The sequence below is a fragment of the Dendropsophus ebraccatus genome, chromosome 12 (genome assembly GCF_027789765.1).
Source record: "Dendropsophus ebraccatus isolate aDenEbr1 chromosome 12, aDenEbr1.pat, whole genome shotgun sequence".
NCBI classification, from domain to species: domain Eukaryota; kingdom Metazoa; phylum Chordata; class Amphibia; order Anura; family Hylidae; genus Dendropsophus; species Dendropsophus ebraccatus.
The window spans coordinates 56,213,231-56,335,348 of NC_091465.1; the positions used below are offsets into that span (position 1 = coordinate 56,213,231).

Here is a 122,118-nt window from a genome sequence, read left to right on the forward strand (position 1 = left end):
ACATCTGCCATAGCAAAGTACAATTAGTTGCGCAAAAAATAAGGGCTCATTTGGGTCTCTAGGTGGAAAAATGCAGGCGCTATGGCCTTATATACACGAGGAGGGAAAAACGAAAACGCAAAAATGAAAACTGGCTGTGTCCCCTAAGGGTTAAGGATTGGGAAAGTGTCAGACAAGAATCCAGGTGTATGAATGCGAGCTATTGGGTTATTGTATATGGTAGAGATAAGATCTTTAAAAGGTCCTGTAATGCCATAACGAGAGAGGGTCACATCCATCCATTCCCAGTTAAGACTATCAAATGCCTTTTCGGCATCTAAGGCAAGCAGTCCTGGTGAATGGTTTGGATTTTCCCTTCGTCGTACTACTTCCTGTAGGTTAGAACTGTCCTAATATGAGTTATCGCTGAGCGGCCCTTTATAAAGCCAACTTGGTGGCTACTAATCAACTTAGGGAGAAATAAAGCAAGCCGGTCAGCCATAATTTTCGTAAGAATTTTTAAATCTTGATTTATAAGAGAGATAGAACGATATGAGGATGGAAATTGTGGGTCTTTCCCTTGTTTATGGAGTAATTTAATATAGGCCATTTCCCCTGAAGGTAACATGCATTTATTATCTATTATATGTTAATATACTTTTTGGAGAGTTGGAACCAGATCAGTATTTAGAACTTTATAAAATTCTCCACTCAGTCCATCTGGCCCTGGTGTTTTATTATTATGAAGGGTAGATATTGTTTTAGAGATATCCTCAGGAGAGATGGGGGCATTTAATGATGCCAGAGAAGATTCATCCAATTTGGGAAGATTCAGAGACTGGAGAAACTGTTGACCCGCTGAAGGATCTATAAGATCAGAAGAGTAAAGGGATCGGAAAATTTTTTGAAGAATATTAGAAATAGTTTTTGGATCAGAATGTAATAAACCATTTTGATCTTTCATATTTTTGATATGGGAAATAGGGCGTTTACTCTTTGCTAAGTTAGCTAATAATTTTCCTGTTTTATTACCATATTTATAAAGAAGAGAAAAATAGTGATCTTTATATAAATTATTAAGTTTTTCGTGAGCTAATTCAAATTCCTTTTTTGCTATACACCAAAGGGATTTATTTTGTTCAGAAGGTAAAGATAAGAAGGTAGTGTATGCATTACGAAGTTTAGTAGTAAGAGTATTGTAAGAGGTGGTCGCTTCTTTTTTATGTGCAGAGAGATAAGAGATTATATTGCCCTTTAGTACAGCTTTGGCAGTTTCCCAGAACAGTATAGGAGTTGTGGTATGTTGCGAATTAGTGTCGCAAAACTGTGACCACCATTTTTTAAGAATTTTTTTGAAGACTTCATCTGAAGCTAAAACTGCTGGGAATCTCCAAATAATGTCTGTTCCTTTAGGGTAAGAATCACGTAGGGTTAAAGTAATCAGAGAATGGTCAGATATAACCATATCATTTATAACAGTCATCTAGTAGGCTCAAGGCTCCCTGTGAGACTAACATATAGTCAAGTCTGGACCAAGCCATCTGAGAATGTGAGAAAAAAGAAAATTCTCTTTCTTCAGGATGAAGATGACGCCAGGAATCCACTAGATGAGTACTAGATAACAAATTTGTTAAAAATAATTCAGGAGGAGGAGAATCCCTTGTCAGAGGAGTGGAACGTTTCCTATCTTCATGCGGGTGTAAAACTGTATTGAGGTCCCCTCCTACTATTATTTTGGATTAACCATCTTGAAGAAGGGACGATTCTAAGTGTTGGAAAAATGGAGCTTGTTTGTTATTAGGGCCATAAACATTATATAAGCTTATATGTCCAGATGGAGTATCCAAAACCATGTGGTGAAATCTCCCTTCTGAGTCTGAGGTTTGAGAAACAATAGAGTGGACAAAATTTCTATGAATAAGAGTTACCACACCACGCTTCCTATTTTGAGCAGGAGATCCAAAGACTTCACCTACCCAAAACCTTTTCATTCTAACATAATCTGATTCAGACAAATGAGATTCCTGTAATAACGCTACATCCGCTCCCAGTCTTCTAAGGTGTTTAAGGATGAACGCTCTTTTGGAAGGAAAGCGCAAACCTTTTACATTCCAAGAAACAATTTTCATAAAAGCCAGGAGCGGATGAAGTGATAAGAGGCAGGCACCCCAAGAGCACACAGCAGTAGTAGGGATAAGAAAAATATAGATGAGAGATTTATGTTACAATTAGACCCGAGAAAAAAACCTTACATAATATATATAGTGTAACGCCTGGAGTCGTGGATCCACTGGACCGTCACTAGCGATGGTATTAACCGCACCAGGGAGCGGAGTCTAAGGGGCCGCTGGTTTTCACCAGAGCCCGCCGCAAGGCGGTATGGACTTGCTGCGGCAGGCGACCCCCAGGTCGCTACCCCTGGCTTGGTTGCTAGTGACAGCAGGCGAGGCGTGGCAGGAGCAGTAGGCAGAAGATAGTGCAGGCAGAGGTCTGTAGGCTGAACCGCAAGTGGCAGACAGTACTCAGGAACAATGGTTAAGCAGCAGACAGGGACTAGGGACCGGGACAGCGGACAGGGACTAGGAACAGGGACTGAGGTCAGGAACAACAGGGAGCTGGGCCAAACGCTATGGGAAGCATGTAGAGGCTCCAACACGAGGGACAGGGCATGCTGGGATTTATAGGGAGTGATTGGTGCAACTACCAATTAGGGGCGGACTGGCCCTTTAAATCTGAGACAGCCGGCGTGCGCGCGCCCTAGGAGGCGGGGACGCGCACGCCGGCCGGCACAGCGGGTGACAGGAGCAGGGCGAGGTAAGACATCCCCCGGGGCCGAACTAGTAGCAGCGCCAGGTCCCTGCACATGGACCCCCGCGGCTGCATGGAGAGGTTGCGGCGGCGGCCCGGAGCACGGGACGCGGCCGTGACAGTACCCCCCCCCTTTGGCCTCCCCCTCTTTCTTGCCTGCAGATGGAGGCAAATCAGTGATGAAGTCCATCCCTACGTGGCTCCAGGGACGGTCTGGAACTGGCAATGGCTGAAGTAGACCGGCAGGTCTTTGACGGGGTGACTTGTTTTTGGCACAAACGGCACAGGAGGCCACAAAGTCCTTGGCATCCTGGAGGAGATTGGGCCACCCAATCAAAATTCGTCTTCGAAGTGCAGGGCGCACATAGGTCTTTCCGGGAGGCACTCTCTGAAGAGTAGAGGTGGCGATTGGCACTAGGCGATCGGGAGGTATAATGTGACGAGGGGATGTGGATTTGCGGATGAAACCCTTCTGTAAGTTCTCCCGGATGTAGGAGGACATGGCCTCAGTCTCGGGTACGGAGAGAGGGTACACCCGACCTTGTGGAGGAGAAGTTCCAGGAAGGAGGTCTATGGGACAATCGTACGCCCGATGAGGTGGTAGAGAGTCCGTCTCCTTGGCAGAGAAGGCATCAGGCAAGTCTTGGTATTCTGCCGGTAGGCCGGATAGAGGCTTGGCAGGGTTGGGTGACGACAGTACTTGGGCTGAGGTGACCTCAGACACCGGTTGCAACAGTCCTGACCCCAACTGAGAATCTTCCCGGTTCTCCAGTCCAGCTTAGGGGCATGTAATCGCAGCCAAGGGAGTCCTAGGAGGATGGTGGAAGAAGAATGGGGCAGGACGTAGAAGGAGATCTTCTCCTGATGTGAAGTGCCCACCTGGAGGACTAGAGGTGCGGTCTGGTAGTGCACATGGTTGGTAAGAATCTTGCCGTGACAGAGGAGATAGTCAGGGGTCTGGCTAGTAGGGTCACGGGTAGCCGCCATCTTTGGACCAATGTTGCTGCAATAAAACTGCCTGCTGACCCAGAATCGAGAAAGGCAGTAGTCTGGTGATTTTGTGCCATGGGTGTCTGGATGGAGACTGGAATAGACAACCTTGGAGAGGTGGCATTCACACTTAGGGAGGCCTCTCCCACCGGACCAAGGTGCTGGTGTTTCCCGGACGCTTGAGGACGTTGGGGACATATTAGCCGAAAGTGATCCGGACCACCGCAGTAGAGGCAGAGATTCAGCTCCAGACGACGAATTCTCTCATCAGGCGTCAGGTGAGCCCGTTCCACCTGCATAGGAATCTCAGGAGTCGGCTGGGATACCGGAACTTCAGGATTCTGGAAGACCGGCGCCAGCTGGTGATGGCGACGGGACAGGCTAAGTCGCCATTCATGCCGGACTTCCTCCTCTCTCTCAGAAAAACGAGTATCGACCCTGGTGGCCAGTAGAATGAGTTCGCTCAGGGAGGTAGGTAGGTCTCGGGTGGAAAGCACGTCTCTCACTCGACTGGACAGGCCCTTCTTGAAGGTGGCTATTAGAGCGGCCTCATTCCAGTCTAATTCTGCTGCCAGGGTGCGGAACTGGATGGCGTAGTCGTCAACGGAGGAACTCCCTTGTGAGAGATTGAGTAGAGCAGTCTCAGCCAAAGACGCACGGGCAGGTTCCTCAAAGACGGAGTGAAACTCGGCCAGGAAGTTTCGGAGATTTGCAGCAGGGTCATCTCGGTCCCACAGCGGCGTGGCCCAAGCCAGAGCTCTACCCTCCAATAGGCTGATGATGAAAGCCACTTTAGAGCGCTCGGTGGAAAACTGACTACTTAAGAGTTCAATATGCATGGTGCATTGAGTCAGGAATCCTCTGCACAACTTGGAGTCACCACCGTATTTGCTTGGGAGAGCCAGTCGAAGTGTCGAAGAAGCAGCAGGAGGTGGTGAGCGCTGAGCTGTGGTATGCTGCTGTAAGGCGGCGGTCAGTTGCTGAATCTGCTGCGACAGTTACTGGATCTGTTGCGCCTGTTGGGCGACCACTCGGGCTACGTCGCGGATATCAGACACCTCGCCGGGATCCATGGTTGGAGCCTACTGTAACGCCTGGAGTTGTGGATCCACTGGACCGTCACTAGCGATGGTATTAACCGCACCAGGGAGCGGAGTCTAAGGGGCCGCTGGTTTTCAACAGAGCCCGCCGCGAGGCGGGATGGACTTGCTGCGGCAGGCGACCCCCAGGTCGCTACCCCTGGCTTGGTTGCTAGTGACAGCAGGCGAGGCATGGCAGGAGCAGTAGGCAGAAGGTCTGTAGGCTTAAAGGAGAAGTCCGGCCAAAATTAATTTTTGATATGTTGTTACTTATGAAAAGTTATACAAATTTCTAATGTACATTAATTATGGGAAATGCACATATACTGCTATTTCCCTTAATTTAGTAGATCAGGAAGTGTTAGAAATATCTCTGAAGAAGTGACGTCACGACCCAGGGTGTAATTCCTATGGAGTGTCCAGCAGGGGGCGCTCTCTATATAGAAGTCTATGGGACTTTATTGTTTCTATGGGTTTCTATGTAATGTAATGTAATGTAATGTAGTGTACAGTGCTTTATTGAATGAATACATCTATGGAATACTTTGGGGAGCAAGTGTCCTTGCTCCCCAAAGTATTGCATAAATGTATTCATTCAATACATTCAATACACAGTAAGCCCGCCGATCCGCCGCATTTCCGCCGAATTTCCGCCGCATTCCCGCCGATCCGCCACACGCTGATCCGCCGCATTCCCGCCGATCCGGACCATATACATTGAACTACAGCTCCCATCATCTGCTTCTAGTATAAACAGGTGATGGGAGCTGTAGTTGGGTAAGGGATATGACATGCCGCCGGGCGCAGGGGGGAGCCGCTCAGTACACAGGAGCGCTCCCCCCTCCTCCTCCTCCTCCTTCCGGGATAACTTCCGCCTATACCAATGCTTACTCCCTGCCTGGCCGCCGCTCTCCGCTCTCCCCCCCATACATACCGGCTCCCGATGCATCCTGGTGTCCGCGCTGATGCCGGGAGCCGGTATATGAGAGCGGAGAGCGGCGGCCAGGCAGGGAGTCAGCATTGGTATAGGCGGAAGTTATCACGGAAGGAGGAGGAGGAGGGGGGAGCGCTCCTGTGTACTGAGCGGCTCCCCCCTGCGCCCGGCGGCATGTCATATCCATTACCCAGCTACAGCTCCCATCACCTGTTCATACTATAAGCAGATGATGGGAGCTGTAGTTCAATGTATATGGTCCGGATCGGCGGGAATGCGGCGGATCAGCGTGTGGCGGATCGGCGGGAATGCGGCGGATCGGCGGGCTTACTGTGTATTGAATGTATTGAATGAATACATTTATGCAATACTTTGGGGAGGAAGGACACTTGCTCCCCAAAGTATTCCATAGATGTATTCATTCAATAAGGCACTGTACACTACATTACATTACATTACATTACATAGAAACCCATAGAAACAATAAAGTCCCATAGACTTCTATATAGAGAGCGCCCCCTGCTGGACACTCCATAGGAATTACACCCTGGGTCGTGACGTCACTTCTTCAGAGATATTTCTAACACTTCCTGATCTACTAAATTAAGGGAAATAGCAGTATATGTGCATTTCCCATAATTAATGTACATTAGAAATTTGTATAACTTTTCATAAGTAACAACATATCAAAAATTAATTTTGGCCGGACTTCTCCTTTAACCGCAGGTGGCAGACAGTACTCAGGAACAATGGGTAAGCATCGGACAGGGATTAGGGACCGGGACAGCAGACAGGGACTAGGAACAGGGACTGAGGTCAGGAACAACAGGGAGCTGGGCCAAACGCTATGGGAAGCATGTAGAGGCTCCAACACGAGGGACAGGGCATGCTGGGATTTATAGGGAGTGATTGGTGCAACTACCAATTAGGGGCGGACTGGCCCTTTAAATCTGAGACAGCCGGCGCGCGCGCGCGCCCTAGGAGGCGGGGATGCGCGCGCCGGCCAGCACAGCGGGTGACAGGAGCGGGGCGAGGTAAGGCGTCCCCCGGGGCTGAACTAGTAGCAGCGCCGGGTCCCTGCACATGGACCCCGGCGGCTGCATGGAGAGGTCGCGGTGGCGGCCCGGAGCACGGGACGCCGCCGCGGCCGTGACATATAGAGTGCAGTATAGCAATAATATTGCAATATATCTAAATCTTACAACTAAATAAGCGAAACAAAGTTGGTATAAGACTTCACTTTTTTCGCACAGAAACATACGGAGTATTCGCTGACTCCGAGCAGGCATATAGCCTGGTGAGAAAATAGAAAGATACAAGTAAAAGAAGAAATAGAAAACAAATAGAAACATGGCGAGAAAATGTAACTCGCTAATATCAATAATACTACATAGCAATATCTCTTCCTATACATTTTCCTATTCAAGCAGGATTTGTACAAAGTAAACAAATGCCATGACTAATTTGGTAAAGGAAAACTCTTTCTTTAAGGTGAAACCTTAGGAAGTCATAGTAGAATAGGAAGTCATAGTAGAATAGGAGGAGCATAAGTAAAGGGAGAAAATTATGGAATATAAAGGAATAGGAGATATAAATAAATATCTGAAGTAAGATGATGACTCTTGTTAGACATGTTAGTCAGTATAGTTCATCACTCCATATCTGCTGAAGGAGATGTAGGACTATCAAGACGTCGTCTCTTGTTCTTATCCCTAGGAGGAGTAGCAGAAGTCGGGTCTCTCAAATTTTCTAGGATAGACGAAGCTTCTTCAGGGGTCTGGTATACACTGGTAGATCCGTCTGATTTGAAGACTTTTAGAATAGCAGGGAAGAGGAGTGCAAATCTAATTTGCTGCTGTACTAGAGCCGTACATATTGGTACAAATGCTTTTCGTTTTTGGACTACTGTAGCAGAATAGTCATTGAATATCAGAATTTTGTGACCTCTTATAAGAACTTCAGTTTTCATTTTCCTGAACGCTTGTAAAACAGCAGCTTTATCTGCATAATTAAGATATTTGACTATTACTTGTCTCGGTTTGTTAGTAGTAGCCTTTTTGGAAGGGGTTAAAGTGTTTGCTGGAGGGCCTATACGATGTGCCCATTCTACTTGACAAGAGCCTTGTAACCCTAGGGTCTGTGGTAATTCTGAGGTACAGATGATGGATAATTGTGACAGTGGTATGTTTTCAGGCAGACCTATTATGCGAAGGTTACTCGGTCTTGATCTATTTTCTAGATCATCTGTCTTGTCCCTTAATGTTGCTGTAAGTTTCATAGTTGTTTGTAGCTTAGATTTAGTCATGGCTAGTTCATCCTCCACTAACCCTAGGTGCTCTTCTAATTCATGTATTTGGGAGGTATGATGAGAAATGTCTCCCTGTATAGCAAATAGTGAGGTCATTATAGTGGCTTCCAAGGAAGCAGTAATGTCTGGTATTATTTTGGCCACTTCTATGGCTAGTGATTTACAGGAAATAGACAGTCCAGGAATAAAAGATTCAGTGTTGGGGTCATTTGTGACCATTTCAGAAGAAGCAGGAGGTGAATGATTTATATTTGTGGCTCCTTAGGGTGCTGTGCTGCTGTGTGAGGAGACACAGCCATCTTGGATTTTGTTTTCTCCCTCTGTAGGAGAAGTATAGAGAAAGAAGGGGCTCTGTGTTGCTTCCCAGCGCGCTGCTGTTGTTTCTCCATGTCCCTAACGGGTAGAGGAGTATGTCAGGTGTTCTGTTATTTACCGTGGCACTGGAACTGGAAGTCTAAAAGTAGTGTTTTAGGACAATAACTGCATCACCTGCCGAACAGATCCCAGGACAGATCTTGGATTAAAAGCAGCTATCCAAAAGTACACGTGGTTTGGGGGAGGGGGGGGGAGATTCTGGGTACAGAGTCGCTTTAAGCTAAACCATAAAGTGCGTATATAATACAATAATCTGGCATACAATAATCTGCATTTTTTATACGCCCCCAAAAAATGTTTATTTCATGCGGTTGCATTTTTTACTTTATATGTGAATAATTTAATTTTTTTTCGGGGCGGGATTTTTACCCGAACATGGACATCATTGCTGAAGTCCGTATTCGCGTAAAAAATGCCGACCCGAATGCACCCGCTCCAGAAAGGAAGGGGTTAAGTGACCCCTGCTGCAGCCGCTGATTCAGTGTCTTCAGCTTTGAAGAGGCAGAGCCTATCACACTTCTACCTCTGTGTGTCAGGCTCTGCTAAAGAAAGACAACGTCAGGATGAGTATCAATAGAGCCTCCCTTTTCCCCCCAGCACTGCACCCATCCCATCAAGGAAGGGGGGCGATTAACCCCCTTCCTTGCTGGGCACATTGTGACATCAATGAGGCCCCCAGGGGGCTAGGTGAGGGTAGCTTGCTGCATTGCTTAGTCTTGCACACAAAGGTTAAGTGTGAATGCCATGCATCCTCACTGAACCCCTTGTGTGGCAGACAGTAAGTACCATCTGCCAAGATGCTGCATACTGTAAGGTGCAGAACACCTGTAACAATGATAGGGGTTTGTGTTCTGCCCTTTTGTTTTTTAGATAACGGTATGGAGGATTGCGTTGGATTCGATGGACTATGTCCATGATCAGTTTGTTTTTTTAAAGAAAAAATGGTAAATGAGGGGCGTTGTTAGTTTTAGAATAAAATACTTTATTGTGTGGCGTATTATTTTTATTTTATTACAGGCTTTGTAGTGGAAGCTGTCTGATAGACGACATCAATTACAAAGTCGGGCCTAGTGTTAGCCGGTATAAAATGGCTAACACTAACTTCCCCAATATTACCCCAGTGCCCACTAGGTACTGGGAAGAGCCGGGTACCAGTAGTCCCAGAGCATCAAAAGACCGGAGGGCAAGCTAACTAAAAAAAAAAAGAGGTAGTGTGAAGGCAGCCTTACTATATAATATGCAAGATATACAACTAAGTAGGCAAATTGTAGATGAAATAATATTTAATTGTGATCATCATCTAATAAAGTGCAATACAAGTGAGAAAACACAAGAAGGTAAAGCCCTTGAATTCAGGAAATTCTTTAAATTATTGGTGTCTCAGAACGCAGCCAGTACTGGAATAGAAGACAGGAGCTTCACATCCCAAACATTAATTCCATCAGTGCTGCAAAATAAAACGAAACCTAATTAATTTTCTCAATTTATTTATCTAACAGGCAAAACATTTACTAATTCCATACATTATCTATAAAAAAAAAAGGTTTATGTCGGTATAGAAAAACAAGTTAGCAGTTGGCACTACTAGCAAAAACCTTATGATGTGAATAGTGATCAAGAAAAAAAAGCGGTGCAGTTGATATAATCCAGTGGTGCTCAACTAACCATAATAACTGAGTCCACTGTGCAATGGGTGGCAGAGAGCTGTACAAAGAGGAAAGAGTGGATGGGGGGAGCTGTAGAAATAACATAGACCCTTCTGTACATCTAGATTCCTTTTACACATGAAGATTAATTGGTGAAACCAAGTGCAAGTCCCTGTGCCTGGTAATAAAGACACCACATCCTCTCCAATCAGCAGGTAGGTAGGTAGCTGTAGGTATAGGTAGGTAGCTGTAGGAAGGCAGTTGTAGACACAACATCCTTTCCAATCAGCAGGTATGTAGGTAGCTGTAGGTAGGTATAGGTGGGTAGCTGTAGGAAGGTAGGTAGCTGTAGGTCAGTAGGTGGGTAGCTGTAGGTAGGTAGGCAATTGAAGGTAGGTAGGTAGTTGTAGGTAGGTATAGGTGGGTAGCTGTAGGTAGGTAGTTGTAGGTAGATAGGTAGTTGTAGCTGGGTATTTGCACTCTCCCCTCTCCTCCCATGTAGGTAGGTAGTTGCTCCCTCCCCTATCCCCATGTATGTAGTTATGGGTAGGTAGCCTCCCCCATCCCCTCATGTAGGTAGTTGTAGATTGTCGCAGTGCCGTTTCTAGGACGGCACCAGACAGCTCCCGGCCCCGCACTCACCAAATCAACAGGCCCTCCTGCACCGCATCTACAGCGACCCCCTTATCCAGACTTGTGCTGTTTGGGGGCAGCTTCCTCCGCCGGTGGTGCTGGCTGGGTTTTGGTGTGGCATTTTTGGGTCTGGTCCTGTGGCATGGGGGTTGCAGGGCCGTTTCATGGCCTCCCTTCCCTGACTGTGCACGTCTGCGGGGGTGGTGGTCGCTGACTGGCACAGTGTGGACTTAGTGTAGGGACCCATGTGTATCAGATACCTGCACGAGGTACATGGGGCAATGTGGCTTGATCAATTGACATACAGAATTGTGATGTTTTTTATGCAGCCGAGAGGTACTAGTATCAGCCATAGGTGTGAGGTGCAGCACTCTTTCTTCCCTGAACCTGATTTATTGAAGCTTTTTTGATGGAATAAAAACACAGTTCTTTCACGTTATACCTGAGTGCTGTGGACTATCTGCTACATATTTACCACGTCCTTGGTCAGGATTTGATCCGCTGGCACCACCTGCCAATTCTGGAGTGCTGCTGAACTCTCTTATACATATCTATCTATCTCTCTCTCTCCTATCCATCTCTCTCCTATCAATCTATCTGTCTGTCCATTACAGGCATTCCACATCCGTATTCCGTGCGGCACAGCAGCCACAGCCTCCAAAAGTGATCCCTAGCCCTACCCACACAGTGTTCTGCTGGCCCAACGTACCACTGGGGTCACGCTGCTCCAGTGAGTATTGTATCGGGGAGTATTGTAACCTGGTGGATAGCAGGCGGTGGATAGTGTGTGCGTAGGGGGGGGTCAGGTGGGATAGTGTGTGTAGAGGGGTCAGGTGGGGGTAGTGTGTGTGGAAGGTTTTTTGCAGGCAAAGGGGGGAACTTTATAACTATGGTGGGTGCAGCAGGCACATTATTACTATATAGGGAGCACAGCAGTGGGGCATTTTTACTATGGGGGGGGACAGCAGGGGACATTATTACTTTATGGGGGCACAGCAGGAAATCCTACATACAGGGGGCTACCCACATACCTACTTACTTTACTGCGCATGACACCAAGCAGCGCAATTTCTACTGTATGGGCCCTATACAAGGGAAAAAGGGAAGGAAGTTTAAGGAAAATTGCGGAGTCTAAAATGTTTGTCTGGCAGGTTCTAAAGAGATGAAGAAAATTGTAGCTGGAAGAAATCATCATGGAGGCCTGGGCCAGATAGAGAGGAAAAAGGAAAGTGACCCCTTTGATCAAAAAGAAGTCACCTGTGAGTCAATTATTCATGATTTTGTATTAAGTAGAACATTATTAGGTAGGGCTGGAATACACACACTGCATCTTCCTAGTACCCCAATCTTAATAAAAAAAAACCTTCCTTCCCCAGCGATGAACTGAGGTGAAGGGGGAGGGGGGGGGGGCGCTTTTGTCAGGATTCGCCCTGTTGCCAAAATGGCCTAGAAACTGCCCTGGATAGTCGCCCTCTCCCCTCTCTCCATGTAAGTAGTTGCCCCCTCCCTACCCTCTCTCCCCATCCCATCCGATCCCATGTAGACGCACACACTTAGACAAACAGACACTTAAACTCACCCGGCTCCAGGTCCAGATCTCGGCTCGGTGGGTGGCGCTCTGGTGATGTAACTCGGGCGTCGGGACACCGGACACAGCGGCCTCTTGTGGCCGCAGGCGGCACAAGAGTGACTGACAGAGTAGGAGCCAATAGCTCCCGCTCTGTCAGTGAGGGGATGCCGCATCATTTAACTGTGAGGGATCATTATGAGCCTCACAGTTAAAAGGCCCAATGCTGGTCTTGGGGCGCCATGCACCGGCCCTCTGTGGTTGCTAAGTGAATATTGGGGCATCCGTCCTCATTGTTCACTGAGCCACTGCAGGAGGCCTGGGGCACCCCATAACTTGCCAGGAGTGATGCGCACTGTGCGACCGCACAGGTCGCTTACCCCAAAGGCCGGCCCTGCGGTGACACAAAAGTGCAGTATACTTACCTGCCCTTTTCTGCTGCAGCAGCCGGTTCCTAAGCCGCCCGCTGTCTGATGTCATCATTTTGACTACTTTAGCTGATGTGACGTTTCCACAAGAAATAGCCGCTCAGCGTAGCACAGTATAGTGTATAGCACAATATAATGCTGTCTACGCTGAGCAAACATTTTTCTGTAGAAATCTGTAGAAATAGTCAAAATTATGACATCGACGGACAGCGGGTCGCTCAGGAATCAGCAGCTGCGGCAGAGTGGGACAAGTAAGTATACCGCACTGTTGTGTCCCCGTAGCCGTGGCAACAGTGTAGGGTGCATGTGTAGGGGCAGGGTCAGCCTTAAAGGGGTAGTGCGGCGCTCAGAAATTATTCACAGAATAACACACATTACAAAGTTATACAACTTTGTAATGTATGTTATGTCTGTGAATGGCCCCCTTCCCCGTGTCCCACCACCCCCACCCGTGTACCCGGAAGTGTGGTGCGCTATACATACCTGTCACGTGCCGACACACATGTCTTCTATCTTCATTCAGCGACGTCTTCTTCGGGCGGACGGCGAACAGCTCCGACTGTTCCGAATGCCGTCCGCCCTCTGCAGCGTCATCCGATGCTCAGCCGCGATTGGCTGAGCATAACTGTGCTCAGCCAATCGCGGCTGAGCACAGTTGTGACGCGGCGGAGGGGGGACGGGCGGCAGCGACTCGGCCGTCCGTCCGAAGATGACGTTTGGCACAAGATGGCGGACGGCCCTCGACACGGATCAGGTAATGTATAATGCACCACACTTCCGGGTACACGGGTGGGGGTGGGGGGACACGGGGAACGGGGCGAGTCACAGACATAACATACATTACAAAGTTGTATAACTTTGTAATGTGTGTTATTCTGTGAATAATTTCTGAGCGCCACACTACCCCTTTAAGGTAAATAGCACCCTGTGCGGAATTTGCTTTTGGCGCCCTCCCCCTTTCCCGGGGCGCAGTGCTAATATTACCACCTATACAGTGATTACATATTGCCTCCATAATACAGCTGAACCAATGATACCACTACCGCCACGCCATGACCACTATCAGTGTCGGACTGGGGTACCTTGGCCCACCAGGGAAATTGATTCTTGGGGCCCACCCAATATATAAAGACATAATCAGCGCCAAACCTTTCACGTTAGTACAGCGACTTTGCATAGAGCTGTGTATGTGACCAGCAACGCTAGTGCACTGCCAGTCACTTATACAGTTGTTACTGATTTATGCAGTTGTGGTAAAACTGCACCACTTATGTAGAAACTTTAATGAAATTCCAACAATATTGCTGTAAAAACACATAAAAAATGTCATGTGTGAACACAGCCTCAGAAGATGAAGGAAAAATGACCATCTAGTCTGCTCCTCTATTACAATCTCCAGCAGAGGAGACCCATGACGGGTTATTCTAGCCTCACCATAAGGTGTTGGTCTAGAATAAGACTTTAAAGGACCATCATGAAAGGCATATCAGTGGTCAGCGTGTAAACCTGGCTTTAAAATGTAATCTGCCATTTTATACATCTACTAGTAGAAGAGAGAGAACACCATGCGGCGCACATAGCGTATTACTGCAGAACAAATGTGTGTAAGTGGCTAAACTTGCTGCTCACCTCGGGCGGTCATGTTACAAGCCCAAGACCGCCAGTCACTTTAGCGGTGGTTTGTTCACCTTGATGCCGCTTGCAGCCCTTTCAACAGAACCAGGAGACTTGGTACAATAATTCAGCAGCGAAGACAGCACCAAAGTAGTCAAAAATCTTGTGACTTTATTCACTCCCTCTTGTGCAATGTTTTGCCTTACTCAGAGCTAAAACGAAACATCGCGCTAGAGAGTGTGAATAAAATCACAAGAATTTTTACTACTTTAGTGCTGATACTGCTGCTGCTCCGGAGGGGGGGCAGTCTGGTGAGGGGGTATTATCCTACCTATCACTGATACTACTGCTCCAGAGGGGGTGCAGTCTGGTGAGGGGGGCATTATCCTACCTATCACTGATACTGCTGCTCCGTAGGGGGTGCAATCTGGTGAGGGGGTATTATCCTACCTATCACTGATACTGATGCTGCTCCGGAGGGGGTGCAGTCTGGTGAGGGGGTATTATCCTACCTATCACTGATACTACTGCTCCGGAGGGGGTGCAGTCTGGTGAGGGGGGCATTATCCTACCTATCACTGATACTGCTGCTCCGGAGGGGGTGCAGTCTGGTGAGGGGGGGCATAATCCTACCTATCACTGATACTACTGCTCCGTAGGGGGTGCAATCTGGTGAGGGGGTATTATCCTACCTATCACTGATACTGATGCTGCTCCGGAGGGGGTGCAGTCTGGTGAGGGGGTATTATCCTACCTATCACTGATACTACTGCTCCGGAGGGGGTGCAGTCTGGTGAGGGGGGCATTATCCTACCTATCACTGATACTGCTGCTCCGGAGGGGGTGCAGTCTGGTGAGGGGGGGCATAATCCTACCTATCACTGATACTACTGCTCCGTAGGGGGTGCAGTCTGGTGAGGGGGTATTATCCTACCTATCACTGATACTGCTGCTCCAGAGGGGGTGCAGTCTGGTGAGGGGGTATTATACTACCTATCACTGATACTACTGCTCCGGAGGGGGTGCAGTCTGGTGAGGGGGGCATTATCCTACCTATCACTGATACTGCTGCTCTGGAGGGGGTGCAGTCTGGTGAGGGGGGGCATAATCCTACCTATCACTGATACTACTGCTGCTCCGGAGGGGGTGCAGTCTGGTGAGGGGGTATTATCCTACCTATCACTAATACTACTGCTCCGGAGGGGGTGCAGTCTGGTGAGGGGGGGCATAATCCTACCTATCACTGATACTACTGCTCCGGAGGGGGTGCAGTCTGGTGAGGGGGTATTATCCTACCTATCACTGATACTCATGCTGCTCCGGAGGGGGTGCAGTCTGGTGAGGGGGGGCATAATCCTACCTATCACTGATACTACTGCTCCGTAGGGGGTGCAGTCTGGTGAGGGGGTATTATCCTACCTATCACTGATACTGCTGCTCCAGAGGGGGTGCAGTCTGGTGAGGGGGTATTATCCTACCTATCACTGATACTGCTGCTCTGGAGGGGGTGCAGTCTGGTGAGGGGGGGCATAATCCTACCTATCACTGATACTACTGCTGCTCCGGAGGGGGTGCAGTCTGGTGAGGGGGTATTATCCTACCTATCACTGATACTACTGCTCCGGAGGGGGTGCAGTCTGGTGAGGGGGGGCATAATCCTACCTATCACTGATACTACTGCTCCGGAGGGGGTGCAGTCTGGTGAGGGGGTATTATCCTACCTATCACTGATACTCATGCTGCTCCGGAGGGGGTGCAGTCTGGTGAGGGGGGGCATAATCCTACCTATCACTGATACTACTGCTCCGTAGGGGGTGCAGTCTGGTGAGGGGGTATTATCCTACCTATCACTGATACTGCTGCTCCGGAGGGGGTGCAGTCTGGTGAGGGGGTATTATCCTACCTATCACTGATACTGATGCTGCTCCGGAGGGGGTGCAGTCTGGTGAGGGGGTATTATCCTACGTATCACTGATACTACTGCTCCGGAGGGGGTGCAGTCTGGTGAGGGGGGGCATAATCCTACCTATCAGTGATACTACTGCTCCGGAGGGGGTGTAGTCTGGTGAGGGGGCATAATCCTACCTATCAGTGATACTACTGCTTCGGAGGGGGTGTAGTCTGGTGAGGGGGTATTATCCTACCTATCACTGATACTACTGCTCCGGAGGGGGTGCAGTCTGGTGAGGGGGTATTATACTACCTATCACTGATACTACTGCTCCGGAGGGGGTGCAGTCTGGTGAGGGGGGGCATAATCCTACCTATCACTGATACTACTGCTCCGGAGGGGGTGCAGTCTGGTGAGGGGGTATTATCCTACCTATCACTGATACTCATGCTGCTCCGGAGGGGGTGCAGTCTGGTGAGGGGGGGCATAATCCTACCTATCACTGATACTACTGCTCCGTAGGGGGTGCAGTCTGGTGAGGGGGTATTATCCTACCTATCACTGATACTGCTGCTCCAGAGGGGGTGCAGTCTGGTGAGGGGGTATTATCCTACCTATCACTGATACTGATGCTGCTCCGGAGGGGGTGCAGTCTGGTGAGGGGGTATTATCCTACGTATCACTGATACTACTGCTCCGGAGGGGGTGCAGTCTGGTGAGGGGGGGCATAATCCTACCTATCAGTGATACTACTGCTCCGGAGGGGGTGTAGTCTGGTGAGGGGGCATAATCCTACCTATCAGTGATACTACTGCTTCGGAGGGGGTGTAGTCTGGTGAGGGGGTATTATCCTACCTATCACTGATACTACTGCTCCGGAGGGGGTGCAGTCTGGTGAGGGGGTATTATCCTACCTATCACTGATACTACTGCTCCGGAGGGGGTGCAGTCTGGTGAGGGGGTATTATCCTACCTATCACTGATACTGCTGCTCCAGAGGGGGTGCAGTCTGGTGAGGGGGCATTATCCTACCTATCACTGATACTGCTGCTCCGGAGGGGGTGCAGTCTGGTGAGGGGGGTATTATCCTACCTATCACTGATACTGCTGCTGCTCCGGAGGGGGTGCAGTCTGGTGAGGGGGTATTATCCTACCTATCACTGATACTGCTGCTCCGGAGGAGGTGCAGTCTGGTGAGGGGGTATTATCCTACCTATCACTGATACTGCTGCTCCAGAGGGGGTGCAGTCTGGTGAGGGGGTATTATCCTACCTATCACTGATACTGCTGCTCCGGAGGAGGTGCAGTCTGGTGAGGGGGTATTATCCTACCTATCACTGATACTGCTGCTCCAGAGGGGGTGCAGTCTGGTGAGGGGGTATTATCCTACCCATCACTGATACTACTGCTCCGGAGGGGGTGCAGTCTGGTGAGGGGGGGCATAATCCTATCACTGATACTACTGCTGCTCCGGAGGGGGTGCAGTCTGGTGAGGGGGGGCATAATCCTACCTATCACTGATACTACTGCTCCGGAGGGGGTGCAGTCTGGTGAGGGGGTATTATCCTACCTATCACTGATACTGCTGCTCCGGAGGGGGTGCAGTCAGATGAGGGGGGGCATAATCCTCCCTATCACTGATACTGCTGCTGCTGCTCCGGAGGGGGTGCAGTCTGGTGAGGGGGTATTATCCCACTTGTGTCTGCTGCTTATATCTTTATTTTTGATACAATCGGTACAATAGTTGAGAAGAAGTTTGCACTCTGGAGGTCCCAGTTGTGCAGGAGATCCGTGAGGCTTGGGCGCTGATCAGCTGATTCAGGATTCTCACATCAAAGATGATAGGAGTTGTAGTAGACGTAGGAGTAAGACAAATCAATGGATAATGTGTTTCTAAGGGAATCCTCAATAGATCTGATGATCTCATTTGATGAAACCTGTCATACATTGATTAAAGTCTTACTGTCAACTACAACACCTATCATCTTTGATGTGAGAATCCTCAGCTGATCAGAGCCCAAGCCTCACGGATCTCCTGCACAACTGGACCTCCAAAGTGTGAACTTCTCATCACATACATACAGTATACATATATACACAAATAGACATACTGCAGACATACACACGGTATACATATATACAAAAATAGACATACTGCAGACATACATACAGTATACATATATACACAAATAGACATACTGCAGACATACACACGGTATACATATATACACAAATAGACATACTGCAGACATACACACAGTATACATATATAGACAAATAGACATACTGCAGACATACATACAGTATACATATATAGACAAATAGACATACTGCAGACATACATACAGTATACATATATACACAAATAGACATACTGCAGACATACATACTGTATACATATATACACAAATAGACATACTGCAGACATACATACAGTATACATATATACACAAATAGACATACTGCAGACATACATACAGTATACATTAGGGCTGGGCGATTAATCGAATTAATTCGATTAATTCGCCCAGAATTCGAAAATCGATTTTCCAACAAAAATCATTGGATTTGGGCGCGCGGGCAGGCTGCTCGCATCCTCCAGCTACTGAAACAGCGTGAGGAGCGCGAGCGCCCAGCAGCGTCCTATGTCCCCGCCTCTGACCCGCCCCCATAGCCGGACGTGTACGCGCGCTTCCTCCCGGCCGCACATGGAGGTCCCCGGAGGAGGCTGCAGATACTGAAGCATCGGGTGATCGCTGCGGGTGCTGGAGCTGTACAGCAGCGACACTATCACCCGATGCTTCAGTATCTGCAGGCTCCTCCGGGGACCTCCATGTGCGGCCGGGAGGAAGCGCGCGTACACGTCCGGCTATGGGGGCGGGTCCGCTGCGGGGAGTAGTGCGGGCGGGAGGAGAGCGCAAGTGCCGGTGGTGTGCGCCCGCGCAGAGCGGGTACACCAGGTATGTTCCCTCCTGCCCCGGTCTGCTCCATGCCCCTGCCGATCTGCCCTATTCTCCCCCCGATCTGCCCCATGCTTCCCCCAGTGTGCCCCATGCATGTCCCCCAGTGTACCCCATGCCTTTCCCCCCTAGTCTGCCCCTTGCTCCCCCCAGTGTGCCCCATACTTGCCCCCCCCAGTGTACCCCATGCTCTCCAGCCCAGTGTACCCCATGCCCTTCCCCCCCAGTCTGCCCCATGCTCTTAGCTATGTCCCTGACCCTCATCTTTACCTGTACTACTACTACACCCCTCATCTTTACCTGTACTACTACTACACCCCTCATCTTTACCTGTACTACTACTACACCCCTCATCTATTACCTGTACTACTACTACACCCCTCATCTTTACCTGTACTACTACTACACCCCTCATCTTTACCTGTACTACTACTACACTCCTCATCTTTACCTGTACTACTACTACTACACCCCTCATCTTTACCTGTACTACTACTACTACACTCCTCATCTTTACCTGTACTACTACTACTACACCCCTCATCTTTACCTGTACTACTACTACTACACTCCTCATCTTTACCTGTACTACTACTACTACACCCCTCATCTTTACCTGTACTACTACTACTACACCCCTCATCTTTACCTGTACTACTACTACTACACCCCTCATCTTTAACTGTACTACTACTACTACACCCCTCATCTTTACCTGTACTACTACTACACCCCTCATCTTTACCTGTACTACTACTACACCCCTCATCTATACCTGTACTACTACTACACCCCTCATCTTTACCTGTACTACTACTACACCCCTCATCTTTACCTGTACTACTACTGCACCCCTCATCTATACCTGTACTACTACTACTACACCCCTCATCTCTACCTGTACTACTACTACACCCCTCATCTATACCTGTACTACTACTACTACACCCCTCATCTTTACCTGTACTACTACTACTACACCCCTCATCTTTACCTGTACTACTACTACTACTACTACACCCCTCATCTTTACCTGTACTACTACTACTACACCCCTCATCTTTACCTGTACTGCTAATCCCCTCATCTGTACTACTACTAATACACTAGTACATAGGGCACATATTTGGGAAAACTACTTATATGGGGCACACAATGGGCTTGTCTACTACATAGGGGCACGGGAGGAGCACTGTTACACTGGGAAGCAATATGGTTGTTGTCTCAAACGTCTATAAAATAGTTTCTGATGCTGCAGGGAGAAAAATGTTCTGTTTGTTTAGCAAAAAGAGAAAAAAAAAAAAATCGAGATTTAAATCGAGAATCGTCCAAAAATTTTTTAAAAAAATCGAGATTTTATTTTTTGGCCATATTGCCCAGCCCTAGTATACATATATACACAAATAGACATACTGCAGACATACATACAGTATACATATATACACAAATAGACATACTGCAGACATACATACTGTATACATATATACATAAATAGACATACTGCAGACATATACACGGTATACATATATACACAAATAGACATACTGCAGACATATACACTGTATACATATATACACAAATAGACATACTGCAGACATACATACTGTATACATATATACACAAATAGACATACTGCAGACATACACACTGTATACATATATACACAAATAGACATACTGCAGACATACATACAGTATACATATATACACAAATAGACATACTGCAGACATACACACTGTATACATATATACACAAATAGACATACTGCAGACATACATACAGTATACATATATACACAAATAGACATACTGCAGACATACATACAGTATACATATATACACAAATAGACATACTGCAGACATACATACAGTATACATATATACACAAATAGACATACTGCAGACATACATACAGTATACATATATACACAAATAGACATACTGCAGACATACATACTGTATACATATATACACAAATAGACATACTGCAGACATATACACGGTATACATATATACACAAATAGACATACTGCAGACATACATACTGTATACATATATACACAAATAGACATACTGCAGACATACACACTGTATACATATATACACAAATAGACATACTGCAGACATACATACAGTATACATATATACACAAATAGACATACTGCAGACATACACACTGTATACATATATACACCAATAGACATACTGCAGACATACATACAGTATACATATATACACAAATAGACATACTGCAGACATATACACTGTATACATATATACACAAATAGACATACTGCAGACATACATACAGTATACATATATACACAAATAGACATACTGCAGACATACACAAACATGCAGACACAACACGCCTTACATATATACATCTAATCATACTAACACACACAGACTCACCAACATGGATACACAGTTACAAAAGCATGCAGATTATACATATAAACTATCTATAGAACGACATTACATAATACACACTATATACATGATAGAAAACACACATATATATATCACTCACATGCATAAACACATGACACATGTACAGACACACACTGATGACAGATAGACAAGTATATACACACACACTCACATGTTCAGCAGGGCAGGAGGCTTCAGTCTTCTTGTCTCCATCTTCTCTTCTCCCAGCCAGGCCGGGCAGCCTGCAGCCTCTCCCCATCCCCTGTGCACCGACTGCACACATAGCAACAGGAGAGTCACGTGATTGCAGAGGGGAGGGGGATGGAGGAGGCCCTGCTGCTGCTGCTGCTCTCGTGACAGGCAGGATGAGGTCAGCGCTGAGGCCCAGAGCTGATGTAAGGAGCCAGGTGAGCAGGGGGAGGGGAGGGCCCATGATTGCAGAAAGAACGGGCCCTGATGCGGTGCTGAACTCACCCCAGCAGTGTGGGAGCTCCCGATATAAGGCAGCTTCCAAAGGGGAGGCCCCTCTCTGGCTTAGGGGAAGGGCCCTGCAAGAGGGAGGAGGGGGTGGGGCCCACCGGGGGATCCCCCGGCTCCCCGGTGGCCCAGTCCGACCCTGACCACTATTACTACCACTACAGACCCTATAAGAGAATGCAGTTCCATCCAGTGACTCACAGGAGGAGTCTTCTCAGATTTGTTAATTTTTCTTATTTCTCTCCATCAAGCTCCTGGGACATCTTGAATTATTCTCCTAGCCATGAATCCTCTCTCCAGAAACTGCCAGAGAAACAGTTTGGGCTCCTAGCTACAAAATATAACATTATTCAAGTCCCCCATGTCCCTATATAGTAGTTGGCCCATCTGTTCCCCCATATAGTTTTAAGGCTCCCCTGCACCCCTACATAATAGGTATGCTTTCCTATATAGTATAGACTACTCTCTGTAGTCCCCATATAATATAGCCCCCCCCATGTGCAGCATTCCCATATAGTGAAGCATTCCCATATAGTGAAGCCCCTATGTGCAGCATTCCCATATAGAGAAGCCTCTTTGTGAAGCATTCCCAATATATAGCCCCCACCATGCAGCATCCCCACATGCAGCCCCCACCATGCAGCATCCCCATATATAGCCCCTACCATGCAGCATCCCCACATGCAGCCCCCACCATGCAGCATCCCCATATATAGCCCCTACCATGCAGCATCCCCATATATAGCCCCTACCATGCAGCATCCCCATATATAGACCCCCCTGTGCAGCATCCCCATATATAGCCCCCCCTATGTGCAGCATCCCCATAGAGCCCCCCCATGTGCAGCATCCCCATATATAGCCCCCACCATGCAGCATCCCCATATATAGACGCTCCCATGTAGCATCCCTATATATAGAACCTCCCTATGTGCAGCATCCCAATTTATAGCCCCCCCCCATGTGCAACATCCCCATATATAGCCCCCCATGTGCAGGATTTCCTGGTATCGAAACTTTATGTTAAACTGCGCTATTATGCAGTTTAACATAAAGTATAGCGCAGAGAACATGGCCAGCGGCTATCCGAGCGCCGGCCGTGTTCTCTTTGCGCCGCCCTCCTGCTTATACCTGTCACCTCCTCGGCGCGCACACCCTCTTCCCCCATCGGCGCCAAATTCAAATAGCCGGCACATAGCTATTGCTTGTGCCGGCTATGTAACTATATAGATGCCGCTGTCACACTGACAGCGGCATTACCCCCCTCCTGAGCCTGGTCCATATACAGCAGGGGTCGGCTACTGTGTGTAGCAGACCCCAGCTGCTAATGACTGCGGGCAGAGCAGGGTCAAGGCTGAAGAGGGAGAGCGGCGCGTCAGGGAGAGGAGAAGACTGGAGGAGGGGGCGGCAGGAGGAGATGCGGCCACTACATCTGGACGGGAGGACTATAAGGTGGGGGCGGCAGGAGTGTGAGGAGGGGCGGGAGGCCGGGGCCGGCAGGAAACTCCGGAGCAGACATTAACAATGTGGGGGGTTACGACAGCAAGAATAGTAAAACTACAGCCCCCATCATCCCTCTGCTGGCTGGTGTGTGTTACATGGCTACAACGCCCATCATCCCCCCTGCTGGCTGGTGTGTGTTATATGGCTACAACCCCCATCATCCCCCCTGCTGGCTGGTGTGTGTTATATGTCTACAACCCCCATCATCCCCCCTGCTGGCTGGTGTGTGTTATATGTCTACAACCCCCATCATCCCCCCTGCTGGCTGGTGTGTGTTATATGGCTACAACCCCCATCACCCTCTGATAGTTAAAGTGTTACATGACTAAAACCCCCATCCTCCCCGATAGCAGGTGTGTGTTACATGACTACAATCCCCATCCTCCCCCCTGATAGCAGTTGTGTGTTACATGACTACAACCCCCATCCTCCCCCCTGATAGCAGTTGTGTGTTACATGACTACTTCCACCATCACCCCCCTGATATCTGAAGTGTGTGTTACATGACTACAACCCCCATCCCTGGAAGCTGAAGTGTTATTGTCCATACTACCTGTCACCTTCCTGATCAGGCACGGTAAACCGAGCAAGCGCAGAAACCACCCAATTCAGTACCACATAAAAACATGGTACTAAATAAAACTACAGATCACGGCGCAAAAAATGCCCCTCACCCCCCAGCCAGACAGGCGGAGAGATTAAAAAAAAAAAAAGTTGGGCAAGTTTTTATTTATTTTAAATAATGGGGGAACATAAATTGGTTCATACTGACCTGAACCTGGGGGAGGGGGGGTCATTTCTATTCTTGTGTTTTTTGTTTCTTAAATATAATTTATTAAGTATCGAATTGGTATCGAGCATTGAAAAGAAAAAAAAAGTTGGTGTTGGTATCGAACTCAAAATTCTGGTATCGAACTCAAAATTCTGGTATCGTGACATCACTACTGAGTAGTGTGTTGAGAGATACAAAAAATCAGAGTAGCAGAGAGGAAGATGTAGTGAGAGTCCCAACCCAAGTAGTACTGTGCTCTGCCGGGATGTTGGAGGATGAGGTGGAAAAATACTTAGAAGAATGAATACTTGTGCCCGTGTATTGACCTTTGGGTCTTCACACCACCTAATGCCCACCAGTGTCGGGTGACCCGTCCTATGAGGGTGACACATGGCCCCAGACCCTATTACCTGGAATGATCGGAATGCTGAGGGTTCCCTGCTGACAACAGCGCTGCAAGATTTCTAGGCTCTTAGCAACCTTGCTCTATCTGGATCAGTTCCTAACGTACTGCTGTCTGTGGATACTGTCCTGCACTGTGACTCTCCTAGTCCACGGCATGGGTTGTGGTTATTTTTAGACTTGTCCTCTCCTGTAAGAGTTTAACACTGCATAGTGTTGTGTAGAGTTAACTAAGGAGAAACTGTTAGCTGTGTTTTGGCTTGCTTCCTACTAGAGATGAGTGAACCTCGAGCATGCTGGAGTTCATCTGAACTCGATCGTTCTGCATTTGGTTAGCAATGGCTGCTAAGTTGGATAAAGCCCTAAGGCTATGTGGAAAACATGGATATAGTCATTGGCTGTATCCATGTTTTCCAGACAACCTTAGAGCTTTATCCAACTTCAGCAGCCACCGCTAATCGAATGCTGAACAATCAAGTTCGGATGAACTCCAGCATGCTTGAGGTTCACTCATCTCTACTTCCTACCCATATGGGAACCTGACTAAGACTGACCATTGAGAGAAGGGGGAGCTGGCAGAGGGCCAGGGCCCAGAGAGAACCACTGTAGAGAGCTGTCTCACTTACATCCTTCCTCTACAATGTCCAACACTAAAAGCTCATACACTTCCTCTACCCATGTGACTTCCTTCCTCAACGTATTGAAAGTGCGCTGTGAGTGGGTAAAGAGTGCATTAGAAGAAGTAAAGAGAGGTGATAGGAGAGAACAAAGAAAAGTTTCCTATAGGTTCACAGATCCATGTGACACACAAATAAACAATAACCCTTTACATACTTTCGTCGTACAGCATTTAAATACACACATCTAATATAGTGACATCTAGTGGCGAAACTTTATCACTAGCTTCATCACCACTTACAATAAGTACTCACCTACTCCCCATGTGCAGGCTGGCTTACATGTTCACCAGAAGTGGCCCGGACTATGTTGCTCTCTTGTCCCAGCAGCATAGTCCAGGCCACTTCCAGTGAGCGTACACTATGCAGTAGTGTAATTAGCAATCTTACCAACCTGAAACAAACAAATTGAGAAGCAGTATACTCTAGTACTTGAGTGCTTTTAAGATATGAATTGGGTTATTATATGTAGGTAGTGATGGGTCTTCTGTATATGTGGTGAGTATATAATGCATAGTTGATTATCATTTTCATATGGCATTACTATACATTCGGTGGCCATTTGTATTTATATGCTGAGAGAAGGGGACTGATTTAGCCGGGTAATGTTCTTATGGTAATATACTTACGGCACACAGATTGGCATGGGTAAGTACTTTGCTCTTTGCCAAGATGTTGTATTAGAGTTAGGCATGAAAGTGCGCATGCACCAACTTATGGGGCTAAGATATGCCCTATCCGCCAGATAGTAGTTAAGTGCCTTTGTGCACAGTGCTGATAGCACATGAGACGTGCACTTCTGGCCCATGTTATGCACATCCTGCCATCGGCCATATTGAGTGGATTGGCGTCCTCAATACATGTGGCCAGACATCAATTCGCATGCAGTAGGTTTAAGTAGCAGTACTTATAGATTGTGCTACTTAGCCTTTACTTTTAGGTGTATATTTACTGCTCCTTACCCAATATAGTTGGGTGTATCAACTTTGACCTTATATGCAGTACCATGTGTGTAAATATTTTACCACCAATAAAAGTACATTCAAATGCAGCAGATTTGTTGGAGAAATTTAGTAGCACATTATTCTTTTTCTATAATATTAGTTGTGTGATAAAAATTTCAATTCACCTGGCTTATTCATGCTTCTCCGCAACACCCGCACCAGCTCATCAGATAGGGCATGCATCTCTGTTCTGAACTTTCTTCTCCCTTGTCGTGTTAGTTTCCACAAACAGGAACGTCGTGGGCCATCAGCACAGACCCAGCCAGCACTTTTTTCAAAACTGCTACTGAAGCAGAGGTTGTGTCGAACAGTGTTCTTCCAGCCATCTGGTGCAGCCCGGAAAAATGGGAAGTGCTCTCTAACAAAAAGAAAAATTAGTCAAATTACTGTATAAAGAGGCAGATGTACTTAAAGGAAAGTTAATGCAAATGAACCTGCTGATATGTCCCTGTAGCCCCCTACCTTCTCTTTCTGACATCGCTCTTCTTATCTTTCCCACCTTTTTTGAATAGTTTACATTTGTAAACTAGATTCGCATTTCCAGGGAAATACATAGTGCTTGAAAAAAACGCCCCTTTAACAGTGACTTCCCTTTAAGAGAAACTTTAACCCTTGATACCCTCCATTTAAGAGCCACTTTGGTACTGTCCCTTTAAGAGTGACTTTGGTATAGTCTCTTAACCCTTAGAGGATCGGGCCAATTTCAATTTTTGAGTTTACGTTTTTCCCTCCTTGTGCTTAAAAGGCCATAGCACTTGCATTTTTTCACCTAGAAACCCACATGAGCCCTTATATTTTGCGCCACTAATTCTACTTTGCAATGACATGCTGAATTTTTTTCATAAAAGTACACTGCGAAACTAGAAAAAAATTCAAAGTATGGTGAAATTGAAAAAAAAACAAAAAACGCATTTCTTTTATTTGGGCGATTTTTGTTTTTACGCCATTTACCCTGGGGTAAAACTGACTTGTTATATATGTTCCTCAAGTCGTTACAATTACAATGATATGAAACATGTATAACTTTCATTGTATCTAATGGCCTGTAAAAAAAATTCAAACCATTGTTAACAAATATATGTTCCTTAAAATCGCTCCATTCCCAGGCTTATAGTGCTTTTATACTTTGTTTTTTTGCGCCATGATGTGTTCTTTCTATCGATACCTTGATTGCACATATGCGACTTTTTGATCGCTCTTTATTACAATTTTTCTGGATTTGATGCGACCAAAAATGCGCAACTTTGCATTTTGGGATTTTTTTTGCCTTTACGCCATTTACAGTGCGAGATCAGGAATGTGATTAATTAATAGTTTGGGCGATTACGCACGCGGCGATACCAGACATGTTTATTTATTTATTTATAACATGAGAAAAGGGGGGTGATTTAAACTTTTATTAGTTCTTTTACACTTCTACTAGAAGCCCCCCTGGAGGAGCGACGTCCCGGAGGAGCAATCTACCCCACTAGACACCAGGAACAGCTGCATCAAGTAATCGGATGCAGCTGTCAACTTTGACAGCTGCATCCGATTACTTTATTAGCGGGCACGGCAATCGGACCATGCTAGCTAATAGCCGCGGTCCCGGGCTACGAGCAGCACCCGGGACCGCGGCGGTTCAGAGTGGGGCCGCCGAGCGGCTTCGCTCTGAACACATGGAGGCGGCCCTGGACGTACGGGTACGTCCAGGGTCACCTAGGGGTTAAGGAGCAACTTTGGTGCCAACCCTTTAAGAGTTAACTATATACTGTCCCTTTGAGACCAGCTTATGTACTGTCCTTTTAAAAAAAGACTTAGGTACCACCCTTTGAAGAGCAACTATCCCTGTAAGTGTGACTTAAGTACTGTCCCTTTAAGAGTTACTTTGGTACTGTCCTTTAAAGAGCTACTTTGGTACCGTGCTTTAAAGCGACTCTGTACCCACAATCTGTCCCCCCCAAACCACTTGTACCTTCAGATAGCTGCTTTTAATCCAAGATCTGTCCTGGGGTCCGTTCGGCAGGCGATGCAGTTATTGTCATAAAAACAACTTTTAATCCGGCAGCGCTGTGTCTAACGGTCGGGGCTTACATTTGTATATGCATTAGGCTGGCACACCCTCTCTGTCCTTCCTCCCCACCCTCCTCATTATTAGGAATAATCCAGGAACATTTACTGCTGTTTGAGCTTTGCACAGGTGTATTAACGATCCAGCCCATGTGCCGGGCTGCCACAGGTGGGGAATAGGAAGCAATCTGCCTGGAGTCAGGGCCGGTTTTAGACTAGATGTGGCCCTGGGCAAAGTTAAAGGTGGGGCCCCAAATGCTGAAATATTTTAGCAACAATTTAAGGTCCCCATACATTTTACTCTTTTGTTGGTGGTACCTGTTGCTCCTGGTGGGTTCGGCCATCAGTGTAAGGTGTATGGGGCTCTCTGGACAGATAATATCAGTGGACATAGGGGATCAAGCTTGATGGAAAATCAATGCCCAACCTCTTTTGTTCTAAGAGAGATAAGCCGCCATCAGATCTGTATGGCTATGGCTTTACCCTCTCATAGAAAACACAGGAAAACTCAGATGTGCCAAATTTCTGTGTATGGGGAGGACGGGACCAGATGGGAGAGATAATTGTCAGCTGAAGGAATGTTCAGCCAGCAGTTATTGGAAGCATACGGCCACTTTTAAGGCCGTATTACACGGCCTGATATTCTGCAGAAGTGAGCGCCAATCTGGTAGAATGGAGCTCGCTTAGAGAGCCTACTACAGCAAAAGCTATGGAGGAGATTTATCAAACTGGTGTAAAGAAGAATTGGCTCAGTTGCCCCTAGCAACCAATCAGATTCCACCTACTTAGAATCTGAGTAATGAAAGGTGGAATCTGATAAGTTGCTAGGGGCAACTGAGCCAGTTTCACTTTACACTATGTTTGATAAATCTCCCCCTATGTGTATATATACAGTATATCATTAGTGATGTGTGTGCAATCCTTGCTGTATATAGTAAACAATAAAGATATATATACTACCTGATCACGTTCCCCGGTGTCCTCAGGGCATGTCTGTGATATATAGTACCTGATCATGTTCCCCAGTGTCCTCAGGCCTTGTCTGTGATATATAGTACCTGATCATGTTCCCCATTGTCCTCACAGAGCGATAGCGTCCTGATTCGGACAATTTTCGCTCCATGTATTAGGGCCCTTACTCAGTTCAGAAGTTTACATGCCGCTACATGTCGGGACCGCCGCTACATGTCGGGACCGCCCCTAGATGTCGGGACCGCCCCTAGATGTCGGGACCGCCCCTAGATGTCGGGACCGCCCCTAGATGTCGGGACCGACCCTAGATGTCGGGACCGCCCCTAGATGTCGGGACCGCCCCTAGATGTCGGGACCGCCCCTAGATGTCGGGACCGCCCCTAGATGTCGGGACCGCCCCTAGATGTCGGGACCGCCCCTAGATGTCGGGACCGCCCCTACATTCTGGGACTGCCCCTACATGCCAGGACTGCCGCTAAATGTCAGGAATGCCGCTAAATGCCAGGACTGCCCCTACATGCCAGGACTGCCGCTAAATGTCAGGACTGCCCGCTAGTGGTGTAAATACAAGAACTATTTATATGAATTGCTTTAAAAAAATAAATTTAAAAAAATCACTATAATCAGGACCAAATATTACCTCCATACCGTTATTGAAGAAAACACACTATATATAGGCCAATATTACCACCATAAAAGTGACCGCCCCATAATAACTCTATATACACTATATACAGACCAATATTACCGCCATAGAGTGACCACCGCATAATGACTCTATATACACTATATACAGACCAATATTACCGCTATAGACTGACCACTGTATAATAAATGACTGTATATACACTGTATACAGACCAATATTATGTGGCTGTCACCCTATGGCTGTACTATTGGTGTATATAGTGTATATATAGAGTCATTATGTGGCAGTCAATCTATGGCAGTAATGACTCTATACGCTATATACGCTATATACAGACCAATATTATTGCCATAGGCTGACCCCTGTATAATGACTTTATATACACTCTATATACAGACCAATATTACCGCCATAGAGTGACCACTGCATAATGACTCTATATACAGACCAATATTACTGCCATAGACTGACCCCTGTATAATGACTCTATATACACTGTATGCAGACCAATATTATGTGGAGATCACTCTATGGCTGTACTATATATACTGTACTGTACTGTGGCTGTACTGTATATAGTGTCATTATGTGGTAGTCAATCTATGGCAATAATGACTCTATATATACGCTATATACAGACCAATATTAATGCCAAAGAGTGACCACTGCATAATGACTCTATATACAGACCAAAATTACTGCCATAGACTGACCCCTGTATAATGACTCTATATACACACTATATACAGACCAATATTATGTGGGCGATCACTCTATGGTTGTACTATTGGTCTGTATATAGTGTGTATATAGAGTCATTATGTGGTGGTCACTGTATGGCGGTAATATTGGTCTGTATATAGTGTCATTATGTGGTAGTCAATCTATGGCAGTAATGAGTGTATATATATACGCTATATACAGACCAATATTAATGCCAAAGAGTGACCACTGCATAATGACACTATATACAGACCAATATTACCACCATACAGTGACCTAAGGACTGAATACCACCTTATTTTTTTCTCAATAAAATACACCGTATTGCCTTAGTGATGTCATCATACACTATACATAGGAGCTGCAGCAATTACATAGGACTGATGAGGCCGGAGAATGGCTGCAGCTCCTATATACAGTCTATTCACCTCAACACTTGGAGTCAGCAGTGCTTATACACACACACACCATATATATATATATATATATACACACACATACACATACACACACTCACTCACACACCCATGAAAACACATTATACAGATACAAACCATCCAGTCCACACACTATACACAGGAGATGTAACACACACTGCATTCATGCATTATACACCTACATTCATACACATTACACACTACATGTACAGAACACTTACTCCCTCTAGCATGCTGGTTGTAGTGGTGAATTCCCCTCATGTTCCTTGCAGCAGCAGCAGTAGTAGTAGTAGGCTGTCATCCTCACCCGGCAGCCCTCTCCTCCATCGTCCCGACAGCTCCACACCAGAGCAGGAAGTCACGTGCAGTGAGAGGAGCTGGAGGGAGGGGGAGCAGACACGGAGCCCAGCGTCCTGCAGCCTCTGCGTGACCCCTGATAGCAGCAGCCAGGGATCACTGCCAGACGCTGGAGGACGCTGTCTGTGCTCTCCTCTCCACTGGAACTGCGGTAGGGGGCCCCTGGGGGATGGGGGCCCTGGGCATTTGCCCTGCTTGCCCCCCCCTAACGCCGGCCCTGCCTGGAGTATTCCTAATGATGAGGAGGGTGGGGAGGAAGGACGGAGAGGTGGTTTTTAGTTTATTTCTAATGTGCATAAGCTACAATTTACATAAACAGTGCAGAACTGTCTGGGTATATAGTATATGTAGGGGTATATAAGGCTCCTGGCGATTTCCACTTAAACAAAAAAAAAACAAGGGCATAGATTTGACTCCTGGGCGACCTTGGAACAAATCTAATTAACACACTGACACTTTTTACCCGGGCAGCGCCGGGTACATTTTCTAGTTAGGCATAAAAATAGAAGACTTGGCAGAAAAAGGACACTTGGTCCATCTAGTCTGCCCTATTAGTATTCTCCTTTCAGTTATTGTAGATTTACCTAATACATACACTGGAAGCTTGTTCGAAGCATCTACTACTCTTTCAATAAACTAATCTTTTCTTGTTTCTGACCAACTAACCTCAGATTGTGTCCCCTTATTCTTGTATTCAGTTTTATTTTCACCACACTCTTCCTCTTCTTACTGGTTATACCTCTAGCTACACAGTCCAGCATACGATTTGCTTTCCCCACCATCTGGCGGCCCTGGTGACTCATTTTAACACTGTCAGATCACTACCTCTAGACCTTTCTCTTCTGAAGCCTTTGCTAATACAGAACTGATGATATACCCAAGTGCTTTATTTTATATTTGGAAACATTGAAGTACATTGTGCCTTGCAGTTTTGACCCACGTGATTATATTGATGTCCAAGGGGGGGATTGCAAAAGAATAAAATTGAATCACTTCCTGTACTATTGTAAATGTTCCCAGTTCTTTTCTATAACAGTCCTGAAGGAAAGACCTGTTTTTAATCTGAAAAAAGCATATTGGTTTCCATTGTTTTGACAACATATTCTTGTAAGGCTAAATCATTTTCTATATTGCTCTATACACCTCCAGGAATATCAACCCTTTGCACACATTTGTGTCATTGGTAAACAGATGAGCCTTTTTTATGTCACTTACAAACATATTAAAAGAAACAGATTGCTGAACTCAGGGAGACCAGCCAAACGACAACACTGCTGGCTGCTAGTGAAAGCGCTCAATGCAGTGAAGTCCTAGGTGCATAGCCCCCTGGGAAACATGAATATGCAAAAGAGGAGCCAGTAGAGCCTCATTGAAGAGTCTCAAAACACAGGACTAGCCAGATATCCCTCCAGGAAGGACCCAGCCAAAGGGCAGATCCTGTTAGGAAACCACCAAAACCACCATATCAAGTGGCTCTATAAGTCAATGTAATGACAAGGGATAAACCAAGGCTAGGTAACCATCCACATACAGCTGTTTCGGGGTGTTGCCCCTCATCAGTGGCTCTACTAGGCATTGCTCCCACCTAGCCAGAATCTTGCTCCACACTGATGAGTGGCAACGCCCCGAAACAGCTGTATGTGGATGGTTACCTAGCCTTGGTTTATCCCTTGTCATTACATTGACTTATAGGGCCACTTGATATGGTGGTTTCCTAACAGGAGCTGCCCCTTGGCTGGGTCCTTCCCGGAGGGATATCTGGCTAGTCCTGTGTTTTGAGACTCTTCAATGAGGCTCCACGGGCTCCTCTTTTGCATAAACATATTAAAAAGAACAGACCCTTATTACACACCACTTGTAACCAATCAGAATACACACCATCACCAACAACCCTCTGATATCTATCCTTCACCAGCCACAAATCCACTGAACTATCCAAGAATTAAAGGGGAACTCCACATAAGGAAAACAGTTTTTCTATTAAAAGTACATTAAAAGTTATATAGATGTGTCTATATAATATGTTACTATGTCTGTGCGGTTCTGCTATACTGTTAGCTGTTTGAAATCCAGAAAGCGAAGAAAACTGGCCTCTGTTTTAATCCACATTGCCTCCTGCTACCTCTGCTTCCCCCCCTTAGGATACCAAAGATTACATGCTTCTGTCTCACATTGTGTGTGTTTGCTGAGCACAGAATGATGATGCAGACAGGGGGCAGGGTGTGATGTCACTGGAGGCTTGGCTGGATCCTCCAATCCCCTTAGTGATTCATGATCTCTGACCAGCCAGAATCGGGTGCTGCAACTTCCCTGATTGTGCAAAAGTCTGCAGTGAAATTAGGGCTATGTTCACACATGTTGGAGTTTCATTGCAGTACTGCAGAGTCTTCACAAAAATAATGCAGTAACACAACTAAATAATGCTAAACGGCCCAGAGGATCAGAGCTGACACTGTCCATGCCACCTGGACAAAAAAAACGAGGCATAAACAGTATATCCCATGTAAGATAATATCGGATAAAGTCCTTATTGCGGGGCTCAAACTCAAAGAAAAAAAAGATGCTTGATCATAATATGTGCAAGGAGATAGAAAGAAAAGAAAAAAAATTTAAAAGTTCTTTATTTTATTCCAATATCGACGTTATAGGTAGTAACGGTATGCTGTGTGGGTGAGACCACAATGAAATGATAATGTTCTGAAACTGCAATGTGTGAACACAGCCTAGCCTAATTCCCTTTTAAGCCCAATTTTTACTTTTCACTAACTTCAGGGGTTGAAACTAACTTGATGCTTACTAGAGATGAGCGAACCTCGAGCATGCTCGAGTCCATCCGAACCCGATCGTTCGGCATTAGAGATGAGCGAACCGGGTTCGGGTTCGAGTTCGAGTCGATCCGAACCCGAACGTTCGGCATTTGATTAGCTGGGGTTGCTGAACTTGGATAAAGCTCTAAGGTTGTCTGGAAAACATGGATACAGCCAATGACTATATCCATGATTTCCACATAGCCTTAGGGCTTCATCCAACTTCAGCAGCCACTGCTAATCAAATGCCGAACGTTCGGGTTCGGATCGACTCGAGCATGCTCGAGGTTCGCTCATCTGTATTCGGCATTTGATTAGCGGTGGCTGCTGAAGTTGGATAAAGCCCTAAGGCTATGTGGAAAACATGGATATAGTCATTGGCTGTATCCATGTTTTTCCAGACAACCTTAGAGCTTTATCCAACTTCAGCAGCCACCGCTAATCAAATGCCGAACGATCGGGTTCGGATGGACTCGAGCATGCTCGAGGTTTGCTTATCTCCAACGCTTACAGATATTTTTCCAGGAGGAAGAACAACATGTCTTTGAGGAACATCCACGTTATAGCCATTTAAGATGTTGAACAGCAACTCAAGCTATGTATGCCGACTTCACTGCCTTAACTGACAATTAAGAAGAATCCAAAAGCCTGAAACCAATGAACAAAGAAGAGACGCCACCCCCATAATTTTTAAGAGGAACCTTGTAGGGCAAATCCTTAAAGTTAAAGTGTACCTGCCATGACATATAAAAATAAAAAACTCATACTGTATATATAGCTAATGTCTGCCTTATGTATGCTGTCGTCAATCATTTATCTTGACTTATGTAAGGCAGAGGGACAATAGATTTCACTTCACTTATTTATTTATTTTTGAGGTTACAAACTGCCACTACCTGGATACAATCCCACATGCTATTTATGGCTATGTGCACACACAGTAAAAGACAGGTCAGTCCGTCAGTCAGTCAGTCTGAAAAGATCATGCTGGCCGGTACAGCAGTACCCGACCTGATGATCTATATAAGATCTGTATAAGTGTATACACTGCGGCCGGTATTTCCTCAGGCTGCAGCACTACGTGAGTGCTGCAGGAATCACGGCTGTTGTAACAGCGGCCATGACTTCCGCGGCACTTATGAAGTGTGAACATAGCCTATACATACATTTTGGTGCAGTTTAAAAAAAAATTAAAAAATCTGCACAGGTATTCATCCTTGCATTTTTTTTTTTAATCCTATAGTCTGTAGATAAAAGCTATACCTACAGTAGTTTAGGCTTGATTAAAACAAAAACAAACACAGACAGTAACCTAGAGTGGAAGCATAGTCTCTAGAGATGAGCGAACCTCGAGCATGCTTGAGTCCATCCGAACCAGAATGTTCGGCATTTGATTAGCGGTGGCTGCTGAAGTTGGATAAAGCCCTAAGGCTATGTGGAAAACATTGATATAGTCATTGGCTGTATCAATGTTTTCCAGACAACCTTAGAGCTTTATCCAAGTTCAGCAGCCCCAGCTACTCAAATGCTGAAAGTTCGGGTTCAGATGGACCCGAACCCGGTTCGCTCATCTCTAATAGCCTCCTATCGATATAAAAGTATTTATGATTTCCAATTTCCAGAGTTTTAATTTTACCTGACAAAGCTGTAAATCTGTTGTACGTTGAGACTACCATCCTCGCTGTTCCGTAAAGCCAGTGATATTAAGTTGCAATAATTTAAGGGAGGACGGGGCCATGTTTCATATGAAGTTAGAGATTTTTGTACTTGACCCTTCTTGTACTTTTGACTACTCACTCTTTGTATGCAAGTAGATGGCAAGCTGGAGATAAAGCAGTGGTCATCTTCTGTCAACTGGTAAAAGTAAATAAGAGGTTGCAGCTACAGTATGTGACAAGAATAAGAATAAAATGAATTATTTTTGTACCATTTCTAAAAGTTTCAATACTGTTTAGGCAGCATCCAAGACTGCAATATTTAACTGTGGCGGGACCAGAGCTTGAGCAGCCCTCCAGCTCCTAGCACAGCCATTGGTGGCTGCAGAGAGGCAGTGGTGTCCCTTACTGCTGCTGTACTGCTATACTAAGTACATAACATTTTTAGTGCTAAATACCCCTTTAATTCTTAAAAAGTGTCACTGATCGTGATCTCCTTAATGGGTATGCATACTCATCCTCTGTGTACATCTTTGACTATTGTATATAAGATAATACTGCAATCACCAATGTGCTCAGCCATATGCTGTGATTGATTATACAGTGTTTTCCAAGAAGAGCTCACAGTTTTTCAAAATTGTAACTTGGTTTAAGAGCATTGCTTTGGTTTAAGATCTCCCTGTACTGGGTGGGAGGTGGAGTGGCATGGTCTGCATAGCGGGGTCTACAGCACTGTCCTCTGCCCCAGGAACTCTCCCTCCCCTTCCAAATCATAGCAGATCCTGTGGAGGTAATCTCTTCATAACTGTAACCCTTCTCTTCCTGGACAGAGGGTGCTGCTATACTGGGCCCACATGTGTCCCGCTCATTCCTTCATGCTCCCTGCAGTCTTGTCAGCCCTTGTGTTTCCAATCCTCTCCATTACTGCTATATTGTGTCTGCGCTCACACTCAGCTATACACACTGCTGTATAGAAAAGTTTCTGTCACTGTCCTCCTGCACAGCTCTGTGATTCTCACTTTCTGATTGGTCCATGCTGAACACACACACCCATTCCCCATTGCTGTCATGTGACCACACAAACCTCTGACAGCAGCCCTGCTTCTCTATTCTAGCCTGTTGTACTACACTACTGCATTATGGGGATCTGCAGCTCCATCCTGTATCTACAAACTGCTGCTGTTTTTCAGGTTTATGCAATTACTAAACATTATACTCCACATGCTGATTGCTATACTATACAGTAGCTTATAATATCACATATTCAGCTGTTTCTAAATGTTTGTTTCATTTGTTTTACGTGTTATTCAGAATAAAAAGATTATTTTTGGGGTGGGGAACAAATTCTCTGCATTTCTGTGATTTCTTATGGGAAAATTTGCTTTGGTTTAAAAGTGGATTTGGATTACAAGCACGGTCCCGGAACGAATTATGCTCGTAATCCAAGGCACCACTGTATAATGTTTATGTACATATGGGGTTCTGGGATGCAGACTGTTTTCCATTCCATAGTTGTGTAAATGTGCGACAAGAAAACTTTACAGCACCACAACCTATTTTACCAGTTCACTGCTGGATGTTAAGGCATCATCATCAGAGTCGTCATTCGTTGAGCAATCAACACTAGATCTAGTCTTGTTGTCTGGATTGAAGGATTTATAGGAAGATGTCACATGAGGATCTGGAGGGAGAGGTGTAGATGGCTCTGGGCACTGCATAACAACATTAGGGTCTACAATGAGCCATAGGGTAGGATGAAAATTGCATTCTAGAAGGCAAAAGTAAAAGCAGATATTTCATTATGGTTCTGCCAGAATTTACATACAATATTTGGGTTCTATTGTAATGTTATGCTATATTCTACAGTAAACAAATCATTCTGCTATTGTAGAGTTTATCTGCACTATAGAAACAGTGGGCATATTTACTGATTCCTGTGTAACGTCAGGGACGTAACCACTGCTATAGCAGCCATAGCGTCTACTACAGGGCCAACCTCATCAGGGGGCTCGGTGGCCTGCTTCTGCAATACACTGGGCTCTCGAAGCACTCGAAGCAGTCATCCTTTGCAGCACCTCTTGGCTGAGCAGGCCTCCTGTGTGCTACAAATGTCCTTTCAATTGCAAGTGGTCCTAACGAGCACTTGCAGTTAAATGTTATGACTAAACTTGATGGTTTTGTAATCAGTCAGGGGGCCCAATCAAAAGTTTGCTATGGGGTCCAGCCATTTCTAGTAATCTCCTGTGTAAGGCTGAAATGCAAAGATGTGCCAAGTTTTGTCATTTTACAGTAAGGTTGATATGTTAGAATATGCAGATTCTAGAATGTAGGTAGAGTCTTATTTCCATGTTTGTTTTCTATAATACTCAAGAATACCACTGTACATTAGGAAATCTACTAACAACAGATCTCTGCTTACCTTGTGGAGATCCTTCCGCAGATGTAGATGGAGACAGCTCTGTGCTTTGCTGTCTTTTTAATGAGTATCGGTCTACCTTCTCCTCAGCACCTTACAAAGAGAGAGAGAGTTTAAAAAAAAACACACACAATAGACAATAGTATATTTATCCTCACTCCTACTTATCCTTTCTTTCACATCTACCTCTTTATAAGAAAAACTACATTAGGGTATGTTCACACTGAGCAAATACGGCGGAATTCTACAGCGGAGCTCTCCGCCGCAGAATCCAGTTGTGCTCAGTGTCCTACAGTGAGTGAATTAGAGGGCACGCGCGCGTCCGCTTCCTCCCCTCTTTGCTCAAAGAAGTGACATGTCACTTCTTTGAGCGAAGAGCCGCAGCAGTAGAGGAGCGCACGCTCTCCCATAGACCAGGGGTGTCAAACTCAAATAGACAGTGGGCTAAGCTTAAAAATTTGGACAAACTCACGGGCCAACCTTGATATTCATTGAAACGCACAAGCAGCATATGTGTAACTTTCAGAGTGGCATGCAGCGTATAATAAATCCCCACAATGGTGCCCCATATAGAACTCTATAGTGTCCCATATAGTAGCCATTCCCCCACAATACTGTTCCATATAGTAGCCATCACCCCACAATAGTGCCCAATATAGTACCCAGCCCCCACAATACTGTCCCATATAGTAGCCATCACCCCACAATAGTGCCCCATATAGAAGCCAGCCTATCCAATATTGACCTATATAGCAGCCAGGCCCCCAATAGTGCCCCATATAGTAGCCTGCCCCCACAATAGTGTCTCATAGTATCCAGCCTCCCACAATAGTGCCGCATAAAGTTAGCCAGCCCCCACAATAGTGCCCCACGAAGTTAGCCAGCCTCCCACAAAAGTGCCCCATGAAGTTAGCCAGCCCCCATAATCGTGCCCCATGAAGTTAGCCAGCCCCCATAATCGTGCCCCATGCTATAGCCAGCCTGTGCCCTGAATGCCACTGATACCTCTAGGGACAGGGGCACTGGGCACTGTTGGTCCTCTTGCTGCTAGAAAATGGCCATGTCTCCGGTGCAGCTGCTCGCACTTTATCTCCTGCACGGAGCTTTGGCTCACGTGCCAGGAGGAGGGGAGGAGGAGAAGCCGGATCTTCCTGTGGCCTGAACCAGTCACCCCTGGACGGCTACCGAACTCTCTCTACCCCTGGATATGGCCCCTATACTTACGCCATCCTGCCGGTCCCACTCCTGATGCCGATCCTGCTGAGGAGATACGACCACCCTCTCCTCTGCGCGGACGTCAGTTTCTCCGCGGCGGGATCGACATCAGGAGCGGGACCGGCAGGATGGCGTAAGTATAGGGGCCGGATCCAGGGGTAGCGCGGGTTCGGGAGCCGTCCAGGGGTTACAGGTTCCCGGCGCACATCGCATCAGATTATAGTATAGGCGGTCGAGAAGACCACCCATATTATAATCTGTTGCAGTGTCCTATCGGCGGGCCAGTTCTAGGGAATCAACTGATTTCCTAGGCGGGCCAAAAATAATGGCACCGCCAGAGTTTGACTTGTCTGCCATAGACTGACAATAACACACTGAGCACGGCAGAATTCACACATATTTGCTCAGTGTGAAAATACCCTTACATGGAAAACTCACAGTATTTTCAGAGCAGTAAGTACATTATGAATTTGTTGTGGATAGTGATAAACATAATAACCTCCTTATCCAACTATTGAAGCCTACTTTGATTTTTTTTTTTTAAATTGCTGTCTTTACAGAAGAAACAAACAAACAAAGACAAAAAAACATTACACATATCCCCATAAAAACAAGTTTGAAAACTTCTCATGCTGTGTGTAAATTACTGCTATCTAGTCGTGTGGGCGGTCCTCTGCCACAAATATTCATCTGTAAATATACTGTGGTGTCCCACTAGGGGTGCTACTATTATTCACACCCTTCGCAAAAGTCTGTACTTTTTGTGGTCTATTTATAGTAAAAGTAGTTTTAAGAGTTGAGCACTAGATGTCGCTGTATTGTGCATTGATGTATGGAAGCTGCACAGCTAAAGGATCGCAAAGGGTGTTTAGGTGTACCAGAATCTGTGAAGCAGTAGGATTTCTGCTTTCTTCTCTCCTATCACCTCTTCTCTCTATTCTTCTATAGCACTCTTTTCACCCAATCACAGCGCACCCTACACTCTGTAGCGGAAGTGAGTCGAGAGGGAAGGAGGAACCGTAGAACGCAAGACAGCATAGGGTCGACAACTTTCTCTCAAGTACCCACACAAAGCACTATGCAGTGTTAAACCTCTTAGGAGAGGACCAGCCAACAGAGAACCTAAACCCATGCCGTGGATTAGAAGTAGTAACAGTGCAGGACAGTATCCACTATAGAGTCACAGAGCCAGGAACTGATCCGGGTGGAGCAAAGTTGTAGTGAGCCTATGAACTCCATCTCGCAGAGCATTCCGCTCAGCCCAGGTAACAAGTCTGGGACCTGTGTCACCTATTAGTTTGGCCAACGCTAGTGGGCATAAGGTGGTTTGAAGACTTAAACAAGGGTCAATACACAGGCACAGGTGTTCTTCTTCTTCTTCTACAAGTATTCTTCTATTGTATCCTCCAACATCCCGGCAGATCACATTTCTACATGGGTTGAGACTTTCACGGCATCCTCCTCTCTGCTACTCTACCTCAGCACAACTCTATCAACACAACTATCTCCTACTCAGAACTTCTCTCACAGATCTGGTTCTCTTATTTTCAAGCCTGTATTGGAATTTTGTCAAGTGTAAATCAAAGATCTTCTGTATTACCTAATTCACATTTACAAGTAGTAAACCAACTCAACGTTATCTCAGAGTCTGTGATAATTCGTCACCACCTGCACAGCATATACACCGCAGCCTTGAGACATTTCCCCTTTCTGTGGGTGGCGGGTCCTAATATCCGGGAGGGTCATTACACAGCTCTGGCCATCCGTGACTATATCATCTGTGACACTATCCCAAGGGACCCGGTAGCAACCCGGCAGGACACTGACCACAGGGTAAACACGGCCTTATCAACTAAAAACAGGCGTGCCATCACTGGCGCCACGCAACAACATGAGGTCCGGCTGTATCTCGGCCATCCACCACCGGAGTGATGTCACACTACAACACCTAGCAAGTGACCGGCCGTCCCTCCGATATAACACCTCAGGGGGTACACCACAAAACCTCTCTGGGCGTAATTCTCTGTGCCTGAGCCCCTAGTGTCACGGAGGGGCCCAGTGATGACGTTGGCGCACAGAGAAGATTCTGTGACACCGGGGGGCACTGACACATAGAATCACGCCCACAGGCATGATTACAGAGGAATGTTCACATCATTGGTGACTACTTGTCCCATAGGACTGCACAATAAGTTTTCAAACTTGATTTTCGGGGAGTATGTGTAATGTGGATTTGAGTATTTATATGTCTGGGAACACTGCTACTGGCTGTATTATGCTATGTTACTAACTTCTGGCCTGATTTTGTGGTAATTGGTTCCCTTTAATGCAAAATTAGAATTTGATATGAAGGGTGAAGAAAAGAAAACATGTGCAAGGCTGGATTGGGTGGGGGTAAGACACTTACCTCGGTCCTGTCGGATCAGCGTTCTGTAGCTAGAGTCTGCTCTCAGGCATATTCTATGTACAGATCGCCAATAGTACTGATCTATGCTATGGCAGAGACGCTGCGGCAGGGAGGTCTCCTGACATACTCGCAGCACGATGTCCATCCCGCTGCGTGTAGGTCTTCTCATCGACATTACAGGGCAGGGATCTGCAGCGGATTTCGCAGCGAGAAATCCGCTGCGGATCCGCCCTGTTTGCAGCCGAATTTGTTTTTAAGTATTAAAAAATGTAAAAAAAAATACATAAAATATTACATATTGTAGCATACCAATCTCTCCTGAGGGGGAGGGGGATGGGGAAAAGCGCCCCATAGAAATAAATGAGAAAATCTCTACACACGCAGGCAGTAATGGCAGTTGGAAGCCTTAGTAACAAATAGGATTACTACTTTCATTTTCAAAAGGGAGCTGGAATCTGATTACAGGGCCCCCCAACTAAATAGTACAGGTATACAGGAACCCATAACTATATATTACAGTTCTATAGGAGTCCCCCAACTATACAGTACAGGTATACAGGACCCCCCCAACTATACAGTACAGGTTTACAGCCCACCCCCCAACTATACAGAAGCAATTTCAGTTCCCTCTTAAGCATCATTTGCAATGACAATAAACAAGGCCCAATGCTGATCACTGCAGGTGAGAGCATAAATTTGGATTCTGCATTTTTTTTTTCATGGACAATTGTAGGTTGCTGCTGAGTTGAATCAGGTAAAAATCTTTATGTTTATGCACCTGGCAATAACACTGCCAATGTTGTCAGGCCTGTATTTACCCCTAGGCACTCCTGGTCCGGTGCCTAGGAGGGTGGAGGGTAGAACCAGGGGAAAAAGAACTCTTTATTTTTTTCACCCTTTCACCTCCCTCTCAGACATGTCGTTAAATTTTTTTTTTTTTTTTTTTTTTTTTGTGTGTGTGGGGGGGGATCACACACTGGGGCACAGAGTATGTAGAGAGAGAGGGTCAGGAGATAAAACACCTGCACTCCACCTCCCTCTCTCCTCCATCAGGGTATGTGCACACTTCGGAAAAGAGACGTCAAATCCGTCGCAGAATCCGCTGCTTGCGGACTGCGGCGCACGCACACATCTCCTCCCACTCTTATCTGGCCTCTCGGCTGCCTACACACTGTAGATGATGACCAGTGACCCCTTGACCCTCTCCTGCTGGGACCTCAGTGACAGCTCGTTATGTAAGTGTATATAGCACTGTCACTAATAGTGTTGTGTGTGTGTGTCTGGGGGACTACACTTCCCAGCGTGGTCTGGCTGCTGTTTGGCCCCCCTTCCCCCCCCTTAGATTTAGAGTTCAATGGGGCAAAGGCTGCATAGACAGACCACACTGGGAGTTGTAGTCTCACACTGTCTTTGTACAGTTACCCTGTGACTCTGCAACTCCTCTAGGACTAAAATATAATAACTGCCCAGTAGTGAGAAAAACTAGAGAAATAAATTAATATACAGTGGTCCCTCAACAGGGGCGTAGCTAGGGGTTCAGCCTAGGGGGAGGCGAGTGAGTCTCAGTGGGCCCACAACCGATACCCATAGGGAACCTCAGTAGATGACAATGCATTCTGAATAATAAAGGGTTTATTCTGCTATATTACTCATAGTGAACATGGACTGAGAACAGTGGAAAAGACTTTCTACATTTCACATACATAACAATGAAAAAATTAAAGGGATTATTCAGAATTACAAAAACATAGCTGTCTTTTTCCAGAAACAGCACCACCTTCCTCCAAAGCTTGGATGTAGTAGTGCAGCTCAGTTCTACTAAAAGAGAATGGAACATAGAGATAGCTATTTTTTTTCTAGTTAGCCATCCATCAATTCTTCTATCTCTTTATCTCATATCTATCTGTCTAATATCTATTGGGCAGCATGAGGACTACACCATAGCTGATGGTCAAGGACCAAATTAGCAACACCCAAAGGGGATACCCGCAGTACCAATAGAGTAAATGTATAGATAGTACAAATGCTAGATAATAACATATAGTCCCATGTAGTTCAAGGAAACTATACTAAATAATCTATATACAAAAAAAGCCAAACTAAACGGATTGCTTTTATTAATTCATAGAAACAATACATGACAATGCATTAAAAATGTAGTAGAGGAAATCAGCACTGATAATCATGGTGTATAGTGTATGAGAGCAGCCAATTTATGCCTCCATATAGTATTTAGACCCAATTTTAGCCCTCATATAGTTCGCAGGGTCCCTCTATGCACTCATGTAGTAAAAAGGCCGCCATCTATACCCTAACATAGTACATTATCCCCCCTTGTTCCTCCATATAGAAGAAAGACCCTCCCTGTACACCCCCATATAGTAGTCAGGCCCCTGTGTACCTTCATATTGAAATTCAGCTCCTCTGTGCAGCCATATAGTAGTTAGGCCTTCTGTGCCCCAATATAGTAATTATTTCCTGTTTCCATGTAGTAGTAGTTAGGTCCCTCTTTGCCCTCATATAGAAGTTAGACTCCCCTCTGTGCATCTATCTAGTATTTAGACCTCTCTTTTCAGCCACCCCCTTCCCCAGCAGTAATCTTCCCGGTAATCCTCCTGGTGGTTAGATACCCCCACCACCACTGTGAGTAGACTGTACCTCAAAATTAGGTACCTTTTCAATTAGCCAGCACATCCCATACCCCAACTGTGGTGTCTCACCACGGGTGTTGCTATCGGTTTCACCCTTCATAAAAGCCTGTACATATTGTAAGTGGTGATGAAGATAGTGATAAAGTTTTGCTACTAGATGTCGCTGTATTAGATATGTGTACTTAAATCTTTTCCTCTTCTATTCTATCATCTCACTCTACCTTTTCTACTGCACTCTTCACCCACTCACAGCGTACCTTAGATACGCTGAGGAAGGAAGTCACATGGGAAGATAGGGAGAGCAGTTCAGCCTTAGTCATAACCCCACATGGGTAGGAAGCAAGACAAGACACAGCTCACAGTTCACCCTCAGTCTACTCTACACAACACTATGCAGTGTGAAGCCCTTACAAAAGAGGACAAGTCAGAGATAACCTCAACCCACGCCGTGGACTAGGAGAGTCACAGTGCAGGACAGTATCTACAGACAGCAGTAAGCTAGGAACTGATCCGGATAGAGCAAAGTGTCTATCTCACAGCGTAGTTGTCAGCAGGAAATCCTCGGCATTCCGCTCATCCCAGGTAACAAGGTCTGGGGCCTTGCGTGATCCTCATAGGACGGGTGACCCGATACTGGTTGGCATTAGGTGGTGTGAAGACCCAAAGGTTAATACACGGGCACAAGTATTCTCTTCTTCTTAATATTCTTCTACCTCATACTCCAACATCCCGGCAGAGCTCAGTACTACTTGGGTTGGGACTCTCACAACATCCTCCTCTCTGCTACTCTGCTTCTTTGTATCTCTCTACATGCTACTCAGTCAGCACGACTGTACTCTTCACTGTATCACTGTCACAGATCTGGTTGCGGTATTATCAAGTTTCTTATCAAGTGCTTTATCAAGGGAACTATCAAGTGTATTATACCCTGTCAAGGAACTTGTTGCAGACAAGCTGGGCCGGATTAAAGGGAGGGCACACGGGGCATGTGCCCTGGGGCCTTCCCAAGCTGGAACCCGGAAGTGGTGTCCAGGAGCCAAGCCTGTGCTAAAAGCACCTGGAAACCCCACCTGCATGCTGTCCAGGGAGGGAGGGAGGTGTAGGGTTAATCCTGTGTATACATCTCCCTTCCGGCAGGCTCAGCTTCCCCCCTGGTTAGCCTGTGAGTGGATTCTTCCTGTCTCCTGCTGACGACCTCACACTTCACTCCCCTGCCTCACTGAGGAGAGGACATCTTGGGAGCTCAGCAAGAAAACCTTATCTCTCCAGTAGGGATGTGACATCATGGTGACTGCTGGAGGATCTGTCACAGCGGCTAACAGCGGCTGAAGGAAGAGAGAAGACCCATCCCCTGCCCAGATCAGGTGAGTATGAGGTTTTGTTTTGTGTTGGGGCACATCAGAGCAGGGGGTATATACTATGGAGGCATATATCAGAGCAGGGGTATATACTATGGGGGCACATCAGTACAGGAGTATATACTATGGGGGCACATTACAGTAGTGTGCATATACTATGGGGGCACATTACAGCAGTGGGTATATACTATGGGGGCAACATTACAGCAGTGGGTATATACTACCCTGAATTACGTTCTGGTTTTTTTTGCATTTTTTTTTTTTGTAGAAAACTATTTGGGAGGGACTATTAGTTTATTAGTTCAGCAGTTAGCTGCATATGTGGTTACCTATTCCATCTAAAGCACTGTCAGACTTATTTATTAGTGAGTTACAGCACATGTGCTCACTTTATCATGAGGTTACCCCAATATGCTCTACCTGAGGTGTCGTCTTCCATGTGTGGATTTTTTTGACATTTCTTACTGCTATATTTTAGCCAAGATACGATTTAGATACATGTTGTGTTCTGATTGTTTATACTAATGATACTAAAGGTCTTGATACCATTTTTTGGATTTATATTTGGAAGTGATCCCCTAAAGTGGAAAGAGAAACATTGCTCTTTGCTATAATATACACACTGCTTTTTCATAGCAGAGTTTTACTGTATCAGCTGATTAGTGATGAGCGGGCATGCTCGTCCGAGCATCTCCCGATACAGGAAACGGATGATGAGATTTTCGTGAGTAAGTTTCGGCGCTATTTCTCAGCCATACATGTCGATAGCAGCGATTGGTTGGCCAGATCAGATGACCCTGCCATATAAAACGCGCAGCCGGCAGTACTCGCTTCAGACCCATGCTGTGAGAGATTAGGGACAGAGCTGCTGCTTCTCAGGGAGAGCGTCAGTGTAGGATTTAGCGTTCCAGTAGGCAGGGAATACTAGCAATACAAACAAACAGCCCTTTTCAGGGCTTGAAATAATTTTTTAATAGTATTACTACAGACTGCTGGCTGGGACTTGCAGTGCTGCTACCACGATTTAACCAGCACGCTGTGGTGACCGGCTGCTGACAGAAAAGGGACATTAGGTGTTGCATACACACCCCTAAGAAGTGATCAGTGTTTTCTTTTTCATTTTGGTGCTGGTGGTGCTGCTGTACTACAATGGATTGCTGGGATTTGTAGTACACCTGCATAGAACTTCACTGCTCATTGGACAGGGGTGTCAGAGTGTGTATCTAGGTCCAGCCACTACCAGATTGTACCGTATAGCCCCCCCCTAAACTAGTGGGTACTACACTGTATTGCTGGGATTTGTAGTACACCTGCATAAAACTTCACTGCTCATTGTAAGGGGGTATCACAGAGTATCTAGCTCCAGCCACTACCACATTGTACAGCCCTCCTTAAACTAGTGGGTACTACACTGTATTGCTGGGGTTTGTAGTACACTACCCCTCAAGTAATGATCCCTTTGCATGAGACAATTGCCAGATCCTCAAGGATCAAAGTCAAATTCAAAACTTAAAACAGTAGGGGGGGGGGGGGGAAGAAGTGGTGAGTCACATTATGCAGGGAATGTTATCCCAACTGCTACAGTCAAATTGAAAATCAAAAGGGTGCTGGGGGTAGAAGGCTACATGTTGGCTACTGCTGGGCCTTAACTGGCATCCATGTTGACTACTGGTGTGCCTGCCCTTGCCTCCTTGTTGGCTACTGCTGGGCCTTAACTGGCATCCATGTTGACTACTGGTTTTGGACAACACAGATTACTGGGTGTTCACCCTCCTGGACCCTCGGTACAAACCAAACTTTTCCACTGTCATTCCTGCCGAGGAACGTAGTATGAGAGTGAATCAATATCAACAGGCCCTTGTGCAGAAGCTGAAAATGTACTTCCCATCTGACACCACTAGCGCCAGAGGACGTAATTCTGTGGGCCAAAGAGCGGGGGAGAGGAGCGGTGGAGCAGGCTGCTTGTCAAGGGGCAGGGGAACACTCTCCAAGGCCTTTTGACAGTTTCATGGCACCCCAGCAAGATTATGTCAACCGTCCTCAGTCTAGACAGAGTAGGGGGGAAGCCTTCAGGAAGATGTGAGGGAGTACCTTGCTGACCATACCAATGTCCTTCCCGATCACTCTACCTACAACTACTGGGTTGCAAAGCTGGATACGTGGCCCAAACTGGCGCTTTATGCCTTTGAGGTGCTGGGCTGCCCTGCCGCTAACGTGTTGTCAGAGCATGTCTTCTGGGGCCATCATCACTGATAAGCGCACCTGCCTGTCAACTGACAGGCTGACGTTTATAAAAATGAACAAAGCCTGAATTTCACCTGAATTCAACTGTCCACCCAGCTGATCGCACCCCCCGCCAACCACCCCTGATCGAGAGGCATCAGGTGTACCCTTGATGGTGACTGACAGCTGGCCTAGCCAGATTGTAGTACCAACAAGTTTTGGGGGGTCTGTACGGTACAATCTGGTAGTGGCTGTACCTATACACACTCTGTGACACCCCATTACAATGAGCAGTGAAGTGCTATGCAGGTGTACTACAAATCCCAGCAATACATTGTAGTACCCACGAGTTTTGGGGGGGCTGTACGGTACAATGTATTGCTGGGATTTGTAGTACACCTGCATAGCACTTCACTGCTCATTGTAATGTGGTGTCTCAGTGTGTTTTAGGTCCAGCCACCACCAGATTGTACCGTACGCCCCCCCCCCAAAAAAACTTGTGGGAGCACAAGTATTTTTCCTGATTTCTGTATTTCATACGCAAGGCCTATCTAAGTTCCATACTGTGCAGTGTCCATAAAATGGTGAACCCCAGGGGTAAGGGTCGAGGACGAGGGCGTGGGGCTCCAAGTGATGCCGTTGCCGGAGGCAGTGGTTCAGGGCAGGGTGACACAGCAGCACCTGTTGAGGAGTTAGCAGTGGCACACCGCAGACATCCACTCCCTAGCTTCTTTGCCCAACTCCCTAGCTTCTTTGCCCAACTTACAGGGTCTCAAGGTAGACAGATATTGAAACTGCAGCAGTGTGAACAGGTGATCACGTGGATGGCAGATAATGTGTCCAGTAACTTATCCACCACCCAGTCTTCCACACAGTCCACCCCTGCTACCCAAGGGAGTGGAACCCTTGCTTCATTAGCTCAGCTTCCTTCCCCACAGCCTGGCCCCTTTAGGGAAAGAAGGGATTCAGATCCACCACCATGCCCCCAGGAACTCTTTTCTGGACCCTTCCCTGAGTCCGAACAACCGGAGCAGTCGATCTGTCCTGATGCCCAAACTATGCAGCTCATGCAGTCAGTGGGTGATAAGAGTGGGGACTTGCAGTTGGGGTTGGAAGAGGGGTCTGATGATGACGATGAGACCCGGTTGTCAGACAGTGAGGTTGTTGTCATGGATGTAACAAAGTGAGAGTGAGGAAATGGAGTTGACAAAAATGACGTTTAGGATACACACCGCCACAGTTAATAGTTTTTAATGCCGTTTGTGCCTTAAAGGGGAGGGTAACTATCACTTCATAGAATGATTGACGTGACTATAACTTTCAAATTGACATGTCAGCCTCCATACCCCAAACAGTTGCCAAAATAGACCTCAAAGCTAGTGTAGGTATGCAGATGGGTAAAAATTGGTATGTGAAATGAAAATGGATAAGTGAAAATCCACAAAATGACAAGAACAGAATAAAAGCAGTTCAGGAAATGGCAACCCTAAGTAACAAAAAAAAAAAAATGAGAGAGAGAGAAAGAGAGAGAGAAAGAGAGAGAGAGAGAAAGAGGGAAAAAAAGAGAAAGAGAGAGAGAAAGCGAAAGAGAGAGAGAGAGAGAAAGCGAAAGAGAGAGAGAGAGAAAGAGAGAAAAAGGGAAAGAGAAAGAGAGAGAGATCCAGGCAATATACCTAATGTCTACTTGATATTCCAAGTAGACAAGTAGACATTAGTTTTCACTTATCCATTTTCATTTCACATGCCAATTTTTACCCATCTGCATACCTACACTAGCTTTGAGGTCTAGGCTTCTTTCTTTTATTCTCTGTTTGATATTTAGTGATCAGGGTAGTCACTGCCTAGTTGTGACCTCGGCCCCGGAGATTATAGTGAGCTGCACCCACCGCCTTTACTGTCCTAGTTGCCAAAATAGGGCAGAGGTTAGGGCCTTCTGCCCCTTCCTTTAAGCAAGTAGGGTTAGGGTCAGACCCTAACAAGTTTGGTTATATCAGAAATTTGGAAATGGTTACCCTTCAGTTTAATTTGTTTGGATATATACATATTGTAAGTTTGCACAGTATGAGAGAGAAATCTATCTAGCTGTGCTCATGCTTGTTTGTTAGCACTTAAAATTGTCACATTAGTCAACTAGAGAATGGGATGTCACTATTGTTGGGTGACTGTTTTTAGTTCATAGTTCACATTGTAAAAGTTTAAAGTTCTGCATTTCTCACTTTTCATTGGTTGTTGTTGTTTGATTGCACAGTTTGAGTTCACTTTTACCACTTTGATAGTTTAGAAGGATTTGTGCTTTCCCCCCAAACATTTGCACTATGATGTACCACACCACCCCTTACTAAGACACCATGTATAGATATATTGTACTTTTTTCTTAATTTAATTTTTCATAAATTTTTATTAATGGTTCTCTGTGTGCTCACTGCCATGCTGTGTCTGGTATAATTTTTGGAAGGCTCACTTGCTTCCTCACTCACTTTTAATGGTTCTCTGTGTGCTCACTGCCATGCTTGGTCTGTTATAATTTTTGTAAGGCTCACTGGCTACCGCTTCCACCTTGTTCACGCTGTCCTCACCGCCATGCTTTGACAGGCTGAATTTTTGGCTGGTTCATGATATGCTTCCTCTGTTTTAATGGTTCCCTGTGTTCTCACTGCCATGCTGTGTCAGGCTGAGTTTTTGGGTGGCCCATATGCCTACATCTGTTTTAACCAGGCTGTTGCACAGAATTAGGCATAATGGTGCCATTAGGCAGCGTCAGAGGCATGCATACAGGCATGCCCCTGCTGTTTCCTGTCCATTTCCATTGTGTTTCCATCAATTTCTGAGGTTGACAGGTTTTCACACGACCTTCCCTCTACTGAACTTAGGTCCCCTGAAAAAATGCTCGAGTCTCCCATTGACTTCAATGGGGTTCGTTATTCGAAACGAGCACTCGAGTATCGGGAGATATTAGTCTCGAGTAACAAGCACCCGAGCATTTTAGTACTCGCTCATCACTACAGCTGAGAATTCTGTACCTTCAGTAGTTTACTACTAGAGATGAGCGGAGTTCCCAAAGTTCGGGTTCGTATGAACGTATGAACTATCGGCATCTGACTCCCACTGTCTGCCGGCGGATACAGCCTAAGGAACGCCTAGAAAACTGGGATACAGCCTATGCCAAAGGCTGTATCCCAGTTTTCTAGGCGTTCCTTAGGCTGTATCCACCCACTGCATGGAGCCGGCAGACCGCGCGAGTCAGATGCCGATAGTTCAGGTTCATACGAACCCGAACTTCGGGAAATTCGCTCATCTCTATTTACTACAAAAAAAAAAAATTCCTGTCATGTTGATAGGAGTCCCCCCTGCACTTAGCAAGTGAGAATACCCCTTTAGGCTGGGTTCACACTACGTATATTTCAATCAGTATTGTGGTCCTCATATTGCAACCAAAACCAGGAGTGGATTGAAAACACAGTAAGGCTCTGATCACACAATGCTGAAATTGAGTGGATGGCCGCCATTTAATGGCAAATATTTGCTGTTATTTTAACCCATAGCTGCACCAGGACGTTACTGAACGTCCTCGTGCCGCTATGGGAGTTCAGAGGGGGGTCGCACGGCGTCGCATGTAGCCCGGGATCGCGGCTATTAGCGGGCACGGTCCGATCGCCGTGCCCGCTAATTAAGTACTTAGAAGCAGCTGTCAAAGTTGACAGCTGCTTCTAAATACTTGCTCATATGCATCCCTGGTGGTCTAGTGGGGGGATCGCCCCCCTGCGGCGCGATTGCGGGGGGGCGATCCCCGCATCCATCCCGGGCCGGGGTCTGCGCCGTAATGGCGCTGATCCCGGCTCGGCATTCTATTGCTTTTGGCTGCAGCAGCCAAAAGTAATAGAACACCGATCTCATGGATTCATGCAGTATAACTATACTGCATAGATCTCTATGAGAGATCAGAGTGCATATACTAGAAATCCCCCAGGGGGGCTTCTAGTATATGTGTAAAGTAAAAGAAAAATGTATTTTTAATAACACAAAATCCCCTCCCCTAATAAAAGTCTGAATCACCCCCCTTTCCCCATTTTATAAATAGAAATAAATAAATTAATAAACAAACATGTTTGCTATCGCCGCATGTGTAATCACCCGAACTATTAATTAATCACATTCCTGATCTCACACGGTAAACGGCGTCAGCGCAAAAAAATCCCAAAGTGCAAAATTGCGCATTTTTGGTCGCATCAAATCCAGAATAATTGTAATAACAAGGCGATCAAAAAGTCATTTATGCGCAATCAAGGTACCGATGGAAAGATCACATCATGGCGCAAAAAATGACACCTCACACAGACCCATAGACCAAAGGATAAAAGCGCTATAAGCCTGGGAATGGAGCGATTTTAAGGAACATATATTTTCTTTAAAAGGTTTTAATTTTTTACAAGCCATCAAATCAAATAAAAGTTATACATGTTACATATCGTTGTAATCGTAACAACTTAAGGAACATATATAACGAGTCAGTTTTACCCCAGGGCGAACGGAGTAAAAAAAACCCCCCCCCCCCCAAATAAAAAAAAAAAAAACATTTTTTTTTTCAATTTCACCACACATATAATTTTTTTTATAATTTTAGGCAAAAATTACATCTGCCATAGCAAAGTACAATTAGTTGCGCAAAAAATAAGGGCTCATTTGGGTCTCTAGGTGGAAAAATGCAGGCGCTATGGCCTTATATACACGAGGAGGGAAAAACGAAAATGCAAAATGAAAACTGGCTGTGTCCCCTAAGGGTTAAAACAACGGCTGTTATATTGAAATAATGGCAGTTATTTACTGTTATATGGCGGCCATCCACTCAATTTCAACATTGTGTGGACAGAGCCTGTGTTTTTAATCCACTCCTGGTTTTGGTTGCAATATGAGGACCACAATACTGACTGAAATATACGTAGTGTGAACCCAGCCTCAGGTGGCTTTCACACAGGACAACTTGCAGCGGAAATTTTGCAGCTAGTTTTGCAAAGACATCCGCTATGAGGTAAGGTCCTTGCAGGTCCCTGTCAATATAAACTCGCAGTGGATGAGCGAACCTAGAGCATGCTCGAGTCCATCCGAACCCAATCGTTCGGCATTTGATTAGTGGTGGCTGCTGAAGTTGGACAAAGCTCTAAGGTCGTCTGGAAAACATGGATACAGCCAATGACTTTATCCATGTTTTCCAGATAGCCTTAGGGCTTTATCCAACTTCAGCAGCCCCCGCTAATCAAATTCCGAATGATCAGGTTCGGATGGACTTGAGCATGCTCAAGGTTCGCTCATCTCTAGTCATAAAGACTGCTATGAGTATGTAATGCAGCCGCCCCCTTAACCCCTTAATCGGCTCCTGCTGTCTGTATAAATTACCTGTCTCCTTGCTGCACAGGGTCCCAGCTTCCTGTTCTTCCGCCCAGCCAATCAGTGTGTTGCCCAGCCGCAGCCACTGATTGGCTGGGCGGGAGAGCAAGAAGCCAGGACCCCATGCAGCAAGGAGACAGGTAATATATACAGACAGCGGGAGCAGATTAAGGGGTTAAGGGGGCGAGTGAATTATATACTGTAAATATGTATTCACAGGGACCTGCCAGGATCTTACCTCGCAGCTCATCTCGCTGTAAAACTCGCAGGTAGATTTCCACTGCGAGACGTCCTGTGTGAAGGCACCCTTAGGGTGTGTTCACACGTACAGGATCTGCACTAGATTTGATGGCACAGATTTGCTTTGAATCTAATCTGGGCCATCAAATCTACTGCGGATCCTGTACATGTAAACATACCCTAAATGTGTTTGTTTGTTTTTTAACTGGACCAGGAACCAAAACTTGGAAGCAGTGCCAAGCTGAATTTCTGTAGGTAAGAAAACCATCAAAAACCATATGTGGCAGGCACTCTGTGCTTTGTGTATATGGTGCTACAGAAACAATTGTACAAGTGACTGGCTGTGTGCTAGCATCACTGGTCACATACATGGCTATATGCAAAATCACTGTGCTAACGCGGATGGTTTGGTGCTGGTTAAATCTGTTTATGTAGGGTGGATCCCTAGAGTGAGTTACCCTGGTGGGCCCAAAGTACCCCAGTGTAACACTGCCGCCCAGCTCCCTATCCCTGCTCCTACCAACCATAAATCGTGCCACTCCTTCAGGCAGGATGAACCAGGTTTGTTTATGGTTTAAAAAAAAATAAGTAGACAGGCCAGCCCTCTATATTTTGCATGGGACTGCACAGGTAAAAGCTACTTCACAGAAAGGACTTGACGTTAGGGGACATTGCAGTAAAAAACATCATATTACCTCAAGGAAATTCACCTCTGCTACATCTGTAGCATGTTGGGGATTGTATTTGATTTGTCCTGCGAGCCAGAATGTGTGACCAGGCCTACTCCCCTGCTCTGTTGGGCCAGTATAACTTTTCACTAGTGTAGGTACACTATAAATAAATACAACTGCACTGTGGAAACATAGCTTTAGGCTTTAAACACAAAATAGTGTGCACCATATGATACATAACCCGACATATAGCCTGTGTGCAGCCTATGATATATATACTCACAGGCACACATGCCTGTGTGCAGCATATGACATAACCTATGTCATATGCTGCATGCAGGCTATATATGCCATATCATGGGTTGCACACAGCTGTGTATTTTAATCCTTAGGGTACCTTCACATGTACCACTATAGATTCTTCACAGCCTTTAAGTACTTTCTGGGTGCTCTTTACTGCTTCAGGTAGTGTACATGGTTGGAAACTGAAGTAGCCACCTGTATAGATCGCTGTATGGTTTACTCTTGGGGGGTAAAATGGGGGGGGCCCAACAAAATTGTCGACCAGGGCCTCCACCTACCTTAATACGGCCCTTTTCAAGTAAAAACAAGCTTATTTATGATAAAGAAACTCTGTGATTCTTCACCTCACACCGACACAATGTACACTACAGCCTTGGGACATTTCCCCTTTTCTGTGGGTGGCAGTTCCGATAGTCCAGGAGGGTCACTACACCACTCTGGTCCACCGCAATATCATCCCAAGGGACCCCATAGCAGTCCAGTAGGACACCGTTCACAGGGGAACAACGGACAACCGGCCCTTTAAAATAAAAGCAGGGGTGCCACCACACCTGTGTGCCCAACCGGCACTAGCGTCAGAACATAACATCACTGGGTCCGGCTGTATCTCTGCCAACCGCCATAAAGCTAGCGTCACACCTCAAAACGTAGCAAGTGACCAGCCGATCCTCTGACACAACACCCCGGGGGCACACCACACAACCGCCACAGATAACATCCTTCCCAGGAGTTAGCCCCAACCACCCATATAGGTCTCCACCTTTTTAACTAAGGGGAAAAAAAGCCATAGTTACCTGCTGTGCGGTTTCAGTACTGTAGTCTTCTTATGTCGACTCTCTCCCTGCTCTGCGAGTGCAGGAGTGACATCACTCACGTCCCACAGCTCTAAGGAAGGGAACGGCCTCTTAAGGCCACAACAGTGATTGGCAGGGTGGAGAGGCAATGCTCTCCTTTCCTTGTCAATAATCCTGCTGCATGTTCTCCTTGCATACAAGCGCATACAGCTAAATGGTCAGACACAACATTCTGTAGCCGTGTGGGCCCCCAGGAGCACTGATTGCTGGCCAGGGGCCACCTACAGCCAATAGACATCTGTTAGGTCTATCTGCAACAGCAGTAACTTTTGTGGACAACTTTAACTGGCGAAATCTTCAGCGGGCCCCCTACCTTTGTGGGCCCGGGAGCCGCCGCCCCCTCTGCCCCCACCAAATTACGCTACTGCTCAACATACAATATTAATTGGTTCCAGGACAATCATTGTATGTTGAAACCAGTGTATGTTGAGACCAAAACTCTATGGAAAACTGGTAATTGGTTCTAAATCCCCAAAAGGAGAATAAAAATGAAAATTTTAAGGAAAATAAGCAGCTAATATGGACACAGCAAACCCTTACAACATACAACAGTCAGAAAGAGTTACAGAACACTCTAAATTACTTTCTATGTAGAGGACTGTTGCATTTTCAAGGGTTTAAATGGATCACACAGGGTCCAAGAAAATAAAATGAAACCGCCATTACCTGGTGCCCAAAGGTGCAGCTCATCCTGGCACAGGTAAAGAGCAGTACAGGACATGTAGTATCACACTATAATGTAGTGAGGAGATACCAGACAGCCACAGCATGCACTTCACTAATACTAGGATTTTACCAGTTGTTTACCATTGTTTGTTGAGTATGGTCTCAAGTTATGATGGTCCATAAAGACACATTGTATGTTGAAAATATTGTCTCTTGAGGCCATTGTAAGTTGAAGGACCACTGTATTTGGTATGAACCACTTCCAGGGTATGAAAACAGAATAGTATTGATCTTGTGTGGTAAACATGTACCCAATGGCAGAATTATTTTTATCTTTTGGTAATATCTGATCCTATATAAAACATTGAATAATAACCAACCAGTAAGTCCCATGTACCCCAAAATTGTATTAGAAAAACTGGTATGGTGGTATTATCCAGTCACAGTATGGTGGTATCAGGTGTGGTATGGCAGTGTTATCCAGTGTGATGGGTCCCTTGGGCTCTTATCACGGTGGTTCAGAGTGGGGAGATGACCCACCCGGACTGTCGGTGTCGCCACCCACAGAAATGGAAGAATGACCCAAGGATGGTGCAATTATCACGGAGTCCCAGCAGAATAAATAAAGTGGTAGAGAGGCAGTGCTGGTTCAGTTGAGTTGAGTACAAGAGTAGAGGGGAGTTTGTCTGGAGAGCCCCAACCCAGTGTAGTTATTTGCTTTGCCAGGTGAGAAGAAATACTTTGAGAAGAGGAGAATACTTGCGCCCATGTTTTGATCTGAAGGTCGCTATAACCACCTTCTGCATTGCAGTGTCGGGTTACCCATCCTACGAGGGTGACACAAGCCCCAGTCTTGGTTACCCAAGTGTAGCTAAGTGTCCGAGCATGTCCCGTTGTCACCTGCGCTGTGAGATACGTAGACCTTGATTAAGGTTGCTTTACACTATCCGGGTCAGTTCCTCTGTCTAGGATACCACCCTGCTCTTTTAAAGCGACTCTGTACCCACAATCTCACCCCCTCAAACCGCTTGTACCTACAGATAGCTGCTTTTAATCCAAGATTTGTCCTGTGGTCCGTTCGGCAGGTGATGTAGTTATTGTCATAAAAAACTTTTAAACTGGCAGCCCCGTGCCCTTTGGCTGTGGCTTAGTTTGCATTAGGCTAGCACAACCTCTCCGTCCCTCCTCACCATTTTTCCTATTCCTCTGCAGTGAAAACACACAGGTGACTTAATGATCCAGCCCTTGTGCCGTCCTCTCACAGCTGATGAATAGGAGGCAATCTACCTGGAGCATTCCTAATGATGAGGAGGGTGGGGAGGGGGGACAGAGAGGTTGTGCCAGCCTAATGCATACATAATGTAAGCCACAGCCAAAGGACACAGGGCTGCCAGTTTAAAAGTTTTTTTATGACATTAACTGCATCACCTGCCGAACGGACCCCAGGACAGATTTTGGATTAAAAGCAGCTATCTGAAGGTACAAGCGATTTGGGGAGGGTCAGATTATGGGTACAGTCAGAGAGCTTCTCGGAGTGGGCTGGGGTGATCTCTGACTTGTCCTCTTTCAGCTGCTTAGCACTGCATAATGTCTGTAGTGGTAGTTTTAGAAAAGAAAGCCTCTGCATTCTCCATACAAGTGTTTCTGTTCACTACCCCGGCTAGACTACACTGGCATAAGCCAGGGCCCAGCTTGACTGGGACTTTCTTGTCTTGTGTCATCTCTGTACAGGAACCTGACTAAGACTGACTAACTTCCCACCAGTGCAAAACTCCTCCTACAGGGGTCTAAGTGAACTTCCCTGGGATTGGTGGGGAGGTGTCTGTGTACACGCAGGAATGAGAGGATAGAGATAGGTTGAGAGAAAGAAGCATCTCCATTGGTCAGCAAAGACCATATGGTACAGAAACAACAGTAACCCATCATAAACTACAGCTGTGCAATCAGTAGCGTAATTTGGTGGGGGCAGAGGGGGCGGCCGCACCCGGGCCCACACAGGCAGGGGGCCCACTGAGGATTTTGCCAGTTAATGCTGTCCGCAAAAGCTATTGCTTTTGCAGGCAGACTTAAAGTGACACTGTCACCCCCTATTTGCATTTTGACTGCTCTCCACAGGTGTAAAGGGTAAATGTTACAGCTTTAATTACTTATTTTATATCACACCTCATGGTGCTTGTTCTGGTAAAAAGTAGTTTTTATCACCTGTGGATTGGTATATGTGGGCGGGGCGCTGCCTTTGTGCCACTTAGCCCCGCACCCATCCGTGAAGTCATCGCCGCATAGGCCCCGCCCCTCTGCGGCCATTGGTGTGGGACAATCTAGGGGGGTGGGTCCTAGAACTTTAGGCTGGCCCTTCCCATGGCTGCTGAGGGGGCGGGCCTATGCGATAATGTCACGGATGGGGGCGGAGTTAAGTGGTGCTAGGGGCAAAGCGATGTGGCACAAAGGCAGCGAGACCCCGCCCACATACCAATACACAGGTGATAAAAATGACTTACCAGAACAAGCACCATGGAGGTATGATATAAAATAAGTATCTGTGGAGAGCAGTCAAAATGCAAATAGGGTGTGACAGTGTCACTTTAACAAATGTCTATTGGCTGTAGTTGGCCCCTGGCCAGCAACCAGTGCCCCTAGGGGGGCCCACATGGCTACAGAATGTTGTGTCTGACCATTCAGCTGTATGCGCTTGTATACGAGAAGAACATACAGTTAAATACAGTTAAATGCAGCAGGATAATTGACAAGGCAAGGAGAGCATTGGCTCTCCACTCTGCCAATCACTGTTGTGGCCAAAAAAGGCTGTTCCCTCACTGTGGGACATGATTGATGTCACTCGTGTGCTCACAGAGCAGGGAGAGAGTTGACTTCAGAAGACTATAGTACTGCAACCGCACAGCCAGTAAGTATGGCTTTTTTTTTGTTATAAAGGAGGAGACCTATGTGGGTGGGTGGGAGGGACTATCTCCTAGGAAGCATGTTACCAAGGGGGGTTGAATATGGAATGTGCTGGCTTACTGAAAAGGGGGTACCTAATTTGGAGGTACAGTCTACTCACAGTGGTGGTGTCTAACCACCAGGAGGATTACCAGGGAGATTACTGCTGGGGGATTACCTACATGAGATGGTGAAGGGGATGGGGATGGGGATGGGGCGGGGGTTGCCTGCACAGAGAGGTCTAAATACTAGATAGATGCACAGAGGGGAGTCTAACCTTTATATGAGGGCACAGAGGGCCCTAACTACTACTACATGGAAACAGAGGGAAATAATTACTACTAACTACTATATGGATGCACAGAGAAGCTTAATTTCAATATGAAGGTACAGGAGGGGCCTCACTACTATATGGGGGTGCACAGGGAGGGTCTATCTTCTATATGGAGCAACAAGGGGGGATAATCTACTATGTTAGGGTATAGATGGTGGCCTATTCACTATATGAGAGCATAGAGGGACCCTGCGAACTATATGAGGGCTAGAACTGGGTCTAAATACTACATGGAGGCATAAATTGGCTGCTCTCATATACCCTGTACACTATGATTATCGGTGCTGATTTCTTCTACATTTTTAATGTATTGTCATGTATTGTTTCTATGAATTCGTAAAGTAACTATTATTTAGTTAGTTTGCAATAGTCTGGCTTTTTGTATATAGGTTATTTAGTATAATTGCCTTGAACTGCATGGGACTATTTATTGTTATTACCCAGCATTTGCACTATACATGTACTCTATTGGTATTGCGGGTATCTCCTTTTGGTGTTGCCTATTTGGTCATTGACCATCAGCTATGGTGTGGTCCTCATGCTGACCAATAGATATTGGACAGATAGATATGAGATAAAGAGATAGAAGAATGGATGGATGGCTAATTAGAAAACAAAAACAGTGCCATAGCTTCCTCTGTTGTTTCTCTGTTCCTCTATGTTGTTTGTGGTATTACAACTTGGTTCCATTCGCTTTTAGTGGATCTGAGCTACACTACTACATCCAAGCTTTGGAGAAGAGTGGCGCTATGTTTTTGCAATGCTGGATAACCCCCTAATTTTTCATGGGTATATATGGGAAGTGTAGAAAGTCTTTTCCACTGTTCTCAGTCCCTGTTCACTATGAATAATGTAGTAGAAAATACCCTATATATTATTCGGAAAGCATTGTCATCTACTGAGGTTCCCTATGGGTAACATAATCGGTTGGGGGCCCTCTGAGACTCACTCGCCCCCCCCTAGGCTGAACCCCTAGCTTCGCCCCTGTGTGCAATACACAGAAATATATAACACTGACATCTAGTGGTTAACAATAAAATAACTTGAAAAGAAAAAGAACCACTGTGGTGGGACACCACACATGGAATATGGGAATAAGGATTTAGACTGATCAATTATCGATAGGATTGTTCATAAACTAGGTCAGTGAAAATGGGGCGTCTTCAGGTTTAGGGCCTAGGGCAGCAGGAGCTTCAAATACAGCCCTGAATGTTGTATGTAACCAGCCTCTGTATTACACTGCCAATGTCTTTGTATTAAGTCTTATAACATGACTTTTAGGTATTCGGTATTGAGGATGTTAAACGTTTTATTTTATTTCTAATAATTGCATAAGTTACAATTTACATAAACCGTGCAGAACTGTTGGGAGTATATAGGGCTCCTGATTATTTACCTTAAAGCGACTCTATACCCACAATCTGCCTCCCCAAACCGCTTGTACCTTCAGACAGCTGCTTTTAATCCAAGATCTGTCCTGGGATCCGTTTGGCAGGTGATGCAGTAATTGTCTTAAAAAACAACTTTAAAACTTACAGCCCTGTCAAATTGGCATGGCCTAGAGTGTGTACGCCCTTTCAACACCCCTACTCATCACTAGGAATACTCCCGGCAGGATTTTTCCTATTCATCACCTGTCTGAACACTGCACAGGTGCCTAAATGATCCAGGTCATGTGCAGTGTTCACACAGGTGATGAATAGGAAAAATTGTTCTAGGGGCATTCCTAATAATGAGGAGGGCGGGTTGGAGGGATGGAGAAGTGTCGCAATCCTTGGACATGGGTACTCTAGGCCATGCCAATTTTACAGAGGGATGCAAGTTTAAAAGTAGTTTTTTAGGACAATAACTACATGACCTGCCGAACGGACCTCAGGAAAGATCTTGGATTAAAAGCAGCTATCGGAAAGTACAAGCAGTTTGGGGGGGGGGGGGGGGGGGTTGGTTCAGATTGTGGGTACAGAGTTGCTTTAAAAAAAAAAAAAAAAAAAACACACTGACACTTTATAACCAGTGTAACAGGCCAGAGTATACCCCCAGCCCTGACTATACCCGGGGTTAAAATGGCCTAGGGTATATTTTGGCCTAGGCAAATTCATACACCCTCAGGCCGTTTTATCCCCCCATGAAATCAGTAGCATTGAGTGATAGAAACAAGAATTACTTATTTTTTCAACAATTTATTGGGGATTCAGCTTTGTCTGCTGAGTTAAGTCAGAAGCTGACTGATGTAAATCTTATAAATCTAAACACACAGGGGACATCATTGCATTTGTACTTTTTTTTGGCTAATAAATGGAGATTAATGGTGTGTTTACACAGAGATTTATCTGACAGATCTTTGAAGCCAAAGCTAGAAACAGACTATAAACAGGGAACAGGTCTTAAAGACAGATTTCTCCTCTTTCAAATGCATTCCTGGCTTTGGCTTCAAAAATCTGTCAGTTAAATCTCTGTGTAAACGAACCATTAGTGCACTCCATAAATATATGTGCAAGGCTTAAGGGTTTTTGCTCTATTTTACATAAGTGTCCAATGCAATCCTAAATATGGCTCTAGTGTTATAGGTCTATATGCACACAAAATGTTTAAACCAAAACCGAAAAGAAACAAATGCAAGACCAAGATATAGAAAAAGTATTATCCTTTATTAATGTATATAAAAATAAACTTGGTTAAAAATACATGTAAAAGGGAGCTGGAGCTGATACAAATCCCCTACAGAGGGTGGATACAAGTAGGTTCAATCACATAAAGTGCCAAGTCACATAATAAATAACAGTAAGTAGAGAACCTATATACATATATACTGGGCACTGGGCATCCATTAGAAAGAATAAGTAAAACTCACAGTGAAAGAAACAAAAATAAATACCAACTACAGTTCATAAATATTACCCATATATGTCCTTAGTATATTTGTCCACCTCACCACTTACCCGACGCGCGTTTCGCGTGTTGCTTTATCGAGGGTGATGTCACAAGAGCTGGGCTAAACCCCACAGAACCACTCAGTACATACCCCCACAGATGTATCACATTAAGTAATCAGATGGAAACCCATGTCCGTAATGCCGGATAAACCGGAAATGACGTTCCCAGGTCATGTGATACTGCCCGGTCATGTGATGGATGTCATAAGATACACAAGAAATATCCCCCGTCTGCAAAGACATTTCATCACATAACTATCTCCCCCTCCTAGATCATATGAACAGCTAGTGATTCCTACATTTATAAACATACCTCTCATGCCCATAGTATTCACGGATCATGATACCAGAAATGACGCGCATCACATGATCACGTCTCCGGGAACTTCCATAATAAAAAAAACGGATCAAAATGCATTTGATGCATTTTTTTTTAGTGTACACAAAAAGTGTGGTTGACCACGTTTTTGTGTACGCAAAAAAAAAAAAAAAAAAAAAGATTCGTTTTGATTCGTTTTTCAATCCATTTTTTTTTTTTGCAAAAATGGATGGAAAAAAACTGTCTGCAAAAATGCAGTGTGAACCCAGCCTTAGGGTCCATTTACACAGAAAGATTATCTGACAGATTATCTGCCAAAGATTTGAAGCTAAAGCCAGAAACATACAATAAACAGAGATCAGGTCATAAAGGAAAGCCTGAGATTTCTCCTCTTTACAAATCCATTCCTGGCTTTGGCTTCAAACTTTGGCAGATAATCTGTCAGATAATCTTTCTATCTAAATGGACCCTTATGGTGCATTTACACAGAGAGATTTATCTGACAGGTTTTTGAAGCCAAAGCCAGGAACAGACTATAAACAGGGTGCAGGTCATAAAGGAAAGACTAAGATTCCCTGTCTTTTCAAGTCCATTCCTGACTTTGGTTTCCAAAATTGGTCAGATAAATCTGCCTGTGTAAACGCACCATTAGGCATAAATTGCGCAAATTAGTGTGCAAGATGAATTAAGGCAATTGTGCGTCTAATGATTTTTGTGCAACAACCGTAAAATTTTGCGCAGCCCATAAAAACCTCCTCCTGCTCAAAAAAATTGTGCAGACGATGCACTGATGGGACAGCACCATCTACTGTCAGTTCCATGTAAGTACTTTATTTCTCAAGAAGGAACAACTGTAGGATAAAAAAAAATTAAAAAATCTGCACACTTTTCAACAAATTAGAGATAAAGTGAGAAAACCAGTGAAGTGACAACATTATGACCTACAGCAATAAAATCTGGCCTAAGCTATTTTATACCACCGGTATAGAATATATCCCCTAGGGTATTCTGTGGCCTGGGCCAGAACTGATAAAACCAGTGGCATGATAACTTGGAAGGATATAGTCTGGCCCAGACTGTTTTACACCCCCAAATATAGAGTTTATACCCCAGGGTATATTGTGGCTTGGGCTAGACTATACCCAGGTTTATAGTATGGCCTAGGCTATTTTACACCCCTACTACATTACTGTGGCCTGGGCCAGGGGTGAGAAAACCAGTCAAGTAATAATATTATTGCCCGGAGAGACATAGTCTGGCCTAGGCTGTTTTACACCCACAGGGATAGAGTTTATTCCCTGGGGTATACTATGGCCTGGTTTGGCATTAAATGGATATAATTTGGCCTGGATGGATATACTTTGGCCTAGGCTATTTTACACCCTGGGGTATTTGTTTGGCCTAGGCTATTTTATACCCCGGGATATACTCTCGCCTAGGCCAAACTATACCCGGGTATAATCTGGACGGGGGGTTAATCTGGCCTGCTACACCAAGCAGCTCCGGGTTCACTTTTTAGTGACAAATAATTACCGTTATTTCAAAACAACAGCTGTGATTTGCCGTTAAATGTCGGCCATCCACTAAATTTCAACAGTGTGTGAACATAGCCTTTCTTTGTCTTTTTAAGCCACTCCTGGTTTTGGTTGAAAAAAAAAAAACCTGACCAAAACACTGAGCAAAAATACTGTGTGTGGCTATATCCAGGTTTACCAGGCAGCCCTAGAGCTGCACTAAACTACTTCAGTCACTGGTATTCAGCCTAACGATAAATTGCAATCATCTCTAGTTACTAAATACAATACACGCAGTAAAACAATACACATTATAAAATAAGACAGTGTGAAGAAATGCCTGTACCAAAAACCTGTATACCTGAAATGTGGAAAGACGACATCACTATACAGGACAAGCTTTGATTCACACCTTTTACTGAAATTACTTTACAAGAAGTCTTACCAATAAAGTACTGGTCAATAGTCAGACACTGCTTCATCTCCTCTGTCATGTCCCAATCTTCCAAAGCAGTGGTTAGGTGGAGGTTCTCATATCTACTTCTATCTGAGAAGCGTAAATACATTCTTTCTTGCTCCTCAAAAGTCACTAACACAGTTCTCAGGTGCATGCATTCGGCAGGTGATTTGTAAGGTTACATCCTGACCCCACCCACTCACATTTAAAGAGTCAGGGTCCTTTTACAGAAAGATTATCTGACAGATTATCTGCCAAAGATTTGAAGCCAAAGCCAGGAATGGATTTGAAAAGAGGAGAAATCTCAGGCTTTCCTTTATGACCTGATCTCTGTTTATTGTATGTTTCTGGCTTCAGCTTCAAATCTTTGGCAGCTAACCTGTCAGGTAATTTTTCTGTGTAAATGGACCCTTAAGCTGGGTTTACACGAAACAATAATTCGCCCGATCGTACGATTAACAATGTCGGAGTAACAATTTTTTTTTTCATAACGATCAGCATTTAGATGGTACGATATATTGTACGGAAAAATCGTTTTGCGATCGTTTTAAGATCACGCGCCCGGCCCCCCGCTCATCCGCAGCCTGGCCCCCCACTCTTCCGCAGCCCGGCCCCACGTTCAACCGCAGCCCCCTGCGCTGGCTCGAATGCCACCACCACCGCCCCAATCGCCACCCCTGCCGCTCCGATCGCCCCCGCCGCGAGCATACCTTACCTGCTTGGCGTAGCGGGTGTTCGTAATTCCCGGCTCCCCTCTTCAGTGCAGAGCCGGGAATTTCACCCGCTACGCCGAGCAGTTAAGGTATGCTCGTGGCCGGGGCGGTGGGGCCGATCGGGGCGGCGGCGGGGGAGTGGGGACGGGAGATCGGTGGGGGGGAGGGGGCGATCGGTGCATCGGGGGTGGCGATCGGGGCGGCGCAGGGGGCTGCGGATGAGCGGGGGGCCGGGCTGCGGGCGGACGGACTTTCGCAACGACTGTTTACTCAGAATGATCTGCGAATTTTTTGCGAACGACGAACGACGATTTAAGAACAAGTTAAAAGATCAGAATGAACGATTTCTCGCTCATTGTTCGATCGTTCACTGCGTTTACACGTACGATTATCGTTCGAATTCGTTTAAACACAGCATTAGGGTACAAACCCACATACCGTATACGCAGCAGATACGCAACAAATACGCAACAAATACGCAGCAGATTTGATGGTGAAGATTTGATGCTGTGTTCAGTTATTTAGATCTAATCTGCTGCGTATTTGCTGCGTATTTGCTGCATATTTGCTGCGTATCGCAGCAGTAAATACGCTGCGTATACGGTGTGTGGGTTTATACCCTTAGTGTGATTTACAATATAGCCTAGTGAAATTCCCACTGACTAGAGATGAGCGAACCTCGAGCATGCTCGAGTCTATCCGAACCCGAGCATTCGGCATAGCGGGGGCTGCTGAAGTTGGATAAAGCTCTTAAGCTGTCTGGAAAACATTAATGCATGGATATGTTTTCCACATAGCCTTAGGGCTTTATCCAAGTTCAGCAGCCACCGCTATGCCGAATGCTCGGGTTCTGATAGACTCGAGCATGCTCGAGGTTCGCTCATCTCTACCACTGACATATTACTCTCAATGGGGGACATTTATTAAGTCCGGCGTTTTTATGATGGGCTTACAAATGTCCCACAGCTTCGGAGCTCAGAGGATTTATGTAGAGGCGCACTAATAATTCAATAATTTGAAACCTACGCCAGCTCAGTATCATTCCCCCCCAGTAAAAATTATAAATGTCCCCTCTGCGTGTTGCCGCACCCCTTGTAACGCCTCCTCTCCACCCCACTGGCAAAGGAGGTGCAAATGGGCCCGTTGTGAAAAAAAAATTCGTCAAAAGACCATTTGCAAATATTTTTCCGCCGATCGGGCCCATCTGCGCCAAAAGAAAGCATTTTCGCTTTTAATAAATGTCCCCCAATGGGTTTTTGGATTTTTAAGACTATAGTACAAACTCACATACAGTATGACATACAGTATTAGCTAATCTTAAAGTTAATGTACCAATAGGTACATCACTTGGTGTTTATTACATGAACAGACCAGCTATGGGATGTTGAGTTTCTTTCTTTGAACCGCCACCCTATTCCCACGCACGGTGTCTGTCTATTACTTGTACCGGCCCATCCAGAAGCACTGCCTGCTTGGACGGCTGGCTGACCTGCTGGCCCTCAGCATTACGGAGCCCCCTCCCCTCTGTGATACGGCTCCCTCAGAATCAATGGAGGGGATAGTTACACTGGGGGCCAGGCCAGCAGACCCCTCCCCCGTGTTTCATTCCCGGATGGTGCTTGCTGGCGCCGTATGCGGGAACTGGGCGGTGGTTCAAAAAATGACCGTGGCTTCGGCATCCCCGTGCTGGTCTGTTTATGTAAAAAAAAAGTCAAGGAGAGTAAAAATAAAAATAAAGTCACCAAAAATTTCTTGCGCAGATAGACTGGCTTCACACTGGCTAAATTTTTTTTTAGTTTGTCAGAAAAAACACCATGGCCAGATGTTATCTGTGAGTCAATGGAATTTTATGTAATAAAACACACACCAAGTAAGGGTATGTTTACACTAAGTAAATGTGGCAAAATTCTGCGGCGGAACTCATCACTGCGGAATCCTGCGCGCCTCCACTCCAGCCGCTCTCTGCATACAGAATTGACATGACTTTTAACCCCTAGCTGCACCAGGACGTTACTGAACATCCTGGAGTCGCTAGGAGAGTTCAGAGGGGGGTTGCGTGGCGACCCAGCTCTGAACTGGCGCAATACCGGGTGCTATATGCAGCCGGGGACCGCAGCTATTAGTGGGCACGGTCCGATCGAAGTGCCCCCCCCCCCCCCCCCCCCCCGACGTGATTGAGGAGGAGCGATCCCCGCATCTGTCCTGACCCAGGTTCAGGCGCTGATCCGGGCTCGCCATTGTATTGCTTTCGGCTGCAGCAGCCGAAAGCAATACAGCACAGATCTCATTGATCGATGCAGTATATCTATACTGATCTCTACAATGAGAGATCAGTGTAGTGATACTGCAAGTCCCCCAGGGAGACTTCTGGTATGGGTGTAAAAGAAAATAATAATGTTTTTTATTAATAGAAAATCCCCCCCCCCCCCAATAAAAGTTTAAATCAACCCCCTTTCCCCATTTTATAAATAAAAATAAATAAACATATTTGGTATCGCCGCTTGCGTAATTGCCTGAACTATTAAATTATCACATTCTCAATCTCGCACGGTAAACGGCGTAAGCGGCAAAAAATACTAAAGTGCAAAATTGCACATTTTTGGTCGCATCAAATCTAGAAAAATTGTACTAAAAAGCGTTCAAAAAGTTGCAAATATGCAAACAAGGTACCGATAGAAAGTAAAGATCATGGCGCAAATGACACATCACATCGTCCCATAGACCAAAGGATAAAAGCGCTATAAGCATGGTAATAAAGCAATTTTAAGGAACATATATTTTTTTAAAAAGGTTTTCATTTTTTAAAAGCCATCAAATAAAATAAAAGTTATACATGTTACATATCGTTGTAATCATACTAACTTGAGGAACATGTATAACAAGTCAGTTTTACCCTAGGCCGAACGGCGTAAAAACAAACCTGCACCAAAATAAAGAAAATTGTGCTTTTTTTCAATTTCATCACACATATAATTTTTATCTGGTTTCACTGCATAATTTAGGCAAAAATGACGTCTTCCATTGCAAAGAACAATTAGTGCCGCAAAAAATAAGGGCTCATGTGGCTCTCTAGATGGAAAAATGCACGCACTATGGCCTTATATACAAGGAGAAAACAACGAAAGCCCAAAAATGAAAACTGGCTGTACTGGCTTTTTTTTTTTTATTTTAACGGAAGTCAATGGAAAAACCAGTGTACACAATTGCATCCGTTTTTTTCCCACAGAACGGATACGTTAGACTGCAAAACAACAGTGTGAACCCAGCCTAATCATAAGTTTTTTTCAATGAGCATGTGCAGAAGAAGTTAAAATGCAGGAAGAAATATAAACCTATATGCAAGCGGATGCTGACTATATAATAGATTATTAATGCAATCAGTTTGCGCTTAAAGAAGTCCAGCCAGACCCATTTTTTTAACAAGTGCTATGAGGGGGAGGATAAAACATGGACAAAACAGGAGAAATAACATGCTGTTACCTCCCCTGCTCCAGCGCTCATGGCCGCATCATGGTGCTCCAGTTCTGGCCACTTCCTGGTCTGAGCAAGGTACCGGGTTTTGACATGTGAGGTCTGCTCAGCCAGTCAGCGGCCCAAGTGGGGTCCTGCCTTGGCAGCTGACTAGCTGAGCGGACTTCACACGTCACAACAACCCAGTCCCCGCTTAGACCAGGAAGTGGCCAGGGAACAGAGTGGCAGTACGCGGCCACCAGTGCTGGAGTGGGGGAGGTAAGAGCAAGTTATTTCTTTTATCCTCCCCCTCCCCAGCACTTGCTAAAAAAATGGGTCTGGACGGACTTCTCCTTTAACCGTTTTTTTAATAAAGACACATCCTTTCATGAATGAGAAAAACACTGATGTGTACCCAGCCATAAGGCCCTATTCCACGGGCCGACTGTGAGGAGCAAATGAGCACTGTCAGCACTCGTTTGCTCCTCGTTCACCGCTCACTGGCGGCACTATAAAGGCCCTATTCCATTGAACGATTATCGTCCGTTACGGCCGATAATCGTCCCATTGAATAGAGGGCAACGATCAGCCAACATTGTGCATGTCCGTAAAATAACGGACGTTATTTACAAGTGAGAGAAGAATAAAACAGGCGGTAGTGCCTCCTGTGATACTGTACAGGCAGGTTTGTCAAATAGGTAAGGTGCTAATGAGGTGCTTACCTTTAGGCCCCTTGGGCTTTGTGCATTTCACCCAAAAAAGGGTATCATGTCTTTCAAACCAGCAGGTTGTTGGTGATCCAGTGGAGGATTGGCGTCAATTTTGAAGTTTGCTGTGCTATTTAAACCATGTCTATACATGCTATTGTATGCACTACTATTCTGATGAAGAGGCTTGATGCTTGAAACGCGTAAATATCTGTGCTTTTTGAATAAACTGTTTAACCTTTTATCTGCTTCTGGATGCTGGAGTTTCTTTGGGCAGCGCTAACCTTAAAGGGAATGTACCATCAGGCACGGGCTGAAGCACTGGAGGCGGGCTGACCCACCCCCAATGGGAGGAAACCTCCGCCCCTCTATGATACGGCTCCATTAGAATCAATAGAGCCGTATCATAGAGGGGCAGGGGGTTACTCCCACTTTGGGTGGGTCAGCCCGCCTCCAGTGCTTCAGCCCGTGCTTGATGGTACATTCCCTTTAAGGATTGGTCAGCTATTGTTGTTATTTGCACAATAGCTGTTGTTATGAAATACAGCCATTGTTTTTTACATAGCGTGAACATAGTTCTAGAATAAAATCAGACACAGAAAGAAGTATCTCTGATGCATGATGTTTTTTTTTTCTTTGTGACAAAATATGTTAGTGTACTGTGCTGAGGAAACCTGTCAAAACGTTCGTCAATGTTATCCCAACCAAATCATGCACAAAGACAGATTTATCTGACAGATTATTGAAGCCAATAACACACTATAAACAGACAACAGGTCATAAAGGAAAGATTAAGATTTCTCCTCTTTTCAAATCCATTCCTGGGTTTGGCATCAAAAATCTGTCAGATAAATCTCTCTGAGTAAACACACCAAGGGCCAGCACTGGCATCAGCACTGAATTAGCGAGGAAAGTGTTCCGGGCAGAGGAAAATGTTTTGCCCGGAATCTCCTATGACGGAATTCCATGCAAATTCATTTTTCATTTAATCAAATTCATTTTTACCAATTCTGCACGGATTCCGCACTGAATTTCCATGAGCATTCCGCGCTGAAAAATTTCAGAGCAGAAACTGACTGCTCAATTAATTTTAATGGGATTCCACCAGCGGAATCCGCCAGAAAAATTGACATATCAATTCTTCTGGCAGAAAGCAGATCTGCAGCGGAAAATTCTGCGCGGAAATTCCACTGTGTGAACTGCAGAGCGCAAATTCCATTGAACTTTCAATGGAATTTGGCTCTGCACTATATTTTCAGGCAGAATTTTAGGTGAGGAATCATCGCTGAAATTTAGCTCTAATTCCTCAGTGTGAACTGGGCCTTAGCATTCAATTCCTGGCAGCAGCAGAAGTTGAATACCGCCTTAGGGAGCAGGGCGTTTCTAGGACTGGCGGGCCGGGCGACCGCACGGGGCGCCGACAGCTAGGGGCGCTCCGCCCCTGCACACTCACTGCATCATCGGCGTAGAAACCCCACCCCCACCCCGGGGGCGCTGCAACGGACCGCCGACCCATGCCCCCCTGAGCTCAAGGATGTGTGCACCACTCTCCCTCCCTGTAGACCCGACTGATATCCTCAATGCTGCCCCCTTTCCCCGGATCTTACCCTATGCCCCATCTCTTCAGATGAGGGACGGGGATCCCTCTGGCGGCTGACAGGCTGAAGAGGGGAGAAGAGAACAATGTTGTTGTTGTTTTGGGCAGGGACAATGCAGGGGGACATTATTATTATTATATGGGGGCTATGCAGGGGACATTATTACTATATGTGGGGGCAATGCAGGGGGAAGTTATTATTAGTATATGTAGGGCAATGCAGGGGGACATTATTACTATATGTGGGGGAAATGCAGGGGGACATTATTACTATATGTGGGGGTAATGCAGGGGGATATTATTACTATATGTGGGGGCAATGCAGGGGGATATTATTAGTATATGGGGCAATGCAGGGGGGGACATTATTATTAGTATATGGGGGCAATGCAGATGGACATTATTATCAGTATATGGGGCAATGGAGGGGAATATTATTATTAGTATATGGAGACAATGCAGGGGGACATTATTAGTATATGGGGGCAATGCATAGGGGATATTATTAATAGTATATGTGGGGCAACGCAGGGGGACATTATTATTATAAGAAGACATAGCGGGGGACATTATTACTATATGGGGGCACAGCAGGGGATCCTACATACAGAGTGCAACCCAGATACCTACTGACTATAGTGCACAAAACAACATAATTACTACAGTTTGGGACCCTATAAGGATGGGAAAGGAGAAGGAAGTTGCTAAAAATGTGCGGAGCCTAAGATGTTTGTCTGGCAGTTTCTGAAGAGATAAATTGGAACTGCAAGAAATCATCATGGTGGTCTGGGCCAGATGGAGAGGAAAAGGAAAGTGACCCCACAGATCAAAACAGACGTCACCTGTGAGTCACTGAAAGCTGTTTTTGTATTATTTTTGTAGGGGTGCAATACTGCTTTATGCCGTAATACACACACTGCTTCTTCCTAGTAACCCAAATCTTGATAAAAGACCCCCCTTCCTTCCCCAGGGCTGAACTGAGTGAGGCAGAAAAATGCATATACTAACACACAATAAAATTTAAAAAAAAACACTGCAGAGGAAGTGCATTGTGGAGGACAAGAAAGACAGGACTGATTTTTGTGAGTGTTTAGGCGACAAATAACTCTTTGACCAAAATTCATATCTGGGGGAAGCCTAGAGAGTATTTTAGATTTTCTCCTTGATATCTATTAAAAAAAAAAGATAAATTAAAATGTACAATTTTTTTAACTGTGTTTTTCTTTGTATTCTCCACCCTATGGGCTTGCCACTATGTCATTGCGCGAGTTAAAATTTTGCAATCTTAGGTTGGGAAACAGGTTGCGTAGGTCACGTCTGCTGCCAGCCTATACTTTCATTGCAGCCTAGAAAACTTCATTAACAAAAATACTCAATAAAGCTAGCTACATTAAAAAAAAAAAAAAAACACACACATGATGCGGAAGTGACGTAGTTGACTCTGTACGGCGGAGCAGGTGACGGCTTAGGGCAGTGGAGTAGCCGGCAGTGGACTATGCCGGAGTGTCGGTCAATCATACAATATACTGGACTGGAGCACCGCGGAGTTTAGGAAGACATCATGGTGAGTTCTGAGCGCTGGGTGCTCGCTGTTCCGTGCTGTCACTGTCAGGCTCGATGCAACTGTCTGAAGTGTGATTGGTTACCGGAACGGGGGCGGGGCGTTATCTCTGAACTTGTGTAGGACATGTGCGTTTCTGTCACTTGTAGAGGAGTGTTCACATATGACTGTAACACTTTTAGGCTCCCTTTATATTTACTTGCGTAGTAGTAACCATCAATGTTAGGTGTTGTCTTATGAAGGCGAAACGAGATATGGATGTAATGCTCAGCTGTATGGCGCGTGCACCCATAACAAGGCAGCAGAGGATGCTAAGGAATTAAAGGGGTATTCCTATCAGAAGAAGTTATTCCGTATTCATATAAGAAACTGATTGGTGGGGTCCAGCTCCTGGGAAGCCCACTCATCACCAGAGTGGAGGGGAAAGTGCCCGTGCATTTGTGTGGCTGGTGTAGAGAAGAAGTGGTGCACTCCATTCCTTGCAGGGACATGGAGACTGGTGGGGTCCAAGCAGTCAGCCCCCATCTCACAAGAGATGGGAACACTCCTGTCACTTCCTATATAAATATACAGAATGGGGCTGTGTTTCCAGATTCTGAAGGTTCTAGCCATGCAATGTGCTGGTAACATTGTCAGCTATTGGGGGAGACATAGGGGTGTAGTTTCCACAGTGTTTGGAAGGCAAATCTGGAAACACATCCTGGGGGAGATTTATCAAACCTTGGGCAGAAGGTAACGGCTCCACTGTTCTTCTGTACAAGGTTTAAGAACTCTCCCCCATTAGGTGCATATATATCTGTATCCACAATAAAAGTCTATCAGGACTACAGTAGCAGTTGGCACTTAGGTGTCTGGTTGTCACTGCCCTGACTCTTACTAATAGGGATCAGTGCTGGGGATTAGGCATCATGTGAGCAGCCGGTTGCTGAAAACCCTTCTTTTGTAGTAAGAGTTGTACTAGATTCCTTTGTTGGTTTTCACATTGCAGGATAAGACGCCGGCATGGCACAGGCTTATTCCCCCTCTTGAGGCCTGAGTTTTAGTGTTATTAGTGTGAGTGTATGCTCAGCCTCTATAGCGTTCATTTTCTATGTGACTCCTAAAGCTAGCTGAGAACAGTAGTGGCTATCTTCACAAGCTTCATAGAGAGCTAATGAAGCAAAGGCCAAGCACATGTGCTGCTTGTCCATTCACTCAGGAGACAATCCTATTAAAAGGTGATAACTTGCTAGTTGCTTCTAGTCCTCTCTAGGAAGACACCTAACTCTGCGTTTACACGGAACGATAATTCGCCCGATCGTGCGAACTATGTGTTTTTTAGAATGATCAGTGTTTAGACGGAACGATTTATCGTATAGAAAAATCGCATTGCGATGGTTTTACAATTGCTTAAGCCTATCTCACACATAGGGTGAATCGGTGAAAGACTGTTTACACGGAACGATCTGCGAATTTTTTGCGAACAACAATTTAAGAACGTGTTGTAAGATCAAAATGAACAATTTTTCGCTCGTCGCTTGATCGTTCGCTCTGTTTTCACAGAACGATTATCGCTCAAATGCGATTGTTATCGTGCAAATCTGCACGATAATCGTTCAGTATAAACGCAGCATAAGGGTGCGTTCACACCTACAGGATCTGCAGCAGATTTGATGCTGTGTTCAGTTATTTAAATGAAATCTGCTGCAGAAAATCAGCTGCAGATCCTGTAGGTGTGAACGCAACATAAATGCATATAATAGTCTGCCGATACTGCTAAACTATAATGTATATGGAGGTCTTCAGCTGACAACTAATTCCTTACCCCCACTAAAGTTTTGTTGCGCAGAACTACATCTACTTTGTAAAGTCAGACTTAACAATTTCAGCTGTCCATCGGGTGATGGCACGCTATTGTCTTCCAAAAATGTAACTTGTCAGGATGGATGCAGGGATATAAACTTGTGAGGTTTTTTTTTTTCCTTTATTCATTTGAAACCGATTTTGCATTTTAGTCCGATGTTTTAGTGGTAGGATCATTCATGTAGATTGTAGCTATTTAAAATCTTTTTTCTTTTTTTTTTCCCTATGGCCAGTGTAATGCTTTTAATCGTATAAAAAGCTTGATATACAGGAGTATGATGGGACAGATGGGAGCAGACATTTTTGCAGCTCAGCACGGGCTGGGGAGTCACCCATCTGTGCCCAGATAAGATGGCCTGTGGCATACATTTAGCTTTGGTAATAGAATTAGAAGTTGTGCCTGAGTCCTGCTGATAACACAGCTTCCAGGTTGTAGTATCCAGTGGGGTGGGGTCCTACCTTACTATCTGTCCCACCCCCTGACTCTCTGCTTTATCGGTGTAACCACATTGTCCCTCACAGATCCTAGTAACTGTCACTGTACTAAGGGCTGTGAGAGAAGACACGTGTAGCAGAGGGCCTGCAGGGATCAGCTGGGAGAATGGAGTATGGGAATTCACAGGTAATGTGCTATACACTTGTCTAATGCATTGTAGAAGAGGCAAGTCAGCTGCTGTTATCTCGAATCATACCTTTATATCACAGTGGTGTTTCATTCTCTGGAAGCTCAATCTTCCAAAGTTCATTTAAAATTTCCCCTTCTTCTGGAGTTCCTTACGCAATCATTTGTATCCTGGGGAGTGTAGGGTTAATGGGAATTTTCATGCCTGTAGATGCATTGACACTTTCGTGCACAGACAGACACCGTATTCTATGGACTGGACCTCAGAGCTCCAGCATCATGATTCTTTATGATGCTGGGAGCTCTGAATCAGTTAAAATTTCGCACTGGAATTCTGGATTGTATTTGTAAGTTTTAGTCATGTATTTTATTATTATTATTTTTATTTTTTTGCAGGAACAGAGAAATGTCATACGTGTTGGCACAAGGAAAAGCCAGGTGAGCTGGACCATGCAAATTTTCTAAAGGCACAGATTCTTCATATTTCTCCTTTTTCCTTCTCACTACACTTTAATGTGTATGATCTTCCCTCTGTCATCAGTTTCCATACTAGGAACTCATACTTGTATGTCATAGCTTCAACCGTTTTTTTTGTCTTGTTTCCTCCTCTGAAGTATCTTCTTTGTGGTGGATAAAATATACACTTTCATTACACAGCTGGCACGTATCCAGACAGACAGCGTTGTAGAAATGCTGAGCCACAAGTTCCCTGATGCTCACTTTGAGATTGGTGAGTAGATACACATTTAGTGCACCAGGAGATTAGCTTATCTAAAGGGAATTCCTTATCTACCAGGCTATTATTGTAAAATGCCACCCTTAGAAAGAAAAACTCAATGTGGGAAGGGTAGAGGGCACCAGGTCGTCAAGGGGTTTGGAAACAGTTTAGCGTTTTTACTGCCGCTAGTTGTTTTGGGTTGTCAGTAAATAGAGAGGAGTCCATCATCTGTTATCTAGCATAGAGAGAGAGACTGGGCATATCTGTGCATTAAATCGCCAGCTCATTCATTTCAGAAAGACTTCCTATCTACGTGATGACGCTGTGGGAGTATTGAACACTTGGTGTCAGGCACTACTTCGTATTTCCTTTGGTTTAGTCCGTCAAAGTTTAACGCCTTCAATTGACTTTAAAACATGGACGCACTCGCCTAGCAAATGTCTCATCCTTTAACATGGTGCCTATGCTTTGCCCATCTGTTCCCTAAATATTGATGATGCATTTTCATGTCTGATAGAGTGTCATAGAGGCGTGGGTGTGACACTAATGATGGCTGTGTCGCCCCTTATACCCCTCCTACTGTGAGTGACAAGCAGGGCTGTTAACTCTCGCTAAACTAAAATCTCGCTTGGCGCAGTCACAGGGTCTGCACATGCGCTGATTTCGACAGCCCAAATGTGGCTCCAAAGTTGCTAGAAAGTAGAAAAAAATGCACTGTGCTGTTTAGCCGGGTAGCGTCTCCCTGCACAGTTAACTTTATATGCAAACTGCATTAAAAAAAAAAAAGTTTACAAAAATAAAAAAAAAATACCCTTTTAAGCACAATGTTTAGTTTTAAAAAAAAGTTCCTTTTACATATTCTGCCTTTAAATTCTTTCAGTTGCCATGTCAACAACAGGAGACAAGATATTAGATACTGCCTTATCTAAGGTAAGTGTACCCTGAAATACCAGAGACTTGTTAGAAGCTTCCCTGCTTTCAACAGAATAGACGCACTGTGAGCATATTGCTTTTTTTATTCTTTGGGCAGACTGCTTCTAAACCGCAAAAAGTCATAGGGAAATGACAGCCTGGGTTCAAGGGTTTATAAAGCGACTCTGTACCCACAATCTGACCCCCCCCCCCCCCCCTCCCAAACTGCTTGTACCTACGGATAGCTGCTTTTAATCCAAGATCTGTCCTGCGGTCCGTTCGGCAGGTGATGCTGCTATTGTCCTAAAAAAAAAACTACTTTTAAACTGGCAGCCCCGTGCCCAACAGGCGTGGCTTAGATTGTGTATGAATTAGGCTGGCACAATCTCTCCGTCCCTCCTTCCCACCCTCTTCATCATTAGGAATGCTCCAGGCAGATTTTCTCCTATTCCTCAGCTGTGTCAGCCCGCCACATGGGCTGGATCGTTAGGCCACCTGTGCAATGTTCAGCATGAAGAAAATGTTCCAGTGGCATTCCTAATGATGAAAAGGGTAAGGAGGGACGGAGGGAGGGGAGGTGCAAAGTTAGGGCACAGATACTCCCGTTTGGCACGGGCTGCAAGTTTAAAAGTTGTTTTTTAGGACAATAACTGCATCACCTGCCGAACGGACCCCAGGACAGATCTTGGATTAAAATCTATCCAAAGGTACAAGCGGTTTGGGGGGGTCAGATTGTGGGTACAGAGTCGTTTTAATGTATGCCTTGTTAAGGAAGTGTATATATATATATATACACACACAATATATATATATACACACAATATATATACACAGTGGTGCCTTGGATTAAAAGCATAATTTGTTCCGGGATTGTGCTTGTAATCCAAATCCACTCTTAAACCAAAACAAATTTTCCCATAAGAAATTATTGAAATGCAGACAATTGGTTCCACACTCCAAAAATCATGTTTTTATTCTGAATAACATGTAAAACTAATGAAACAAACATTTAGAAACAGATGAATATGTGATATTATAAGTTACTCTACAATATAGCAATCTGCATGTGGAGTATAATGTATAGTAAGTGCATAAACCTGGAAAAACAGCAGCAGTTTGTAGATACAGGATGGAGCTGCAGATCCCCATAATGCAGTAGTGTAGTACAACAGGCTAGAACAGAAAAAAAGGGCTGCTGTCAGAGGTCTGTGTGGTCACATGACAGCAGTGGGGAAGGGGTGTGTGTTCAGCATGGACCAATCAGGAAATGAGAATCACAGAGCTGTGAAGGAGGACAGTGACAGAAACCTCTCTATACAGCAGTGTGAATGCAGGCACATTATAGTAGGAATGGAGAGGATGGGAAACACAAGGACTGACAGAGCCTTAAGGGAGCATGAAGGAATGAGGACATATGTGGGCACATACATGCAGCACACACTGTCCGGGGAGAGAGGGGTTACGGCTATGAAGAGATTACCTCCACAGTCCTGTCCCCTGATGTAAGCCCCAGCCTGAAGTGGATCTGCCATGATTTGGAAAGTGAGGGAGAGTTTCTGGGTCAAAGTACAGAGCTGTAGACCACCATGTGCAGACCATGCCCCTCCCCCACTCCCTGTTCCACCCAGTACAGGGAGCCCTTAAACCAAACCATTGCTCTTAAACCAAGTCACAGTTTTGAAAAACTGCGAGATCTTCTTGCAAAACGCTCTTAATCCAAGTTACTCTTAAACCAAGGTACCACGGTCAGTCCAATAGAATTTCGCTGCACTCCTAAGATAGGGTAAAAAAAAGTGTAGTCATTTTCCCGTGCAGGGGAAAATGTCCAAAGCCAGCAGGTATTAATTGAGGGTGATTTTAAGGACTGTACCATCGGTTTGGCATACACGTTGTGGGGAGGATGATATGTATTGTTATTTTATCCATTACCATGAATGGACTTTATTTATTTTTTTTTATATAAAAAACATTTGTACTGTGCACTATTTCACCTATGTATTATATATGATGTACCCGTACTTAGCACATTGCATTTCTTGTTTGTAAATGCACATATTTAATGTATTCTGACAGTAGTGTTGACACTATTTTGTATTTGTATGAACAGACTCACGCTCACTTGTAACTTGCTTGAGAAAGGCTCCGTGAAGGGGCAGAAACATTGCTGATTTTTATACCTTATGGAATAAACTACACTTTTTTTCACCTTATCTTGGGAAAATACCGCAAATGGGGCAGTATAGGAAGTGAATGTAAGGGGGTGAGGACACAAGCCACACCTCCTTTAGGGCATCACTAAATACATTAAAAATACATAAAAACTGGAAAAATCCTACATACTATACTGATTTGAAATAATAAACAATTGTTGAAATTTATTATAAATATAACAAGAGAAGTAAAAAACAATGCTCAGTGGAATACAATAGCTACAATCCATTTAACACACAATAGTGTCCACTATCTCGTTGAGTCCATTAGAAAATGTCTATACATCCAGAAGAAATCCTGCATCTTTAGGAGGTCTTCTGGATGTAGGTAAGCGGTCAGCTATGCTATGTTATGAGTCTATGCTAACTGGTCATTTGCTGTGGGAACGGCATGTTTGGCAGATGCTGTTGTGAAAAAGCTGTCGGTAGCGCAGAGGGGGTGGCCCGGTAATCGGCAGCTGCGGTGAAGCAGGACAGATACATTAGTATACATTACTGTCCCCTGCAGCCCTGGCAGCATTGCTAATTAGAAAATTATCCTGGACAACCTGTTTAAAAGCCAGGACCAAACCCATGATTCCTGCCATGTGACTGAAAGTATTTGGTAGGCTGTATACTTCTTCATCAGTCGGCTGCTGCTTGTCTGAGCACATGGGATCCAGTGCAATGCTGTTAAGTTGTTTTTTTTGTTTGTTTTTTTTCTAATATAGATTGGTGAAAAGAGTCTATTTACAAAGGAGCTGGAGAATGCTCTGGAAAGAAATGAGTAAGTCACTTAGGGTTTTTTTTTCTCCCTATTGGGTATTTTTAATATATTTGAGGCTCTGTTTGTGTCATTCTTTGTTCATGCTTGACATTTTATTTGTAGTTTTTTTTTGTTTTTATTTTCTTTTCACAATGTCATTATGGACGTCAGCATGGTACTTATTTTGGCCACAATATGGACATTTTTTTGCAACTTTATTTTTATGCAGGAAATGCATCAAAGCCAGATTTCCTTAAAGCTCTGGTAAAACAACAAAAAAGCATATAAAAGGTCCAAAAGCATAGAAAACGCTTGAACATTTGAGGCTGTCTGTAAAATAAGTGTATTTCTGAGCCTCAAAATACCGTGTGAACATGGCCTTAGGCTAGGTTCGCATAGCCAAAACCAACACTGGGTCTAAAACACAGAACAAAGTGAAAATCTTTTCATTAGTTTTTATCTGTGTTTGTTTTTATGCCTGTTTTTGGCTGAAAATGCTGACCAAATACTGTGAACCCCCAGAGTCTGTTTGATCTTTGACTTGCACAACAGAGTAACACGCTGTGCCATTGTATCCGGTGCACTAAGAACTAAGGGAAGCCAGTATATAATAATGATCATAAGCCATGATAATTTATGGGTCATGGAGAAGTTTGGCCTCTTTAAAAACCTCTCCCCTCTGGGGCCCCCCGTGGAAGGCATCGCAACTCGGGTAAAATGCCCATCTCAGCCGATGGACAGCCTACTCAGCCAATCAGTGACTCTGTGTCCTGCCCCAGTCAGTGACTTGCTGACATCAGCTGGGTTGTGAGGTTTGCTTTGCTGGAGATCCCAGAGCCTGGCAGGGGTCCCGGAGCCATGATCCACCACTGGAAAGGAACAGGGAGAGGTGGGTTGGTATAGTGAGTTGCTGTGTTAATTTTTTTTTTCCTGTGGCCTGACTTGTGCTTTAAAAATGGAGTTCATGATTTTAGTGTGAATAGAGCCCAAACTAGTATTAATAACATATTTTTTTCTCTGTTTTTCAGAGTTGACCTTGTCGTTCATTCACTAAAGGATTTGCCTACAACTCTACCTCCTGGGTTCACTATTGGAGCTGTGTGCAAGTGAGGGAGTTTTTTTTTTTTTTCATTCCTAAGGGTCCTATTACATGGAGCGATTTTTAACGATTAACGACTCAATTGCAAACAAGATTTTTTATTGTTAACCTGAAATCGTTCACCATATTACACAGACAGATTTATCTGACAGATTTTTTAAGCCAAAACCAGGAACACACTATAAACAGAGAACAGATTATAAAGGAAAGACTGATATTTCTTCTCTTTTCAAATCCATTCCTGGCTTTGGCTTTCAAAATGTGTTAGATAAGTCTGTCTGTGTAAACGCACCGTTACACAGAACGATAATCGTTAGTTACGATCTTTACTACGATCGTTATTGCGATCGGTTTTGTGATTGTTTAATCCATCTTATCCCAGCCAAAAATTGGACAATGTGCAATTACACTGAACGATTAGTGAAAAAAATGCGGAACTTGAGCAAACAAATGTGAAATTACAGCGAATGATTAGCGAACGATGATTTTAGGTTCAGATCTAAATCAATGATCAACAACACGCGAACGATTTTTCGCATTATAATCGTCACGTGTTATAGGGCCCTTGGGCAGCTTTTCACGCTGCACTCAGGAAATCTCTTCTTTTTAACTTGTGCACTATGCACATTGGCCGTTTTAACGGGGTATATATAGGCCACAATGTTTTTTTTTTTGTGTTTTTTTTTTTTTTTTTAAAGTATGTGGCTGAGTTTTCTATACAGTAAGGAATAAGGTAATGTATCCCATCTTGAAAAGGACCCTTTTCTGGTCCCTATTGAGTTAATAGATTCTTATGTAATGTAGCATAATATAACAAAGCTCAAACTTTTTGATCAAGAAGAACATTTAATCTGTACATGAGAGAGGGGGTAGGTGAAATCTTTCTTAGAAAATTCCCCCCCAGTCCTTATATTTAGATTCAATGTTTCTTTTAATCTACTGATGTTGTGTGCTCTCCTGAACACTGTGAGGAGGACCTTATTCTGTTTTCTGTGACAGTGACGACAGTGACTTTGTGAAAGATAATAGAGTGTATGGTATTACTTTTTTCCCAGTTGTGACAAAGGTGCTTTTTTTTTTTTTTTTTTTTTTTTAACCCTTTAGGCGGGAAAGTCCGTACGATGCAGTTGTATTTCACCCTAAAAATGCAGGAAATACATTGGAGGGTTTGCCCACAAATAGGTGAGACCAGCAGAGAGCAAAGTACTGAAAGCTTTGAGTTAACGCCTTCATATAGGGAGCTATTCTCTCCTGAATCAGTGTATGAAAGACAACGATTAGCCAAGGAATGAGAAATTTTAAACTTGTTGGCTGATTGTTGTCTTTAACAAGTTTGAAATCATTGGCTGCCGGACACGTTTAGCTCTGTGTAATAGTTGATGCATGGCCGATTTTAAAGTGGTACTCCTGCATCAGTATGTTAAAAAAAATTAAGAAGTTTGTTAAATTTTAACGGGACAAAAAAATACTGTCTGCAGCTTTTCTTTTCTTATGTAATTTAAATGTACTTCACATAGATGTGAGCGATGACTATAAATGCTCCCAGATTTATTGTGTCATCATTCTGTTGTAATCTTGGAATAAGTTAAAACCAACTATTAGTTGGCTTAAAATGCAACAGAATTATGGCACACAGTGTCATATCTTAAAACACAACCCCTTTTGTCAGAATTTGGGAGCATTTGCAAAAGTACATCTAATTAGATCTTGGGTGAAGAGTATATTTTATATGTAATGACACATATAATCATTTTTGCACGTCATTTAGCACAATTGGGACAAGCTCTCTTCGTAGAGCGGCTCAGCTGAAGAAGCGATACCCTCATTTACAGTTCAGAGATATTGTATCCTTTTCATAGTTAAAGAGCTTACTGTTTTGGTCTCATCACAAAGTTTCTTCACTGGAACCACAGTGATCTGCAGTTACCTGTACCATTTCAGAATAGCTGTAACTGTAAGGCTATGTTCACACAATGGAGACAGGAGAAACTGTTTCTTGATCCAGCACTCAAAGACGTGTAGAAGATATTCATTGTTAAAACATAACTTTTAATAGTTCATAAAATTCATAAAAACCAACGCATTTTGCGCCATGACGCTTAAGACAATGTTAAAGGGGTTATCAGCGCTACAAAAACATGGCCACTTTTGCCCCACTCTTGTCTCCAGGTAAGGTGTGGTTTGCAATTAAGCTCCATTTACTTCAATGAAACTAAGTTTCAAACCCCACCCAATCTGGAGACAAGAGCGGGGCAATAGTGGCCATGTTTTTGTAGCGCTGGATAACCCCTTTAATATGTTCACACAATGTTTTTTGGGGTGAAAATACGGATATATTTTAATTATAGCCATAAATTATGATAATTATTTATAGCCGTAATGATCATAGATTACGTCTGTAATTATCAAAATACAGATGTATTTTCACCTCAAAAACAGTTTATCTGGGAATGGGGCGCAGAGTCATTATCATACAGTGTACAGGCCCAATTTTACAGATCTCTCCCTGTACGCAAATGATATCCTTAACATTACACTCCTCAGCGGGGTAATTTAAACACTCGCTTGAAAAAGCTGGATGAACACAATGATTTCAGTGCCATTATTTTGGCTGCAGCTGGTCTACGTCGCATGGGCTGGGAAAACCGAATTAATCAGGTAAGTAGAGAGGTTACTTCTTGTCTGTTTTACAAAGGAAAGTTTGGCTGCTCATTTCTATGATACAAGTATGTGCTGTGTGTTACTGTGTGTTAAATTGGGGAAGTGTTATATTGTTGTCTGTGGTTCAAGCTCTTCTTCTTTCCCTCTCAGATCCTGTTGCCTGAGCAGTGCCTGTATGCTGTGGGTCAGGTATTCATTTGCAGTATATGCCTTATTATTCTGTCATCTTACTTGTAGAGAGTTTTTTTTAAATCAGTTTTTTTATTAGATTTTCCCATAACAAAAAGTTAGTTTTACAGTCCCATAAACCACCCTCCCACAACAAAAAGTTGTAACATTAACTGAGCAATACCACGGAAGTACACGACTACAAGGCACTTTACTATATGGCAGGCGGAGGTACAATATCTTATGGCTCTTTAATTTGCCCTTCCAAGTAGATGCATCCAAGGCACTAACATTATGTAAAGAATATGTAACTGGATCGTGAAGTGTGTAAGAGAGCTGAGCTTTTCCACTCCCATCATTACATCAATAGCTATAATCTCCTGTACCTCATCCCCTGTCTTCCACCTTCACCTCTGGTATCCCTACTAGTCTGGCCCGCCAACAGAAGAAAAGCCTCCATAGGCAATCTCCAAATTAGCCAGTTGGGAAGTCCCATGGTATCCAACCAGGGGCCCCAGATTGACTCGTATTTAGACGCATCCTTATGCTTTGGGTAGACCCGTTTTTCAGCCTTATAATGTCATTCAGCCTAGCCATCAAATCAGCAATGGTCGGCGATCCAGACTGAATCCAATGCCGCACAATTAGTTTCCTAGGTCGATACAGTATTCTGCATATAACAATCTCTACTCTCGACGGCTCCTCGCAGATATCACCTAGCAAACATTTCAATGGTAGATTTGTGATACTGTATACTCTTGGGGGCTAGGACTTCCCTCCAATATTGCTCTAATTCCCTACAGTCCCACATTAAATGCACTAAATGGGCATCATTCTCCCCACAGCGCGGACAGGTGGCATCAGGTTGGACCCCTATTCTGTGCAGGAATTTAGGTGTCCTATAAACACAATGAAGTAGGTATAATTGAAAGATCCTATGGGCCTCAGAATCTTAGGTTCTTTCACAGAATTATTTGCATTTTCATCTGCTGACTTCTGTCAATTATTGTTAGGATGCGATAGCTTTATGTACCATTGATGATTGTCTTCTGCTTTTTTTAGGGTGCATTAGCTGTAGAGGTCAGAGCCAAAGACCAGGACATTTTGAGCATGGTTTCTGCATTACAGGACCCATTGACTGTATTACGCTGTATAGCTGAAAGAGCATTCATGAGAAGATTGGTAAGGGTCCAAAAAAAATACCCATTTAGCACGCACTCACACCAATGTTCCTACAGTGTCAGTGTCCATACACTTTCTAGTTGCAGATTTAGAACACTCCCCTGATCTCACTGCCTGTGAGTAGATTTAATAGTGTGTCCTATGTTCATGCAGTATTACACCACCCTCCTGTGTGTAAAAGTTACATTAACAGGGGGAAAAGGAGACAGGCTATAGCTGTAACCTCATATACTCAATAGTAGGAGTCTGGGGACTGATGTTTTGTGTCACAGATTTGGCGTGGGGCAATTTTAATACTGCACGTTGTTTGTATATAGGGATCACCTATGGGTTTACAAGGGGTATCATAAATGAGCGTACGCATAAATCGCTCTGGGGTCTGGTACAGGCTAATAACCCTTATTACTTTTATCTGCATCCACCTTATAGAGAGTATGAAGACAACCGGGATGTCTTGAGTTTTATTCCCGGCCATCAGTAAATTGAATTGATGGTAACCCCGACGGGGGCACAAACCTGACTTATCATCTCTCTAGTATATGGATGCAGTTAGGGCACAGTGCAATAATCTAGCACTTGTCGGCAAACAGCGAGCAGCTTTTTAATCACTAGTCACTGCGTGTTGTCTTTCTATGTGTGTGTGTTTTTTCTGTTGTATATTATTTAATAAAAGTTAAGTTTTACTGATAGGGAATATAGGTGTATATGGGGCTTGTTACCCCAAGTTGTGACTCTGTTTAGTGGCACCTCCTATTGGACTTGGGATCTAGTGGTCCGTAAGTTGTGTCACAGATTTATCACTTGCTGCTCTTAGCTAATTATGTGTTTACACAGACTGATTTATGTGACAGATTATTGAAGCCAACGCCAGGAATGGATTTGAAAAGAGGAGAGATCTCAATCTTTTCTTTATGACCTATTCTCCATCTATAGTCTTTTCCTGGCTTTGGCTTTATTAATTTGTCAGATAAATCTACCTGTGTAATCGCACTGTGTAATCCCATGAGAGTCAGAGCAACTGTAGAGACTCCACACCCTGTCTGTCTGCACAGACATAGGCATGATGCAGCAATAGGAAACTGTATAAGTGGTGGATAGGAATCAAGATGATTCGCATGAACTAAGATATACAGAACACATGCCATGCGCAAGAGCTTTTGCTTATTATTCAATCATATCCTAGGCTGCACTATATACCCAAGAAAAAAAATTGAGTACTACTTTAAGCTGACCATACATATAAGGATGCCCATTTGGCCAATATGTCTCCTGATACCTCTGGCAAAGGCTTTTCCCCTGAGATCAAAGGAATTGTGCAGTTTGAGGGTATGTTCCCACTACTGAACACACTCGAAATCTCAAGCAGAGACTGTGCAGCGGACTCCGCTTGAAGTTCCGCCTGTCCCATTGATTTATATTCTCAATCTGCTGTCCGCCTAAAGAATTGACATGTCAATTCTTTCGAGCGGACGGCGGATTGAGCTTGCGAATTTCGACGGGATAGGCAGAACTTCAAGCAGAGTTCGCTGCGCAGTCTCCTTCGCACGTGTTCCGTAGTGGGAACATACTCAACAATCTTTCCCCTAATCTTTGCTCTCAGGGAAGAGTGTAAAGAGCACCATACAGTTTTGATGGAACACTAGATCCAATGATATCAGTATGTTTGGCAGACACTTATCTAATGTGTATGGCCAGCTTTAGCCTCTGTTCCCCCACTGCTTTTCCTGTAGCCCATCTTATCAGAATGGAGTGGGCAGGCAGTTATAAGTGAGGGATGTTGCCTGCTGTGCCTGTCTGCTTGACTTCTTTAGAATACACTGACAAATGGGCACTGTTGCAAAAAATAGACTTTTGATGACATGTCCTTGTGATATGCCAGAGACTTTGATCTGTCAATTGTTGCATATGGCCAGGAGAAGTGCTCAGCCAAGTGCTTTAGGCCCCTATTACACACACAGATTTATCTGACAGATTCTTGAAGCCAAAGCTAGGAGTGGATTTGAAATCTCAGTCTTTCCATGATGACCTGTTATGTTTATAGTCTGTTCCTGGCTGTGGCTTCAATGATCTGTCTGATAAATCTGTGTGTGTGTGTATGTGTGTGTGTACTCTTCTTACTGTCCTTTTCAGCTCGATGCAGGAGATAGTCTTTTTGTAAAGAACTACAGTTCCCATGATTCCTCCATGATAGTTTCCTTCACAGACATTGCCTATAGTTTCAGCTACTAGCATGTCTATCTATTACAAGTTGTAAGGTAGTGCTATCTTCGTACACAGCCAGCTCTGATCATCGATTAGTTACTAAAGCTTTTGTCCAGTATGTAATACCCCCCTCCACCTTTATATACAGGCAGGGGTGGGGAGGGCAAGGTAGCCAGTACGATAAACAGCTTGTGTTGTGTAATGTCCTAGTACTCTAAAAGAAACACAAGCAGGAGACGATCACCTTGGATAGGGCTATGTGGCTGCATGTAGGGCTGGCTTACAGAGGCATTTCAATAGCAGGTAAGTACTCTTACAGCGTGTAAACCCATTTGCTCCTCCTGGCTCTGACGTTGGATTGAGTTTATCAGAACTATTTTAAAAACCAGCTGATGAATGTCCTGCAGGAAGTGATGTTTTATTTCCAGTCTGAGGAAAATAGGCAGAAATTCCAAGCAGAATCCCTTTTGCGGACTCCACGTCAGTGTATCAATATTAGGCATAAGGCGCCTTCACCTTGCAGGGCTCTCTGCTGAAAGAATTGACTTGTCAATTCTTTCAGTGGAGAGCCGCAGAAAGCGAAGGCGCCCTATACTTATTATTGAGACACTAACGCAGGCGGTATTCTGAGCGCAGTCAGGAACTCGGATTCCCCTCTGAATTTCCGCCTATTTTCCTCAGTGTGCACGCACGCTGCCACAGTGATGTCTGCTGCCACCTCTGCCCGTGACAGGAATTGTCTGAAGCAGTAGTAAGTTTCATTGAAAACCTTTACTGCTTTTTCCTTAAATTAGAGTATACAGCAGCTGGTAAATACTGGAAAGTTTAACATTTTTTAAAGAAAAGTAATTTACAAGCCTATATATCTTTATAACACCTGTTGATTTAAAAAGGGGGAACAAATCAGCAGAGTATCCCTTTAGGTTGTATTACCTACAGACCAATCAGCATTTAGGTTCTCTGTTGCTTGTATTGCTTGTGCATATGATGGTCCCATTAATATCAACAGCTGCAGCGACTCATTTGTGCTTTGATTTTTAGGAGGGTGGTTGCAGTGTGCCAGTGGCAGTCTCCACAATTATCCAGGATTCTCAGGTAATAGTCTCATTATTTCTAATTTCACCTTGTTGGTGTTTTTTCCAGTCTTGTTCTGTTACAACCTAGAATTAAATTGGATTGTTGGCTGGTTTGTACCTTTTTGGTGTGCACCTTCAAATAATAATGAAGGTCCTTCTAAGACGGCCTGAGCCACTTAGTAAAGCAAGTGCCAATTGCATTGATCTACTTTTTTTTTTTTTTTTTTTTTACTGAGGTGTAATCTCGCAGCCAGGGCTGCATGAAAAGTTGCTAGATCATTCGTGCAGCACTTTGCTTTAATCATCCATTGGTCAGGCCTTCCCATGTAAGGGCCCCCTTCCACTTCTGTGGCCAATTTTACGATCGGAAAACGCTTATCAGGAAGCCTTTCTGGAGGTTTCTGGAAACAATCAGTGTTTCCTGACCATAAGAACACAGGAGAAAAAAAAAACACATACACATTTGCCGCAGCAGTGCTCCCGGCTGGCTTCCCCTTCTAACCTCTGGCTCTGCAAGTGTGTGAATGAGGTTACTGGTGCGCCCCAGCACCTTGGGGAGAGAGGGGCCCCTTCTGGCCAGAGGCATAATTCTGCCTCCTGCCAGAAGAGTGGTTGACAGGGTCTGGAGCCAGTAGGACTCTATGGGGCATTTGTGCCAGGATCCTTCACAATTATGGACGTGTCCCATAATTTCTGGGCCTAATTTCCATCACAGACACCTTTCAGAAAAAATTCTGAAGTTTGACCATGCCCAATAAAACCCCAGGGGGTCAAGAAATTTCCTGCATTGTGAAGGCGGGGATTAGATGTGCAGATGTGCAGATGATTTTTTTTTTTTTTTTTTTTTTAAGCATGTCAAAATTGAGCAATCATCCGGCAAACAAGCAGTTGCCTGTATGTCAGCTGAATGCTGGCCTTATTACATTGGGTGATTACCAAAACTGCTCAAACTCAATCAAACTCAATCAAGTTAAATGTTCGGCATTTGATTAGTGGTGGCTGCTGAACTTGGATAAAGCTTTAAGGTTGTCTGGAAAACATGGATACAGCCAATGACTATATCTATGTTTTCCACATAGCCTTAGGGCTTTATCCAAGTTCAGCAGCCACCGCTAATCAAATGCCGAAAGTTCGGGTTTGGATCGACTCGAGCATGCTCGAGGTTCGCTCATCTCTAGTTAAGACACAGATTCTCGACAGATTTGAGGTCTGTGCTTTGACTTGGCCGTTCCAAGACCTATCACTGTTTTCCTTAAACCCCTGCAATGTAGCTTTAGCAGTATGTTTGTATCATTGCCTTATTGAACCTCCATCCCAGTCTCAATATTCTAAAACAGTTTTTTCTCAAGAATTGTCCTGTTTCTGCTGCCATCTCTGCAGCATAATGCTGCTATAATCTATCTATAATATTTTTATTCATGTATTTAGTGTATTTAGTTTTATAGTTATATTTATACTCTCATTCCTAATGTTTTATTCTCAAGCTGTATCTTACTGGAGCCGTTTACAGCCTTGATGGATCAGACTGTCTAAAGGAGACAATGCAGAGGACTGTGGTCTTCTCAGATGAGGTGAGAAAGGGTTGTGGTTTTTTTGGGGTTTTTTTGAGGGGTCTAACAATGAGCTTCATTAATTGGGCATGATGGTTAAACATATACAGTGGTACCTCGGTTCTCGAACTTAATTGCTTCCAGAAGGCAGTTTGAGAATCGAGCAGTGTCTTCCCATAGGAAATAATGTAAATGTGTTTGGTTCCGGCACCCACCAATAATTACCTACAGTGCCCATATATTACATTGAAGAGTGCCCCGTTTAATCTCTACACTACATTACAGAACAGCACTGTACTGTACAGTACATTATACACAAGAAACATTCAACAAAACCAGCAACTATAGTATAGTAGTCACTAACTCCTCACTCATCCTTTACTGTATGGAATCCCCCCATCCCATCCCTGTAAAGTATGGGAGATGGTTTTACAATGACTGTACTTCTAGTGTACTGTATATGCACTCCAGCAGTCTTATACAGTACTGTACTGTATGTGAAGCCTCACCAGTGCTAATGTCACCAGATACAACCCACTATTCACACTTGCAAAAACGTTCAGATACCGAGTACTTCAAGACTGGGGGCTCGAAAAGTGTTTAAGAACCAAAGCAAATTTTCCTTGAAAATACAGTTTTAGTTTGAGAGTTCCAAGCAGTTTGAGAACCGAGGTACCACTGTATGTGTGTGTATATGTATGTATGTGTATATATCAGATTAAATTTTTTTTTTTTTTCCCTGGGCACTATGTAAAAATAAAAAACAAGCAACGTGTACCTACCTTGCTCCCAGTTCCCTGTTGCTCACTCATTGTTCATTAGAAGCACTCAGCTAAGTACTCTAGAGACTAGAGATGAGCGAACCTCAAGCATTCTCGAGTTGATCCGAACCCGAACTTTCGGCATTTGATTAGTGGTGGCTGCTGAAGTTGGATAAAGCGCTAAGGCTATGTGGAAAACATGGATATAGTCATTGGCTGTATCCATGTTTTCCAGACAACCTTAGAGCTTTATCCAAGTTCAGAAGCCCCCGCTAATCAAATGCCAATCGTTTGGGTTCAGATGGGCTCGAACTCGAACCCGGTTCGCTCATCTCTACAGGAGACAGATACTATATACCCGTGTTCCTCAACTCCAGTCCTCAAGTACCCCCCAACAGGGGATATTTTGAGGATTTCCTCAGTATTTTGCAGGTGCTATAATTATACACAGTGCTTCAGATATAATCATGTGTTTTTTGTATGGAATATTTTCAAATCATAATTTGTTAGGAATACTTTTGGATTAGTAGAGAGTGTTTGTGAGGCCAGTCTCCTGCAGTGAGGACACAGATTGAGAGAGAAGTGCTTAGCCTGAGCACTTCTAGTGATCAATGGGGTCTCGGCAGATCCCTGACAGATCAAACGTTGTCAATGTCTCTGACTTTTCAATTGTTTTTTTATTTTTAAATGACTAAAATAATTAAATACTTAAATAATTTAAATCACTTTTAAATTCTAGAACTGGTGTTTCAATTCAGAATTTTTCCTTACCACATCTCGCTGAACTATAGTAACACTCAGCAACTTGTTTGTTTCCCATGTAGGAGGTCGAGGGACCAAATGACGATAGTCAGCATGTAGGAATTACAGCGCTTGGTGTACCACGTAAAGCCTTGGAGTCAGCGGAATATTTAGGAACGGAACTAGCAGACCTGCTGTTGAGCAAAGGCGCTAAAGAGATTCTGACTGTAGCAAGACAGTTAAATGATGCCAGATAATACGCACCATAGACCATATCTTTAAATTGATTCCACATAGGCAAAGATCATTGATTTTCCTGTTTTTAAGGTATCACTATTTTGACAATGTCCAGTTAAAATAATCTGTCTTTGTTCTCCTGACAGTGAAGCCTGCATAATGGGAAAAAATTGTAGCTAAGGCAATTCACTAGGATTTAGTCTTTGGCAATGAATTTGAAAAACGGAATGTAGTAAATGAAAAGTAGTAATGTTATTTTACAATGTGCTGCTATGATGTGGAATTGTTAACTGATCATGCACAAGTTTTCTTCCGGTCGTGACCATGTATTAGGATGTACAATGAAGAAGTTGCTACACCAGTTACATTACTGAGAAGCTTAGCTGCCGTTTACACATTTTATTTCATTTTTTTTTTTCCATCTATGGAATTAAACAATGTTTTATAAATGATAAAGAAGGTAAATGGCAGTGTGTTATCTTTAGTGCCTTGCTGCAAGTGTCCAGATATGTATAAGCAGTTTCTGCAAATTTTGCAGAGGAAAAGGAACTATGTATATTTTTATTTGGCCTTGCTTGAGAATCCTAATAAAATTGTCTAACCCCTTTCAGTTAAAGTGATTTATTTAAATACTTTTCTAAATCCAATGTCACCATGATTAATAGCCCTGTCCTATTATAAAAGGGTTGAGCATTTAAGAGGTCGGGCATATGTGAGGGTCGGTTTCACAGTTGTAACCGGCCGTGGGTCTAGTAACTAAATTGACATCATCATAAACCACTCAGGTGATCATTTGATCTATGTTTGGGCTGGGACCTGCAGCTGTAATACGGACACTAAATGTGACTAACACTTTGAGGAGATAGAAGCAGGCATAGACACTCAAAGTCTGGACAGTTGAGAGCGCATATACAGGGGGCAGCTCACACAGGTTGGATAGGGAGAAACACAGACCTGGAAGTTTGCAATTTTTCTTCAGTTTGCATAAATTCTGACAGATGAAATTAAAAGTAGTACACAACAGAGCCAACATCACTGAGCACACTCATGAATACTTGTCTTTGGACGGAGACCTTGCTACTAGAGGAGAGAACCTTCAATAGAACTGAGTTCAAAACCCCACCCAGTCTGGAGACAAGAAAGGGACAAAAGTGGCCATGTTTTTGTAGTGCTGGATAACTGCTTTAAGTCACGTTCACACACTGTATTTTTGCAGTAAAAACAGCTGTTGTTGCAGGTTTTCCTCAGAAGTACCCTTTTAGTGAGCGTGCATCTCCATGATTGTGCTAAAGCATTCGCTAAATGAGCACCATCTAATAGGGCCCTTAGCATAGAAATGGTCTCCCTTTTAAAGGAAAAGGTCTCCTTTTTTACTGGAAATGCTTATAAAGTGCTTTTTTTCCCTGCACTTACTACTGCATCAAGGCTTCACTTCCTGGATAAAATGGTGATGTCAGTAGGAATTTATATTAAAGGAGAAGTCCGGCCAAAATTATTTTTTGATATGTTATTAATTATGGGAAGTTAGACAAATTTCTAATATACACTTCGTATGGGAAATACACATAAAGTGCTATTTCCCTCAATTTAGTAGATCAGACAGACTTCAGTTTTTCTTAAAACCAGTGACGTCACAAACCGAACCAGAGCAGGGCTGGGTATAATTCCTATGAAGCTTCCAGCAGGGACGCAGTGTATGGAGAAATTACATAGTAAGAATAACTATGACTAGTGCCAGCAGCCCCATCTACGGCACATAGGATGTGGCTGCTGGCACTTGTGGTGCAGCTGCCCCCGTGCCAGCAGCCCCCATGTGAAGACCCCCAAACTACCCCTATCAGAAGTGCCATCAGCCCCGTACACGGCGCTTAGGACGGGGCAGGTGGCACTTGTATTGCGGCTGCCCCCTGTCTCCCCGGCACAGTAGACCTCAGACAAGCCACCCACCCCGCTTAAAAACTCCAAACTTCCCTCTTCAGGAGTGCCAGCAGCCCCGCCCACAGTGCATAGGACGGGGCTGCTGACATTTGTAGTGCGGCTCCTGCACCCCCCCCCCCCCCCCCGCGCGTGACAGCAGACCTCAGACCAGCGGCACCCCCTCCCCCACCCAAGTACCCCATAGCTTACCCCCAAACGTCCTCCTCCTCAGGGTGCCCCCCGATCCGCACAGAGAGGAGATGCACATCCTGCTGTGCTGTGGCGTGTCCCTGCTCTGTCTCTTCTTCCAATGCTGCTGTACGGGAGAAGAGACAGAGCGGGGAATATGCATCTCCACTGTGTGCGGATCGGGGGGCACCCGGGGGAAGGGGTTGTGCTGGGGTAAGTTATGGGGGTCCTGGGGGGATCACTGGTCTGAGGTCTGCTTGTCCAGCGGGGGGAGGGGGGGGGCAGCCGCACTACATAAGTATATTAGAAATCTATCTAACCTTCCTTATGTGATAACATATTAAAAAATACATTTTGCCTGGGGTTGTCCTTTAACCCCTTCAAGACCAAGCCTATTTGCACCTAAAAGACCAGGCTTATTTTTCAAAATCTGACCTGTCTCACTTTATGCATTTATAGCTCAGTGATGCGTTAACGTATGCTAGCGATCATGGACCATGATTAAGCGCAGTAGTGCGAACCGCGTAGGTCCTGCTATGCACACCACAAATTTTAATAGTTAACGTCCTGGAGTGCCGACTTCATACACCTTCCTCTTCTGCCTAAGTCTTGCATACGGTGCATGACCCACGCCCTGAAGTTCGAGCACCCTCCTCATGCTATTTGCCTTGCTGCAGAGAGACAACTATTGGTGAGCTGTATCTTTCTCTTTTTTTGCTGAAGAAGTTTCCGAGTGCCAGGTGCATTTGCAGAGCCCCTGTAGTGTCAGCAGAGAGAAAAAAAAACCCATAAGTCACCCCATTTTGGAAAGTGCACCCCTCAAAGAATTCACCTTGGCGTAGGATGAGCATTTTGACCCCACAGAGCCCCTGTAGTGTCAGCAGAGAGAAAAACCCCCATAAGTCACCCCATTTTGGAAAGTGCACTCCTCAAAGAATTCACCTTGGGATAGGACGACCATTTTGACCTCACAGGTGTTAGAGGAAAGTATTCAAAATTAGTAAAAATGAAAAACTCGAATTTTTCCAATAATATGTTAGTTTAGTTTGAAATTTCTCAATTTCACAAGGAACAAGAGAAAAAAAGTACCCAAAAACTTGTAAGGCAGGTTCTCCTGAGTAAAAAGGTACCTCATATGTGGGCATAAACCACTGCATGGGCACACAGCGGGGCTCAGAAGGAAAGGAGCGCCAATTAGCTTTTTCACTGCAGATTTTGCTGAAGAAGTTTCTGAGCGCCAGGTGCGTTTGCAGAGCCCCTGTAGTGCCAGCGGAGTAAAATCTCGCCATAAGTCACCCCATTTTGGAAAGTGCACCCCTCAAAGAATTCATTTTGGGGTGTGGTGAGCATTTTGACCCCACAGGTATTAGAGGAAAGTATTCAAAAGTAGACAGTAAAAACGAAAAACTCGAATTTTTCCAATAATATGTTCCTTTAATTTGAAATTTCTCAATTTTACGAGGAACAGGAGAAAATTCACCCCAAAATCTGTAATGCAGGTTCTCCTGAGTAGAATGGTACCCCAGATGTGGGCACACAGCAGGGCTCAGAAGGGAAGGAGCGCCAATTAGCATTTTTCGTGCAGATTTTTCTGAAGAAGTTTCTGAGCGCCAGGTGCGTTTGCAGCGCCCCTGTAATGTCTACAGAATAGAACCCCCCAAAAGTCACCCCATTTTGGAAAGTACACCCCTCAAAGAATTCATCTTGGGGTAGGATGAGCATTTTGGCCCCACAGGTATTAGAGGAAAGTATTCAAAATTGGCCAGTAAAAATGAAAAACTTGAATTTTTCCAATAATATGTTGTTTAGTTTGAAATTTCTAAATTTCACAAGGAACAGGAGAAAAAATGAACCGCAAAATCTGTAACGCAGGTTCTCCTGAGAACAACGGTACCCCATATATGGGCACACAGCAGGGCTCAGAAGGGAAGGAGCGCCAATTTGCTGGAGCAAAACCGCAGCTAGTAATAGTTATTAGAATAGCGCAGTTACTAAAATAAAATAAAAAAAATGAGATTACAGGTAATGTTTGGTGGTTACGGACAGTCTGGGGTTGTTCTGGGTAATCTGGAGGTGGTTACGGGCAACCTGGGGTGGTTACGGGTAATCTGAGGTGGATACGGTCAACATGGGGTGGTCACGGGCAACCTGCTGTGGTTACAGGCAACCTGGGGGGGTTAGGGGTAATTTGGGAGTAAACTGCAATTATTACTATAATAAAAAGTGTGTGTTTTATTTTTTTGTATGTTTTTCACTTTTTGCACTTTTACACATTTATTTTCACTATATTACTATGATTACAGTGATATTTTCTATCACAGTAATCATAGTTCAGTGACAGAGACCAAATTGGTCTCTGTCACTTTAAATTTTCAGAGTTGGCTGGTTCTGGAGCGCATGCGCACTTCAGAAGCAGTCTGGACCTGATCGCTTGTACCGGAACCCCACAGGGGGGTCCCCGATCACTGCCCCATGCTCTCCGCTACCTCCGCTGGCGGAGAGCATGGGGCTTCCATTCATTTTTACTTTAAATTACTGTGAACAGACATTATGCTGTTCACAGTGATGGCGGCGGCTATCTTGGATCTGATGGCCGCCACGGGGAGGGGGGTTAGTGATCGGGGCACTAGGGGGGCTGATCTGGGGTCTGATTTTACTTATTTCATCTACCCCCACTATGGATTCACGGTGTGGGGAGATGAAATACAGAGGCGGCACCGACCCATAAGGGGTTAATGGGGGTCAGCTGCGGGATCGCAGCTGATTCTCATTATTTCCGGAGCTGTACTCAGATGAGAGCGGGATCGCTATCTCTGCAGCGATCCCGTTCTCATCAGTAACTCCGTCAGTAACAGGAACATATATACATTCCTACTGCACGGGGTATGTGCAATAGGAACGTATATATACATGTTACTGACGTGAAGGGGTTAACTGGGGCTGACTGATGTGTGTGGGACCGCTGCAGTGAGAGCGATCCCGCACACATCGGTGTGTCTGGGGGTTAAGAATAATGAGAGGCATCTGCATCTCATTAACCCCTTAAACGTCGCAATCTATAGCGATGGTTGGTCCGTTTACATACACTCCCCCTTAGCTTTCTTTCCTGCCCATTGCTTTCATTACTATTGCACAGTAGGTTTAAGATCTCTGCTTGCTGACTGTGAATGAAAACATTCTAGTTCTATCCAGACTCTAAGAACATCTATAACACTTACAATATACAGAGCTGTGACACAAAGACAGGTACGTATGCCTGCATTCACTTAAAGCAAGCAGAGAGAGGCTCAAGAACGCTTGTAAATCTATGGAAGCAACACTTTCACTTGTGAACAGGTGCATGAAAATGATGCAGATGATGTCTCCTGGGAGGTCTGGTTACCAAGTCAATAGATAGCTAACCAAGCCCCCAGAGAAGAGGTCATATGTCCTGTGTCTACAAAGTAAGGGGGGGGAAGAGGGAGCAGCATTTTGTCAGTGTGAACACAGAGGAGATGAATTTAGACACCCAAAGAGGGTAAATATGAGAAAAAAAACAGGGAAAGGCTATGTTCTCACAACCTCAAAAATAGAGAAAAGGCGGATGATTTTGATATTTAAAAAAACATCCGTTATTGCGGCAATTTAACTGACTGCAATGGTAATACATTGAAGTCAATGGAAAGACAGACGTCCAATGCACACAATGTTTTGAATAACGGAGGTTTTTACCGCGGACGTCAAAATAATGAACATGATCATTATTTTCGGATGTCTCTTGCAAACAGCGGACGTTTTTTTACTAGTAGTTCGCACACAATTTTTCTTTTCTCAGTTTTTACTATTGAATCCAATGGACTTTTCAGTTAAACTACACCCAAAGGCCAATTAGTTGACCTAAACTAGAATAATGTACAAAGACCAGTCATTGGGGAGACCAGGCTGCTAAATGACGTCTGTTATTTTAGACTCAAAATGACGGACATAATTTTAAACAGAGCTGTGTGAACATAGCCTAAGGGTGCAAGATAGGTTATACATGTATATTAGACTTAGTGTGGTACTGGAAAAGGGGGATCGTTTAGAATATTGCTTTTGTTACCCGGATAACCCCTTTAAGTGCAGTCTGTAGTGCATCTCACACATCATAGAAAAGTCAAAGCAGCTGGTATCTGATTAAGAAGGCACAGCAGCTTCCTAGAACCTGCCAAGGTAACAAACACAAATGCCATGAGGTGCGCTTTTCTTTTCCATATAGCATTTATTCTTTGAATATTGATAAATGTATCACAAGATTTTTTATTATAGCTGAAGAAAAGGCTGTTCTAACAGAAGGTAAGTTTGTAATGAAACTAAAAAAAGATTCTGTATGCAAAAGATAAATACCTCGGCACTACAGATCCCAGTACGGATGTGGCGTGTCCCGCTGATAGTCGACCCTTAGACTCCAAAATCATCCAAAATAGATAAAGAACTTACTTCAAACTGTACACAGCAAGGAAATGAAGGATGAGGCACTCGTCAGTCCATAAAAATTTGTGACTTTATTTCACCACTCTTAACATCAGGTGCTCATGGACGCTGGCAGGTGAGTGAACGGGCGACAGCCTGTTTCGCGTGATGACGTTCACGCTTCCTCTCGGCCCTAGCATCACTCCGTAACCTTGCCCCTTTTAACTACGTGCTGATTAAAAAAAAAACACTAGTTTACAAATGCATTAAAATCAATACAAAAAAGGTACAAAGTACATATCATTATCTTAGCTATTGCAACACCGTACATATACATATCTATCTCTCTATTATTTATTTGTAACCATGTACATCAGAGCGATCATTTAACCCTAGGGGTCCCAGAGCATCCATCTTTAAGATTAATTCAATTTCTCTTTTCATTAAATTTTCATGTCTATTTCCTCCCAGATGGCATGACATTGGCGAGTATTGACGTCGAGAGCCTATACACCCGCATCCCACAGGCTGCGGGTGTACAGGCTATACGGCGTCAACTCAATAAAAGTGGAAATAGTGATGAGAAGTTTTCTACTTTTATTTGTGAGCTGCTGGAGTTCGTGCTCCATCACAATGCCTTCCAGTTCGCTGACCAATGGTATTGTCAGCGGGCTGGAACGGCGATGGGCACGCTGGTAGCACCAACATTCGCAAATCTGTACCTGGCAAAATTAGAGGATGAGATTATCTTCAATGTGCAAAATTCATTTATATCCAAAATTGCTCTCTATATGAGGTATATAGATGATGTATTAATTGTGTGGACTGGTTCAAGTGTAGACGTCAGTCAGTTTGTGACATATATGAATGAGAATCAATTCGGTATGTCATTTACTGCAAACTATGGTAAAAATGAATTGGACTTCTTGGATGTTCATTTACAGCTGGCTGGAGGAGAATTATTGGTTAGTGGGTATCGTAAGGAGACAGCTACGAACACATTGTTGGAATACAACAGCTATCATCCACTATCTGTTAAAAAAGCGGTGCCGTACGGGCAGTTTGTCTGTTTATGGCGCATCAATAATTCTGGGGACATGTTTGAACAACAGGCTGACGACCTAAGTAGGAGATTGTTAGATCGGGGGTACCCCAAAGAAATTATAGATAAAGCGAGAAATAAGGCTAGAACACTCAATAGAGACACCTTAATTCATAGAGACAAATTCAGACAGAAGAAATCTGATAGGTTTGCGTTTGTTTTCAGACATGGCCCTATGAATAATGTTATACGATCAGCGATCAATAGAAGTTGGAAAATGCTGGAGAGTGATGAAGCGCTAAAGGACATAGTGGATAAAAAAACGATACTGGCGTTTAGGAAATGTAAAACAATCCGTGATTAATTGGTGAGAGGACGTTTCAGACCACATAGGAACACGAGTGCAATGTGGCTGAACAAAAGTGATGTAAAAGGTAATCACAAATGTGGTAGATGTAAATATTGTAACCAGTTTAATGATGTCGGCCATGTTCAGCTGGGAGGTACACAGTGGCAGATCAGGGATTTCCTGACCTGCCGCTCTTCATATGTGGTCTATGCACTCCTGTGTAGTTGCGGGCACTATTACATCGGTAAGACCATCAGACCCCTCTACCATCGGTTTTCTGAGCACGTACGTTCCGTACGCACAGGTAAAGGATGCCCCAAGGTTATAGAACACATACGTAAATTCCATTTTGGTGACACAACACAATTGTGCTTTATGGGGTTGTTACAAGTTAGAAATCCCGCTATGGGAGGAAATAGACATGAAAATTTAATGAAAAGAGAAACTGAATTAATCTTAAAGATGGATGCTCTGGGACCCCTAGGGTTAAATGATCGCTCTGATGTACATGGTTACAAATAAATAATAGAGAGATAGATATGTATATGTACGGTGTTGCAATAGCTAAGATAATGATATGTACTTTGTACCTTTTTTGTATTGATTTTAATGCATTTGTAAACTAGTGTTTTTTTTAATCAGCACGTAGTTAAAAGGGGCAAGGTTACGGAGTGACGCTAGGGCTGAGAGGAAGCGTGAACGTCATCACGCGAAACAGGCTGTCGCCCATTCACTCACCTGACCGCGTCCATGAGCACCTGATGTTAAGAGTGGTGAAATAAAGTCACGAATTTTTATGGACTGACGAGTGCCTCATCCTTCATTTCCTTGCTGTGTACAGTAAAAAAAGATTCTACTCAATCCATATAATCAGGGAGATAATCTATTCACTAACAATACAAAAACAGGATGCTACCTCTGTTTCAATTATAACAACATAAGACTAAAGAACAGAAAAAAAACACATATAGGTGCACCCACTAAAAATATACAAGTTTTATTTCACAATGATCCATATGATACATCACAAAAAAAGCTAGACACATTTAAAAAAAAAAAAACAATTTACGGAAGTAAGCATGATGTGCTATAATTCATACCAGGTAGCTACCCTTATAATTTAGCACTTCAGGGTCCACGATTGTGAAATTCCAAAAGAATGTAAATATTCACACTATATTTCTCTTGCTAAAGTGCAAGTGATGAAAAATACCACAATACCTATAATTCATGTATATACACAAATCATACACTAAAGTGCTAGTGCCCAATATAAACCAAATTAAACAGTGTAAAGAATACAATAACATGAACAATATCCTCCATAATATAAACAATATATCCCAAGGAAAAAAGGCAGTAAGATATAACATAAAAACACAGAAAAATGCAACCGCTCACCGCAATGGCAAGATGTAGACCCACTACAGACATGAAAATAGTTAAAAGGGGTGGTGGGGGTGGTTTACACTGTTTGCAAACGGTAACCAAAAGCCTCTTTATTTTTGTGGGAATTTTTTTAGCAGTTGAGAGGGCTGCTTTTAACTATTTTCATGTCTAGTGGGTCTACATCTTGCCATTGCGGTGAGCTGTTGCATTGTTCTGTGTTTTTGTTTTTTTTTTCCAATAAAATTTTATTTGGATTTTCATTGTTTTGTAAAAGACAACACAAAACACAAACAGTCAATAGGCATGGTACACAACAAGGTCCATGACCCATAAACAATAAAATATAAATCAAACAAAAGGAAAGGTGCAAGTGTCCTTTTTTGTTTTTAGCCCCATAGTCCATGAGGAGAAGGGATCACAGGGTGCGACCGCGGGCCATCCAAGTCCTGGGGTGGTGCAATAATAGAAAGATACCTGAGGAACGCAAAAGTTAGTCACCGATCACAATGTTCACAAAATTATCTGTATTGAGTCGCCTGTTATTAGCCTGGCCAGCAGGGGGCAGTCTCAGGGAACCCAGGGTACCAGCCAAATCACTCCTGCAATACCATTCCGTAGCTCTAAAAGGATATACAAGATCCCTTATCTCTTGTGGTTGGAAGTGGGATTCTATAAATGACCTCCAGCGTTTAAAGAACCTCTTAGTTCCCTGATTTTTGTGTCCTTCTGCATATACTCTGTCCACTCCAAGAAGAAGGTTCAATTGGGAGACCAACATGGGAATATCCGGGACTGCCTCCGCCAACCAAACCTGGAACAGGCATCGTAGCGCTACGTGCAATACTACGTGTATCATTTCAGGTATAGTTACTGCGTCCCCTTCAGCCTCTGTTGGCCTGAGTTGGTGGAAGAGGAACGCTTGAGGGGACTCCGGAACCCTAACTTTCCAATGTAAAAATATATAGTCAGCCACTGCCCTCAAGTATGACCGGGAATGAGTACATTCCCACACCCCATGCCATAGGTTTGTGAGAGGCTGTTTGCATTTCGGGCATGCAATTATCCTGCCAGGAAAGTTAGGAGAAGGGGGAATATTAAACCCATATAAGGCTGCATGGGCCAGTTTAAAATAGGTCTCTTGCCAACGCTCATTAATGATACATCCCCTGATTATGTGCCATCCCCTTAAGATAACCTCCTGGATCTGGGCATCCCCCGTCCATCGTACCCATGTGGGGAAGAGAGCTTTAGGATCAATATTGAAAAACTCGTTGCGAAAGGCGTTATAAAGACCAGAGACAGATGCTTTTTGCGGCGTCTCACCTATAATGCTATCGAGGGTATGGTCCTGTGACTTCACTGTCAAGTTACGTAGTCTAGTAGAACAAAAGGAGTGCAGTTGATTAATGTAGAGGAAATGAGCGGGGGGAAGGTTGAACTTCTCAGAAATTTCCCGTGGAGTGAGCCATCTCTTAGTAGTAGGGTTCATTATGGCACCTGCAGACATCAATCCCCTATCCTTCCACATCTGCCCCCAGGCCGGGTTGCCTCCCCATGGTGTCTCCGGATGAGCAAACAAGGGCATGCGTTTAGATAACAGAAAGGGAACCTTAAATGTCGTACGTAGTTCTCTCCAAGCCATTATGGTGTCCCGCAGCACTATAGAACTCTTAACTTCTGTCGGTAGCTTAAGTATTGCGGTGTGTAAAAGGGCCACCGGGTGCCATGGGTAGGCAAGAGCCTTTTCCAACGCAACATTGGAGTGGAACGAGGTATCGTGCACTCAGTCAAGAACGTGTCTAAAAAGACAAACAATATTGTAGCTCCTTATGTTTGGGAAGTTAAGCCCCCCTTCGAGTTTGCACAGCGCTAGTTTCTGGAATGCTATTCTAGGATGTTTCCCCGCCCATATGAATTTGGAGAACGCCTGGCGCACCCGGGTGACGTCTGTATGTTTAAGGAGAAGTGGCAGGGTCTGCAGCGGGTACAACAATCTGGCAAAACTAATCATCTTCACAAGATGACAGCGGCCTAGAAAAGCCAGAGGAAGATGGGCCCATCTCTGCAGTTCATTTGTTATCTTATGAAACAGAGGATAGTTTAACCTGTACAAGGAGTCAGGGGTTTTACCCATTTTTATGCCTAAATATGTGATATGAGAGGACGCTATATTAATTGGTAAATGGCGTATGGTCTGGAGCCATCTGGGGGGAGTTAAGCCCAGTGGGAGAAGGTCACTCTTGGCGGTGTTGATTCTATATCCCAATATTTTTCCATAATCCTCTAAAAAGGAGAGAATGCGCGGTATACTATCTTGTGGGTTATTGAGAAATAGAAGTATGTCATCGGCAAAAAGGGTAAGCCGAACCCTGTGGGACCCCACCTTGATCCCTTCATAGAGTGAGGAGTCGTCCAAGTATCTCGCCAACGGCTCGATCGCCAGGTCGAACAGGAGGGGAAACAGAGGACAGCCCTGACGTGTCCCCCTATACAGCGGTATGGGGGCCGATAATAAACCAGAGGTATGAACTCTTGCCTGGGGATCATTATAGAGGCCGCCTAGAAATCCCCTCACCCTGCCCTGTATCCCAAATTTCTCAAGCACCGCCCACAGCCAGTCCCAACGGACGCTGTCAAAGGCTTTCTCCGCGTCTAATGCCAGTAAGGCTGGAGCTTCCCCTGGCTGTGGGCGGTGCCGCACTCTGTCCTAAACAGTCAATACTTTCCTAATATTAGTTACTGCTGACCTATTTCTGACAAAGCCTACCTGGTTATCCTTTACCAGATAGGGTAAAAAGTCAGCCAGTCTATCTGCCAGGATTTTTGTGAGTAATTTATTATTGTTATTTATTTACGAAATGGGCCTATAGGATGCCGGGTCCTGTGGTTCCTTACCGGGTTTATGGATTATCTTTATGTACGCCATTTTGGCCCCCAACGGGACAGACCCTGTGGTCAACATGTCATTAAAGTGATTAGTGAGGCTCGGTGTGACCTGGTCTACTAGGGCCTTGAAAAATTCTCCGGTGTAACCGTCGGGTCCGGGGGCCTTGCCATTGTGAGCTGCTTTGATCACTCTGCAGACCTCAGCTTCTGAAACATCTGCATTAAGGACCTCACATTGTTCACCTGATAGGGAAGGTAAGTCAAGGTCCCTCAAAAAGAATGACAAGGGCCCCGGGTCCGAGGGGGGAGAGGCATAAAGGTTGGCATAATAATCCTCCAATATTTTGTTAATCTGCTTTGGTTGAGTGTGGAGCATCCCAGATGTGTCTTTAAGGGTCAAGACGTGAGATGGCGGTCTCCTACCTCTCGCCAGCCTGGCCAACAAACGTCCTGCCTTGCTACCGAATCTGAAATATTCAGCTTCAGTGTGGGACCGATAGATATTTTCCCTCCGTTCCAACCACAGTTCGTAATCCCCACGAGATTTCTGCCAGGCCTCTCTATTATTGTCTGAGGGGTCCTGGAGGAAAGCCGTATAGGACTCTCGCAGTTTGGCACTCGCAATTTTATAGTGAGAGGCAGTGTGTTTTTTCAGGGCCGTGACATGGGATATTAGTCTACCTCGGAGAACCAACTTAGCCGCTTCCCAAAACAACTGAGGGGTAGATTTGTGTTGTGAGTTATGGTAGTCATATTCTGCCCACCACCCCCTGACCACCTCTACAAAAGACTCATCATTCATAAGGAAAGATGGGAACCGCCAGATATGATCTAGGCCCACTGGGTTAGATGCGTAGAGTTTCAAAACAACTGGTGTGTGATCAGAGATGATAAGGTCTTTATGTTCCACCCACTGCAGTCTGCGCACAGCTAAGGGGCTGAGGAGAGTGTAGTCTATACGTGACCACGATTGGTGGGAGTGAGAAAAATGTGTGAAGTCCCTTTCATCGGGATGTGTGAAGCGCCAGGCATCCTCCAAACCCACCTGCTCTAAAAAAACAGGTAAAACCTTATTCCTCGCACGAGACACAACGCCCCCCTGGCCCTTTCTATCCTCAAAAGGGGCCCATAACTGTATTGAGGTCCCCCCCCCAGAACTTTCCACGGGGTTGGGTCTGCGCTCACCTTAAGGGCCAGGTCCGAGAAAAACAAATTATTTTCCCCGTTAGGGGCATAGATATTATAGACACTATACATCTCTCCCTGATGATCCAGGAGCAGGTGAGACACTCTACCTGCGTCATCATGCTCGTGGGAGACCAGGGAAAACGCAAAGGATTTATGGAGCAATGTTATGACTCCCGCTTTACCCTCCACCGAGGGGGATCCAAACACCGCGCCAACCCATAACCGCTGCATCCTCTGAATATCCTCCTCCTCTAAGTGGGTCTCTTGCAGTAGGACTATATCTGGGTGAAATCACTTCAAGTAACGCAGTATTTTAATACGCTTATTGGGTGATTTTAACCCCTACACATTCCAAGTCACTATGGTAGGCATAGTAGATCAATACATAAGGGTACAATGAACAGGCGCTTCAGGAGATAGGTTGGCACAGCGATCAGACCCCCCCTACCATACATTGTGAGAAGTATCCACGGTCCCCCACAACCCCATACCCCCCCCCCATGATATGACCATGTTTCCTGATGCACCAACAACACAATTTAACAAAACTAGACAAACAATACACTAAAACAAGGCTCATGAGGAGTGCTGTCTGTAACTGCAGCCTTCCCTGTTTGTGAGTAATGGACTTCTCTTTTTTTCAGAAAGGTGGCACACTACCGGGAGACACGAGTATATAACTAGTATAATGAGCACCTATCAGGTGTGGAGGGATATACTCAACAATCTAGCATAAAACAATACTGCAAAAAGTGAACTCTGGTATATCAAGCTATTGCATAACTAGACAATGAAATCAGGAAGTTGCCATAGATAAATGGTGGGCTCATGTATTGCTGTCACTACTTGCATGTCCTCCCCGTGGGCGACAACAGAGGGGCCCTTCCTCTCGGTCAGTCTGGGGATGGTGAACGGGAACGCTGAGACCTCTGGGACCGCGAAAGAGCATCTCTCCGACTCTCCCCTTCTCTAGAAGACACCTTGGAGCTCCTGGATGAAGTACCCCTGGGTGATCCTGCTCTCGGTGGTGATTTGCGGGAGGACTGTGGCCTAGGACGGGAGTTAGATGATAGAGATCGTAGTGAGTCCAGGGCTGCTTCCGCCTTCCTGGGCGATGAGTAGGAGGAAATGGAGCCATCACTGTGAAACACCCGGAGTATTGCGGGGTATTGAAGCTGAAACCTCCTGTTCGCTTTGTACAGTTCCGTACATACACTGCTGAAGGCCTTTCTCCTTTTAGTAACCTCTGCGGAAAAATCTTCAAATAAGAGCAGGCGCATGCCATTTACTTCTAGGGGTCGCGTGCGCTTCCTATAAGATCGTAGCCAGGCCATCTTGTCATTGTAGTCTAAGAGGCGTAGAATCACCTGCCTCGGTCTGTTGTTAAGCTGGTTGAGGGTCTCCCCCCTCATCTGCGGGTTGGGGCCCAGACGATGCACTCTTTCTATGCGACAGGCATGGGGCATGTTCAGAGCCTTAGGAATGTCTCTTTCACAGAAAGACTGCAGGTCACTTTCTCACTGATGCCCACAACTCTCAAATTATTTCTTCGTGACCTATTTTCAAGGTCGTCCATTTTGTCTGTCATAACCTCTGTCTCGCTCACTAATTGGCGCAAGCGAGAACGCAGGTAATCATTCTCATCCTCTAGAGAGGAGACCCTTTGCTCCACTACAGTGATTCTGTCAGCATTATCCTTCACCTCAGACTGGATCTTTGTGAGGGAGGACCTGAGCGCATCCTCCAGGGTCTTTTGGATATCAGGGGCGATGTGGCTGGTGACTGCTGCTGCTAATGCAGCGAAATCTATGGGCCCCGGTCCCTGCTGTATATGGGATATGTCCTTCCCATCACCTGGTGCTATGGAGGACGTAGGTGGCGAGTCTGGCTGCGTTGTCTGGGGCTGTGCTGCATCGCCGGGCGTCATCTTAGGTAGCTGTGTGACTGCAGCGTCTACGGTGCCGTCCACACCTGGCTGTTTTACGACACTTCTGAGAACGTACCGGTCCATCCGTGGCTCCAGCAGATCCCCCGGTACGTTCTCCTGCTGGTGTGCTCGGTCGGACGCCGGTATGGCAGTTCTGTGCGGGTAGCGTACCTGTGAGTCCCGGGAGCTCTGCCTCAGCACATGCTGCCTGGCCGCGCCAGAACTGGAAGTCTTGTTCTGTGTTTTTGTGTTTATAATTTCAGCCATAGCAATGCGCTCCTGCCTAGTGTGAATGGCGTTCGAGGAGAGCTGACCAAATTTGTCTTTTTTTTCTGAGTAAGATATAACATCACATAATGAAAATGTCCCCCAGGACCCTGTAGACTACTCCTGACCAAACCTCTCTTTTGGAATTTATTGCAATCATTGTGCCAAATTATAGGGGTAGCTACCCGGTATGAAGTATAGCACATCATGCTTGCTTCCGTAAATTGTTTACCCCTTTATGGGTGTTTAAAAAAAAAAAAATTGTCTTGCTTTTTTTGTGATATATTATATGGATCATTGTGAAATAAAATTTATATACAGTATGTTCCTGCGTATAAGACTACTTTTTAACTCAGAAAAATATTCTCAAGAGTCAGGGGTGTTCTTATAGGGTGGGTGCAGTCACCACATATAGTGGGGGAGCTAAAAAACAGCCACATCCCTGCTGTATGCTGCAACCGTATGAAGGGCAGAGCAAGCTGCAGGTGTCCTGTGTATGGGAAAAAAAGAGATACGGTAGAGTGGCGCTGTGCCCAGAAAAGCACACACCTTTCACCCGTCTAGCCCACCCTTGTATCCTACCAGTACTACTGTACCTCCTTCTCTGCCTCTCAGATCTTGCTTCTGTCTAATTTTTTTTTTTTTATTATATTAATGTGTGTTGGAAGAGGGGTAGTCTTATACAACAAGTATATACCAAACTCTCTATTTTAACTGGAAAAGTTGGGGGTCGTCTTATACGCCGGAAAATACGGTATTTTTTTATTATTGATTAGTGCACATATATGTGTTTTCTCTGTTCTATAGTCTACTGTTAAAAAAGTTTCTAGGAGTAGATCATGAAGCTAATTTGTTCAAGTGGGACGAGAGATAGCCCATGATAACGGCAAGAATTGTGTGTGCCTTAGTGAATTTCGGGGGACCCTGATCACATAGCATGTAGTACAGGTTAATGCACTAACAAATTTATCTCAGAATAGTTTGTTTGGAGGCCTTAGAATTAGAGATGAGTGACTTTACAGTATTAGTGAAGAGCGGCGCTTTAGCTAGGCAGTCGACTTTTAAGCTGGCTGCCTTTGAACTAGAAGGTTCCCAGGACTTAATCCAGCTTTTCCAGGCACCTGGAGTGAAGCGGCACAGAGTTCAAAGGCAGCCAACTGATAAGCAATTCGCTTTTTTAAAAGGGTATTCCACTCAAAAATAACTTTTGATATGTTGTTGCCCATGGGGAGACAATTTCTTCCATACTTATTATCTATTCAGTCTCCTTCCCCCAATTCTAAGCTGCTGCTTTCTGCTGAATACACAAATCTGTCTGTGAACCTCTCTCTCCCGTTTCACCCATCTCTTTTGAGACAGCTGATGTACACAAGTCCCTGACTGGCTTTATCTGCAACATTGCAGCTTTGTTGTAATGCTGGGAGGGTTATTCTAAGGTCAAGTTGCCAATAAACTCACTGTGATTAACCATCCCGGAATTACAACAAAGCTATGATGTTGCAGATAAAGCCAGCCACGGACTTGTTTACACCAGCTGTGTTAGAAGGGTGGGGGAGGAGAAGGAGACAGAGAACAGCTCACACACAGATTTTTGTGTCTTCAGCAAAAAAACAGTAGCTGAGGACTGGGGAAAGGAGAATAGATAATAAGTATGGAAGCAATTGTTAGTCTCACCATGGGCAACAACATATCAAAAGTTATGTATGAGTGGAATACTTGTTTAAGGCTATGTTCCCACACAGAATTTTTGCTCAGTATTTTGAAACCAAAATCAGGAGTGGATTGAAAACACAGACTATGTTCACGCACTGTTGAAATTTAGTAGATGGCAACTAACGATCGTTATTTCAAAACTACGGCTGTTTAAAAAAACAAAAACAAACTGAAATTATTTGCCATTAAATGACAGCCATCCACTCAATTTCAACAGTGCGTGAACATAGCCTCTCTGTTTTTCCAATCCACTCTTGGTTTTGGTTGCAAAATACTAAGTAGAAATGCTCTTTTGGAACAAAGCCTTAAGGCCTGTTCACGGAGTTCGGAGTAAAAGAGGCAGAATTCCACGACGGAACTCTCCGCTGCGGAATCCCGCCAGCCTCCGTGTCATACAGGCCGTCTGAGGGAGGGCTCGCACGCCTCCTCTCTCCGCTCAAAGAATTGACATGTATGATAGGGAGGGCTGTCGCGGATTTCTGCCTCTTTTACTCCGTGTGAACTGGCCCTTATACTCTAAATTTGCTCATCTCTACTTAGAACCTCTATTTTCCTCATGAAAGGGTTAAAGATTATTGGATATTCTAAATGCCTCCATTCTCTGGAGGTGTATTTTTAGACGACAAACTACATTCTTTTCTATCTATGGATCTTTAGAAGATTCCCGGAAAAGAACAAGAAGCAATATTACCTGATTTAAATTAGAAATCGAGGGACATTTCAGAAAAAATGTTGGTAAGAATCTTAAGAGTACCTTGTCAGACATAAATGTCGTATAAGGCTCAGCTGAAGAGAAGGTCTGTAGTTCTCCAACACACTTAGCAGATGTCACTGACTAGCAGGGTAGTCCTCAAGGTCAAGTATTTCAGAGGTTCAAAGGGTTAAATGCAGAAGCTCTTTAGTATTAGAGATAAGTCCCAAGGGTTTACTAGTCTAAGGATCCTAGGCCGAAGACATGGCGATTGCTTGGGGGAAATTATTTGATTTCCTGGATCTGGAGCAGTCTCCTCTGTAGGAAGGATGACAAAGCAGCCATTTGTACTCTGAGGGTATGTGCACACTGAGGAAAAGGCGAGGAATTCAGCTTGAAATTCAGCTTGAAATTCCTCCCGTAAAAAATGTACAGAGCAAAGTCCCATTGTGTTCAATGGGTTTTCTGCTCTGTTGTTCACACTGCAGAATTTCCGAGCAGAATTTTCTGCTGTAGATCTGCTAGAGGAATACTATAGAAGTCAATGAGGGGCTTAAATTCTGCTTGAATTCTGCCTCAAAACTTTCAGCTACAATTCCTCGAGAATTGCTCAGTGTGCACATAGCCTTTGGGTGTTAATCCTTTCTCAAATCCTTCCTGAAGAAAATCCACCTCTGGGTTATTCTCCTAGAATTGCCAGATTCTGGCTGAAGCTGTCAGCTACAACATTTTGAGTTCCTTTATACGGACTGGCGATAACAGAGTAATTGTTAATTCCATCCAATTCAAGATCTTCCCCAAGTCTTCTAGGAGGGCTTTCGATCTGGTACTTCCCCGATTTTTATATAATATATAGACTCTATGTTATCCATATACTGCTTGATCCTAGAGCTGTTAAGTGAAGTGGTAAAGAGTCTTGAATACAGCTTTTTGTTTGATGAGAGAGAGTGCTTTCTGATGGACACCATTTCTTACAAACTTTCATATATGCTAGATGAATACCCCATCTTGAGCCTAAAGCATCTGTGGGAAGGATAAACCACCTGGGATCCTCAAGATTGGTACCATCCTTGACCTCTGGCTACCATGATAAAGATCCTCTTGTGCTGGACAGGACTATCCTCTAAATCAGGGATGTCAAACTGAAAACCTCAGTGGGCCAAACCATGGTCCGACCATGATATTTATTGAAAAATCATGTATGATTAACAGAGATTTTTCTCTCTCGTCAGACATAACAAGTTAACAATATAAAACAATTTATAAAAAACATACTTGCTTAAAGAGATCCACCAGCATCCTCCATGTGTCCAGTTAACCCCCCCAGATCCCCCATGTGTCCAGTTAACCCCCCCCCCAGGTCTCCGGTGGCTGAGGGAAGGAGGTGAGTGTGTTTGGTGGTCGGATCCTGTTGGCCTGGGCAGCAGATACTACGTGTCCTGCTCCACGGGGGGTTGCTGTTGGTTCTGGTGGCAGAGAGAAGGAGGGGCTCACCACAAGTACTACCTGCTGTCTCCCCCTCAAATGCATCAGGCCTGTGAGGGAACTTGAGGGATACTGTCGGATGCTTCTGAGGGGGAGACAGCATTCAGTACTTGAGGGATACTGTCGAATGAGGGGGAGACCGCCCGGGGCCCCACACAACATAATTACCTGTCCTGGACTCCTGCACTCCTGACAGTTAAGGCCACAACCCTGGAATGGTGAGTTGCGCAGTACAATTACGCGACTTACTGGGAGGCGGGTTCAGTTCAGGACATATCCAATGGCAGCATAGGAGGAGGGCAAAAGCAGGGCAACATGTGATGTTTGGTGGCAGGCAAGGCAGCCGGCCAATAGATCTTTGCTTACACATTCTGAATGGGCAAATAATATACTTTGGCGGGCCAGCTGTATGATAATCACAGATTTCTTAGGTGGGCCAAAAAAAAATGGCTCTGAGGGCCAGAGTTTGACATGTCTGCTCTAAATAATAGCTCAGTTTTTCAAAATTGTAACTTGGTTTAAAAGCTCCCTGTACTGGGTGGGAGGGGCATGGTCTGCATAGCGTGGTCTACAGCACTGTACTCTGACCCGAGAAGTCTTCCTCACCTCCCAAATCATGGCAGGTCCACTTCAGGCTGGGGCTTGCATCAGGGGACAGGACTGTGGAGGTAATCTCTGCATAGCTGTAACCCCTTTCTCCCCAGATAGTGTGCTGCATGTATGTGCAAACATGTGCTCTGCTTATTCCTTAATGCTTCCTGCAGTCTCTGTCAGGCCCTGGGTTTCCCATCCTCTCCATTTCTGCTATAATGTGCCTGCACTTACACTAAGCCACTCCCACTGCTGTATAGATAAGTTTCTGTCACTGTCCTTCTGCACAGCTCTGTGATTCTCACTTCATGATTGGTCCATGCTGAACACACACCCCTTTCCCATTGCAGTCATGTGACCACACAGACCTCTGACAGCAGCCCTGCTTCTCTATTCTAGCCTGTTGTATAGCGCTACTGCATTTTGGGATCTGCAGTTCCATTCTGTATCTACAAACTGCTGCTGTTTCTTCAGATTTATGCACTTACTATACATTATACTCCACATGCTAATTGCTATACTGTACAGCAGTGTCAGACTGGGGTACCTGGGGCCCACCAAAGGAAATGATCCTTGGGGCCCACCAATATACAACCAGCGAGACATGACATGCTGACCCGGTCCTTTTCTGGATTCATCTATATCTGTGACAAATCTCTGAACACCCTACATTTATACAGCTCTCAGGCTATGCTGGGAGTTGCCGTTCCTGAGAGGACAACCCTTTAACCCCTTAACGACATCGGGCATTAACTTACGCCCTCGCGCCCTGGTACTTGGCGCATCAGGGCGTAAATTTACGCCCGATGTTTCCCCGATCGCTGCGTGTTCGCACACAGCGATCGGGGAAGATGGCCTGCTATAAATCATAGCAGGCCATCTTAGCTTCACGGCACGGGGGGTGGTTAACACCCCCCGTGCTTACGATCGCCGCTATAGGCTGATCAATTCAGATCAGCCAATAGCGGCGATCGGAACCTTTCCGGGTCTCCGGTGACCCGATGACCCGGAAAAAAATGGCGGTCAGTGCTGTCCGAGGACGGCACTGACCGCCATTACTGTAAAAAGTAATGGTGGTCACCGTGCCACCGGCCCTATCGCCGTGAACGGCTGTCCGGTACCGGCCGGCCGTTCACGGCGATCGGGCCGGTGGCACGGCGATCAGAGTCCCACAAAATAGTAGATACCTGCCCTGGACCCCTCAGCTAGGTAGCCGAGGGGTCCAGAGCAGGTATTTGTACATTACTCACCTGTCACGGGCTCCTGATCGGCGTCTTCCGGGTTCGCGGCGTCCTCGTGTTCGTTCGGGTCTTCGGCTTCCTCCGTGACGTCACGTTCGGCTTCTCTCGGCTATTTTCGGCTCCAGCGTCGGCTTTTTCCGTATTTTGCGCTCTGCTGCCCTCTAGCGGCTGATATATGTAATACACTTATCAGCAGCTACAGGGATGTTCAGAATGTAGAAATTTTTTTTTTTCTATTTTCCGCACCCTATCGCCGCTGAGTGTTGATCAGCATCGCACGAAAGTGCGCTGCTAATCAGCAACTCCTCCTTTTTGGCGTACGGTGTTTTTTTTCTATATTCTACTGCCACAGTCTGCTTATAAGTGCTGCACATAAGTGCGGCATTTATCAGCAACGCCTTTGTTGGCGTAGGTTTTTTTATACTTACTGTAAAAAAAACACGTAAAAAACACTACATTACACCACACTACATTGAATAAAGTTTGACACTACACCACTACATACCCCATATACCAATCCCCGTATAAAGATGGCCCCAGGGTGTTTTCGGTGTCAGAGGAATATGTTATTATTGCCTCCGACACCGAAACAGCCAGTGAGGATGAATGGGGGGGGATCCTTCTTTCCTCCATTCATCTTCATCATCCTGTGACGTGTCTGGGGGTAGCGTAGCGTACGCTGCCCCCCAGACACGTCTTTTCCGCCAGTACCGTCCCAATAAGAGATGACGGTATGGTGTGAAATTCTACAAACTGTGTGAGCGTACCTCTGGGTACTCTTACAGATTTAAGGTACGTGCACACTGCGGAATGGCGAAGGATAACCCTTCGTGCATTCCGCAGCTGGCACCCACCGGCGGACTGATGCGGGCGCATGTCTCTACCCGTGTCATAGACTCCATTCTATGCACGGGCGGAATCCGTCGTCCATCCAAAGAATGAACACGTTGGACGGAGAGCGGAATCTGCCCGCGCATAGAATGGAGTCTATGACACGTGTGGAGACGTGCGCTTGCATCACTCCGCCGGTGGGTGCCAACTGCGAAATGCACGAAGGGTTATCCGTCGCGATTCCGCAGTGTGCACGTACCCTTAGAGTGTATGTAGGAAGGGACACCCGAATGCAGCCCCCAGATGCCCCCTCCCCCCCCCCATCCTCGGAACAAGTGGGAAGATCGTCTGGGAACTGATCTTCCCACTGCTGGATAAAGGTTACCACCTGTATGGGGATAACTTTTATACCAGCACCCCTCTTCTGGTCCCTCGCTGCCCGAGCTACTGTAGATTGCGGCACGATCCGAACATATCAGAAGCAGTAATAGAGCCCTAATATTTAGCAGCCATGGAGCGGACCCAGCGCTTCTGGATATGAAGGACCCCGGATCGCACCAGGACAACATTTTCCAGGTAACGTCCCGCACACAGGAGAACGGGAGACCCCAGAAGAAGTGCAGAGTGTGGTGTAACAGGGGGATCAGGAAGGACACCATTTTCCAGTGTGATGCCTGTCCTGATCGCCCCGGCCTCAGCATACTGGATTGCTCCAAGGCACACCACACGTCATTGGGGTCCTACATTATCTAAATTCTGTCCCTTATTCCTATTTCAGGGGTCACATTGATCCGGGGATTATTCTGATTGCCAATATGGAGTCGGGAAGAAATTTTTCCCAGTGATGAGGCTACTGTCGTCTGCCTCACGAGGGGTTTTTGCCTTCCTCTGGATCAACACAGGTTGAGTTTGATGGACACCTGTCATTTTCAACCTTATAAACTAATAATTGGCCCAATACCCCCAAATAAATTAGAATTGTCCCTTTTCCCCAGCTAAGTAGGTATGGCCGCCATTCCCATTAGAGGAGGCCATGATGCAATTACAAAGCCTCTGTGCTGCCAGGACAGTAGAAACCCCCCACAAGTGACCCCATTCTAGAAACTACACCCGATATGGAATCTAACAAGGGGGGCAGTGGGGATATGGCCCCCTGGTGACGGCCACATTTGGGACGTGAAAATGAAAAAAATTGTATTTTTTATTTTCTCGGCACATGTTCTACGTAAGTGCCCGTCACCAGTGGGGTCCATATGCTCACTGCACCCCTTGTTAGATTCCTTATGGGGTGTAGTTTCCAGAATGGGGTCACTTGTCGGGGGTTTCTACTGTCCTGGCGGCACAGGAGCTTTGTAATTGCGACATGGCCTCCATCCTCCATTCCAGCCTCTAAATGGAGCTCTGTCCCTTTGGTGACTTGCCCTGTGCCCATATGGCACATTATGCCCACATGTGGGGTATTTTCGTACTCAGGGGAAACTACCCTACACGTTTTGTGTTCATTTTCTTTTTTAACCCCTTGTGGAAATGGAAAAAAATCAAGGCTAGACCAACATTTAGTGTAATTTTTGTAAAATTTTTACTCTAAATCATTAATCTTGTCATGATTTTTTCATTTTCACAAGGGGTTAAAAGATTAAAAAAAAAACATTTAATGTGTAGCGCAATTTCCCCTGAGTACGGAAATACCCCACATGTGTACATAAAGCGCCATGCGGGTGCAGGGTAAGCCTCCGAAGGGACGGAGCGCCATTTGGTTTTTGAAGGCTGGATTTGGATGGAATAGATTTCGAAGGGCCATGTTGAATTCAAAAGGCCCCTGTGTTGCCAAGACAGTTGAAACCCCCCACAAGTGACCCCATTATGGAAACTGCACCCCTCAAGGAATGTAACAAGGGGTGTAGTGAGCATATGGACCCCACTGGTGACGGGCGCAAATGTGGAACAATGTGGCGTGAAAATGAAATATTACATTTTTTACACTATAATGTTGGTTTAGCCTTGAATTTATCATTTTCACAAGGGGTTAAAAGAGGAAAAAAAAAACAATGTGTAGAGCAATTTCCCCCGAGTCCGTAAATACCCCACATGTGGACATAAAGCGCCATGTGGGCGCAGGGCAAGCCTCCGAAGGGAAGGAGCGCCATTTGGATTTTGGAGGTTGGATTTGGCTAGAATGGATGATGAACGCCATGTCGCATTTACAGAGCCCTCGTGCTGCCAAAACACTGTAAACCCCCCACAAGTGACCCCATTCTGGAAACTGCAGCCCTCAGGGAATCTAACAAGGGGTGCAGTGAGGATATGGACCCCTTGATGACGGGCACATTTGTGCCATGAAAGTGGAAATTTTTCCCTTTCACGTCACATTGTTCCACATTTGTGCCCGTCACCAGTGGGGTCCATATGCTCACTGAACCCCTTGTTAGATTCCTTGAGGGGTGTAGTTTCCAGAATGGGGTCACTTGTGGTGGGTTTCCAGTGTCTTGGCAGCACGAGGGCTCTGTAAATACGACATGGCCCTTGAAATCCTTTTCAGTGAAATTCAGCTTCCAAAAGCCAATTGGCGCTCCTTCCCTTTGGAGGCTCGTCCTGCGCCCCCTTGGCACTTTATCGCCACATGTGGGGTATTTCCGTACTCGGGAGAAACTGCGCTACACATTTTGTGTCTTTTTTTGCCTCTTATCCCTTTAAGAAAATGAAAAATTGAAGGCTAGAACAACGTTTTAGTGTAAAAAATTTTTTCTTTTTTCACGCCATATTGTTCGGAAAATCTGTGAAGCACCTGTGGGGTCCAGATGCTCACCGCACCCCTTGTTACATTCCTTGAGGGGTGTAGTTTTCTAAATGGTGTCCCTTTAGGGGTGTTTTTTAGGTTTTGGCACCCCAGAGCCTCTGCCAACCTGAAGTGGTACAGTCAAAAATGACCAAATATAACGGAGGCGTTGAAATTCACTAGGCGCTCCTTTATATCTGAGGCTTGTGGTTGCGTCAAATAGCGCAATAGGGTCACATATGGGGTATTTCTATAAACTGCAGAAACGGGACAATAATTATTGGGGTGCATTTCTCTGGTAATAGGTTTATAATTATGAAAAATATTGGATTACAATAAAATCTCTGCACAGAAAATTTAAATTTTCAAATTCCTTACACACTTAGCTTTTATTTCTGTGACTCCCCTAAAGGGTTAAAACACTTTCTGGATATGCTTTTGCAGAGTTTGGGGGGTGCAGTTTCTGAAATGGGGTGCTTTGTGGGGCTTTCTAACATACAGGCCCCTCAAATACACTTTAAACCTGAACAGGTCCCTAAAAATATCAGATTTTGAAATTTTACTGAAAATTTGGAAATTTGCTGCTAATGTTTTAAGCTTCCTATCGTCTAAAAAAATGAAAGATAGTTTAATAAATGCCGCCAACATAAAGTAGACATGTTGCTAATGCTATTTAATATATAATTTATGTGGTATAACCACTTTCTGTATACGCAAAAAAGTTTCAAAGTTGGAAAAATGCATTTTTTCACATTATTTGGGTATTTTTCATAAAGATTTGTTATGAGTATCGACTCCAATTTACCAGAAATGTAAAGTACAATATGTCACGAGAAAACAATCTCAGAATCAGCCGGATAGGTTAAAGCATCCCGAAGTTATTAATGAATAAAGTGACACTGGTCATATTCATAAAATTTGTCTCTGTCATTAAGGCCATTTCAGGCTCTGTCCTTAAGGGGTTAATAAATAACTGTGTGCAGAGGCTCATGGTGGCTGCAATCTGTGGGTGACAACCATCAGCCCTGAAGGTCTAGCAATACATCTGTCTACACTGTACTACAACGCCCAACATATCCTGAGGGCTGCAGACTCAGTAAATGCTGGGAGTTGTAGTTGGGTCCTAGGTGCATTATACACTGGAGGCATTGTGGCATATAAGAATACATAGATCTATGGAGGCTCAGTGTAGGGAAGTGACCCCAGAACATCTCTAATAGGGGATAGAACAAAAACATCTACCCTCACCACATTATCACTATACTGTCACACTGTTACCATATTATCACCATACCGTCACGCTGTTACCATATTATCACCATACTGTTACCACATTATCACCGTACTGTCACACTGTTACCACATTATCACCGTACTGTCACACTGCTACCATATTATGACCATACCGTCACACTTACCATATTATCACCATACTGTCACGCTGTTACCATATTATCATCATACTGTCACAGTTACCACATTATCACCATACTGTCACACTGTTAACATATTATCACCATACTATCACACTGTTACCACATTATCACTATACTGTCACACTGTTACCACATTATCATCATACTGTCACACTGTTACCACATTATCATCATACTGTCACACTGTTACCATATTATCACACTGTTCTGTGGACATCACAGAGGACATGTTCTCTGATTGGAGTTCTTCCCTTTCCATCTTCTACATCCGTCCTGGGCCATTATGAAAACTTCTCCGAGCCACGAATCCACAGAATTTGCCAGACAGGCATATTAGGCTCCTCACTCTGGCACCATCCTCATCTCTATACTAACTGCACATCTGTATTGGCCCCTTTACACCCTCATTTAGTGGGTAGCCCTGACACTATGGGGGACATGTATCAAGGGGCGAATTTTATTTTTTTGGTGTAAAGTGTCCATTTGCGAATAATTTTATTCGCAAATGGCCATTTTGCAAATAAAATATTCGGAAATCGTCACTTTACACCCGGTATGCCAGGGGGGCGTGGAGGGGGTGGAACGGGGGGCACGGACTCAAGAGTCTGCGCGATTCATTATGGGTTTGTCTTAAAGATACGCAGAAAACCTACTGAGCTGGCGCAGGTTTCCTGCCGTGCGCACCGTATTTATGTAGAGGCAGTCCGCCCCTACATAAATCTCCGTAGTGCCAGAGCTGCAGGGACATTTTTAAGTTTACTTAATAAATGTCCCCCTATGTGATCCCCCTTATAGTATATGCCCTTCTGTGTAGCCTCCTTTTAGATGGTGCCTCTGTGTATTCCCTCCTAATACATGGCCCCCCCTATTATCCCCCTTATAGATGCCCCCCCCATGTTATACCCCTTATAGATGCCCCCTGTTGTCCCACTACAGATGCCGCCCCTGGAATCCCCCTTACAGATGCCCCCCATGTTATCCCCTTATAGATAACTCCTTATATGCCCACTTTATAGATGGCCCCCTGTTATCACCACCTTATAGATGGCTCTTCTGTTTTCACCCCCTTAGAGATAGCCCCCTGTTATCCCCCCTTATAGATGGCTCCTCTGTTATCACCCCCTTATAGATGGCCCCCCATTATCACCCCTTTATAGATGGCCCTGTTATTCCTCCCCTCCTTATAGATGGCCCACTGTTATCCCCCACTATAAATGGCCCCCTGTTACCCCCCCCTTATAGATGGCTCCTCTGTTATTCCCTTCCCTCCTTATAGATGGCTCCTCTGTTATCTCCCACCCCCTTATAGATGGCCCCCTGTTGTCCCCCTGTGCACAGCAGATAAAAATAAAATAAAAAAAACTCACCTAACAATTCGTTCCCCCGTCGGCTGTCGTCTTCTCCTCTCCTTCCAGGCTGCTGCTCCGCTCCCTGGGGGTGTCTCACAGCCGCGGCGCACACAGCAGGGCGATTAGTGTGTGCCGGTACTTCCGATACCCCGACAGTCAGTGTGCCGCATCAGCGTAGGGGGCTCGGACCTACCGGAGGATCCTCCGGTCCTCCAGTGACCCAGTTCGACGCTGCTGTACAGTAACTTATATCACATATTTAGCTGTTTCTAAATGTTTGTTTCATTAGTTTTACATGAATACAGAAATGAAATTTTGCTTTGGTTTAACCCCTTAAGGACCAGGCTAGTTTTCGTCATGAGCCCTTATTTTTTGCGTCACTAATTGTACTTTGCAATGACAGGCTGAATTTTTGCATAAAATATGCTGCGAAACCAGAAAATTATATGCGCAATCCTTTTTCTTTGGGAGGGCTTCATTTTACGCCGTATGTCCTATGGAAAAACTGACATATATTATATATGTTCCTCAAGTCGGTATGATTATAAAAGTTATACAAGTTGCATATCGTTTTATTCATTCATGGCTCGTAAAAAATTAAAACCTTTTACAGAAAAGAAACGTTCCTTAAAATCGCTCTATTCCCAGGCTTATAGCGCTTTTATCCTTTGGTCTATGGGGCTGCGTGATGTGTAATTTTTTGAGCCATGATCTGTACTTTCTAGCGCTACCTTGATTGCGCATATGCAACTTTTTGATCACTTTTTATTACAATTTGTCTGGATTTGATGCAACCAAAAATGCGCAATTTTGCACTTTGGAATTTTTTTGCGCTTACGCCGTTTACTGTGAGGGATCATGAATTAAATAAATTAATATTTCGGGCGATTACGCACGCAGCAATAACAAACATGTTTGTTTGTTTATTTATTTTTATTTATAAAATGGGAAAAGGGGGGTGATTTGGACTTTAATTAGGGGAGGTGGTTATTTATTAATAAAAACACTTTATTCTTTTTTTCCATACAGTAATATGAAGCCTCCTGGGGGACTTCTATATACACAGCACTGATCTCCCATTGAGATCAATGCTGTGTATATAACAGAGCACCGATCCATCAGATCGGTGCTCTATTATACTGGTCTGCTGCAGACCATCTAAATAGATTGCCGAGTCGGGATCAGCGTCATTCCGACGCTGAGCCCCGGCCGGCTCATTTGAACGGATCTCCCCTCCGCGATCGCATCGCGGGGGGAGATCCCCCACTATACACCAGGGAGAGGGGACAAATACAGTATTCAAATGCAGCTGTCAGCTTTGACAGCTGCATTTGAAGAGTTAATTAGCCGGCCGCGGCGGCTAATACCCACGGTCCCTGGCTGTACATAGCAAAAGGGGACCGCGGGCTACAGAGAGGGCTCACGCCGGGAGCCCTCTCTGATCCCCCTTAACGGACGCAAGAAGGGTATACACCCATCATGCGTCGTTAAGGGGTTAAGAGTGGATTTGCATTACAAGCACAGTCCTGGAACAAATTATGATGGTAATCCAAGGCACCACTGTATAGGTCTCTATTTTTTTCTCATTATTGTATCTTTTTTAAAACTATGTTCACACACAGTATTTTTGCTCCGTATTTTGGAACCAAAACCAGAAAGGCTATGTTCACACACTGTTGAAATTGAGTGGATGTCCACTGTTTAAAGGGTTAAAATAATGGCCATTATTTGCCATTAAGGACAGAGACAATTTTCGTTATTTGCCCTTTAATTTTTTTCCTCCTTGTGTTTTAAAGGCCATAGCGCTTGCATTATTTCACCTACAGACCCACATGAGCCATTATACTTTTTACTAATTGTACTTTGCATTGACAGACTTAATTTTTTCATAAAATATGCTGCGCAACCGGACAAAATTTTTGTGCAGTGAAATAGAAAAAAAGGGGCAATTTTATTTTTTTTATTTTTTTTTGGGGGGGGGGGGGGGGGTTGTGTTTTGTGTTGACACTGTTCGCCCTACGGTAAAACTAACATAACTTTATAACTTATAACTTTATTATAACTTTTATTTTATTTGAATTTGATGGCTTTTAAAAAATGTAAACCTGTAAAAAAAAAGTTCTTCAAATTGCTCGGTTATGTTTTCTTTTTTGATCAATGGTGAGGTGTAAATTTTTGCGCCATGATCTGTACTTTCTATCAGTACAGATCAGTAGCGGTGGCTAATAAATGCTGTCCCTGGCTATGGAGAGGTCCGACGCCGTGAGCCCTCTCTGAATCTTCTCAACGGCTGCATGACAAGTATACTTGTCATGCGTTGTTAAGAAGTTAAAACAACAGCGGTTGTTTTAAAACAACAGCACTTTTTTGCCATTAAATGACGGTGAGTGACCAAAATACTGAGCAAAAATACTGTATGTGAACATAGCCTTTAAAAAGATACAATAATGAGAAAAAATAAAAAAATAAAGATCTAAACACTAGAGATGAGCGAACCGGGTTCGGGTCGATCCAAACCCGAACGTTCGGCATTTGATTAGCTGGGGCTGCTGAACTTGGATAAAGCTCTAAGGTTGTCTGGAAAATATGGATACAGCCAATGACTATATCCATGATTTCCACATAGCGGAAAGTTCGGGTTCGGGTTCGGATCGACTC

At 44.8% G+C, this 122,118-nt stretch overlaps 2 protein-coding genes across 3 annotated transcripts; one reads left to right on the forward strand and one right to left on the reverse strand.

Moving 5' to 3' along the window:
• Positions 1–9,774: 9,774 nt before the first annotated feature.
• On the reverse strand, positions 9,775–65,162 carry FOXR1 (forkhead box R1). Its single transcript, XM_069946665.1, has 8 exons — positions 64,997–65,162; positions 54,019–54,072; positions 53,790–53,873; positions 38,548–38,637; positions 37,691–37,896; positions 36,110–36,327; positions 26,605–26,837; positions 9,775–9,920 (listed from the first exon to the last, which is right to left on the reverse strand). Exons 1-8 carry the CDS (start codon positions 65,160–65,162, stop codon positions 9,892–9,894), a joined length of 1,080 nt encoding a protein of 359 aa, XP_069802766.1. The 3' UTR covers positions 9,775–9,891.
• Positions 65,163–72,893: 7,731 nt separating this feature from the next.
• HMBS (hydroxymethylbilane synthase) lies at positions 72,894–92,372 on the forward strand. 2 transcript variants are annotated; one of them, XM_069947946.1, is made up of 14 exons: positions 72,894–73,039; positions 75,897–75,938; positions 76,158–76,230; positions 77,099–77,148; positions 80,051–80,106; positions 81,114–81,191; positions 82,289–82,366; positions 82,953–83,028; positions 83,729–83,842; positions 83,996–84,034; positions 85,076–85,195; positions 88,439–88,492; positions 89,958–90,044; positions 91,609–92,372. In XM_069947946.1, exons 1-14 carry the CDS (start codon positions 73,037–73,039, stop codon positions 91,780–91,782), a joined length of 1,044 nt encoding a protein of 347 aa, XP_069804047.1. In that variant the 5' UTR covers positions 72,894–73,036; the 3' UTR covers positions 91,783–92,372. The 2 variants fall into 2 exon arrangements, with proteins under 2 accessions (XP_069804047.1, XP_069804046.1); XM_069947945.1 differs by lacking the exon at positions 72,894–73,039 and adding an exon at positions 75,406–75,500.
• The last annotated feature ends 29,746 nt before the right edge of the window (positions 92,373–122,118 follow it).

Excerpts from the sequence above, each read along its gene's own strand:
- FOXR1 (XM_069946665.1), bottom strand. The coding sequence starts at position 65,162 with ATGCACCTGAGAACTGTGTTAGTGACTTTTGAGGAGCAAGAAAGAATG. Across the intron at positions 38,638-53,789 it reads CCTGTGCAGCAAGGAGACAG|GTGCTGAGGAGAAGGTAGAC; the intron begins GTAATTTATACA and ends TCTCTTTGTAAG. Across the intron at positions 26,838-36,109 it reads CAGATTTACAGCTTTGTCAG|AGAGCACTTCCCATTTTTCC; the intron begins GTAAAATTAAAA and ends TCTTTTTGTTAG.
- HMBS (XM_069947945.1), top strand. The coding sequence starts at position 75,480 with ATGGAGTATGGGAATTCACAG. Across the intron at positions 81,192-82,288 it reads ACTATTGGAGCTGTGTGCAA|GCGGGAAAGTCCGTACGATG; the intron begins GTGAGGGAGTTT and ends TTAACCCTTTAG. Across the intron at positions 88,493-89,957 it reads CAATTATCCAGGATTCTCAG|CTGTATCTTACTGGAGCCGT; the intron begins GTAATAGTCTCA and ends TTTATTCTCAAG.